General features: G+C 42.5%; 1 protein-coding gene across 1 annotated transcript; it reads right to left on the bottom strand.

Annotated features, from left to right (window-relative positions):
• Positions 1-44,961: 44,961 nt before the first annotated feature.
• On the bottom strand, positions 44,962-140,953 carry CLVS2 (clavesin 2). Its single transcript, XM_030195530.1, has 5 exons — positions 140,127-140,953; positions 101,866-102,040; positions 69,547-69,657; positions 63,084-63,304; positions 44,962-45,968 (listed from the first exon to the last, which is right to left on the bottom strand). Exons 1-5 carry the CDS (start codon positions 140,513-140,515, stop codon positions 45,881-45,883), a joined length of 984 nt encoding a protein of 327 aa, XP_030051390.1. The 5' UTR covers positions 140,516-140,953; the 3' UTR covers positions 44,962-45,880.
• Positions 140,954-144,179: the final 3,226 nt, after the last annotated feature.

Here is a 144,179-nt window from a genome sequence, read left to right as displayed (position 1 = left end):
TCTAACCTTCCTCATGATCAAGGATACCCCACGAGGTGAGATTTTGCGTGGAGCCCCAGATCTTTGTCGATTGACAGTCATTTTGTACTTCTTCCATTTTCTTACTATGGCACCAACAGTTGTCTCCTTCTCGCCCAGCGTCTTACTGATGGTTTTGTAGCCCATTCCAGCCTTGTGCAGGTGTATGATCTTGTCCCTGACATCCTTAGACAGCTCCTTGCTCTTGGCCATTTTGTAGAGGTTAGAGTCTGACTGATTCACTGAGTCTGTGGACAGGTATCTTTCATACAGGTGACCATTGCCGACAGCTGTCTGTCATGCAGGTAACGAGTTGATTTGGAGTATCTACCTGGTCTGTAGGGGCCAGATCTCTTACTGGTTGGTGGGGGATCAAATACTTATTTCCCTCTGCAGAATGCAAATAAATTCATATACTTTCCACAATGTGATTTTCCGGATTTAATTTGTGATGTGCTATCTCTCACTGTTACCAATAACCTACCCTTCAATTATGGGCTGCTCATGTCTTTGTCAGTGGGCAAACTTACAAAATCAGCAAGGGATCAAATACTTATTTCCCCCACTGTAAGTTGTATTGTATTTTACTGCAATGTCTGATATTGTTGTTCCTAGTTATGTTCCGAATCATTATTGTTCTCCGCATAGAACCTCAAGGTCAATAGCGGATTATAAGATATATTGTTATTGTTATGTTATGTTATGTTATGTTATATTATATTATATTTGCTAAAGTGGACTAAGCAGTTAGCTTACTTCCTGTAAGTGCAGGCCATGCTAACAGCTACCACATGCTAAAATAGCCAGTGCAGGGCAGGGACTGAGTGGGTAACGGGTGTGAACTGCACATGTCAGTAAATGTACAGTCAGTCAGTAGTGCATGCTGTTGAATGTATAGTTAGGGGTCCTTTTACTAAGGTGCGCCGAAAAGTGGCCTGTGCTGGTGTAGATGCATGTATTGGACTCGCACAGGTCCATTTTTCAGCGCACCTGCAAAAAAGGTCTTTTTTTTTTGTTTGTTTTGGGCCAAAAATGGACGCTCGGCAAAATAAAAATTGGTGCATGCCCATTTTGGGCCTGAGACCTTACTGCCACCCATTGACCTTGTGGTAAAGTCTCATGCATTAACCAGGTGGTAATGGTCTACACAGGTACAATGCCGATTACCGCCTGGTTAGCGCCACATGCCGGAAAATTTGTGGCACGCTTAGTGGACGCGCGTAAAAAATGAAATGACCACCTGGGCCACGCGGTACCTAGGCGGTAGTTCAAAACTGACATGCGTAGGCGCCTATGCAGCTTAGTAAAAGGGCCCCTGAGTGCAGGTCCACCTAACGCCCCCTGGTGGGCTAATCAGGCTTCACAGTCACGTGGAAGAGAACTTGTCTGTGTGGGAACTGCTACATCCCTAACAATTACCACACATCCTTTGTTCATGTTAATTTTTGGCACTTAGAGCCGGATTCTATAAGTAACGTTCAAAAATGGGCTCCAGAAAAGATTGGCGCTAACCCCCTGATTCTATAAAAGTGGCTAAATTTGCACATGCAAAGTTAGCCGCATGCCTGATTTGCATGTGCAATTTAATAGAATAACGAGCCAACCAGTGCCAATAATTGGCTATATAACAAGTAATTATTGTCACTAATTAGGGGGGCAGAAATGGGCATTTCATGGCAGATTGGGGGTGTGACTTTCAGTTACGTGCATAGTTATAGAATAATATTGCTCCATGTGTAAATTTAGGTATGGGCATTTGCACCACATTTTCATAGGTGCAAATGGCAGCACCTAAATTTACACATGACCTCTCCGCTTAAGCGTCATTCTATAAACCGCTGCAAACTTTAGGTGCAGCTTATAGAATACTGCGCATGTGCTTTTTCAGCTCCAATTTTTTAGAATTCACCCCTAAGATCGATCCTATAAAGGCTGCATGCATTCACTCACAATTTCAAAAGCTTTTTTTCCTTCATTTGGCATCCAGAGTATTAGTGTTGCAAATTTAGAACCTTCGTTGGAGTGTCTTCCATTTAAGCTCACCAGTGCAGAGTCATGTCTGTACAACTGGCAGATACAAGTCTTTCATACCTAGGATGTAGCTGTAAGACACGGTTGTATATCTGTGTCATTGCACAGTACGTTTTTCAGATGGAACCACAAGAGAATGTATTATCATTCAGACAGTGACAGCTGCAGGAAGGTGATTTATTCATAGATGCATAATTGCTTGCAATGAAAAGATGGCATAGCTAAGACAGGTGAAACTTACCATGCAAATACTGGTTCATTAAAACCTAGACCTAGTCCTAAATGCCAAATGCTGTCATTTTCCCAGTCATCTCAATGTTAGATATTTATGTTTAAAGCAGCTCAGTTTTGAGCTTATTACTGCTTATATCCTGCTTTTTCTTCACAGCATTACCATATTGTACTATGTTTTCTTTTAAAGGTCTCAGTACTATAATTACTTTGCCCAAGATAATTATCCTAATGAAAAATAAGTTGCTTCCCCCTGACACATTCATAAAAATATGAGATCTTATAAAAATATTAACCTGCATTGCGGCACCCTCCGTACATTGTACTTTTTTGAGAGAAAAAGCAATAAAATTAGTTTGTCCCTGAATGACACCAGCTGAATGTTCCAACCTGTCAGTATATAACAAACGGGGTAGAAGTGAGCAGTTTTAACAAGAGTTTCACTATAAACATTTACATTGGGGTTGAGGGCTTAATATTAAGGGGTAGATTCAGTAAATGGTGTGCAAAGTTAGGCGCTGGGATGATATGCATAAAGCTAGTACTCTATAAAGAGTTCTCCATACCGAGCACCTTGTACAGAACGGTAGCTTGACAATCTTTCCACACTGCAACTTGTGTTATGGCCATAAAATGATGGTAAAATAACCCCAGCATTAGTTTACAATGCTGGGAGCATTGGGCCTTGAAGCCGCGGCTGGTGCTCCCGGGCTGTAGCGTAAAAGGGTCAGTGCTGTTTCCTCCCCTCAATCACATCCCACTTGATCAAGGACCCCCCCAGCCCATCCCTCACCCCTGATGCAAAAGCTGGTGTAAATGCTCATGCCTTCAAACTGCCCCAGAAGCCTTTGCAGTGTCCCTTGGTCCCACCTATGCGGGAACAAGAAGTTGATCCCAGTCAACGATCCGAGTCCTCAAAGTGTGCTTGCGCGATCCTGGACATCGCAGGGGGGAGGTGCAACCTAGACTGGGAGAGGTGGGGCACAGCAGAGAGAAGGAGCAGAAGATGGATGGGACTGGGATGGGTGGTGTTGTGTGAGCAGAGGGAAGGAGCAGGAGATGGGTGGGACTGGGAGAGGTGGGGCACAGCAGAGGGAAGGAGCAGGAGATGGATGGGACTGGGAGAGGTGGGGCACAGCAGAGGGAAGGAGCAGAAGATGGATGGGACTGGGAGGGGTGGTGAGCAGAGGGAAGGAGCAGGAGTTGGATGTGACTGGGGTGGGAGAGGGGAAGAAGCAGAATGTGAAATGAGGGATATGAGAAAAAGGGCAAGAAAAAGGAATGATGTGGGAAAAGGTTGAGACATAATGTGAATGACCTGGAAGACTGGAGAGAGAATAAGAGACATTGAAAAGGGATTGGGGTACTGGTGAGCGGTATAGGAGAAGGGGATACATCTCTGAAGGGGGGTGAGTTAGGGTAGAAAGGGATTTTAAAAAGATGGTGAAAGATAAGTTATTGGGCATGGGGTATAAGGTAACAGGCAGAAGAGAGGCTTTGGAGGCAAGGGAAAGAAGGAGAGACATGGATGGAGCTGGGACTGATAGGGTGATGAGATGCAGTGGAGGGTAAATGAGGGCAAAGGAGGTGAGTGCAGACTGGGAATGAGGGATTAATGAAGTGGATGGAAGATGGGGGAGGAATTTAGGAGACTGGGTAAGGGAGAGACAGAGGGGGGAATGGGAGTCCCGGAGAGGGAATAAGAGGGAGATGGTCAAAGCCAGTCGGTAGATGGATACTAAGGACTAAAGAGTGAGAGAAAAGTGTGTGTGTGGGGGGGGGGGGGGGGGGGGACGTAAAACAAAAGATCAGTGCCAGACAGATACAGAGAAGGACAAGAAGAAGACAAGAGAAGAGCAAAGAAATGGAAAAGTCAACCTGGAAAAGAATTTAGGAGAACACTGATACATAGAAAGTGGAAAAGAGACTGGGACCAGAGCAACTAAAAAAATAGAATGCTCAGACAACAAAGGTACAAAAGAAAACATTCTTTTTATTTAATGCTTTTTAAGGACTAAGATGTGCCTGCTTTGTGAAATGTACATTTTTTTCTATTGTTGTATTTTGCAGAGTACAGGAGAAAAATACATTTCTTTTTCTCTTTTATCAGTATTTGCACTGCTTGCAGATTCTGGCTTTCTTGAAGAGATCTATATTTCAGTTTTTGTGGGCATGTTTTTTGTGGTTCCCTATTTTGTATCACATGAGGGTCTGTCTATGTTCTGCATATGGGAAGGGCAGGAGTGACTGGGGATCATTCTTGCCCTGGGAACACTAGACCACCAGGGAAAGGAGGTATGGGCATGGAGGTGGGAGTAGGGATCCTTTGGGGTTGGCAGCTTTGATCACAGGGATGGGAGCTGGATCAGGAGGTGGAAAGACATATTGAGGGGCTTTGATCAGGGGGATGTGATCGGGGGGGGGGGGGGGGGATAGCACAAGCCTCTTTATTCTATAGTCCCAGAGCATCAGGTCACTGCTTGGCAGCACAATGCTCTGAGGCCGCTAGAATGATGATACTTGTGTGTGTGTGTGTGTGTGTGGGGGGGGGGGGGGGGGGTTGCAAACAAGGTTCTTCTTTTACCACAGAATTCAGCAATCGACAGTACTGACATACTTTGGGTTGCTGAATCCTCTGATAAATCAAGGATTTTAATTAATGTATAATGTATCTCCAAAGATGCTATAATGTTGAACTTCTTGCTAAGTGTCATACACATGAATATGTAATCCCTTCAGCAAATCCCTTGTGAGCTCACAGCTAGAGGGTGGGTTTCTCTGGTGGTTACTAGAGATGAGACTCAGCTCATTGTGCCACTGGGGAGCAGCTCAGTAGCTTAAGAAGGTGGGAGGAGTTGAAAATTACTCCAATAATATTGTTATGGTAGACAATGAGTGACAAGTGTCTAAATTGGGGGTGGGGTCTGGTTAATAAAAACGCTAGTTCAGACCTGTATGGGGTTTATGGTAGCTCGGATCTCTGCCGAGACTTGAGAAGCTAAAGGGGGGGGGGGTATCCTGAACTTGGCAAAAGAAATGGGGACCGGGGAGAGAAGGTTTCAGTGTGTTTTTGCCAAGTAGCTGGGGCATTGAGAGAGAAGTATTGACCCCCCCCCCCCCCCCACGAGAGGGAGAGGTCTTGAAATCTAGAGAGTTGGTGTCACATCAACCTGCCGGTGAGGGAGGTGGGTGAGAAGAACCACACCTGAAGAAGTAGACGGGTGGAAAAGGTCCAGTCCATGAGAAAATCTGATGACTGGGGTTTCGCCCAGTGAGACTTTGGGAGAGATAGCCAGCAGACCACCTTTTCAGATACATCAGAAGCAGAAATCTGTGAGGAAACCCGTGGGACTGTTAGATCATGAGGGAGCAAAAGGGGCATTCAGGGAGGACAAGGCCATAACAGAGAGACTGAATGAATTCTTTGCTTCGGTCTTAGAAAAAGATGTAAGAGATCTACTTGTACTGAAAATGGTTTTCAAGGGTGATGATGCATAGGAACTGAAAGAAATCTCAGTGAACCTGGAAGACGTTTTGAGCCAAATCAACAAATTGAATAGTAAATCACTTGGACTAAATGGCATGCATCCATGGGTACTGAAAGAACTCAAACATGAAATTGATGATCTGCTGTTAGTAATCTTTAACCTGTCATTAAAATTGTCCGTAGGTCCTGATGATTGAAGGGTGGTGAATATAATGCCAATTTTTAAAAAGGGTTCAGGGGTGATCCGGGAAAAATAGCGGAAACTATTATAAAGAATGAAATTTAAGGAACGCATACATAAACATGGTTTAATGGGTCAGAGTCAGCATGGATTCAGCCAAGGTAAGTTTTGCATCACCAGTTTGCTTCATTTCTTTGAAAGCATGAATAAATATGTTGATAAAGGTCAGCCAGTTGATATAATGTATCTAAATTTTTAGAAAGCTTTTGAGAAAGTTCCTCATGAAAGACTTTTGTGAACGTTTTAGAGTCATGGGATAGGAGACAATGTTCTGTTCTAGATTAGGAATTGGTTATTGGACAGAAAACAGAGGGTAAGGTTATTTTTCTGAATGGAGGAGGGTGAATAGTGGAGTGCTACAAAGATCTGTACAGGGACTGGTGCTATTGAACATATTTTTAAATGACCTGGAAATTGGAATGATGAGAGGTGATTAAATTTGCAGATCACAGAAACATATTCAAAGTTGTTAAAACACATGCAGACTGTGAAAAATTGCAGGAAGATAGAAAATTGGAAGACTGGGCATCCAAATGGCAGATGAAGTTTAATGTGGACAAATGCAAAGTGATGTACATTGGGAAGAATAATCTGAATAATAGTTAACCAATGCTAGGGTCCACCTTGGGAGTCAGCTGCAGCGGCAGTCAAAAAAGCAAACAGGATGCTAGGAATTATTAGGAAAGAGATGGTAAATAAGACCAAATATACTATAATGTCTCTGTATCACTCCATGGTGTGACCTCACCTTGAGTATTGCATTCAATTCTGGTAGCTGTATCCCCCAAAACATATAGCAGAATTAGAAATGGCCATAGTCTGCTATTGAGAAAAACATGGAGAAGTCACTGTTTACCCTGGGATTAGTAGCATGGAATGTTGCTGCTACTATTTGGGTCTCTGCCAGGTACTTGTGACCTGGATTGGCCACTATTGGAAACAAGATACTGGGCTAGATACACCTTTGATCTGATCCTGTATGGCTAGTCTTATGTTCTTATGTAAAGATAAAGAAATCATTCTCTTACAGTTGCATTGAGATATTGAGTTGGATTAGGGATTCTCTACATACTACTACTACTATTACTACTACTACTACTTAGCATTTCTATAGCGCTGCCAGGGTTACGCAGCGCTGTACAAGTTTAAACATGGGGAAGGACAGTCCCTGCTCAAGAGAGCTTACAATCTAAAGGAGTCAGTGTCTGTGATCAGCCCCTGTGCCCGAGAGGAAGAATTAGTAGTGCCTTGTAAATTGGACACTAAAATCAACTGGCTCAGCAGTCATACAAGTAAAATATCACTATGGCTTTCTACCCTAAGAGGAAAAAACAAGTAGCAGTTTACTGCCTCAGCATGGGGAGATTCAGGTCTCTCAACACACTGGAGCTATGATCTAGATTTAGCTGCCATCTTTATCTCCCTTAAGAGAGCAATCAGAGGAAGGGGGGATTTTGCACCCCCCAGCATGCTCTGAGGCAGACAGTATCAAAGCGCTAAGAGGCATTGGGAGTGGAAGACATATGTTCTTAAAGGCTAATCACAGAGGACTGCAGAAATACAGAGACCTGGTCCATATACACAGGTTAACAAATATACAAGCATGTAATCTGTTATACACAGACAGCGCAAGCTGCCCCAAGTAATGGGTACAGAACATAAACCATAAATTATAAAGCTTTGTCACCTTCTGATCACCCTTCAATTTCTCTCTGCCCCCCCCCCCCCCCCCCCCCCCCAGCTTTCCCTATGAGATTGTCATTGGAATGCTTTTATGTTTCATGTATATTTACTGATATTGTCATCTTTTGAAGCTACAGGGCACCATGTGGTTCTGGTTTCACAGGGACATCAAAGGGTAGGAAGCAGCAGCATAGTAACATAGTAGATGACGGCAGAAAAAGACCTGCACGGTCCATCCAGTCTGCCCAACAAGATAAACTCATATGTGCTACTTTTTGTGTATACCTTACCTTGATTTGTACCTGTCCTTTTCAGGGCACAGACCGTATAAGTCTGCCCAGCACTATCCCCGCCTCCTAACCACCAGTCCCAACTCCCACCACTGGCTCTGGCACAGACCGTATAAGTCTGCCCAGCACTATCCCCGCCTCCCGCCACCGGCTCTGCCACCCAATCTCTGCTAAGCTCCTTAGGATCCATTCCTTCTGAACAGGATTCCTTTATGTTTATCCCATGCATATTTGAATTCCAAACAACAACAAAAACTTTCAAAAGCTAATACTTTCCATAGCATTTAATACGCCTTGGGTGTCCAGATTAAGCAAGAACAGAGAGAAACACACAGCTTCAATGTGACACAATTCTGTCCAGGTATGCAAAACCACAAACAAAAAGAAAGGAGGGAAGAACAATGTTCTTCCACACATCAATAAATTTTATTGGAAAGGCACCAAATGTACTGAGACCCAACCTGGGCCAGTGTTTTGGCGGGAGAAAGCCACCAAGAGTCACAAAATCTGTCAGGTGCGATGAGAGAATCCCATTAAAACAATGGTGCATAAAAAGAAGTAGAGACTGGTAATGACACACAGACTGAAGCCATGCTTATTGTTTCAGAGGGGCTCCCAATTGATGCTGAGCCGAGGAAGCAGCAGCAGATACAAAACATTATTCAGTGAACTCTTTCTAATCAGAGGCAATCCCATGGGGGTCAAATATTACTGTGCTTTGGGAGAGAGTAAATCAGTAATATTATATGAGGAGGTTGTGTTAAAAAGATGGTGATTATCGCATGGAGGGAAAGTGATTATACCAGGATCATAAGGGGAGAAGGGAGCAATTCTATAAATTGGATGCAAAAATTTTCACACTGATGTTAATAAAGGAAAGCTATGAGATGTCTTATTGCACACAGCTATTCCAAATCAAAGCTTATAATTTAGTATGAATCACTTGCCGAGGTGTCCATCCTTCATTTATCTGAATTTTATTTAATGAATCAAACAGTGAATAAAAGAAAGGAAAAATGACTACTTATCTTATAGAGTGCCAGATGCACTTCCCTCTAGATCCTATATAGCATGCCTAGCGTTCTGCACTAAAATCCAAGTGTATTCTATTTATTTATTTACTGCATTTGTACCCCACATTTCCTTCCTAGTGATAAGTTCAATGTTGCTTACAGTTATTAAAGAGAATAGCAGTTTGCAGGTTCAAAGGCATAGATGGGAAAAGATGAGACGTGGGTGTAACACTGTGTGTAACTTAATTGGCTTAACAAGTCAATCGGCATTGTTAATAGCATTTTAACATCACTGATTGACAATAATTAGAATTTACAGGCACACATCGCTAAGCGTATTCTGTAATGCAGAGCACCTAATTGTAATGTGTGCAGGCAAAAAGGGGGCATAGTTATTGGCGGGAAAATGGGCATTTTGTGTGCATTCTAAAATTTACACACTTAGTTATAGAATATGGCTCAGTGTGCCTAAATCTACATACTGGGATTTATGCCATGCTTTCTTTGGTTTAAATGGACGCGCATAGTTTTAGGTGCTTGGATATCAATTAAGTGTATTCTATATACGTGCCTAAATCTAGGCACTGCTTATAGAATACGCTTAGGCAGAAATGTTTCCTGCACAGATTTTTTAGGTGCCATATTTAGAATCACAAAATGTACTAGACCTGCAAAAGGTACAAAGAAGGGTGACCAAAATTATTAAGAAGATGGAACAATTCTCATGTGAGGAAAAGCTAAAGAGGTTAGGGTTCTTCAACCTGGAAAGAAATGGCTGAGGGAAGATATGATAGAGGTTATAAAATCCTGATTGGAGTGGAACAAGTAAATGCAAGTGAACGGTTACGTAGTAGCACATTTTTTTCAAAAATGGGAGAAAGTATTTTTTCACTCATCATATAGTTAAGCTCTGGAACTTGTTGCTGGAGCAAGTGGTAAAAAGCAGTTAACGTAGCAGGGTTTAAAAATGATTTGGACAAAATCATGGAGGAAAAGTCCATACATTGTTATTAAGGTACACCTGGGGAAAGCTACTGCTTATCATTGGTGTGAAGAACATAGAGTCTTGCTACTTTTAGAGACTCTGTCAAGTACTTGTGACCTGGGCTGGGTATTGTTGGAAAAGAAAAAGTGAGGTCCAAAAGCAATAGATCCAAGAAGTCCCGATTTAGTAGTTTATAACCTTATAATAGAAGTGTTTTATTCAGTGTTGTTTTTCTAGCAAAAAAAGGTGCTGGTACTCAAATGCTAGGCCACCCTTCAGGAGTGGGGTAATCACTGAGGGACCCACCCCATAATAGCCAGGCCACCTGCAACCATTCATTGAATCTATAACAAGACAGAATTGGTGTGTAGAGCCTGAGCTCTTTCATTAAAACTTGGGTTCCATGGGTCAATTTTTTTAGCAGACAATGGAAAAGGTGCCGGTACTCAGTACCCCCAAGTACCCCCTCAAAAAAAGCCCTGGTTGTATTACTACTTTGGGACTCCTTGGACCTGTTGTTTTGGACCTCGCTTTTTCTTTTGCTGCTTGCTCTCCTTCTCCCTCCTGGTCACTGTTGTAAACAGGATACTGGGCTAGATGGACCCTTGGTCTGACCCAGTACAGAAACTCTCATGATCTAATGTGTTACTCTTACTCCCCATATGAATATGATTTTTTTTTTTCATTATGTACTTTGTTGGAAATGTAAACCACTTGGAAATTACCTTATAGGTGTTGTATCAAAAATAGAGCTGCAACTTGAAACGTGATATAAGAATAAGAAAATAACTCAGAGAGAATTCTTTTGGTGTCATTTATTAACAGGCCTTGTGATAAATAACACACACTTTCTATGCAGTGGGCTCCAAGGTAGACAACCCATGTTAATGGCATTAGAGCATGCAGTTAACAAATGACCCCCATACTGTGCAAACCCAATACCTAACCTTGCTAGCAGCAAGTTTTCTGACATAATAAACTTCATTCTCATCACACGCCTTTCCCGTTTGTAGCACTATTTTATTTATTTGTTACATTTATATCCCACATTTTCCCACCTATTTGCAGGCTCAATGCAGCTTACAAAGTACTGTAAAGGCGTTTGTCATTTCGGTTGATAACAAATACAAGATTGTGTTGAGGTCAGATGAGGTAGAAGTGAATCAGGCGTCATGGGGTCGAGGGGAAAGAGGAAAGTAAATTGACCAGTACGAACATTGATTATGTTGTGTTGCTGGGTGTGAGGATTTATGTTGGATCGGTGGGATAAGCTTTTTTGAAGAGGTGGGTTTTTAATGATTTCCTGAAGTTTAGGTGGTCATGTATTGTTTTCACTGCATATAGGAGTCCATTCCATAGTTGTGCGCTTATGTAGGAGAAGCTAGATGCATACGTTGTTTTGTATTTTAGCCCTTTACAGTTTGGGTAACGTAGGTTTAGGTATGATCATGCTGATCCAAGTCTGTTTCTTGTTAGTAGATCTATAAGGTCTGTCATGTATCCTGGGACTACGCCATAGATGATTTTGTGGATCAAATTGCAGATTTTGAAGATGATCCGTTCTTTAACTGGGAGCCAGTGCAGCTTTTCTTGAAGGGGTTTAGCGCTTTCAAATCGTGTTTTACCCTATATCAGTCTGGCTGCTGTGTTTTGGTCGGTCTGGAGGTTTTTTTTGTGAGTTGTTCTTTGCATCCCGCATAGATTCCGTTGCAATAATCTGCATGGCTTAGGACCATTGATTGTGTTAGTTTACAAAAGGTATCCCTTGGGAAGAAAGGTTTTATTCGTTTAAGTTTCCACATTGAGTGGAACATTTTCTTTATTACGGTTTTTACTTGGTTCTCGAGAGTGAGGTTGCGGTCGATTGTGACTGAGGATTTTTAGGCTGTCTGAAATAGGGAGTGTGTGTCCTGGGGTGTTTATGGTTGCGGGTTTGTAGTTGTTATGTTGAGAAGAGAGGATAAGGCAATCAGTTTCAGTTGGAATGAGTTTGCCCAAGAGTCCATGATGTTCAGGCCATCATTGATTTCATTGATTATTTGTCAAGGCCTTCTGTTTTTTTTTTTTTTCCCCACTTTCTAACTCTGTCTCTATTAGACTCTGCAGCTTCATTTAAAAAGTTGTACAATTATTTATAAATATCTATAGCTTCCAGTGTGTCTTGCTGATAGATTTCGTAACACAGCCCTAATGCACAGATTTTCCAGCCTAATATGCATGCTCATTTCATGATCATAATCACTGTTGGTGGTTGCTGTGCCCATGTTTATTTGACAAATAGAAGCTTGTGGTCATTTGAGTGTGAGTATTCTTTCCAAACTGGCTCAGAATCCCCATCGAAGAAGACACAGTTGATTTTGGTGAATAGAAACCTTTGTGCATTTTTATGGTAGCAAGCAGATGTGCTAATACTGCCAACAGTGAAAATATTCTCTCAGAACAGATGTTGGTCAGTACGACCAAGTGCAGGACATATGGCACTTTTCTCTTGCCAGTCCTGTCTGCAAGTGGCTGCTACCCAGATGTGAATTTCAACTACTGCAGACTCTCTATAAAATAAATATGCATTGTTGCCAATCAGCAGTGCTTAATTAAAGCTTATCAGTGAAGGTCTTTAGAATTGACTAGACAGCCTATTCCCGAGGCACTTTTATTTTGGATTTTCAAGCAACTTCTTCACGACTGTTGCCTCTCAAAAGTAACGACTTCTGATCTGAGTTATGTATTTATTTAAAGAAAGCTAATTAAATAGAATTCTTATTGCTAATCTCTTTGTGAGAGAAGTTACTACTACTACTACTCAACATTTCTAGAGCGCTACTAGGGTTATGCAACGCTGTACAATTTAACATGGAAGGACAGTCCCTGCTCAAGGAGCTTACAGTCTAAAAGACAGGTGTACAATCTAAAGACAAGTGTACAATCTAAAAGACAAGTGTAGAGTCAATCTGATAGGGCATACTATATTTCCAACTGAGCACCATATGAATAAGGTTAAATGTGAAAAAGACATTTTTTTAAATCTTGTTTTCTATTTGAGACTTGTATAAGCTTAGGGGCCCTTCTACTAAAGGGTTGCCGCACGGCAATGGGCTTACCGCATGGCAACCCGGAACTACCACTGGTCCAACGCGGCCGCCAGCGGTAGTTCTGCCTTCAGCGCATGCCATTTCTGGCACTGCTGGATTTTAAAAGTATATATATACCACAGGGGGTTACCGCCGGGGTGGCGCAGGAGCCCTTACAGCCACCTCAATCGATGATGGAAAGTGCTCCCCTCCCCCACATGGCCACATATTAAGTGCAAGCTTATCACATGGCCATGTGTTTTTTCAGGCTTTTTGCCTGCTGTGGTAAAAAGGACCCTAGTGCACAGCAAAAATGGCCGCTGCCACTGCTACCGCAGGACCCTTTTTTACTGCAGCTTGCTAAAAGGGCCCCTTAGTGCACTGTGTTCAGGAGTGGAGGAGTGGCCTAGTGGTTAAAGCACAGGTCTTACAATCCAGAGGTAGCTGGTTCAAATCCTGCTGCTGCTCCTTGTGATCTTGGGCAAGTCATTTAACCCTTCATTGCCTCAGGTACACACTTAGATTGTGAGCCCTCCTGGGACAGAGAAATATCCAGAGTACCTGACTGTAACTCACCTTGAACTACTACTGAAAAAGGTGTGAGCAAAATCTAAATAAAATAAATATAATTTTAAGCTTGGCTATGAGAAGGACGTTTCAAACCATTTCACCTGGGTAGCCAAGCATGAGCATTGTCCATGGTTACTGAATGTAGCCTTGACAAGCTGTGAAGAGTTGTTCTCATTGAAGAAATAATGCTGTTGAACTGACATAGGGAAGACTGGATAACTCTTGAAAGCGTGTCAATTCTACACCAGTGCTCCCCAAAGGTGGTTCATGACCCACAATGGGGATCACACATGCTACATTTGGGTCGCGATCTGGGTGGCCAGTACATAAGCATGTCATTATGAAGCGCCTCAATGGAGTTATGGGCATCTCTGAAGCTACAATCATGGAGTCTCGGCCCAAAAATGTTTAGTAAGCACTGATCTACCACACATAGGCAATCACAATTCTATGCCCAAAAATTTGAAGCAAACTTTACTATGGCTGTGACAAGTGTGTCTGTTAAAACCTAGTATAATTGCAGCCTGGGACAGAAAGCCATAGAATCAAGTTATAAGAATAGAAACCAGAGAAAGCAAACCATTGGGCTGAAGGTTTATTCATGTGTTCCTCCAAAAGAAAAGAGGAGCAAAAGTGTCTTCTCTGGCTGAACTGTGCTCTGCTTTGCTTAAGCTGAAGCAGTTAATATGGCAAAGACTGATTAAATTTTGTAAGGGGAAAAATTAAATCCTTGTGAGACATGATCCTCAGAGCTGAATTTTTATTAGGCTCTCTCAGTGTGCCTTTATATAGTGTGAAGAGAATTTCCTTTTTCCAGTTCAATAATTTTTATTACATTTTGTACAAAAAAAGTATAACACACAGTATTATATACAAATAAAATACAAAATTCATTCAGCAGATATAACAAGAACAACTAGGCTGTCTGGAAAAGGCCCAAAAACTTGTAAACTACAAATTAAGGGTTCCTTTTACTAAGCGACAGTAATTGCTAACATGTGCTTCCCACACTCCAAAATGCTCAGGTGCTCTGTGTGTTTGGGCCCAGAGAGTAGGTGTGCCCAGCACTAACTGGTTAGCACAACTACATTGCTGCAAGCCAACCTCTTGGCACATGGTTAGTGTGTGTGAGCCCTTCCTGCCTTCTAGATAGGTGTCAGTAAGGGCTCATGTGATGCTCTGATTGGGGAATTAGCACCTGGCCATTAATGGAAATGTAACTATTTAACAGCCACACTAAAAGTGGCCTCATTGTGTGGGGAAACTAAACACAGCTTAGTGAAAGGGCCCCTTAGGATGCTATTTTATTTTTTTTCAGTGGTAGCCTAAGGTGAGTTACAGTCAGGAACACTGGATATTTCTCTGTCCCAGGAGGGCTCACAATCTAAGTTTGTACCTGAGGCAACGGAGGGTTAAGTGACTTGCCCAAGATCACAAGGTGCAGCAATGGGATTTGAACCAGCCACCTCTGGTTTGCAAGACCGGTGCTCTAACCACTAGGCCACTCCTCCACCCCACTTTTTGAATTGTTAGTTGTAAATGTATTGATATAAAATAAGACATAAATCATAAACTAAGGTAATTGACAGTACACATGGAAAGGGGCTTATACTTTTTCAAATGATCTAGTAGAATTACAGTTTACAGCAGCCATATGCTTGTATTTAGCAGTTATACATACTGTGGATCATGTTCAACCCACGGGAGGCAGGCCAGCTAAGTCCCACAATTGGCTCTAAGCCTGGATATTCAGTACTGGGCCATTTTCAGTGACTGGCATTGAATACAGGGTTTTCTTGGCTGGTTTAAACTTAACTGGTCAAGTTCATAGTCAGCGCTGGCCATAAGAACATAAGGGTAGCCATACTGGGTCAGACCAATGGCCCATCTAGCCCAGTATCCTGTTTTCCAAACAGCGGCCAAGCCAGGTCAGAAACCCAAATTGTGGCAACACTCCATACTACAATTCCCAGGGTAAGCAGTAGCTTCCCATGTCTGTCTCAATAGCAGACTATGGACTTTTCCTCCAGGAATTTGTCCAAACCTATTTTAAACCCAGATACACTAACCACTGTTACCACATCCTCCAGCAAAAGTTCCAGAGCTTAACTATTTGTTCAGTGAAAAAATATTTCCTCTGGTTTGTTTTAAAAGAATTTCGATGTCACATCCTCAAATGTCCCCTAGTCTTTGTACTTTTGGAACGAGTAAAAAATTGATTTACTTCTACTCGCTCTACAGCACTCAGGATTTTGTAGACTTCAGTCATATCTCCCCTCATCCATCTCTTTTCCAAGCTGAAGAGCCCTAACTTCTTTAACCTTTCCTCATATGAAAGGAGTTCCATCCCCTTTATCATTTTGGTTGCTCTTCTTTGAACCTTTTCTAATTCCGCTATATCTTTTTTGAGATACGGCAATTAAGTTTGTAGTAGCCAAAGGTAGGTGGTCCAATTTAGCTGCTAAACTTAGTCAGCGAAGCACTAAATATTTGTGGCTAGTTGAATAGCAGCAATGCATTAAACACTAACATTTGGCAGAAATAACTGGATATCTTGCGCTGAATATTAGTTCTTAGCCAGTTAAGTGCTATTTAACTGGCCAGGAACGGCTCCTGGCCAGTTAAGTAGCACTGAATATTGTTTTTATTTTGATACGTACTTTTGCTTCTTATCTGTGACCCCTCTCCAGGGTTTTATTCCTGATTTTTTTTTAACCATAGCTTCATAGTATGGTCAATTTGAGTTTGACCAGAGGGCTATCCCCTGGATTCTATAAATGATGTCCATATTTGTGCACAATCCTGAGATCCACATGCAAATAAATTAGAAAATGAGCCATTAACAATCGATAATTGGCTGTAAACAAACAATTATTGACGTTGATTTGCACTGATTTGCATTTGTGCACAAATCTGGCTGTGTGGGATTCTATATATCCTCTCTCAAATCTTCTTGTACACAACCCAAAAAGAGCAGTGGCCATGGGAGGGCATATTCAGCAGACTGCTAAAACCTGTCATTTCTTTCTCTATAATATCAGCAAAATTCGCCCTTTCCTTACTGAGCACACTACCAGAACCCTCATCCACACTCTTATCACCTCTCGCTTAGACTATTGCAACTTGCTTCTCACAGGTCTCCCACTTAGCCATCTCTCTCCTCTTCAATCTGTTCAAGATTCTGCTGCACGACTAATATTCCACCAGTGTTGTTATCCTCCTATTAGCCCTCTCCTCAAGTCACTTCACTGGCTTCCTATCCATTTCTGCATACAGTTCAAACTCCTCTTATTGACCTATAAGTGCATTCACTCTGCAGCTCCTCAGTACCTCTCCACTCTCATCTCTCTCTACACTCCTCCCCGGGAACTCCGTTCACTGGGTAAATCTCTCTTATCTGCATCCTTCTCCTCCACTGCTAACTCCAGACTCCGTTCCTTTTATCTTGCTGCACCATATGCCTGGAATAGACTTCCTGAGCCGGTACGTCAAGCTCCATCTCTGGCCGTCTTCAAATCTAAGCTAAAAGCCCACCTTTTTGATGCAGCTTTTAACTCCTAACCCTTATTCACTTGTTCAGAACCCTTATTTTATCATCCTCACTTTAATATTCCCTTATCTCTTGTTTGTCCTGTTTGTCTGTCCTAATTAGATTGTAGGCTCTGTCGAGCAGGGACTGTCTCTTCATGTTCAAGTGTACAGTGCTGCGTACATCTAGTAGCGTTTTAGAAATGATAAGTAGTAGTAGTAGGGTATGGGTGGGTCGAGGCATTCACTTAAGTTGCATGCAGTGTTACAGGGTTCCGGGGATCCGTGCCCCAAGTTGGGTGTACACATTCCTGCTGGATGCTATTCCTTTATAGAATAGCGCTGAGCATTGATTTTTTTTTCTGATGCCTATTGTTCAGGAAAGAGGAAAAAGATAGGGCAGAAACCATCTAAACCAACACCTGGTTAGGTAAAAGTAGAAACATTTGGAAGACTGGACATATATCTGCATTTTGCCACCGATGTTCGTATGAATGATCCTAAGTAGCAAAATCCTCAATTTCATGTATTAAAACAAAGACACACAGTGTTTTGAAACGAAGGTGATTCTAGCCTGAAAGATTTGTCAGTTAAAACGTCTGACAATGCTGAGCGCAGCACAGTCCTTGCAAACTATTATTGTTCAGTGCCAGTTTACTGAATCCTGCCCTATATATCTTCAGTCTGACATAGGCCTGGGTCAGACAAGTTCTAATAAAATCTAATTTAGATTCAGCCACCTCTGCCAATTTCAGGCCTACCTCTAATCTCTCATCGGGAGCTGAGGTAGCTAATGAGTCAACATTCTTCATCCTAAACAATCTCAGCTTAGAAAAGGATATTGCACAGAGACAAATGTAGTTGCTAGGCTTAATGAAATTCAAAGCACGTAGATACAGGGAATAAAGTCATTCTCATCTCTGCCGGCGGCCATGTTGAGCAGGTGGTAGTCCTGATTTAGCGTAAAACACCTCACTGTGTATAATGTAGTCACTGCCACCACTGCTATCCATTTAATTTAAGCTTGCGCTTCAGATAGGGACCAATATTCAGGTGGCTATGATTAGCATTTTGCTGACCATTGAGTGGAGGAGTAGCCTAGTGGTTAGTGCAGTGGACTTTGATCCTGGGGAACTGGGTTTGATTCCCACTGCAGCTCCTTGTGACTCTGGGCAAGTCACTTAACCATCTTCCATTGCCCCAGGTACAAATAAGTACCTGTATATACTATGTAAACTGTTTTGAATGTAGTTGCAAAACCACAGAAAAGCAGTATGTCAAGTCCTAATCCCCCCCCCCCTTTCCCCAGTATTAAACCCAGAAATTCAATGGCAGGCTATGACCAGGCTTTGGCATTACATTTATGTATTTGGTTAACTGCTGAATATCAGCATTTAACCAGTCAAGTGCAGACTCTGCCCCCAGAACACCCCCCAAAACAGTCGGATTTTCAATTCAGTGGTAGCTAGTTATTTTCAGCAGCACTAATCAGTTAGCCCTGAACAGGTGATTTAACGAGCCAGGAGCCATTTCTGACTGGTTAAATCGCATTGAATATTGACTCAATAATTCTTACTGCCACCTTCTCTCTGCCCCTTTACTATACAGACAGTATGTGGCTGGTTAGAAGTCATTTAACCTAATACTAGTCATACAAGGGCTGAAAATCTGGATTCTGGAGTTATACGTTCACCAACCACTGTGAATATATGGCTCAGCTTGAATAGTTACTAGGCTAAGGGCCTTGTTTACTAAGCCAGCTGTGGGCACGCTAGTGTTTTTAGCGTGTGTTAAAAATTAGCATGTGCTAATGCTAGAGACACCCATATATTCCTATGGGTGTCTCTAGCTTTAGTGTGCACTAAAAATGCTAGCTTGCCTATAGCGTGGTAAAGCTTAGCTTGAGTTATCTGCAGCAGGGCCCATAGAAATAAAATGGGCCCTGCTGCAGATAACTCAAGCTAAGCTTTAGTAAAAGACCTCCCTTATTTAGCAATGCTTTACTCTTATAGAGGAGGAATGTAAACATCAGATTCTAATTAGATGCATTTCACAGATTTATGTGCATAATATGCTGTGAAAATTTCACATATATGTATTTATTTAGAGACAGATTTTAGAAATGACGTGTAGAGAGGAATTCAGGCATCCACCTCAAGATGTGTGGAATTCACACACTAGTTTATAAGAGACTCTGTAAATATAAAGCCTCTTGTAAAGTAGGAGCATGACTGCATGTCCAAGACCCTTTATGTCCACCCCACCGCTGCAAAGATATGGGAACAGGTTTCTGAAATTTCTTCTCCCTCTGAAAAAGGCCACAATTCCAGCATTGGTGGCCCCCTCCAAGAGGTGGCTCCCACCTTGTTGCAAGCTTCCCCAATCCTCCCCCTGGCAGCACTCCCAACTATTTCAGCAGCACACCTGATACTCCCTATATCATCTAACCAGCCAACACACCCACCACCAGTATCCAACATTACCTGACTGGACACATCCCCCTTCCCCCACCAGCACCAAAAATCACCTGACCAGACACAACTCCCCAAGCAACTTTGACTCCCCCATCAGCCAAGAACCCTCCACCTGCCCCACCACCACTCAACATCATTCGACCAGCCATGACACCCTCCCCCTCCCCCCCAGAGCAACCTTGGCTCCCCCTTCCACCAGCCAAGACAGCCATTCCCTGAAACTCCCTGGGCCCCATGTTTGAGCATAGGCCTAATGTGGCAGTCCTCCCTGGACTCATTACTTCCTCCTATTCTCACGGGGTTAAAAGGTTACAAAAGTACCCTTGGGCCACAAGTCCTCCCAGCCCACAGGCTTACTGGGGGTCCCTGGTGTCTAGTGAGGCTGGAGCAATGCCCACTTGCTCCCATTTCATGTCCTCCATGCTTCAAAATGGCCGAGACCCCTAGCAGGAATAAAGCAGTATTACCACTAGGACTCAGATTTCCACATATGTACCCCTTTTCCCCCTAGAAATGAAGGACACGTTTTATATCAGCAAAACACAGTATAGTTGAATTAAATTACACCTATACTTGTTTACTAGAAATAACTAGAAATAAATAATTTCCCAAGATTACAAGAGGGCTCAGTTAAATGGACTACTAATGCCTGTCAGTCAAAAGAACAGGATCTTATACTGTTTACTTCAAAGTCAAGTTGAACTGAACCCAAATCTGAACTTTTTGGTCTGCTAGTGAGAAAAATATCCATTCCTTCAGTATGGCACACAAACCAGATTACAAAACTGCTGTTCAAAATAAGCTAACATGTTACTTAGTAGCACCACCTGTGGCATCAAGCTTAAACACAGCTGGAAACATGTCCAGCCACAGAGAGAACTGCTGTTCTAATTATATAGTACTGTTTGTGCCTTTTTTTTTCTATTGACAGGTGTCTTGGAGTATTTCCAGTTTATATATTCACCTAGGGTAGTGTGTCCACCTGATAAGTAAATGGTCCATTTTTCATACAGAGCATTAAAATGTTTCTACTTCATAACATAGTAACATAGTAAATGACGGCAGAAAAAGACCTGCATGGTCCATCCAGTCTGCCCAACAAGACAAATTCATATGTGCTACTTTTTGTGTATACCCTACTTTGATTTGTATCTGTCCTCTTCAAGGCACAGACCGTATAAGTCTGCCCAGCACTATCCCCGCCTCCCACCCACCAGCCCCGCCTCCCACCACTGGCTCTGGCACAGACCGTATAAGTCTGCCCAGCACTATCCTCGCCTCCCACCACCGGCTGGCTCTGCCACCTAATCTCGGCTAAGCTCCTTAGGATCCATTCCTTCTGAATAGGATTCCTTTATGTTTATCCCACGCGTGTTTGAATTCTGTTACCGTTTTCATTTCCACCACCTCCCGCGGGAGGGCATTCCAAGCATCCACTACTCTCTCCGTGAAAAAATTCTTCCTGACATTTTTCTTGAGTCTGCCCCCCTTCAATCTCATTTCATGTCCTCTCGTTACATGAGAATGCAAATAAGCAGTTGTGTGTGATCTTTACGAAATGTCTCTGTGACCCAGAACTACTACTGGCCAATATGGATGCTTTCTCACTCAACTGAGATCTTTCATAAACTTTACAACATAGAGTCAGCGATTTAGATGGGGGGAGTTCGAACATGGCCCTGTGCTTCCTCTTGAAATTAATAGAAATACCTATGTTGAGATGAGAGTGGGCTATTTCCTTCATTATGCCTAACGGGAAGCAAGTATGAAAGATAGCTTAATGACCATGATCGCACCCTTGAAGGAAAGGTATGTGCCATATCCTTGCTACAGGAAATTTAAATGTGTTTTCAGTTTGCGTGTTTGATTTTTCTCAATTTTCAGGAATTTGTTGTTTGTGTAACCCTGGTCTCACCACTCACACAATTTCGGGCACCAACTAGCTCATCACTACTCTGGGGCACCCCGAAACCAGGGCCACAAAGATAAACTAACAACACTTCTCCTTCACTCTTTATCAAGTTTTAAGCAGGGACGTAGCAGATTTCATCCGGGCCCCTGGTTTGATGTATATCTCTTAGTCTACATGCAAATGCATGGTAGAATGTGGATAAAAATATTGCATACTATTCAGTAAGGACTGGTCTAAAATGAAACTGTTAGGAATAAGGGTGAGGGTGAGAGAAAACACGCTAGGGATCAAATTCTATATATGGCACTGTAAAATTGGCCTAATCAAAATTATATGTGTTGAAAAAGTAATACGAGGATTACAATTATTGAGTTAATCCAAAAAACTATTGAGAACATCCATGCTCCCCTCCCATACCATGAAGACATCATCTATAAACCGTCTCCATACCAGTATATGACAGCTAAATCTGGATGGGTAAATGTGTGTGTTCTCAAACTCTGATATATACAGACACGCTGCTGTTGGTGCTACCATTGCACCCATGGTGACACCCTTTGTTTGTAAATAGAAAATCTTCTCAAAATTAAAGTAGTTCTTTTCTATTATTAATTTAGCTATTTGGTTAAGAAACCCCTTTTTATCTACTGATATTTCCATGTTATGAACATGGGTCTCTATAACTCTTAAGGCTCCTTATTGTGGCACGTTGGTGTACAGCACTTGGACATCCAAAGTGACCAAAACTTGAGTATTGACATTATCTGTATCCAATGAACCCAAAATCTGCAACAAATGTGTAGAATCTCGCAAGTATGACTGAGTCTAAATATTGAGAAATAGGTTAATATAAAGGGTTTATACTGAACACTATGGGTCATCCTGGGGGATACTGCAACGATTTATGTATCTTGATAAAGTAAATTTGAGGTACTGCTGGAAATGGTCAATACAAATATTTAAACTCCCTTAAGGTCACTATCCCCTTTTGGTTAGCTGATAATAAAAGACTATGTATTTCTTGTTGATAACCCTCTATGAGATCAGTGGGTAAGGGACTATAGTATTGTTGATCTGAGAACTGTCGCATTGCTTCCTGTATGCAATTCATTTTCTCCTGGACAACTATGCCTCCTCCCTTATCTACCCTCAATATTACTATGGTTGCATGTCATTTTAAATCCATTAAGTCCTGCCACTGGACATTTGTTAAGTTATTAATAGGGTGTTTTGTTTTGTTACATTTGTACCCCGCGCTTTCCCACTCATGGCAGGCTCAATGTGGCTTACATGGGGCAATGGAGGGTTAAGTGACTTGCCCAGAGTCACAAGGAGCTGCCTGTGCCTGAAGTGGGAATCGAACTCAGTTCCTCAGGACCAAAGTCCACCACCCTAACCACTAGGCCAAACTAACCACTAGACCTTTGCTCTAACTTCTTCACATCTTTTAATACCAGTTGTCGAAATGTCTCTATTATAGGATCTGGGGGGCCCAGTGGCAACCAAACAGATGGTAAATGGTGAGAAGATATAAATGACCTGTCTTGTCCTTCCACAATGACAAACCTTCAATATACATTATAAGACTTACAGCACTTATTTCAGTGGACAAAATCAAAAACTGATGGAGACGTTTAGGTGGATAAGAGTCTTTATTACAAAACATCAAAATCGACTCGACACAGCAGCTGTGTTTCGGCTCCTAAACGCCTGCCTCAGGAGTCTTATTCTTAGACTAACTTTATACAACACTGAATAGATAGGGATGGGCTGGCTTGTAAATTTTAAGGGGCTTCGATGTTAGCTTCAGAACTTAGTACAAGAACAGTACTGGGCAGACTTCTACGGTCTGTGCCCTGAGAAAGGCAAGGAAAATCAAACTCGGGTATACATATAAAGTATCACATACCATGTAAAATGAGTTTATCTTGTTGGGCAGACTGGATGGATCGTATAGGTCTTTATCTGTCGTCGTTTACTATGTTACTACTATGTTACTATAGCTTGTTGTTCCCCACCTATGCATAGGTAATAAAAACTCTTATCCACCTAAATGTCTCCTTCGGTGTTTGAGAAGTGCCAACTCTCCCTACTCCTTTTGTGCTCTGCTTGTTTTCATGTAGGGAACCAATGCACCTCCACCCTTTGTGTGGCTTCCCCTTCTCCTAAAATCAAAAACTACAATCAGCACACTGCTTTGAGACTGAAGTTCAAAACCATGACTAGCCAAAAGTCTCATTCCTGGAAATGTTTCAAGCACCTAGGTACAATGGCCCCTTAGTTTGTTGATGTACTATATGGAAATAGTGTGTACTATTTCTGGAAAAAGTGCACATTGGACTGGATTCAGTAAATGGTGCTCAAAGTTCAGAGCTCAAAAACATCATCGCTAAGAGCAATTCTATGAAAGGTGTATGTGCTTTATAGAATCTTGCTAAGCGCCAATCTCATGCCGAAGATTTAGGTGCCGATCTTATGCTTGGTAAAATCAGATGTAAATGCGGGTACTGAACTTGGGCACACTCAGGCCGTATTCTTTAAATCCACATGTAACTTTTTGGAATACCACTGACCTGCCCCCTGGCTGTGCCCCCTTTTCAGATACATGTTATAAATGTTAGGCACCGAGCCTCATAGAATAGCGCACAGCCAGATGTGTGTGCAAATCATAAATTAATTGCAATAATTGGTTATTAGCACCCAATTGCTAGTTAAAGGTTCGTGGCTCAATTAAGTTGTGCATGCAATGTGGGTGCGTAACATATATGCATCTATCAGGCTTATTTTCAAAAGTGATTGCCGGCGATCTTCCGACATAAATCAGGAGATGGCCGGCGATCTCTCAAAAGCGGCGAAATCGGTATAATCGAAAGGTGCTTTTTTGACACATTCGCCGCTTTCCCGTCAGCGAGCCGGCGAAAGTTCAAGGGGGCTTGTCGGCGGCGTAGCAAAGGTGGGACATGGGCGGACATGGGCGTGGCTACCATATGGCCGGCTTTTGCGGATAATGGAAAAAAAGCAGCGTTAATCAGTATTTCACCGGGTTTACTTGGTCCTTTTATTTTCACGACCAAGCCTCAAAAAGGTGCCCCAACTCACCAGATGACCACCGGAGGGAACGGGGGATGACCTCCCCATACTCCCCCAGTGGTCACCAACCCCCTCCCACTAAAAATATTAAAATAAAAACCTTTTTTGCCAGCCTGTATGCCAGCCTCAAATATCATACCCAGCTTCCTGACAGCAGTATGGAAGTCCCTTGAGCAATTTTTAATGGGTGTAGTGCACTTCAGGCAGGCAGAACCAGGTCCACCCCCCCCCCCCCAACCTGTTACACTTGTGGTGCTAAGTGTTGAGCCCTTCAAACCCCCACCCCCCAAAACCCACTGTACCCACATGTAGGTGCTCCCCTTCACCCATAAGGGCTATGGTAATGGTGTAGAGTTGTGGAGAGTGGGTTTGGGGGGGATTTGGGGGGCTCAGCACTCAAGGTAAGGGAGTTATGCACCTGGGAGCTATTTGTATATATATTTTTTTATTTTTAGAAGTGCCCCCTAGGGTGGCCGGTTGGTGTCCTAGCATGTGAGGGGGACCAGTGCACTACAAATGCTGGCTCCTCCCACGGCCAAATGCCTTGGATTTCGCCGGGTTTCAGATCGCCGGCATTTTGTTTCCATTATCGCTGAAAAACAAAACCGGCCATCTCAAACCCAGCGAACTCTGGCATTTGTCCGGGCCAAACCGTATCATCGAAAGAAAAGGTGGCCGGCCATCTTTTTCGATAATGCGGTTCCGGCCAGCTGTTGCAGCGCCGCCAAAATAGATCGCTAGCGATCTATTTCACCGGCGACATTCGATTATGCCCCTCCACGTTTACTAAGGTGTGCTATAGGCATTTTAGTGGTTTTCACATGTGTTAATGGTTTGTACACGTTAAATGCTAATGTGCCCATAGAAATGTATAGGTGCATTAGCTTTTAATGCGTCTTAATTTTAAAGGCGCGTTAAAATGCTAATGCACCTTAGTAGACATACCCCACAGAATCCAGGGGAATATGTCCAAAGAGTGTGCACTGATTTCAGAAACTGACAAAACAACAAAACTGCCAAAAATACCTGATTAAAATGATAGTTTGTGAAAATGACATGGAAAACAACATAAAACAAACAAAAAAAAAAACATTTTTGTTCCCATACCCAGTGGTGGTAGTACCTGGGCTTAATTAATCAATCACTAGTACTAGGGAGAGGCTGATATAGGAAATAGGTGAATTCAGAGCCTCAGTTCTCACTGTCATCTTTAGCATTTATTTATTTATTGCATTTGTATCCCACATTATCCCACCTCTTTGCAGGCTCAATGTGGCTTACAATACATCATGGGTACTGGAAATAGGAGTGCATATACATTAGGTTTACAGAAGATTTGTGTTACATGGTAGTGAATTATATAATGGTCTTAAAGCAAAAGACATTATAAGACAGTGTTAGAAGTTCAGAAGATTATACATTTGCATGTTGATCTTTGTGATAAATCTTGTCGAAGAGATAGGTTTTTAATAGTTTTCGGAAATTGGTCAGTTCATAGATTGTTTTCAAGTTGCGTGGTAGGGCATTCCAGAGCTGCGTGCTCGTAAAGGAAAAGGTAGATGCATGCATTGATTTGTATTTCAAACTCTTGCATTTTGGAGGATGAAGATAGAGGGGTGTACGGGAAGATGTTTTTGCGTTCCTGGATGGTAGTTCTATTAGATCTGACATGTAGGCTGGGGCATTACCATGGATGATTTTATGGACTAAAGTGCAAAGTTTGAACGTGATGCGTTCTTTTAGTGAGAGCCAGTATAGTTTTTCCTCGTAAGGGTTTCGCGCTTTCGTATTTTGGTGTGCCAAATATTAGTCTGGCTGCCGTATTCTGAGCTGTCTGAAGTTTTTTGAGTATTTGCTCTTTACAGCCAGCGTAGAGTGAGTTACAATAGTCCAGGTGACTGAGTACCAGTGATTGTACCAGATTGCGGAAGACAATCCTTGGAAAGAATGGTCTAACTCTTTTCAGTTTCCACATTGAATGAAACATCTTTTTGTGTTGCCAAATGTATAGAAATGGTTTCCCCACTCTTCTTTTGTGAAGAACCTGAGATGTCAGATTTTGTCTTTGCTTTTATAAACACTACAGTAACTAAGCCCCCGGTTACAATTTAATTGCCTTAATCCAGTGAAGGTTTGCTTTCAAACGGCTAAATCCCTATTATTTTAATTGGACATCCATCCCCATGAAAAGAGATTATACTCCTGTGTACATTTTTAGCACAGGATCATGGTAATTGTGCTCTTGGACTGGAGTGTCAGGAGGCTTTGTGTGATGCTTTAAAGATTTCTGTACTGAAGTGTGTGTTCCTCAATAGTCTGGCTTTTTAATTTCTTTAACTATTAAGCAAATCTAACATGCATTTACACTTGCAAAAGAAATACGGAGCAATAATTTGAAGAAAAATATTACATAATTCTTAGAAAAGAGAAACATTTTCAATCATCCTTGTTTTGTATCTGAGCAAGACCTGAAATGTTGTAATGAGGTTTTTCTCTAGGTATTCACAAATCTTTTCTGTGTGAAAAAGGTTTGGATTTATCCCAATATAACTAAATCAACACAGGAACACAGAAAATTGTTTCTGGCTATGAAACAGGATGTACTAGCTCTGGGTGCTTCCTTTTTATTGGCATAGTTGTGTAAATGCTTAATTAAATATCTTGGATTGAAATATACTTTCTTTTCTCCTGAACATTTGAGGACTTTCATAGAATTAAAGAAGATTGCAACTTGAAGAATCTGCTTAATTGATTGATAATGTAATATAAGGCCAAATTCTATATTTGATGCTGAAAAAAATCAGCACCCATGGAAAACACAGCTATGCGTATTCTACACATCATGACTAAACTTTGGCGTGGTTTACAGAATACATGTAGCACTGACCACATGACTAAAATTTAGTCAGTCATTTACACTTATGAAAAACTGGTATAAATGTCTACGCCTAACTTTAGGCGTGGAACGAGTTATTCTATAACACTGCATGTAAACTTTAGGAACACCCATGACCCTCCCATTTTCCTCCCATGATCATGCCCCCATTGAGATCTGCACAGTACAATTTATGCGGACTACTTTTTAGTGAGTTGTGCGCGTAAATTCTAATTAGTGCCAATTTGTGCTGATAATTGTTTGTTAACATCCAATTGTCGGCACTGATTGGCTTGTTAACCAATTGAGTTGTATGCACAAACCAGAATATACCCAGATTTGTGTGCGCAATTCAAGTCACACTATGTAGGGTTTGAGAGATAATGTGTAGTTGGTATACACACAAAATCATATGCAATAGTATATTTTCCTATGTTGGTAGAAGCTCCTATGTTTTCCTTATTCACCCTACCTAGTCTATGGTCTAATAATCCAACTTTTTTTAAATTTGTAACCAGAGTCTTTATTGAATGACTTCAGCAAAAATACAATATAACAGACACATATCTTATCATCATCTACATAGTAACATAGAGGGGAATAATCGAATGGCAACAGCGAAATACATGACCGACGATGTATTTTGGCGGCGCCGCAAACAGCTGGCCAGACCCGTATTTTCAAAAAAGATGGCCGGCCATCTTTTGTTTCGATAATACGGTTCCGGCCAGCCAAATGCCTTGGATCTGGCCAGGGTTTCAGATGGCCGGCTTCGTTTTTTAGCAATAATGGAAAGTTATGTCGGCCATCTCAAACCCCGGCCAAATTCAAGACATTTGGCCGTGGGAGGAGCCAGCATTTTTAGTGCACTGGCCCCCCTGACATGCCAGGACAACAACCGGGCTCCCTAGGGGTCACTGCGGTGGACTTCAGAAAAGCTCCCATGTGCATAGCTCCCTTACTTTGGGAGCTGAGCCCCCCCAACCCTCCCCCCCAAAACCCACTACCCACAAATGTACAGCACCCGCTAAAACTGCTCCAGGGACCTGCATACAGCCTCTAGGATTTATTGCTGCTGTATAACTTTGGCACACCAGTTCACACCTGAAGACTAATCTCTCTGAAAAAGTCCTTTCTTGAAATAACCACGTTTACTCATAGTTAACTGCAGATCAGAGGTTGTGCCCCACTGGCAAAGAGTCCCCTGGTACTAAGATGAGCAGTAGGTCAAAGCTGGCACAATGGTGTACAATGCCTTCTTTCAGCAACATTCAAGGTAAGAACTATGTTCTCTAACGTGGGTAACACAGGAAAGGGAACTAAAACTGGCTTACAAAAATGACCACTACCGCATGGACTACAACAGGAAACAAAACAGGGCACACTCTGACCCAGTAAGCAGGGGAAAAGCACCAGGGGAGTAGAGCCTACCAACTACCAATACCTACACCCACCACAATGCATTGCTGATGTGACTCTGCAGTGCAAATAACAGAAAAGGTGTCACACTCACCCCAGAGCCACATCACAAGCAGGAAAAGGCTGTCGGAGGACAGAACACATTCTGCTGTCATGGAGGTGGGTACGGTATTTGAGGCTGGCATACAGGCTGGAAAAAAAGTGCTTAAAGTGGGGTTTATTTTGGTGGGAGGGGGTTAGTGACCACTGGGGGAGTACGGGGAGGTCATCTCCACTTCCTTCCGGTGGTCATGTGGTCAGTTTGGGCACCTTTTTGAACCTGAAAAAAAAGGGACCAAGTAAAAGCGGTGAAATGCTCTTCATCGCCGACTTTTTTTTTCCATTATGGGCTAAAGCCGGCCATTTCATAACCCCGCCCATGCCCACCCATGTCCCGCCTTCACTTTGCTGCCAACACGCCCCCTTGAACTTTCGCCGGCTCTGCGACGGGAAAGCGGCGATGGTGTCAAAATGGCGGCTTTCGATTATACCGATTTGGCCGCCGTTGCAAGATCGCCGGCCATCTCCCGATTTGTGTCGGAAGATGGCCGGCGATCACTTTCGAAAATGAGCTGGATAGTAACATAGTAGATGATGGCAGAAAAAGACCTGCATGGTCCATCCAGTCTGCCCAACAAGATAAACTCATATGTGCTACTTTTTGTGTATACCTAACATAAGAAGTCAACTCTCTGAAGGTCTCCACAACGTGGAGCCCCTCCTCTATACATCACATTTCCTGGTTGTATTTTTAAACAAACCCCCCCCCCCCCCCCCGTCTTCCCAGAGTCACCCTTAAACAGCTGCCCTTTATCTGCATCCAGCCTATTACATGCTTTATTTGAGTCTCAAAGGAGCCCAAATCTGTTCCCATTTAGCCATGTTTTTCCATTCCCTAGCCATTAACCTCTCGCTCTCAGCAATATACTCCAAAAGGCTCCGCCACTTAACCACAGAAGGACACCCAGATTAATAATCCAACTTTTAAAGAAACTATACATAGTGCAATGTTAACATGTTTCCTAGCCTTTGTAAATATGTTGGACATAAAGATCATCTTTATTAGTAAGATTAATGATTCTTTAAAAATAAACTTTACTAATATGTAGAAAACAAATAAACTGCAAGATGGTAAAAGAATAATTATTTATTTATTAAGTAACCCTTTTACAAAAGCACAGGAGAGCTAATGCGTGGGTAGCTCATGCCCAATCGGCTCTACATCCAGGATAGTGCATGAGCCCAGCGGTAATTCTGAGTTTGGCACACGCTGAATCCCACGGTAGAAAATAATTTTCTATTTTGTACTATGGGGGGCATTCCCAGTGGTAACCAGCAGTGTGCCAACATTGGCGCGCACTGCATGGTTACCATGTAAGCCCTCACCTCTAGGTCAATGGATGGCAGTAAGGCCTCAGATATGAGGAGACATATGAGAAATTCCTCTAGGACATGTGATAAACCACTGTGACTAACCAAACATTCAAGCATAGCAGACTAGGATATGGCAGGCTCATTGCAAGTATAGAAATACATACGGTAAATAAACTTGCATAACTCATATGAGAGGTGTTAATCATCATAAACAGTATTGAAAATGTTAGCATAAGATATAAATGGTGCAGAGAAAAAGAAAAAGGGGTAGAGAATAAAACCCCTTTTGATATTGAGAATGCATCGCATGACACTGAAGACAATGAGAAAGCGTAGCAAGTATATTAATGCAGAGTAGTATAAAGGAGAGTTACCATTGATCTATACGTAATTTATAAGGTCTAGATCAAGATAAATGCATCGGAAGGAAGGCAATGAAATGTTATCATAAGTAATACAAGCCTAAAATAACAAACATTACAATTGGATTGACAGAATGGTATTATTAAGGTAATACTCAGCCCATTTTAATTTGATGTAACCATTTTCGCAGTAATTCAGTATCAGCATATGAGTCTATTTTATTATGATATGTGACTCTCATTTTGGCTGGATAAAGAAGACCGAACTGTGTTCCAATATCTTTCAAATCTTAACATAGCTCTAGAAAAGCTTACCTTTTAGCCGCTGTAGTGGCGGCCAAATCAGGGACAATGATGATTTTCCTTCCTTGGTGTAGAAGAGATGATCTACTTTTATCATCATAAAAATTTGCAGAGTATAAGGGCATTGTAACATTTTGTTCACAATTGGCCTTGTATATTTGGTGCTGTACTGGATTTGAGAAGGGGTGCGATGGGCCCTTTCAATTTCCATTTTTGCTTCAAAGCTGATGTTGAGAAATTTCGGGAGCCAAAAGTCACGAGAAGAGACTTGAAGACCTGAATATGTATACTCTAGAGGAAAGGAAGGATTAGGCGGATACGATACAGATGTTTAAATACTTAAAAAGGTTTTAATTTGCAAACTAATCTTTTTCAGAGATGGAGAAGTGGTAGAACTAGAGGTCATGATTTGAGGTTGCAGGAAATACTTTTTTTTTTTCACAAAAAGGCTGGTGGATGCTTGGAATGACCTCCCAGGGGTGATTATGAAGACAAAAGTGGTGACAGAATTCAAAAATGTATGGGATAAGCACAGAGGATCCCTATAAAACAAAACTTAAATGACCTCATAGGTGGAGTGAGCATTGACGGCACCTCCAGAGGTTGGCAAATAAGAGCAATGTTGGGTAGACTTCTGTGGCCTGGATCCCGTAAATGACAAAGTCGGATCAGAAACAAGGCTGGAGTGGGCTTTGATGGCAATTCCAGTAGTTGGGAAGTAGAACCGATGATGGGCAGACTTGTGCAGTCTGTGCCCCAAAATTGGCAGGGAGAGCTAGAAATTAAGTATATGCGTATCAGAACACATTCAAAGCATATGCTATGATTGAAGGTGCTGTGTATTGTTGATCTTAGCAAATAAATGATGCTAGTCAGTAGTGGGAGAGGGGAAGACATTCTTAGGGTTGAAAGCAATAATACTGTGGTACTGTGTTCCAAGATTGCATCATATAACTGCACATATGAGTTTGGCAAGGCCAGTTGCTTACAGCCCTGTTTATGATGCCAATGTTTAATCAGGAAGAAGAAAACCTGTGCAGAGTGCCAGATACAATGCTGGACACCTTGTTGGGCAGACTGGATGGACGGTACAGGTCTTTATCGACTGGCATTTAGTATGTTACTAATGGGCCTTTTACGAAAGGGTGGTAGGGTACTGGCTTGATAGGAGGAGTGGCCTAATGGTTAGTGCAGTGAGCTTTGCTCCTGGCAACATCCCACTACAGCTCCTTGTCACCTTGGGCAAGTCACTTAGCCCTCCATTGCCCCAGGTATAAAAACTTAGATTGTGAGCCCTCTAGGGACAGAGAAAGTACCTGCACATAATGTGTACAGCACTGCATATATCTAGTAGTGTATTAGAAATGATTATTATTAGTAGTAGTGTGTTGCAGTTCAGTCCTACCACCAAGTGCCAATTACAGTGATAAATATTTTCTAGTGCCAGGGCCATGCCCAATGGTAATTGGACAGTGCTGTATGCTGCCGGGTTACCACTGGAGCCCCTACGACCTCCCAAATAGGAGGCGGTAGGGACTCCCCCAGGAAATGGCTGCACAGTAAGTGTTTCACTTACTGCACAGCCATTTCCTTCCTTAAAAGAAAAAAAAAAAAGCTTTTTACCGACAGCAGTAAAAGGGAGCCTGGATGCCACCACAGGGCCCCTTTTACTGCCATTTGGTAAAAGACCACTATGTTAACTGAAAGGAACCCGAACATCAATGGGTAACACCTGGGTGATGAAAACTTCCATTGTTCTCCTTGTAATTGTTATTCGGGTTGTTGTTCGGGTTCCTTAATAGTGGTGACTTCTAAAAGAACTTGGCTTCTTGATATTTTGACCACACACTATTCTATATTATTTTTAAGTGTGAAATATGTTGTTGATTGGTATTGAGAATATGTGAGCATGAGGGATGTATGTGAGTGATAGAGAACTGGGAATGATTGAGGTATGTGTAAGTTTGTTTTTATGCCAAGTGAATAATTTGTGATTTTTTGATAGTATATTGAATAAAGATTGTTAACTAATTAGAATGGTTGTTTAAGAAAATATATTTGTGAAACTACAACTATTTTGAGTATTTTAGCCTAGAATTGGAATATATATATATATATATATATATATATATATATATATATATATATATATCTGTCACAGAGAAAGGTTAGATAAGAGAGTAGACATGCAGTAAAGCACTAGATTTGTAAGAACTCATTCTGCTGGATGCATTTCAGGAGAGACCCATGACTCTCACCAACCTAAAGAATTACAAAGGCCAAATTAAGGAGCTGCCAAGATTAATTACCTCTTTTGAAAGGGAGAACCTCTGATACTTAGCTAATGTGTTTTTTATCTCCAAGCTGGAGCAAAAAAAACTTGTTCTTTTAACTAGCCAATTTAAATCTCATCACAGGCTATGAGTCCATTTTTAAAGGGTTAAGGCCTGTAACATTGAAAATTGGGTGCTTAAATTGACTCCTTTGAAAAGGGAATGTTGTAATCAATTCTGGATACAGACCCAGGAGAAGGTAAACATCACATTCCTCTCTACTTTGCTTTGGGAATTTTTGAGGGGATGAGAGGATGGGAGAGGCTGTCAGTCCTGGATTAGTTTTGAATTGCCTGGTGGGGAAGGAGGTGTGGGGTGGGAGGCTGTCAGCTTCTTGTCTTCATTTTGAATTGGAAGAGCAAGAGGGGGCTTCTGGGGTGCAGCTGCCCCAACTTCATTTTTAATCAGGCAAGCAGAAGAAGAGTTACTAGGGGTTATCAGCCTTTCACTTCACTTTGAATTAGACAAGCAGGAGGGGCATTAGGGGAGCTGCCAGCCCCAACAATTTAATTTTGCTTTGAATGGGAGAGGACTTAGATAGAAAGCATGAAAAGTGCACAAAGTTTAATACCTAAAAGTTAACCGCCCTAATTCTAGATAGCTAAGTTTTAACCAATTAGTTTTAAGATGATTTTCAACTGAAAATCTACCTGCCTGGATTCTGCTGAAAATCCGCATAACTTAAAAGGCCAAGATTTGGCCAGCTAAGTTTAATGTTAAGCCAGTTTAGGCATGTTTTACAAAAGGCAATGGTGCTCATTGTTTAAACTCCCTTTATCTATATGCAATTAGACATACACAGAAAGAGGCAGGCAGAGGAAATTGCCAGGAACCACTGGAGTGGTGGGAAGCCTAAACACCACCATCTGAGGAAGAATGAAGACTAGTAGCAGCAGCTTCTTCCACTCACATACTGTCTCCTCTTCAAGACCGTGTCTGTCCCCTCTAGGCTTCCCTATGGAAGGTGACTTCTGTTGCTTTCACAATCAAGTGGCATAGCTAGACTGGGTCATGGGTGTCTGGTTGGCTGGTGGGGATCCCCAACCCCCCCCCCCCCCACACACACACACACACACACCAGCTGAAGACTTTGTCCAGCATTGGTCTGTGGCGGCAGTGCCACATTGCCTGCCCTGCTCTCATTTCCCTTCACATCAGGCGCACTCCTTTTAATGAAATTGAGCATGTTCAGTTTCACTAAAAGGAGCATGCCGGATGTGAGGGGAAGAGAGAGTAGGCCAGGAAATGCGGCAGCGCTGGAGACTAGCGCTGGACAAAGTCTTCAGCTGGCGAAGGTTGAGGACCCCCTCTAGCCAAGGTATTTGCAGCAGCGGTGCTTCAGCTGGTGGGGGTTGGGGACTCCTGCCAGCCAAGATGTACAGCGGCGGCAGTGGGCGGCGAGGCATCAGAGGGGGGACGGTGGCAGAGGGGGGGAGGTGGCAAGGCGGTGACCAAAAAGGGCTCCCCCCCACCTTGAGCTCTGGCCCCCTCCCACCTTGAGGTCTGGCTATGCCCCTTCCTGACAGCCATGTGCTTCTTAATAGCCTGCTATTAATGTCGTTATCAGGCACTGGACCACTCTTGCTTTAGTCAATTTCTGCCCACAGAGAAGGGAAAGAAGACGGAAATTAAGAAGGGAGGTGGGACCACATAAAAAAGGAAAATGTGCTATTGTACCATATTAGGGGCAATTTTATGAGCCTTTTTTGCATGAAATTGCCCAGGATATGCACACTTAAATTTATGAGCAGACAGCCTAGATGTGCATGCTTTTCCTGGGGGCAACGTTTGTGTGTAGTTAGAACTGACAAGCATATGTTACAAAATATACGCCAATGCCTGAAGAAGAACACAGCAGTGGCGTAGGCAGACCTGACATTTTGGATGGGCCCAAAGCTAATATGGGTAAAATAATGCCTTAGAATGCACTTGATTTCTAAATAGTCTGCTTAACAGCTGCCCTGCATCAACATAAACCACATACTTACTTAATGTGAAAAAAACCAAATATTTAAATATAGTTACATTATGCCATATCAAACTTGATCAGATATGTCTACTATAATCCCACCACCACCAGCCAGCATTTTGAGTACAAAAAAAAAATTACATGATGTTAAAATAAATAAATAAATATTTAAAATTTTATTACCTGCAGTGCTGGGCAACTACTTACAGTAAAGTTGCACGTACTACGTGGTACAGAGCACCCTGGCTCCTGTAGCTGACTCAGGCTCATACTGTGTTGTGGGGCACTGGGACTGCAGGGGAATGCTACTTCTTGCTGCTGTGATCGAAGATTTGAGTAGTGATGATGAAGTGACTGTGTTCAGAACTTAGATCCCAACCGGCACTAAAGTTAAAATCTAGACCCGGGCCAGCCAGCAGGGCAGCAGTGATGACACCAGGCACTTAGGCAGGCATAGTGTAAACAAACCATGCCCACTACACACCCAGGCAGCACCACGGCAGCAGCCTTTCCATGTGGTACTGCGGTCCGGGCCCAGGGGGAGGAGCAGACAGTGCTGCGTGGTCCCGGCACCTGCAGCTATTTTTTAGCGTGATGAGCCGAGAACAAGGCTGAGCACGCACAGCCATGGCGTGTCCGAATAGGATGGAATAAACATGCAGTCATCAGCACGCAGCGGCCGCAGCGCTGGCTGAGAAGGAAGAGAATGCCACGGTCACCACTAGGAGTCAAGAATAGCCATACTGGGTCAGACTAAAGGTCCATCTAGCCCAATACCCTATTTCCAACACTGGCCAATTCAGGTCATAAGTGCAGAACCTGCCTGTACATGAGTTTGTATTTTGTGAATTCTTTAATCTTATTTTCATTTTATAAGAAAAAAATTTATAATTTGGCAATAAAGTCACTTAAACAGCCACGGTTTAGCCTGTTCTAATGTTTGCATCAAAAATTAGGATCACGGCAACATGATGTTTTAATAAGAAACTGCAGGTGAACCCATAGTTATAAAACTGAATTGAAAGGACATATTTGGCCTTCTGCAAATTACCGAGAACTATATATTGATCACATCACAATACTATAAAGAAATGTAGGAATCTATGGATTTTGGCACAGGCATTGTGTATTAAAAAAAAACTCCTTCATTAAGATGCCCTTTTATCACTGCCAGGCTGGTGGGTGGGGTGTGGGCATGCCTGGTGGTAATCGGGCAGCAAATGCTTCCAGGTTACCATCGGAGCCCTCACAGCCTCCTAAATAGGAGGCTGTAAGTGCTCTAGCAGTAGATGGTCACACGGCAATTTTTTAATTACTGCATGACCATTTAATGCCTCCTTTAAAAAAAAGAAAAACATGTGCCGATGCCTCCATGAACCACCTTTTACCACTGTTTGGTAAAAGGCCCCTAAGTTTCTGAAGTGTGATGACATCACTAATAGCCAGGAGAGTGGTTATCTGGCTGAGCCCAGAGGAACCTGTCTATAACATAGGGAAAATGGGAGTGTACTAAATTCTTTTGGTGAGAACTCCAAAATAGGTGAAGTACACTTTAGGAGGGAAATTCTGAAAATATAAGAGACCCCAATTTCAAAATTAAGGTCTGTTGGCTTTAGCTTCCTGAGCCCTGACTTTGTTGAGCTAGGGGAGTACTCCAGCCTTAGGCCCAGATGAAATTATTCCTGCATAGCCAGTTAGATAGCTTGCTAACCCAGCAGCACATTGAAGCAGAGCTGAAAAGGGTCCCAATTTTTGAGAGAGAGATTTTAATACATACATCCCCATCCCCACCCCTCACTGCCTGGGCTCCACTCAGTCTATAAGGCGCCGCCCCCTGGCACACCTCAATCCCACGGCCATTTCAGAAAATATTTTATTTACTAGCCTAATGCCCTTTTCAGTTAGCTTTCAGAGGCCAAAACCTCCGGCCTCAGGTCAAATCAGGAAAGTATAATGCTGTTATGTTATCCTCTCCTGATCTGAGGAAGGAAATGCTAGTCTCTGAAGGCTAATCAAAAATGTTTTAAAATCAGTGAAGGTATCACCTTATTTTTCTATTTTGTATTTTATTTGCATTTATTAACCTTTATTAACACAGCTACCACATTACTTTATCCTAAATTAAAAATAAAATTATTTTCTATATCTTTGTTGTCTGGCCATGTACTTTTTCTAATTGTGTTGGTCCCAGTCTCTTGATTCTGCTTTCCTTCTTCTTCTCTTAACTCTCTTGCCAGGGTTGCCTGTCCATTTGTCATTTTTCTCTTCTTTTTCTTTGTTTTCTTCAATTTATTTTCCTGCCTCTCTCTCTGTGTCCAGATTAAATTCATTCTTACTATCCATTCTTTAATTTCTCTCTTTTTACTTCATATACCTATAGCTTTTCATCTTTTCCTCACTTTTGTTCTTCCTATGCCCCTTCCTCTTATTCTCCAGTCTTTCACTCTGGAAAGCTTGTTCACATTTTTTTCACAGCCTTGTGCACTCCATGCATACCTTGAAGCCCAGAAGATGTTTGGTGTAAAGTTGTTCCCTTTAAGTGACACATGTTTCTGTTGGCATGCCCATCTTGTATCTGCTGTTAAAAACTCACTTGGAGCACTTCTCAGCATTTTATTGGGACTGTTGGAGCCTCTTATACCATAAATTCATTGAAGCATCAGGTTTGCTGAAAACTGTGCACGTTAGAATTTTGTGCGTGCTTGATTGTTTTTACCATGTACTTAGTATAATTCATGTCACACACAAAACAATGCAGGCAGAAGATTTCAACACTTTTTTGGGCCTTAGTGTACTCCAGAAAACTATTGACGGGTTGCAGAATATGTGAACAGATGCTAAGTGGACTCATATTTAGGAGAAAATCCAAATGTTCTGAGAGCTGCATGATGTTCCTGACATAGATGAAGAGCACACTTACAAACGACGACAGTCAAGTGAAAATGAGAGTGGGAAAGCAAAATGGGGCAGGCAAAAGTGTTGACGCAGTTCTGAAATGCAATTAGGAGGGCAGAAATGGGCTACTCAGTAAATATGCAAATGCTTTTTCTATCAATAAAAATTTGCTCACACAGAGATGGAGTTGATAAAAATTGACTTACCAAACATAGAAATCACTCTGTAAACTCTGAAAGCAGCTGCTTCAATACCTTTTCATCCAAATTTTACAAAACCTTTGAAATTGGCCCTTATTTCTGTTGGCACATTTACCTTTGAGAGATCATTTTCTGCCATGTGGTGCATACAATACTGACAGAGGTCCACAATAGGTCAGGAAAGACTGACAGCTTTACGTTTATTGAACATTATTCATTTGAAAGTGATTTTGTTGGAGATATTAACTCTGATTAAATCATTGACACCTATAATGCGAAGTCTAGTCACCAGATGTTACTTCACTGATGTGACCATTTTATTTTGGGTTTTCCATGGGTGGAAATAGAAGTGTTTAATAATTGATAACATTTTTGAATAGTATACATTGGTTAATATATGCTTATATCTTTTGCTGATAACTATGAATATGTTCTTTTGCATGTTCATAATATAAATGTTAGAATATATAGGTCCATCAATTCAAGGTCTGACAAGTTGCCATGGTGCCTGGAAACTGGTCCTTGGCACTGGTGATTTTGAGGCTTATTTTCAAAGCACTTAGCCTCCCAAAGTTCCATAGAAACATATGGAACTTAGCCTCCCAAAGTGCTTTGAAAATATGCCTCAGAGTGTCATCCAAACATTCTGGCTGCCTATACCGCAGAAATGTACTTTCCTTCTAACTATGCTGTTCAGCCAGAGGCATAGCCAGATTTTGATGTCAGGGGGAGCAGACTTTTATAAATTAGGTGCTGGTCAGTGTCAAGACAGGCAGCAGTGCCGGTTTTGTTGCTCAGGTTCAGTGACTGTGGCTGACAATGATTAATACAGGCTGCCTCTGCTGCATCCCACCTACAAGGAAACTGGAAGTTACATCAGGAGGCGGGATATGGCTCAGGCGCACCCAACAGTAGCACATGTTTAGTGGTAACTGGTGGGAATCCCAAGCTCCACCAGCTGAAGATTTCCCCCTGATGGTAACGAAAACGCTACTCTCCACAACCCCGGCACCTGCGCATGCGCATTTTTTAGTGCATTCCTGCTGCCAAGGTGGAAAGAAGCATTTTCCCACCAGCTGAGATTTTTTTTTTTTTGGGGGGGGGGGGGGGGGAGAACACTTGGTGCCCACCCAATTCTTGCCTAGGCCCACCCAAAATCTGTTGTCTGGCTACGCCCCTGGTGGGAGGTAGCAGAGGTCCCTGGACCAGCCAGAGCAGACCGCCTGTTTTAACTGCAAGTAAAATTATTCGAACTGTGACCATCACTGCAGGAATACTCCTTCCACTGGTAGAAACATTTTTTTAAATCAGATGGGCTTTTGTTTGTGTGGTGACTCTACAGGATGTGGAGCCCATTAGTCCTGAGCATTTTTATTTTTGGTGACAAGGGCCACCAAAGGCAGCTCTTGCCCCAGAGCCTACTTTCAAATAGAGCCAGACAGTTTATGAAATAACACAAAACCCTGCAAAAAGACACTAAAACCTATACAGGAAAGGCTCACGGGGCCAGCAAGTTTTCTTTACTTGCTGATGCTGCCAGCAGGCATAGAAACTCTGGAGGTCCGCCGAGGAGAAAGGCTAAGAGAGATATAGGACTAAGCAGGGCAGGGGAAAGAGGGAGACATGCTGGATTAAGTGTTGTGCAACTCCCTGTGTGACCTCATAGTGATGCTTAGGCCAGTGGTTCTCAACTTTTTTTCAGTCAGGACACACATGATGGATGATGCTTGCATCCATTATACACTGCACATATAATCCTCATGGACCTTAGCCTGATACAATACATCAGTTCTTATATATTAAATGTAAACATGCTCTGTGTCCAGAAAAACCTGATCTCTCCTACAACAAAAGGTGCAGATCATAACTAGCACATTTTCTCCATGGAAGTTACCATACAAAAAAAAGGTACAATTCTCAAATTGTCTCAACAATAGTGAAATAAATCTCTCCACTACCAGGCACATTGTGAAATAACACAAAACCTGAAAAAATCCTAACTCGACATACATGTAGCAAATCTGCTATAGAACAGTAGCACTAATTTAAACAAGAATCCTACTTAACATGCAGCACTACAAATATTTTATGGGACCCTAGAACACCCATACAACTACTACTACTACTTATCATTTCTATAGCGCTACTAGACGTACGCAGCACTGTACACTTGAACATGAAGAGACAGTCCCTGCTCGAAAGAGCTTACAATCTAATTAGGACAAACAGAAAAAGTGGTAAAACAGAAAAAGTGGGGCTGCTACAGAGTTGTACGCAAAATCTACTTGCCCACAGAATACCACACCTTGGTCACATACCAAATACAAAACAAGGGATCACAAATTAGAAATACAAAGATCTGAATTGGGAACCCCAAGAATTCAAACTAGGTATGTTCCACAACATTGTAGAAATGAAAACACAAATGTATTACCTCTTGTACTGAAGAAAAAAAATAAAAATTACAAAGACATCCGTGTTGCACATTTCCCAAAGCTAACATTATTCCAACAAATAAATTCAGAATAAAACACTTTTTCTACCTTTGTTGTCTGGGTATTTTATTTTTCAAGCATGTTGGTCCCAGTTTCTTCTTTTGTTTTCCTTTCTTCTGCTCTCTTTCCAGTGGTTGCGGTCCATTTGTCCTTCTCCAGTTTTCTCTTCTATTCCCTCACTATGTCTGACACATTTCCTCTTTCTCTGTTTTCTCTCTCCCCCTCAGATTTCTACTTCTCACCTTCAGTCCTCCACCTATATTTCATTTACCAGGACCTATCAACTTTCCATCTTCTCCTCTCACCCCTACCTCTCCTGTCTCACTCCTTCCCTGGCCTCATATTCCCTTCTCTTTCACCCACTCCCCATTATACAATTCTACCCTCTGTATTTACCATTCTCCTCTCACTTATCTCTCCTTGAGAACTGCCATGGTCTCTCCCCACATTGTTCCATCATGCCAAAATCTCCCCTTATACCCTTGTAGTCCAGCATCTCAATGTCCCCCCCCCCCCAACCCCTCTCTCTCCTCCACCACTACGGTCCAGCAATTCCCTGTCTCCTCTCTTCCCCCTTTCCTCCTTATTGTGCTGGGAGACATGGCTACACAAATCCCTAATGCCATGAGTCTTCCAGTTTGTATAGGCAGGAAACTGCACACCAGAAGTGAAAGCCTGCTAAGTGTGGTTTACAGCATCTCCTCCACCACCTGTCTGACATTGCCACCTGGATGTCTCACCGCCAGTTTTCAATCAGCAATATCTGGATAATGCAGCTACAAATCCCCCTGGGAGGGGGGGGGAGCCTGGGTAGAGTTTCAAAGAAGAAATACACGAGCCAAACTGCCACAAAATCTTTATCCTTTTTTGATTTTGCACACGTAATAGCCAAGATTCCTGTTTTCTTGGTGGGAATTGATTATTCGAGTAACGAGTGGAGCTCGAGTGCTTTTTAAACCATCACTGTTTTATCAAGGTTGTTGATGTCTCTGTTTGCAGTGAGTTTCAACACGTCTGCCAAATATTTTTCAGACTCCTCATGCAGGCCTCTTTTGGTGGAAATATGATTCGTATCAAGTCCGGCCCGGCCCAGTCTCCCAGCAGCCCTGCAAAGGTCTATCTAGCCCAGTATCCTTTTTCCAACAGTGGCCAATCCAGGTCACAAGTATGTGGCAGAAGTCCAAATAAGTACATAAGTAATGCCACACTGGGAAAAGACCAAGGGTCTATCGAGCCCAGCATCCTGTCCACGACAGCGGCCAATCCAGGCCAAGGGCACCTGGCAAGCTTCCCAAACGTACAAACATTCTATACATGTTATTCCTGCTACTAATCCCAGGGTATGCAGTGGCTTCCCCATGTAAATCTCAGCAGAATATGGAATTTTCGTCCAGGAACTTGTCCAAACCTTTTCTAAACCCAGATATGCTAACCGTTGTTACCACATCCTCCAGCAATGAATTCCAGAGCTTAAATAATTGTTGAGTGAAAACATTTTCCTCCTATTTGTTTTAAAAGTATTACCATGTAACTTTATTGAGTGTCCCCTAGTCTTTGTATTTTTTGAAAGAATAAAAAATCAATTCACTTCTACTTGTTCTACCCCACTCAGGACTTTGTAGACCTCAATCATATCCCACCTCAGCCATCTCTTTCCAAGCTGAAGAGTCCTAACCTCTTTAGCCTTTCCTATTTAGTCTGCTAAACTGGTAACTACCCAGATAAAGTTAGGACAGAGAAAAGGTTGGCCTATCTTTTGCTGCTTAGTGATCTGGATAGTAGTTCGAATATTGTAGTTACCTGCAGACTAGGTCATAGCTGGATATTCCGTGAAAGGGGATGGGAGTTGATATATTGCCTTTCTGTGGTTACAATCAAAGTAGTGTATATATTACTAGGAAAAAAGGCCCGTTTCTGACACAAATGAAACGGGCGCTAGCAAGGTTTTCCTTGGAGTGTGTATGTTTGAGAGAGTGTGTGTGAGAGTGACTGTGTGAGAGAGAGAGTGTGAATGTGCAAGTGTGTGTATGTGACAGAGAGAGAGTGAGACTGGGTGCGAGTGTGTCTGTGAAAGAGTGTGTGTGAGAATGAGAGTGTGTGCGAGTGCGTATGTGAGACAGAGCGAGTGTGAGAGAGAGAGTGTGTTTCACACAGATACACTGTGTGTGAGATTGTGTGTGAGAGAGTATGTGTGCAATATACAGACTCTCTGTGAGACCGAGAGTGTATGAGACCGTGTGTGTGAGCGTGAGTGTGTGACACAGAGAGTGAATGTGATAGAGTGTGAGACATACTGGTGTGAGAGACTGTGTGAGAGTGAGAGAAAGACACTGACTGTGAGAGAGAGTGTGTGTGTGTGTGTGACAGAGATACCTTCCGCCCTCCCTCTGTGGTCTCATCACCCCCTCCTCCCCCTCTGGTCTCAGGATCCCCTCCTCCTCCCAGGTCTTGGGACCCTCCCCCTCTCAGGTCTCGGGATCCCCTCCCCCCCTCTCAGGTCTCGGGACCCCCTCCCCCTCCTCCCTCTACGTTTCCCTCCCCTCCCCTCTGGTGTCAGGACTCCCTGCCTCTCCACCCGTCTGCGTGTTTGGCAGCACCGTGCCAGTGTGTGTGTGTGACAGAGAGAGAGAGTGAGACTGGGTGCGAGTGTGTCTGTGAGAGAGTGTGTGTAATTGTCCTCTCTCCCCTGCCCCCTCCAGCCACCCAGCGATTCTCCTCTTTCCCCTGGCCCCCCCTCCAGCCACCCAGCGATTGTCCTCTTTCCCCTGGCCCCCCCCTCCAGCCACCCAGCGATTGTCCTCTGCCCCCCCCCCCCCCCCCCCCCCCGCAGCCACCCTGCAATGTTTAACTGCAAAATTAGGGACAAACATAGCCAGGCTGTTTAGACATTGTGACTCATGAGCTATGCAGTGTAATAAAACGCACCTGCAACACTGTGAAGCTGACATCGTGGCTTCATTGAAGGGTTTGTATCATTCGTAAGTCTGTCACATCTGTCTGTGCCCCATCCTTGCGTCATGACGTTTTGACGCGGTTCCCTCTGATAGGTCTGCCGCCCTTGACGTCATCACGTTTTGACGCGAGGGCGGGGCAGAGAGAGATGTGACAGACTTATGATGTTACGAACCCTTCACTGAAGCCATGGAGTCAGCTTCAGAACATTGGAGGTGCATTTTATTATAGTAGATATACAGGTACTTATTTTTGTACTTGGAGCAATGGAGGGTTAAGTGACTTTCTCAGAGACCCAAAGAGCTAAAATGGGAATTGAACCCAGTTCCACTAGTTCTCAGGCCACTGCACTAACCATCAGGCTACCCCTCACTCTACTCCAGGGCCACGGTATCCAGATACTGATATCGAATATCCAATTGTAACCACAGAAAGGTGGTATATCAAATCCCATCCACTTTCATCTATCTATCTATCTATCTATCTATCTATCTATCTATCTATCTATCTATCTATCATGATGGCTAGCATTAAAATCAAATGCTGGGGGGAGGAGTTGGAAACCTATTCTACTTATCGAGGTTAGCTGGAATGAAATATCTGAAACCTGAATGTAGACTAAATCCACCTCATATACTGTTCAGAATACATATTATAGGAGCTTTTACAAAGGCACGGTAGGCCTACCGCAAGGGTAGCACATGCAAAAACAGCTCTGATTTTAGTGCACACTATTTCCCTTGGTAGAAAATACATTTCTATTTTCTACCGCAGATGGCATTCCCGATAGTAATTGGCAGCATGGTCACATTGCCGCACACTGTCTTACTGCTGCGCTAGCGCATGAGCCCTTACCACCTTCTAAATAGGTGGCGGTAATGGCTCAGGTGTTAACTGGCCGCATTCCAATTTTAATATTAGCGTACGGCCTTTTAATGCTGCATTTAAGTAAAAGGCCTTTTTCCCGCCACTGTAGAAAGTGGCCTAACGCACAGTAATTTCACACGCCAAAACTAGTGCATGCCGCTTTTTACAGCTTTAATCTGCCTCAATAAGTTATATTTAGCACCTACAAACAAATGGATTAGACAAGGTATATTGTTTTCATGTACATTCGTGTTTAATTCAATGTCAGTTTATGGGCTCAGTGATGGTAAAATAAAAGTCACAAAATGCAGAGGATTTTCAGGAATTAGCTTCAGACTATTACAATCCACACTCTTTGTCCATAGTATCAGCCTGGTTAAGTTTTGCTTGGATGAATGTCCTCTGTGTCAGGAAAGATAAAGTTCTGAAAAAAAACAAACCCAAAACTGGGAATACATCATACATGAAATAGCAATGCCTCAGTTATGGCACATACTGGAAAAGTTACACTGTGTTTTTCAATATTCAAATCTTCTTTAACAAAGTCAAGAAAAAAACAGCATCACAAAGTCAAATTGAAAACCATTTTGGCACAGTGCAGAAGTATCCATTTTTGCTCACTCTCCTCACAGTCTTGCATGAGTCTATTTCCAGCCCTGGAACACATTATCCAGCAGCAGAAATACCGAATCTATTAAAGTCAAAATTTCCACACTTCTTCTATTTCCCTATTCACTTAAGAACTACTGAATGTGAATACTGTGAAAACATGAAAATGAGGAAAAATCGCAGTCACCCTAGGTTTCATGTATATATATAAAAGAACCTTAATGAGCTTTGTCTTTTACAATGGATGTCACTGACATAGATTTTTTAAAATTCACTCTCTTCCATATCACTTTATTACCAAGACATACTGATTCAAAGTGAAAGATTACATTGTATTTACAAACAAATTGGCACTTACAGAATAAATTATTAATCCTTTCTTTTGTAGATTTGGGCACTCGTATTTCAGGCATGCCAGCAAGACCCTGCTGCCTGATTACATTATGCAGCGCATCATAAATAAATGTAATTCCAGCTGGTACATTCAGTCTCATGCTCAGTTTGTTCCTGAGAGGCAGGACCTTCTCCCTAATTCATGTCCATTACTGAAGTGCGGCTCAGAAGCTCTTAGTCAAGTGAGAGCAAAGGCTGCATGTTTTCTTCTTCATTTTTATCTATGCGCTTGAGCACCCCAGGGTCCACAACGGACTGAGATCTGAAAAAAAACAAAACACAACAAAATGAACCCATCAATCACAATACTACATAGTGACTTGGCATTAATTAATGATCCTAATCTGAACAGACTGTATGTGTAGTACAGAAGCAGAAAGGGAGGGACCTGTCTGTCTCTGTTGCTAGGCAAAAATAGCTTTGCTCACAGCATATACAAATGTGTATTATAGCTTTCTCACTGCCGTCTTTCTCACAAGATTTGCATCCTATTGTTTCCTAGCCCATTAGAGGTGAGATGGAGTTTTACACATCCCACAAGTATAATAATTGACTTTAAAACTGCAAACCAGCATGCTAGCATTACATTTTTTTTCTTTCCTTCCTTCCTGAAGTCCTAAAGTATAATGTGACAATTTTAGGTATTATTACTGCAGTAATTTAAGAGATTTTTTATTGATTGTCAGGATATTTTAAATTTTGTTCCTTTGTGTAAGTCAATAAGGATTTACAAGGAATTTATTACAGCATTTAGTGAACAATAATACAAGAGATTACTTATGAGAAATAAGAAGATTCAAAGGGTTTAGCTTGTAAATTATTAACTTTTTTGCTGTTGGTCATTGCAAACCCAAAATACTGTATTGGGGTATTCCACACCTTATCTCACCTCAGTTTCAACAGCCAAGCTCACCGCCAGTGGGCTAGTATCACACTACTGAGCGGAATATGAGAGGATGACTATGCAAACCTGTGATCAAAATGCAGATGTGGGGGAAGAAGACTTTCATTGATTGGGCCAAATAGAAACTTTTGTGTTTCTTGTCTGAAATTATTTTGAACAATCTTCATTTATTATGACTCAAAGTGCTTTGTGGATGAGAAGGAGAGTTTGGAATGTATGCAAGCTGGATTTTGACTATGGCACAGCACAGAAAGAGTGCAGAAAACAGTACAAGATGAACTGTTGAAATATCTGGATGAGGGTCAACAGGCTATGTTATTTTATTGGAATTGTTATTGACCTTTGATTTAGTTGACTGGAATACTTTATCTCAGCAAATTCAAGAGGTTGGGGTTTTTGGTTTGGTTCTTCAGTTGTTAAATTCTTGTGTGCAAGGTCAAAAATATCAAGCAGTGGGGGATGCAGTTTTGTCAACAGCTTTCAAATTTTGGTGTAAAGTTCCTCAGTGGTTATTGTTTATTTTTATGATCCTAAAGTGTTATGTTTTGACAAAGAGGTATTACCAGTTTCTTATATACAGATGGGGGCCTGATATTTGAAGGGATTTAACTAGGCAGGTAATATTCCTCCCTGGTTAAACCATGCTGAATTGGCTGGCCACCAATATTCAGTGGCACTTAACTGGGTGTTAGGAATGGTCTGGGGCAGAGTTTTGGCAGAGCCACAACTTAGCTAGTTAGCAGCAATATTCAGTCTGCTAACCAGTTAAGTATGAGGATAAAGTTAGGGCAGTCAAAAAGCTGTCCTGACTAGAGAGTTGCATAGGGACAGAAATTTCACCCATCCCCATTGGAATGTATCCCATATCCATCCATATCCTACCTGTGGGTTTCCAGTAGGCTCTCCAGGATTCCAACAATTCCTGTTCTCATGCAGCTCTCTATTCCTAACTTAATCCACCAAGTTAAATGGGGAACCATTCTGACTGTTGGCCAGGGCTCAGTTAACATTTGACTGACTGCAGATACCCAGATATTCAATGTAGGAAGTCTGATATGCCCTGGCATTGAATATCTGAGGTTATATCATCTTGTGGCTGTGAGAAGCTTACAGGCCACTAGCCGCCACAGGTTGAATGTTGAGTCCATGATAATCAGTTCATCTATCCTTTAGGGAACAATCCTAGAGAAGTAGGAGCAAAACAAGCACTATGAAGCACTATATACAGCACTGTACATGTTCCTATATAACAAAGATATATATGGGATTATAACACGGCAATACCCAGCATTAACAAACTGACTTTAAACACCTGGACTTTTCATCTTTCACTGCTAAAGCCTGTTGTTTTATGAGCCTCAGCTTTACATACAGATAAAGAATGCTACAAAGGGTGACAGTGTACCAGAATAATATTCTGGTCATCAGAACCGACATCATGACCAGATCAGTCAAGGACTCTTAGCATCTCTCATGCTGCTGGAGAGATGCTGAGGCTGGCAAAAGTGCACATTGTTTATGAAACCTTGGACCATTGTCAAGGTGTCCCATTCAACACGGCACCAGTAAGATAGTCATGTGGTCCTTGAAGCCACCACGTTTGGGGATAAATAAAGATATGTATGCATCAACCGTCAAGGCCAGAATGCATGTCATTAGCCCAGATGCAGCTTGTGATTACTTTATAAAAAAGGGCTCATATCTGATACAAAGGCTGAATGTTGATATTCCATTTGAAGAGCGGCCCTGCTTTCTGACTGACCATCTGAGGAACACTGTGCCACCTGCTGGACATCTGCATCAGGTTGTGTAGTTGCCAAGTGCTGTGGGTTTAGAATGACTCCCTTACTTAAGAATCTAACTCAGGGATTTATGTGTATTTACTCTGAGCTGTTTCTATGATAAGACTTTCATTGTCTTTATTCTTGCCTTCTTTTCATGTTATCTTTGCTGCTATTGTAGATAAATAAGCTCTCTATTTTTATAATACTTTGGTTGTGGAATTAGTTCTGCTATTATTCGTGTGTTGTGAGCTCAGATTTAGAGATAAGAGGGAACATTTGCTTCTGATACTATATTGTCTTATGCTGGAACGTAATAAGAATCCCATTTTATTAGTAATCCACACTAAATGTTAGGTTCCCCAGTAACACCGTAAATGGGTGTTATCTGTGCATGCCCCACAGCTGGAGGGTCCACTAAGATCTATGTGTTACTCCCTCCTCCATTGTCTAAAGGTATGAATGAGTTTGTGGCCTCTAGACCACCAGGTGGGGGGGGGGGGCACTAGACCACCAGGTGGGGGATGGAAGTCCACTGGACCTCCTGTCCTCTTCTGTCAGGGAGGTGGGGGTCAGGAGTCAGATCTCTTGCTGGGATGGCTCCAGCTCTCCTGTTGGTGAGGATGGGGGCCTGCTAGAATGCAGATGCATGCTGGAAGGGCTCCCCATTCCTCCCCGATGCTGTGTAAACCCTAACACCAACTCTAAGATAGCTTAGGGATTATTGCGGAAGCAGCATGCTAGTTTGATTCACTGCCTCCTGAGCATTGGGGAGGAATACTAGTGTCCCTGTTTAGCATGGATTTGCATGCTATTTGTGTTTAGAACTGGTTAGTGTGTTGTTACACCTGCTCGTTGGCTCTTATCCTGGGATGTAGGCAAATGCAAGCACTAGTCTGGCACTAATGACCTCTAGCACCAGCATTTGCCTTTGATCAACTGGGCCTAACTCTCTTTATTCTCAAAGGGTGTCATGTCTAACACTAACATCTGGGTGGTCTCATGACTAACCAGTTAACACCTAATAAACATTGTTAGTGCTATATTTTTAAAGACAGTATTATTGTTTTTCCCCTTGTATGTGTGTTTTTTTTTAAGTTTACAGTGTCCAGCTTATTGCAAAATCAATAAAATCAATTTTTGGAACGTTTTTGAAAACCTTTCTTTAAAGGTAGGGCTTGTACCCAGGAGTCCTGGTACATTTTCATTTTGAAAATACCGTCAGAGACATCCAAATCCTTAAATTTGGACATCCCTAGATTTGGATGTCCCTAGACATGGATGTTTCTAACTTTCGGCGATTTTCGAAACCAAACACATCCATGTCAAAAATGTCTTAATGCAAGCCATTTGGAGGTGGGAGGAGCCAGCATTTGTAGTGCACTGGTCCCCCTGACATGCCAGGACACCAACTGGGCATCCTAGGGGGCACTGCTGTGGACTTCATAAAATGCTCCCAGGAACATAGCTCCCTTACCTTCTGTTCTGAGCCCCCCAAAAGCCCCCCAAAACCCACTACCCACAACTGTACACCACTACCATAGACCTTACAGGTAAAGGGGGGCACCTCTATATGGGTACAGTGGGTTTGTGGTGGGTTTTGGAGAGCTCGCTGTTTCCTCCACAAATATAACAGGTGGAGGGGGGTTGGGCCTGGGTCCACCTGTCTGAAGTGCATTGCAGTACCCACTAAAACTGCTCCTGGGACCTTCATGCGCTGTCATGGACCTGAGTATGACATCTGAGGCTGGCATAGAGGCTGGCATGACCTATTTTTAAAGATGTTTTTTAAGGGTGGGGGGGGTTAGTGACCACTGGGGGAGTAACGGGAGGTCATCCTCGATACTCTCCGGTGGTCATCTGGTCATTTCGGGCACCTTTTTGTGCCTTATTCATAAAAATAACACGTCCAGGTGAAAACGTCCAAGTGTTCATCAGGGACGTCCTTGCTTTTTTCGATTATGGGTCAAAGACGTCCAAGTGTTAGGCACACCCAAGTCCCGCCTTTGCTACACCTCCGCCATGCCCCCTTGAAATTTGGACATCCTTGCGACAGACTGCAGTATGTCGAAAGATGGAAGTCCTTTTTCGAAAATGAGCCCAAAAATTATTTATGCCAATGGGCACCTCTTTTTACTTTTTAAATTTTAATTTTACCATTTGTATGATCACTGGTTTTTATTATGCTATAGCAAATAAATAAACCATGGTTCAATATTTTTGCTTTTGCCTATGGCCATAGTATCTTTTGCCCAGTGCATTAACTTTTGGTTTTATGATTTTGTCAACACAAAAAATCAAGTCATGACTCACTCATTTTCAATCAGACCAGCACAGAAAAAAGATTGGAGGAAGATGCAAGGTGAATAGGGAAATGGGGGAGGGGGTCAATCAGGGCACTGAAGAAGGTGGGAAGGGGAGTTTGGAGGACCATGCTGTGCATGAGGAGGGTAGAAGGGGAGATCAGGGCACATGCTGGACATCCCAGCAGTGCAAAGGGCTAGCCTAGTGGTCAGTGCAGAGAACATCACATAAAGGGACCCAGGTACAATTCCCTACTAAACCCCTTCATATTGTATGGTGAGCCCTCCAGGAAGAGAGAAAAACTATTGTACCTAAAGGTCCACCACTAAAAATAGAACCTCAGGCTTGCAGGTTGCTTATATATTTAGACAGAGGAAGTATTTATATGGTCCAGGGAGGCTCACAGATTTGTACTGAAGTTAAAGAGTTAATGTGGGAATTGAACCTGAGTTCTGTTGCTCACTGTCCTCTGTACTGACCACTAGGCTACTCCATCCACTTGTTTACTGCTTTCTTAGGAATGGCTATAATATCTGGAGCTTTCATAGAGCTTGGTATCTATTGTCACTGTCATATCTTGGGGGGGGGGGGGAGTCAATGACTACTGGGGGATTAAGTGGGGGGGAGTCATACCTTAGTTCCTCCAATGGTCAGGCTTTTACCTGCTTATTAAAGTAGAGGTAGTCTTCAGTTAGACATGGCCCCTCTGGAAGTAAGTTCTACACCTAAGAAAGCTCACTGGTAGGTATCACATCACACAATTTCTTTTGACAAGGGTATATATTTAGTTCTGTTCTTCCTAATCCATCTCAACAAACTCTCCCCCCCCCCCCCCCACCCCAGGAGATTTTCTGGATTCACTGGTTCAGTTCAAAGCCCCCTGAAGAGCTTGGTTTTCTCCATAATACTTTCAGGTTAACCCCTTTTTTCTGTGATTAAAACAGCCTTCCTAATAGCTGGATCCTACTGCTGCCTCTGTAGCAGGAAGTGGGGTGGGGTGGGGGGGGGGGAGTGCCGGATTACTATAGAGAGCTAAACGCTGAAAAATATCCAGACACGTTTGCTGTCCTTCTGGCTTTGAGGCAGTGAATTTACAAATCTGTAGAATCCTGAAAAAAATACAGACTGTTGGCAATCCCACCTTCCTGAGTCCTGAACACATCTATCAGAGGCCTCCCACCCCCTAAAGCCTGAACCCTAGGCAGATGCTTTGTTTGCATATGCATTAATCCAGCCCTGTTTGTATTCCAAACATATTGATTTTTATTAAACCTAATGGCATAAGAAATCATCTAAGCTTATACTCGCTGGATACTAAATATGCTCTCTGTGTCCATTCATCCTCCCATCCCATCAATGAAATCCGGCAAACAGAAATCCAGATGTTCAGGCCTTTATGTTTTAGTACTTGCAAATCATTAACAGAGATAATCTTTAAGCAACTTTTAGGTTTCTAGAATGCAGTCCATTCTCTGTCTATAAGGAACACATGGCTACTAGTTATTCTTCCCTTTTTGTTTTGTTACAGAAAAATATGGGCCAACAATTGCCCATCACATTGAAAGGATCACTCATTGCTTGACTTTTTCAGTTTCATTTTGAACCCTTTGAATATATGATTAAAGGCTTGAAAGTACTGTTAAAATGCTGCTAATAGATTAGCAAATGAAATCTTAGAAACACTATGCCAGTTGCAAAATCATTCCACAGTTAATTAGAATTGCCTTCAATCAAATGAATTTGACTGAATTTCACAGTTTTTCAGATTTGGTCCACAGAAAATAAATACGTTTAGTGAAGATCTGTTTCTTCATTATCGGTCTCTTTTGTGGAATATGACCACAATTAGCTTCCTATTCTTTGCTAATATGACATACTGTATAGGAGGGAGACTGCAGTGAAGAGAACAATTGCAATCGTTATCAACATATTTATTTAAAACCAGCAGTGCTAGAGTGAATCATCATTTACACCTTGCTTCATGTTTTACATGGTGAAGTTACATTTTTAATGTATAGAAATATAAAATATGAGAGCAAATAAGATATTAGAATGCCTGTTGCATTATCTTATGCACTGATTGATCTTTGGTCTGTCCAATCACTCTATTGCAACTACTAGAGAGGCCAATACCTTAACCCATGGGAAGAAGGGAGGGAATGCGAAGAGGGAAGGAGCACTGGGATCAGGTGCAAAGGGAGAAAGAGTGCCTGGAGGGAGGGAGGAGGACAGAACAGTGATTAAAGTGAGTGGATATGAAAGGGAAAGACCTTTAGAAATGGAAAGATGGGGTGAGGAGAAGATGAGGTGGAGAGATGGTGGTAAGAAGGAGCTGAGAATGAATGCATAAAGACAGAAGACTGGGGAAGAGCTGAGACAATATGGAAACGGTAATGTAGCAAACTTGAAAGAGGGGGAATGGGAAGCTGGGTAAGGGCTAAGAAAAAAAATAAAAGGGGTTCTAGATAGCAGAAGGGGTTGAATGAAAGGAAAAAATGCTGGGACTGGTGAGGGAATGACAGAAGAATACAAATGAGGTCTTGGGAAAGATGAGAACAAAGGATGGAAATGGAGAAGGAAAGGAAGAAGACAGGACGAAACAGAAGAATTGAAAAGGAGATTCTGGGAAAGAGCTTAGAAGATCAACACATAGACAGTAGAAAAGAGAGACTGGAACCAACTCAATTAGACAACAAAGGCAGAAAAGAAAACAAATCAAATATTTAAGGAATGGAATTTACCAACTTTGGGAAACGCCCATCTTCTCTGTTTTTGTATTTTGCTCAGTACAGAAGGAAACACATTTTTGTTTCTCTTTATCCAGTAGTGCAATATTCATAGTCTAGCTCTAGGAGGGGTTCTTTTTAAATTTTTTGTATGTATGTTTGTCTCTAATTTGTGGTCTTTTATTCTGCATTAGCTGAGGGTCTGTCCATGTACTGCATGGGTGACCATGGTGAAGGATTCTGCTGGCACGTAGATTTGTAACAGTCTTTCTTGTTCTAGTTTCCCAATAATAGAAGTATTAGTGCTCCAGAGCCCATTGTAATTGCTACAGTGCTGTCTTTTAATAGGTAGAATTGTTGCAGCTTGTGTCCTGGGAGTCAGGGCTGCTATGGGATCATAGGTTTACTGAGTGTCTTTTTATAGGATTTTGTGTTATTTTGCAAGGTGTCTGGCAGATGGAGTGTGTTGCTATTCCTGAGGTGATACCAAATTTGATATTTTTGGAATAGTGAACAGGGGAAACATCTTAGCTCCATTCTTAAGGAATGTGGAGAGTATGTTACAGAAATTGATGTAGGGTGTACTTTTATAGTAAGAGACTGTCCAGTCCTGTACAGAATCCAGACTTCATTCCCATATGGAAGAATTTATTGAATGATGCTATCAGTTATAATGGTAGCTTAACTGGGTGGCTGATATTCAAAATACTTTCGAGCTAATGATCTAGGAAGACCCAAAAGAGACAGAATTTCAATATCGCTGTGATGTTTTCTTTATGAATCACACAGTAAGAATGTATCTGGACATAGCTAGGAAAACCAGGAGGAAAAAAAAGAGAGAGAGTTGCTTCCTTTGAAACCTGAGTTGTTGCAATTGGGAGTTTTGGAGGCAGTATTCAACATGGTTTAAGCAGGTGGGAGAGGCTCCTGCACACTTAAATCACCAGGTTGGCCACCGAATATAGAATGCCGCTGAATATCATTTCTAAATGTCCAGGCACAATGTAGGCAGTGCCAGGGTGGCCTGGGCAGAGTCGGGGAGGAGCCTTCAATTAAGCAAGCATGGGTCATATTCAGTGCCAGTGCCTGTATAGCTAACTAGCCAGATAGGACGACTGTGGAAAAGGCAGTCCTAGCTTTCACCACTTAGCTACGTGGGTACCTGCACTGAATTTCAGCCAGCACCTGCATAATTTCTGTGTTGCTGCTGCTGCTGCCTATCCCAGCCCCACTCTGATCCCCCAACCCCCCCCCCCCCTAATTCCAATCCCTCCTGATTCCCCATCTAGGCTACCCTCCACTCTCTCAACCTCCCAATCTGAACCCCCTCCCCCATCCAGTGTCCCCCCAAGTTGGTCCCCTGGTTCAGTTCCCTCTGTTCTGGTTCCCACCTGCTTCTGCTAACCCCACTGATTCCAATCCCCAGACCCCTCCCCTTCTAAGACTCTCAGTCTCCCTCCCCCCCACCCCCCACCAGTTTACTCTACCACCCCCAGAACATACCCAGTGGAGCAGTCCCTCTCCACTCCTGCCCTTTTGGCTCTGGGTTTAAAAATGACAGCAATGATCCCTAGCAGTAGTCTTGCAGTACTATAGCTGGAAGTCAGCCTTGCATAGAAAGGCAATTTGTCTGGGTCCTTAACAGCAAATGCAATGAGGAGCTTTTAGTTGTCATATGGCGCCTTGACTCATAGTGCTAATACTGTGAGACTATCAGTAGAGGTTGCTGAAGCCATTTTGAAGCCAGTGCTGGAAGAGGCAGGAGCGATTGAGGTTTGCTCCTGCCCTGAACCCACTAGACAATTTTGATTAAGGGAGGATGGAAGGTACTTTGGGTGATGGGGGGATGTGATTAGGAGAGCTTTGGGACAGTCATTGAGGAGATCTTTAATGTGGGGGGACAGGGTGACAGCTCCTGAATAAAAGTGCCAACCTCTTTAAGAAACACCCAGGCGGTAATTGTCAGCGCAGACACATTGGTATGCACTATATGATTACTGTGCAGTAGTGCTTAAGTCCTTACTGTTCGGTTAGTGGGTGGCGATAAGGGCTCAGGCGATAAATAGCCCCATGCTACTTTTAATTTTAGCGCACATCCGTTTACTGCCCAATTTTTAAAAAGCCTTTTTTCTCAGCTGCAGTAAAAAATGGCCCAGCATGCACCAATTTCATGCATTCATACTACTGCAGGCCACTTTTTACCTCAGTTTAGTAAAAGGGCCCCAATGAGCACTAATGGGTGTTCTGTTTCCTTAACGCATGCTAATATGAGATACCGTGTGATACATAGTAATGAAATGCAAAGCGTGCAAACTCATGGAAAACAGACTTCCTGAACCAATGGGACTTCAAAACAGAACAAACCACCTCATCCCATGAAAAAGGCTACAATTAGGCCTACTAGCCCACAAACTATGAGCAAACAACAACCACAGAATAGAAAACCATAACTGGGAAGAGATACTATGGTCAGACCACAGAAAACTCACATTTACACTACAATGGAAAGAAAACAGCAAAAACAGAAAATCACAAACATCATACACTTATACAACAAGAGGAAAGGTGGACAACCATAACTTCTGGACAACAGCACTGTATGAGCAAACAAACATACCACCAAATAACACTCATTTCATGAGAAACTGGGATGAACTAAGTGAAAACACTTTGAACAAAATAGCACCACTCAAAAAGAAAACAACAAAGAACCACACCCCTTTGCAGAAAACTAGACAGAAAATGGTCCAAAAACAAAACAGAAATGAACAAAATCATATGGAGAAAAACCATAAGAACATACAAACACAACATAAAGAAAGCCAAAGCAGAACATTACAGCACATATGTGATCCCAGAACAGAACATAAATAAAACTGTATGAACTCATGAGCAATCTACTGAAAACCCAAGCTCTGCAAACATCAAATAAAACACTAGCAACTTCAGACAAGTTCACACAATACTTTGAACAAAATGTAGTAAAAATAAGATCAAATCTTGAAGCAACTCAAACATCCCTCACAGACTTCTTACACAAAAGTGAAACCAGCAATGATCATAGCAAGACAGACAGAATCTGGTCCTCCTTCAAGACAACCACAACCAACTCAGTTAAAACATTGCTAGCAAAATATGCACATGCTATGTACCTACTAGACAGCTGCCCCAACTACATGACGAAAAATCCACCAGACTAGTTCACCAAATGCCTTACAGAACAGGCTCTCAAAAGGTCAATTCCCTTCTGACAAGGGGCAGAATCATGCTCACTCCAATTCCTAAAAATGCCACCAGTAAGATCAATGACCTCACAAACTATAGACCAGTGGCCTCAATACCACTACTGACCAAAACTGGAGGGACTAGTAGCAAATCATCTAATGGACTACCTGACACATTTCTCACTCCTTCATAACTCACAGTCAGGTTTCAGATCACTATATAGCACTGAAACAGTCATAATCATGCCGATAACAAATTCAGAAGAATAATATGCCAAGGACAAAATATACCACAACTTCTATTTGATATGTCAAGTGCCTTCAATCTAGTACACCACACAACACTGATGACCCTACTCGACAGTATGGGAACCATCGAAGCAGCGGCAGCCTGGTTCAATGGCTTCTTAAGAACTAGATCCTACATTGTAACGATGTTTAACCAACTCTTAGCTTCCTGGATACCAGAATACAGGGTACCACAGGGCTCTCCAATATCACCTATACTGTTTAATGTAATGATAGCCCCTCTCGGCAAAAAACTGGAATAAATGGGATTCAACCCATTCATATATGCCAACGATGTCACCATCTATATACCTTTCAATAATAAAATCACAGAAATATTGGATATGATTAAAAAAGGTCTGGACCTCATGGAAAAATGGGCCGCAACCTTCAAACTTCAACTAAATAAAGACAAAACCAAATTCCTGGTTCTATCCAGTCCACACAAACCCACTACCTACCAAAACTTTACAATTGACCAACAAATGCACCACATTGAAACACAACTAAAAATACTTGGCATTATTCTTGATAAACATCTGACACTAGAAAGTCAAGTATAAGCAATCACATCAAAATGCTTCAGAAACCTATGGAAACTTGGACGGATTAGAGACTACTTTCCTAGACAATCATTTTGCCTAATAACACAATCACTGATACTGTCCCAACTAGACTACTGCAACGCAGCATATGTAGGGTGCAAAGAAAGCATACTAAAATTGCTGCAGACCATTCAAAATGCTGCAGCAAGACTGATTCAAAAGACCAAATATGAAAGAGCAACACCACTACTCAAAGTGTTACACTGGCTCCCAATCAAGGCAAGACTATTCTTCAAAGCAAGCACTCTTATTTTCAAAATACTATTTGGCATGTCCCCAGACTACATGCTAGACCTGATAGAACTATCTGCAAGAAATGCAAATCCAGGAACCAGAAGTTAGCTACTACTTCACCTATCAAACTACAGAAACATAACATACAAACCCATCTACATAGCTGCATTTAGCTATCTGGGATCTAAATGGTGGAACTCAATACCCAAGATCACAAAAAACATCATAAACTATCTCCAGTTCAGAAAAGAACTAAAGACATACCTTTTCAAGAAATTATATAGATAAACACATGCACGACCGATGCTTTACACCACTTTATAATCATAATGCACCAATGTAGCATCGTATAAGTGAAAATTACAAACCACACACATCAATGTAATTTCTATAATTGTAAACCGTAAGCCACTTTGAACTGAAACGTGCTTTTGGATAATAGTGGGATACAAGAATGAATAAATAAATAAATAAAAATGGTTCAAATTCAAAAAAAATATATGAGCATAAAATGAACAATCAGTGAGAGTAAAATCAATAAATGTGTTTTTATTGTTCGAAATGTCACATTTTCAGACTAAAAATATTGATCTTTCACAAATTTAAAAAAAAAAGCAAAACCAGTGGTGGGAATGGGTTTGCCTTGCCCTGTCAACCTGGAATCACTAATTTTTATTACCCTTAAAAACGCTTATAAAATTGCTATATAAAAGTTTTAAAATTTATGTGCTCCAGCATTAATTTTAAAAGCACTCCAATGATGCAGAAATGATTATGCTTGTAATTAGACAAAAAAAACTTCAATTGACAAATAAATCTGCTGATATTTAGTAATGGCCACATATTAATATGAAAACATATATTAACAGGTGTACATTTCCTCAGACTGTTGGTCTGCTTGTTTCTTAATTGGTTAGCAGGGATATTCAGCAGCACTAACCAGTTAAGTGTCACTGAATATTCCCGGATAGCCCCGGGCAAGCCTTTTAAACACTCAAACCCTCATGATCAAAAGCAAACGCCGGTGCTAGAGGCTGTTAGTGCCATACTAGCATCGGCGTTTGCTAACCCCGCATGATCAGAGCCCTCGAGCGTGTGAAACAACGTGCTCGAGGGCTCTTACCGCAAGTAGCATGAAAATGCATGCTAAATGGGGCTTAACGCATTCATCCCTAATGATCAGCGACCAGCGCATCAAAGATTGAGTCGCTGGCCGTGACAAACCATATGCCAGCTCCGAGCTGGCGTTAGGGTTTGCAGATCATTGGGGAGGAATGGTGATCCCTGTCCAGCATGCATTTGCATGCTAGCAGGACCCCATTCCCCCCAACGATGCAAAACACCCCCCTAGCGACAGGGGACTGGAGGTCCGGCGGACCTCTGGTCCCTCCCGATGATCCCACCTGCCCAGGTTCAGGGAGGGCTGGAGATCCAGTGGGTCTCCAGCCCCCCCCCCCCCAAACCACCAGAAAATGGTCCCTGGTGATCCAGTGGCCGCCGCTGCTCCCCCAACCCAACCCAACCCCCAGCATTGGCAAGGGTCCGCTCTGCCATCCGATCCGACGCCCATCCTCCCTCTCTGCCTGCCTTGTGCCCACCCCTCTACCTTGGTTGGAGGAGAGACGCAGCCTGCCTCCCTCCTATTCCTTCCACGTTGCAAAATGGCGGCGCCCAGCCCTGCCCAGCGCATCCCAGGATGCACTGGGCAGGGCTGGGGGGGCTGGAGACCCACCGGATCTCCAGCCCTCCCTGAACCTGGGGGGGGGGGGCTGGACCTCCAGCCCCCGTTTTGCCTTGCTCGGGGCAGGGGTAGTCAGGGCCTGGTGGTCCCATGGACCTCCAGCCCCTGTGTTTGACAGGTTTGGGCTTATGACAGCCCAGACCTGTCAAACAAGTGCGGGAGGATTGTGCTGAGCGCATGCTCGTCACAATTCGCCCGCACTTCTACCCCATGATCAGAGATAATTGCGCTGCTTAAATTTGATCATCCGTGCGGTAAAGCTCCGCGCTGTTCCAGCTCTATTTTTAGAGCGCTGTTTGGAACAGCGCGGGGCTTTGATCATCTGCCTGTCAGTTAACACAAGTTAACAAAAGCCTTCTGCACTATTGCAGTAACCTGAGGCTCAAAAGATAAAGGGGAATGAATGCAGACCCTAAGACTACGCAAAGCAAGAACTGACCATGCAATAGTAGACCCTGTTTCAAGGGGAGGGGGATTTGTTTTACTATCCAACCACAGAATCATTGTTTTATCTAGATTTGCTTTGTGCCAGTTACTTGATAACCAACCAGCTTTGTATTGATAACATTCCTGTATTTCAACATAAGCATAAAGAGAGGTTTCAACTTGTGGAAAAAAATAAGATGTTATCAGTTATCAAATCCCATTTCCTGAGGTACAATGAGGGATTAAGCAGAGTGAATCCTTTAATCCCCTGTGCAAAGCTCTGTCTGAACACTTCAAAAATCTCTGTGTGGCTTCCAGTTGGTATAAAACTCAACAGGGATATTTTCCCCCAGAGACATGTATTTCTTTTGTGAAATCGAAAATATATGAGTAGATTTTGGCACCACTCAAACCCCATCCAAACTCCCCTCTTGAAATCTCTATGTGGTGTAAAACAGCTTTCTAAAATTGCTATTTACATTTGTATGTGACCTACATATATAAAGGCTGCCATTTAAAAGTGGAAATGCTTTTTAGGTATAGGCCTAAAATCTATCTATCTATCTATCTACTTGTATATATACATAGGGCCTGATATTCAAAGGCTTTATGCTTCTAACTTTGAGGTCCTTTTACTAAGCTGCAGCCATGGTGCACTCTTATGTGAATCTTTCCTGCACACTAATACCATTTTTACAGCAGTTGTGGCTGATTTTCTCATTTTTATCTTAATGGCCATACGCTAATGTTGTCAGTCATAGGTAATGGTGTTCCTTTACTTCACGTGGTTGCTTCTTTCACCTGTCATTAGTGCATGGTCATTTAAAAAAATTACCACTTGAGCTGGTTGTGTAGCCTGGGTGGGTCAAGGCCCATACAATTTGAACTCAGGCCCACCCAAAATTGTGGCACTCTTACTGTGGCTGGTGGGGATCCCTAATCCCTACCAGCTGAAGCATAATTTAGGAGCTGGTGGGGATTGGGAATTTAGCGTATCTATCTATCTATCTATCTATCTATCTATCTATCTATCTATCTATCTATCTATATTGTGATGAGTCTCTGGGCCCCCAGAGCTTCAGGGCAGTTTGGAACCTGTCTCCCTTGCCTTCTCCTACCTGAATATCGGGCCCACTGTGTCTACCTACAGCTTGCCTCCACTTTCCTTCATCCCAGCTCTCCTATTTCACTTCCTCTCATTTCCCCAGTCTCTCACTAACTATAACCATCCAGCAACTGCCCACTTTGTTTACCCCCTCCCAGCCCCTATCCTCTCTTTCCCCTTTTCCATCCAGCATCTGCCCTTTTTCTTAATCTCCCCTTCCATCCAACCTGTGCCTTCTATCTCCTGTGTTCCATCCAGCGTCTGCAACCTTTTCTCATTCCTTCCATCCAGCATCTGCACCCTCTCTCCCCTTTTTCATCCAGTGTGTGCCTACTTCACTTAACCCTCCATTTCTCCAGGCACAAAAAAATTAGTTTCTGAGCCCACCAGGGAGAGAAAAAATACCTGTATATATAATATCTAAACCGCTTTGATTGTAACACAGAAAGATGGTATATCAAATCCCTACCCCTTCCATCCAAGATCTGCCCTCTCTTCTTTTCCATCTAGCATTTGCTACCTTTCTCCTTCCTACTCCATCCAGTATCTGCCCCTCTTCCCCCTTTCCATTCAGAGTCTGCCCCCTCCCCTCTTCCATACACCATCTGCCCTCTTTCTTACCCCCCCCCCCCCCAATGCATTATTTGCTCTCTCCTTTCCTCTTCCATCCAGCATCATCCTCCTGTCTTCCCCTCCATTCTTCCATTTGGCGTCTGCCCTCTTTCTCCTTCCCACTTCCATCTGGTATCTGCCCCACTTTCTCCCCACATCCATCCAGTGTCAGCCATTTCTCCCCCCCCCCCCCCCACACACACACTTTCATCCAGTGTCTGCCATTTCTCTCCCACTTTCATCCAGTGTCTGCCCCTCCCTCTCTTCCATCCTGCATCTGCCCCCTCCCTACTTATATCCAGTGTCTGCTCTCCCTCCTCTGTACTTCCATCCAGCATCTGCTCTTCCTCCTTCCTATTTCCATCCAGCATCTGCCCCCTTCTCCCCATTTCCACCCAGTGTCTTTCCCTCCCCACTTCCATCCAGTATCTGCACCACGCCTCCCCACTTGCATCCAGCATCTACCTCCCCTCCATCCAGCATCTCACCTCCTCACTTCCATTCACCATCTGCCCCCTTCCCCCCAACAGTCCTGCAGCCACTGCTGCTTCCCCAATCAGCAGCATCACCACCAGCAGCAGCAACAACAAAACAAAATATATTTTGTTTTGCCACATCTGCTACTGGTTTTGGAATACAGCAGAAGTAGTGACAGAGGGTGGTTGCAGGAGGTAGAAGGAGCAGGTTCTTGTGTGCGAGCTGCACAGGGGGCCAGAACTGCTGTCCGACCTTTTACCATAAGGTGCACAGCCATGCAACTGTACAGCTTAGAAGGAACAGTGCCATACAGGAGGGCTCCTGGCTGGTTAAATCGCTTGTGTGGGGGGCTATCTGCTAATATTCAGCTGTAAGGGGTATTTTACCGTGCGCTAAATGCTAGAGACGCCCATAGGAATATATGGGTATCTCTAGCGTTTAGCACACGCTTATTTTTAGCACATGCTAAAAAACACTATTGCACGTTTGTAAAAGGACCCCTTAATGCTAAACTGAAAACCAGCTATTTTGCGAATAGACAAATTGGACTGCATATAAGACAGTCCTGATTTTATCCGGTTTTGCTTAGTCAGTTAAGTACTGAATATCTTGCTTAACTAGATAAGAAATAGCCAACTGAATAAACCTGGATATTCAATGCTGGTGCAGCAGCCAAAAAATGCGGACAGCCGCAAGTTGAATATTTATCCCTAGAATTCTATAAGTAGAAGCAGTGTGCAAAGTTGGCCTGTTGATTTACACTTTGAACTTTCCTCACATATAATAATCCCAAAGCATTTTTTTTCACCCAACATGGATGGTTACTAGGTTAATGAAGAATTTGAATTACTTGAACTTCTGGTTTATAGTTTCATAACCAAACCAACGTTGAGCAGTTCTTAGTCAAACTGAAAACAGGGTTAATTACCACAAAATAACTTTCAACTTGCCTTTTCATGGATTTAGGGGACAAATCTTTTTCCAAGTCTTTTGTTGGCATGCTGTAGGAATCCACGCTGTATTCACTGTCATCGTCATACTCGTGGTCTAGTAGCGTTCTTGCCCATGTGCCCATGTCGTAAGGTGGCAGCATTCCTCCAAACTCTGAAGGCAGGATTTCTGGATGAATTAGTTGATGCAGACTGTTCAGGTTGTTTCCGTGCAAAAATATCTGCAAAGGTAGTACAGAAAAATAATAAAACCACCACATGTTGAAAATACCTAGTGTACCTGAATGTAACATGCCTTGAGTTACAACTGAAAATGGAAAAAAAAAAAAAAAGGAGTGAGCCAAATCCAATAAGACAATAATTTCTTATTTAATAAGAGTATGTGGACTAAGGGCCCCTTTTATTAAAATGCACTAAAATATGGGCTTAATGCGTTTTATACAGGACTTTCCTGCACGCGAAGCCCATATTTAATGTGCCAATATTTTTTTTTTTTTTTGCTTGCTTGCAGGTCCCGCTCTAATTTTCCCATTATTGGAGAGGCTTGCATAAAATTAACAAGGGAACACTTACCGCTTCCTATGTAGAAGGCACAAAGTGCTTCCTGCGTTAAAGTCCAGGTATTCAGTCAGCATGCGGTAAGTAGAACATGCTAGCTGCAATGCCTCTTACCTACCCGTGCACACCTGCTCCCCCAAAAATGTAAAAAAAAAAAAAATTCAAAAAACCTCACGATTAGCGCACACAAACAGGCAAAATACCGCAAAACACGTTTTGCAGTAAGCCTTTTTTGGAACACTAACCTTAAGTTAATGCTTCACGCCCTTTAATAAAAGGGCCCCTATGTTAGATACCACTGGATTTCCACTCATAACAAGTCCAGTTACAAAATAAAGGAAAAAACTTTTACAGATTAAATATACAGAACTAATGTATAACATTATAGACTTGTTTTACAAGTAGATTGTACTTTTTGGCTAATTTTTTGTTACTACCGGTTTCAAATTGCTAATCTAATATGCCCACGTGTTGATATTATTTTGCAGGGGCACTTTACAGTAGTACATTATTGTTATTGATATATTAGTTTTGATAATATTGACTACAAATTATATTTTTGAGTTATTGTCAGAGTGAAAATGTCATTTTTAGTATAAATTGTGTATTTTATAGTTTCTATTGTGATTATGATTATTTCACTATTTGATAGACAGCATGTGTTAACTGCGCACCATGTTAAAGGGGGAGAATGTAGCAGTTTTTGAGCAGAAGATTGGCATGGACTGCACATTGCAGTGTTCGAATGGTACTTTACAGTGTGCTGGCGCTTGTGCAGTTAGCACTAGTGTATTCACAGCCTCCTCAAGAAGCAGCATTAAGTGCACCCATGCTCACTGCCAATACACAACATGTGGTAAAAAAAAAATTTCTGTGCAGTAACTCTGTGGGGATGTGCTGAGTATGCCCCCAATAGCCTGTAGAACATACACGGAGAGGGTACGAGGTACAAGACAAAGTCCAAAACAACAAAAAGAAAGCACTAAGAGCCTTCAAAAACAGGGAACACAAATCCTTTTAATCATATAACTTCAATACCAATCTTGTGTTAATGACCCGACACAAGCCGTATTTCAGCGCACAGTGCCTGCGTCAGGAGTCAGTGATAAATTCTTAAGCAATTCTGGCCTTTACACATACTGCATGTTAATTTTTACATTTAGCGTATGGAAGTTACAGGTGGCTTATCACTGTTGTTTTCCATGGTTGCTTTTAAATACTGAACTAATCCTGGATATTCAATGCCAGCTCTCAACATTGAATATTCAGGTATGACCTCTGACCTGGAAGTTAACCACACAACAGCCAATATTCTGCCTGATGCCCAGTTAACTTGCTGTATAAAGTTATGACAGCTGTTTTCCTTTTCATTTGCAGAAGTCTTTATTTAAAAAAATATGCCTAACAATCAGTGGCGTAGCTAGGGGGGCTGCCACCCGGGGCGGTTTGCCGTTACCCCCCCCCCCCCAGGTGCAGCCCAATGACATACCCCCCCCCCTCGGCGCATCGATACCCCCCCCCCGACCCAGTGCCCACCCTCTTCCATCCAACCAGCTTCCTACCTTTAAAAAAATATCGGAATCCGAAGCGAGGCGCAGCGCCTCGCGCCTGCACGTAAAAGAAATGTACACCGTCTCATCGGGCCTTCTCTCACTCTGTCTGTCCCACCCTTGCGGAAATAGGAAGTTGGGTCAGCGGAGGGCGGGACAGACAGAGCGAGGGAAGGCCCGATGAGACGGTGCACATTTCTTTTACGTGCAGGCGTGAGGCGCTGCGCCTCGCTTCGGATTCCGATATTTTTTTAAAGGTAGGGAGCTGGTTGGACGGAGGAGGGTGGGCACTGGGGAGGGGGGTGTCGATGCGCCGAGGGGGGGAGCTGGCAGGGAGCACCCCCGCCCCGAGCTGACACCCGGGACGGACCGCCCGTCCCGCCCCCCCCCCCCTTGCTATGCCAGTGCTAACAATACAAGAAACTCAGTTACAGCAGCTGTTTTTCTGTCCTAACTTTATGTGGGCTTAGATGATAGATCATTAGCAGACTGAAAAACAGCACTAATCGGCTAAGTTTCCACTCTGCCCTAACTCCACCCTGGACTGCCCACAAACTAGCTGGTTTCAACATGGGTTGTGAGAGGGAATATTCAGCAGCGCTATCTGTTAAAGTGTCGCTGAACATCTGCAGAAAACCCTGCACAAACGATTTAAATGGCCACAAGCCTTTCCTGACCATTTCAATCACTTTGAATATCAACCCCTCCCCCCCCCCCCCCCAGTGATTTTAGTTTTTTTACTCACCTATTTCCAGGTCTGAGCTCAAGGCCAGTTACTTTCAGATACACAAGTTATATGCCTGCCTAATAGGATTATAAAGCAAGTTATATCTGAGGTGAAAGTGAAGTAAGTTGCCCAAAATCACGGAATTTGAACTCTGGCTTCCCTGGTTTGTAACATTCTTATACAGGGCTTTTTTTGAGGGGGTACTTGGGGGTTCTGAATACCGGCACCTTTTCCATTGTCTGCTAAAATTGACCCATGGAACCCAAGTTTTAATGAAAGAGCTTAGGCTCTACACACCAATTCTGTCTTGTTATAGATTCTATGAATGGTTGCAAGTGGCCTGGCTATTATGGGGTGGGTCCCTCAGTGATTACCCCACTCCTGAAGGGTGGCCTAGCATTTGAGTACCGGCACCTTTTTTGCTAGAAAAACAACACTGTTCTTATATAACCATTAAGCTGTTCTCTCATTTTTACGTTTTTTTAAGCTGTAATATAGAAACGCTCAGCTATGCAATTGTTAAGGCTTTTGAGCTTTCCTAAATGCTAATTTAATTAAATTCATTCACTTAGGGGCCATTTTACAAAGCTGCAGTAAAAAATGGCCTGTGGTATAGTGTGGGTGCATCTTTTAGGGGTGCGCTGGGCCATTTTTTACCGCAGCCTGGAAAAGGCTTTTTTTAATGGGACTGCACTAATATTAAAATTAGTGCGCACCTATTTACGGCCTGAGCCTTTTCCGCCACCCACTGACCTAGCGGTAAGGGCTCACACACTACCCACAAGATAACCATGCAGCATGTGCCAACATGGGCACTCTGCTAGTTACCGCCGGGAATGCCCCATAAGGTAGCAAACGGAAAATTATTTTCTACTAGGGGATTTGGCGCATGCCAAACTCGGAATTACCTCCAGGCACACGCAGTACCCCGGTAGTAGTGCCCTCCGTGCCTTTGTAAAAGGACCCCTTAGCTGGAGAGCTAGTACAAGATAAATTATAATTCATATGAATTACAATTGCAGATCAAGAAAAATAATATGAACAACATCAGATGATATTAATAATTCATTAATCACATTATTTATTTATTTGTTACATTTATATCCCACATTTTCCCGCCTATTTGTAGGCTCAATGTGGCTTACATAGTACCGGAGAGGCATTACAGACTGCGGTGTAAACAAATACAAAGTGATGTTGTGGTAAGATCAAGTTCATGTGGCACAGACACATTAGGGAATCGGAGAACGGAAGACTTGTGTTATGTCCATTACATTCTTTAGTTTTGTTGTGTCGCAAAGATCAGGCATTTACAATCAATATAACATATACAATATTTAAATTTTTAAAAACCCCAAATAGAATAAAAGGAAAGAGAGATAAATCTACACATACGCATTTCAGATTGAAAATTAAAATCCTACATGGAAACAAAAGCTTGAGGCCACTGCTGCAGTAGGTCATGAAGTATTTCCTAATTTCTCTTTTTAGATATGATTATACCGTTTGCTCTATTCAGCTGACCTCTATGACTTGTTAAATTCCCAATGGTACTATTCACCAAACAACTGAAATTACGCTAAGCCATTTCCTTTCTTGTTGATGGAAAAACATGTGAAAAAAATCAATGTGATAAACAGCCAAGTAATTTTAGGAAGCAAAGTTCTCCTCTAGGAATACCAAGAGTAAATCTCTGCATACTTTTAATCCGTTTTAGACTTGATTTTGAATTGGACTATTGACTTATTTATTTGATGGGCACCTCAGATTTCTATCGCGCCTTTACCTTACTTGACTGAACAAATTTCGACATCAGAGTGCAAAGGAAATGTTGAAGCTAAACTACTAGCATACTTTTTCTGGATATATTTACAGCACTGGCATTTTCTGAAAATGAATTTTTGTCTCTTTATGATTATAGAGCAGACACAGATAGGTGCTTTATAGACAGTTGAAACCTTCTGACAAATATATGAGGAAGAAAGAAATCTGTGATTATTGAAGGAATGTGTGACAGCTCAGAAATGCCAGACACCGGGGTTAAAAAGCTGCCTCCAGCACAAAAATGTATCTGAGAACAAACACCACCATTTTAAAAAGCAGTGTTTCATCCCCATTAGACCTCCAAGGATGGATAAATAAGAATGAAGAGAGTTACGGAATAGGGAAGAAGTTCTACTGAGGAGTGCTGAGGTGGGGTTTGGGGGGTTGCCAAAGGAACTGAACATATAGAGGTTAATTTTAACTATATTTTTTAATTAGACGGGGGTGGGGGTAGGCCTTGTCACTAACCCACCATGAATTTTAGCAACAGGTGGGGGCTGGCCCTGTTAAAAGAAAAGGCCCCCAAGATGGCCATTTCATGAGGACATGGCCAAGAACACATGAAGTATCTGGCGACGGCAATGCAATGAAAATGTTCATGAGATTCAATAAACTGCAGTACACGAGTATGACAGTTTGAATACTGAGGTCACTTCCTTCATGGAATATCTATTGTATTAGCCAGCTAGTGCTGAAAATTACCTCTAGCCGGCTAACTTGTTTCTCCCAACCCAACCAGGGTTCATCCAGAATGTGGGTGGCTAAACTTAGCTACACTGTGGGGTTAGATTTTCTAAGAGGCTGATCTAACTTCCTAACTGCTTAGATAAGTGACATGGAGACTTGTCACTAACAACATGGAGAGGGGAATTCAAATGTTCAAGTTGGGACATCATTTTACAAGTGGCTCAGACACATGTAGAGCCTTTTGTAAAATAGGTGCAGGACCAGTGGTGGCCCTACCATTAGGCCATGTGATGTGGGGGGGGGGGGGTCTCAGGCAGCACTGTTTTGGAGTGGCATCCATCTCCCATGCCCACCGTGCTCTGGCATTGCCCCCTGCCCTTCCTTCTCCGAATTTAACTTCTTTTCTTGCTTTGCAAAGGTCAGAATGGCAGCGGTTCCCATAAGCTACCCTGCTGCTGACCCTAGGTGGGGTGTAGGGAAGGGAGCAAGAGGAAAGAAGAAGAGGAAAGAGAGATGCTGGAATCCTGGGGGTAGGGTCTCGAGATGCCTCTGGACTCGGAGGACAAACAGCTGAAAATTTGCCTAGTGCAGTGGTTCCCAAGCCTGGTCCTAGAGGCACCCCTGTCAGTCAGGTTTTCAGGATACACACAATGAATATTCAAATGAGAGATTTGCATACCAAGGAGGCAGTGCATGTAAATTTCTCATGAATATTCATTGTGGATATCTTGAAAACCTGACTGGCAGGGGTGCCTCCAGGACCAGGTTTGGGAACCACTGGCCTAGTGCATCAGATATCTTACTTACTTTCCACTATTACTTTATTTCTCTGACAGTTTCTGCTTTTTACTTTACAAAGTACTTTACAAAGTGCAAAGTACTTTACAAAGTCTTTTCCATTACCTCCATATGAGAATGAAAATTTGAGATGGTATCTAGGCCTAAATGTTATCATAGGTTACACAGGGTGCAGTCAAATACATTTAGGGGTTAATTTTGCATATGGCCAGTTAGAGCCAATATTCAGTAGCTCTACCTAGATAAATGCCATTGAATATCAGTGCTAGCAGGGTTTAAGCAGGCAGAATTACATAAGTTTATTAAACATGGAACTTACCCTTTTCCGTGTTTTCTCTTTTAAGAAGGGTCGTATGACTGTGTAGAGGGCATGAATATACCAAGGCTGATTGACGAAATGGATTCCTCCAAACCGAGCAGGAAAGCTATCCTAAAGCAAAGACAATAAATCTTCAAATGAGCAGGTTTTAAATAAAGGACAAATTTATGGCACAATGCATTTGTTTACACATTTGAAATGGAAAAAAAAATCTTCAAGATGGTGTACATTCATGATAATGCCAATATTTTTCTCTAGACTAGTAGCACTACAACCATGACCTCTTGTACATGAGGGCTCAATGAAGTCTACTAAAGAAAAGCTCCAAGATATCCAGTTTCAGGAAGGAGATTTTGGACCAGTCAAGGATTTCTGACATCCTCATCCCGATACATGATAGAACCTGCAGTACCAATCCCAATGGGAAGAATTGGGGACTACAAATGCCACACTGCTTTGGGACAGAAACCAGAATTGGCTAAAAAGTCTTCCTCCTATAAATGGGTAACTTATGGGCCCTTTTATTAAGCTTGGCAAGCACTAACAGACTTAGCACAGGCTAAATGCTAAGAAGCCCATTTTATACCTATGGGTATCTTTGCATTTAGGGTTAGGTTCTATATACGGCGCCTGAAAAATCGGCGCAGAGAAAAAATTACACCTAGGCATATTCTCTAAAGTATGCCTAAATTTTGTAGAATAGGCTTAAATTTCCACATAGTATATAAAATACACTGAGTGGCTTGCCACATGACTAATATAGAGTGGAGGAGTGACCTGGTGGTTGGAGCACTGGTCTTGCAGTCCAGAGGTGGCTGGTTCAAATCCCACTGCTGCTTCTTGTGATCTTGGGCAAGTCACTTAACCCTCCATTGCCTCAGGTACAAACTTCGATTGTGAACCCTCCTGGGACAGAGAAATATCCAGTGTACCTGAATGTAACTCACCTTGAGCTACTACTGAAAAAGGTGTGAGCAAAATGCAAATAAATAAATAATGTGGTCATGTCTATTTAAACCACACTTTGCTTGGTGTAAATCCCAACACCTAAATTAGGTGCAGATCAAGTGTATTCTATAATAATGCTCATAGATTTTAGAAATGCCCATGATTTGCCCCTGGCCATGCCCTCTTTTCAACTATGTGACTTAGAATTTAGGCGTACCATGTTACAGAATACACTTAGTGAGTTGTGCATGTAAATCTCAATTAATGCCAGTTAATGCTGATAATTGCTTGTTACCATCCAATTAACAGTGCTGATTAGCATGTTAACCAATTAAGTTATGGAAATTATTTATTTAACACATTTATACCCCACATTTTCCCACTAGTTGTAGGCTCAATGTGGCTTACACATAACTATAGGTAGGCTGCAGTTCAGAAAAATACAATTAAACAATGTAATAGTAAGATAGTAATCAAATAGGTATCATATAAAACAGCAAAGATAATAAGATAATACAAGATAAAAGGGTCAATGAATTTTGTTGAAACCAAGAAGAGGTAATTTAGTTGAGTCTGGAAGGTAAGCCTTCTTGAACAAGGTGGTCTTCAATAATTTTCTGAAATTTAGATGATTATAGAAAATGCTTTGGTTTCCGGATGGATTTTTAGGCGTCACACATAGAATCCAGGGATTAGCTTTATTATAAGGGTCCTATAGATAGTTGTGCTAAAGTGCCGATTCAGTAAGCTAGAGTATCATTCATGTCTGCATTAAATCATGCAGCTGCATGTGAAAATGAGTATTCCATGGACACCCAATTTAGTGCAGACAAAACCTGCACTAAATCAATTAATTGCAACTAGAATAAAATCGAGTATGACTACTTATTTATATTATGCAACTAGTAAAAAATGATCTCAGTGTGTGAACTTATTCCTTCATTCATTAATCCATGCTACATGGGTGGGGGGGGGGGGGGGGGGGAGGAGTTTTGCATGCCCAACCTAAAACACAAGATTTTCTTAATGTAGGAGATGGTATTAAGGCATTAGTGAGCTGGATTGGTACATTAATCCCTTCAAAAAAATAAAAAGGGGGGGTTCATTAATCCCTTCAAAAAAAGTGGGAGTAGCATGATCAACGTGACTCTTCCAAAGATCCCAGGAGATGTAATGATGGAGTTAAAGTCTTTAATCAGTACTAAAATAAGGGGATAACACTGGATCACGTCTTTAGATAGACTGGCGATACTGATACACTATTGAAGGTTGTAGCGGCAGCAGAAGTACAACTCAGAAAGATGATGTCATCCAAAAACACTGAGAAATTGCCAGTTATCCCCTTTTTTGTACATATTCATTATTTATCATCACTCACAGACTCCTGATGCAGGCACTTTGCTGAAACACGGTGCCGTGTCAAGTCTTATTTTAGTACTTGAGCATTGGCAAAAACATTTCAAATATAACCCTCTCCCCTTCATAGACCCCCTCAAAACTCTCCAAATCCCACCCCAACTCTCTCATATCCCCCCCCCCCCAAAAAAAAATGCAAAACCAAGAAGGTTTACTGAAACAATTATAAACCTCACAAGTTTGCTATTGTTTTCAATAGCGTCTGCAAATGTTTGGGGTCACTGGCCCACTGGCTTCAGCCCACAAAACGAGCTACATAGGGTCATGCCATCTCCTGTCATTAAACTTCCTTGGTGTCAGCTGCACCTTTACAATCCAGCTGGGTTCACCACTGCCCGCTTCACCCTGCTGCTCTGGTTCTGCTCTGCAGGTCATCCTAAAAACAGCAAACGCTCTCAAATTTCAGAAAGGGAAAAAACAGTTTTGCAGGGGAAAGAATTCCTAACACCACAAATGTAGCTGCTAACATCCAAGCTAACATCCAACGAGACTTCCTCCTAGTTGAGAACCAAATTTATGACACTGAGGTTCAAGTACCAGTAGGAGAACGGTGCTTATCCTGATAGGATGGTGATACTGTGATACAATTTAGGATTCAAGAAGCAAGCTAGGCTGCACCTTATAGAATCATGGAGGAAGATAAAGACCATATGGCCTATCCAATCTCCCCATCCATGTCATCTACAAAGTGCACACCTGAGCTTCAAACCCACAACCTTTGAGTATAAGGTAGTCATTTCTCCAGGGGAGCTATTTTACTCCTTCAAAAACTACAGTGGGGCTTGAACTGGCATCCTTAGGATCTCTGCCCTAGTTCTCAGGGGGCTGCTTTAACCATTAGGCTACTCTTTATATAACCACACTGACCCTACAAATGTAGGTTGTAACCCCCAGATTCTACATATGACACCCAAATTTGTATGTGGATCAAAGATGCATGCACAAACTGCTTAGCTATCAAGCATTAACTAGGAATAAATTATGTTAGCAATCAATTATTGCAGTTAATTGGTGTAACCCCGGACACACCTCTGGCTCAGCTCCTCACTCGGGGGGTCCCTCACCACACCCGAGAACTGGGGTCACACAAACGACTACTTGACTCTCACACATACTGCTCCCACTGAATCTCATGAGCAGGCCGGGGCTGGATTTAGTCCGACAGGCCTTTTTTTTACAGGCATTCTGAAAAATGGATCGGCGCGCACCCAAAACCCATGTCTACACTACCGCAGGCTATTTTTCAGTGCACCTTTGTAAAAGGGCCCCTTATGATGTCATAGAAGGTTATAAACTTCTGTGTTCAGGGATAGAAGAGAAGAGGAATTATCTACTAATTTGGAACCTGTCTCCCAAACGATGGTTTAAGAAGTTTGAGGTCTGATATGTGAGCCACTCCTCTTGTGGGTTAATGTGGATTTAATAAACTAGAAAAAAAAAACAATGTCTGAAAATCAAGAAACTTCTGAAAAACATGAAAATGAACCAAATGTTTATGTCTGTGTACAGTCTTATTTGCTACACAAGATGAAATACAGTCAAGTTGCTGAATGAATTCCCAAAGAACGTGATATCACAAAACAATTGTGAAGGTAATTGGACTGATGTGAACATTATGCGAACAACTTTCAAACTGTCTAATTTACAGCATAATTTTCCCTTTAAGGGCCCCTTTTACAAAGGCATGCTAAAAAATTTATTTATTTATTTATTTATATGGGGAGAGAGCCATAGTAAATCAGTTTCTGAAAGAGCTTTTCCCTTCTTGAAATTCACTGGGGACAATGTTGATCCTCAGGAGCTTAGTCGAGATCGGGAGGCGGGGCTAGTGGTTGGGAGGTGGGGATAGTGCTGGGCAGACTTATACAGTCTGTGCCAGAGCCGGTGGTGGGAGGAGGGACTGGTGGTTGGGAAGCAGGGATAGTGCTGGGCAGACTTATACGGTCTGTGCCCTGAAGAGCACAGGTATAAATCAAAGTAGAGTTTATACAAAAAGTAGCACATATGAGTTGTCTTGTTGGGCAGACTGGATGGACCGTGCAGGTCTTTTTCTGCCATCATCTACTATGTTACTATGTTATTTGCTGCATTTGTACCCCACATTTCCCCACCTATTTGCAGGCTCAATGTGGCTTACACTATGTTGCAAAAGGTATAATCATAAACAGAGTAAGAGGTGTGGTCTAATTCAACATATTACTGTGTAAGAAATTAGGTAGATAGGTCAGTAGAATTATTTACATAACACAAAATAAAACAGGTAAGATATAATGACCAATAGTGATAATGTGATTAACATAATCAAATTAGAATGACCTACAATAGTGTAGACATGTGTTTTGGATGCACGCAGAATCATTTTTCAGCGAACCTGTAAAATATGTTTTTATTTTTGCCGAAAATGGACGCACGGCAAAATGAAAATAGCTGCATGTCCATTTTGGGCCTGAGACCTTACCACAAGCCATTGACCTAGCAGTAAGGTGTCATGTGGTAACCAGGAGATAATGGTCTACGTGCGTAAAATGCCGATTACTGCCCAATTACCGCCCACGTGCCAGAAAATAAAAATATTTTCCAGCACGCATAGCGGATGCTCATCAAAAATGAAATTACCGAAAGAGCCATGGGGTAGTCAGGCAGAAACTCAAAATTGATGCGCATTGGGCATGCGCCTACGTTGCTTAGTAAAAGGGCCCCTAAATTTGCCATAAGAACAAACCAGTGGAGCTTATTCCTCTTTTTGCACAGATATACTTTCTATGGAAAAGAATGTGCATAGATATAAAAATACAACCTGTATGTGCTATTTTCCAATTTTGCCCAACCAGCTTATAATCGAAGGTGATCGCCGGCTATTTTCCAATTTTGCCCAACCAGCTTATAATCGAAAGTGATCGCCGGCCATGTTCCGACTCAAATCGGGAGATGGCTGGTGATTTCTTAAAAGCGGCGAAATCGGTATAATCAAAAACAGCATTTTTGACAGCATCGCCGCTTTCCCGTCGCTTCGCCGGCGAAAGTTCAAGGGGGCGTGTCGATAGATTAGCGAAGGCGGGACATGGGCAGGCATGGGTGTGGCTACCAGATGGCCGGCTTTCGCCGATAATGGAAAAAAAAGCGGCGTTAAGCAGAATTTCGCCGGCTTTACTTGGTCCTTTTATTTTCACAACCAAGCCTCAAAAAGGTGCCCCAACTGACCAGATGACCACTGGAGGGAATAGGGTATGACCTCCCCATACTCCCCCAGTGATCACCAATCCCCTTCCAAACTAAAAAAAAATAAAACTAAAAACCTTTTTTGCCAGCCTGTATGCCAGCCTCAAATGCCGTACCCACCTCCATGACAACAGAATGTGTTGTATCCTCCGATAGCCTTTCCCTGGTTGCGATGTGGCTCTCGGGTGAGTGTGACACCTTTTCTGTTAGGTGCCCTGCAGAGTCACATTAGCAATGCATTGTGGTGGGTGTAGGGTACTGGGGTCTACTCCCATGGTGCTTTCCCCCCCTGCTAACTGGGTCAGAGTGTGCCCTGTTTTGTTTCCTGTTGTAGTCCATGCGGTAGTGGCCATTTTTGTAAGCCAGTTTTAGTTCCCTTTCCTGTGTTACCCACGTTAGAGAACGTAGTTCTTACCTTGAATGGTGCTGAAAGAGGGCATTGTACACCATTGTGCCAGCTCTGACCTACTGCTAATCTTAGTACCAGGAGACTCTTTGCCAGTGGGGCACAACCTCTGTTCTGCAGTTAACTGTGAGTAAACGTGGTTATTTCAAGAAAGGATTTTTTCAGAGAGATTAGTCTTCAGGTGTGAACTGGTGTGCCAAAGTTATACAGCAGCAATAAGTCCTAGAGGCTGTATGCAGGTCCCTGGAGCAATTTTAGTGGGTGCAGTACATTTGTAGGTAGTGGGTTTGGGGGGGGGGATTGGGGGGCTCAGCTCCCAAAGTAAGGGAGCTATGCACGTGGGAGCTTTTCTGAAGTCCACCTCAGTGACCCCTAGGGTGGCTGGTTGGTGTCCTGGCATGTCAGGGGGGGCCAGTGCACTAAAAATGCTGGCTCCTCCCACTGCCAAATGCCTTGAATTTGGCCGGGGTTTGAGATGGCCGACATAACTTTCCATTATCGCTGAAAAACAAACCCGGTCATCTCAAACCCGGTGAACTCCATGGCATTTGGCCGGGCTAAACCGTATTATCGAAAAAAAAAGATGGCCGGCCATCTTTTTCGACAATATGGTTCCGGCCAGCTGTAGCGCCGCCGCCAACATAGATCGCCGGCGATCTATTTGACCGGCGACGTTCGATTATGCCCCTCCAAAACAGCCAATATATGTTCATAAATGACTATCTGTATAAATGTATTTGAAAATTATCCTCTTTATTGAGCTTTCTCTGAATATATATATGAAGACAAACCAAATGCATTTCCTGGAGCAAAATTTCTAAATCTGCATTAGTAAAGTCAAACTATCCATCACTTCCTTCTCATTGTAGCCCTTCACGGGGTATCTATGCTTAACATACACTGTTTTTCTTTCTCTCTTGAACTGGCAAGCTTCTTATTTGGCTCATTTGAAAATTACCTACATTTTTTTATTATACTTCTGTGCATCATTTGTCCTGCTACCATGGGACCCGAGCTACATGAAGGCAGAGAAGCATTACGAGTAGTACAAAGAGCAGCAGTTGCTACAGAAATGTTTCGATTAATTTGATGTCTTATGCAGTAGAATATTTACAGAAAAAAAACCTCAAATTGTATGTATACACTGTTTTGTGATTGCCTACACACTAAAATGTGCTTATGTTGTCATTTACAATCTTTGAGTGCAAAACATTCAGCTACTGGAAAATTCCCTGCTACAAGTAACATTAAGGACCTGATTTAGTAAATCTTCCCTCTAAACGTGAATGAGCTTTACCGACTTTAAACATCACCATACAAACACAACCTGCTCTTTGGCAGTTGAGCAACAGAAAGCTCATTGATGTCTCCACAATTGCACAAGTTGCAGCTTCCTTGAAAGTAAGCAAAATAAAAAAAAAATCAAGCCACTAAGCAGCCTGCTTACTAAGCGGCATCAAAATTGGCCATTACCCAGTGGTGTGCTGGAGCCGGCTCTGTCCGGCTCGCAAGAGCCGCTTGTTAAATTTTGGCAGCTCTTGCGAGCCGGTTGTTGTTGGGGGCGAGCTGGCTCCATTAGGGGAGGTAAGCATGGCAGGAGGGCGCCATCACAGGCCATGCTTACCTCCCCTGCCACTCCGAAACATGGTAAACGATGTCCTTCGCCCCCACCCTCCCGCAACCGCTCCCATCTGTCTTTTTTAATTACCTCCGTCGAAGCCGGCACTATTTAAAGCCCTGCTGCGTGCAGGCTGTCTCTCCAGGCTTCCCCTGCTTGCTTCGGTGACGTTCGCACCCTTAGTCCCGCCTTCTGACGTCATTCTGACGTCATTTCCTTTTTCCGCGAAGGCTGGACTAAGGGCACAAACATCACCGAAGCAAGCAGGGGAAGCCTGGAGAGACAGCCTGCACGCAGCAGGGCTTTAAATAGCGCCGGCTTCGATGGAGGTAATTAAAAAAGACAGATGGGAGCGGGAGGGGAGGGTGGGGGCGAAGGACATCATTTGCTGGACATGTTTGGGAGCGGGAGGGAAGGGCAGGGGAGGGAGGAGAATCACTGGGTATGGATGGGGAGAGGGGGCAGGGGAGAGATTTGCTGGGCATGGATGGGTACAGGGGGGCAGGGGAGAGACTTGCTGGGCATGGATGGGGAGAGGGGGGCGGAAGGGGAGAGACTTGCTGGGCATGGATGGGGAGAGGGGGGCAGGGGAGAGACTTGTTGGGCATGGATGGGGAGGGGGCAGGGGAGAGATTTGCTGGGCATGGATGGGGAGAGACTTGCTGGGCATGGATGGGGAGAGGGGAGAGATTTGCTGGGCATGGATGGGGAGAGGGGGCAGGGGTAGAGACTTGCTGGGCATGGATGGGGAGAGGGGGCAGGGGAGAGATGCTGGGCATGGATGGGGAGAGGGGCAGGGGAGGTACTTGCTGGGCATGGATGGGGAGAGGAGGGCAGGGGAGACAGGAGAGTTTCAGGACATGGATGGAGGGGAGAGCAAGAGAAATTCTGGACATGGATGGAGGGGAAGGAAGGGAGAGAGAAGAAATGCTGGACATGGAGGGAAGATAGAGGAAGGAGATTAGATGAGGGAAAAGGAATTGAGGAGGGAAACTGCACATGGATGGAGAAAATATGAAGAAGCTAGATCCACTGGACAGTCAAGTCTGCGGAGGACCAGAAATGAAGAAGAAAGGAGGAAAGAAAAGAAATAAATGGAAAGGAAGCCCTGGAAACGGAGTCAAGGGAACAGATAGAGAGCAGCAGAATCAGATACTGGTCCAGCATGATCAGAGAAACAAAGTCGCCAGACAACAAAGGTAGGAAAAAATAATTGTATTTTCATTATAGTGTTTGGAATATGTCCACTTTGAGAATCAGGTGCTGAATGTTAAAAGTTTATATTTATTTACTTATTTATGGCATTTTATCCCATATTAAAAATGAATTAGATTGGAACCTGGGATCGTTTAATTTGTTTTCCTGGAGAGAGTAATGCATTGCCCCCTCCCCCCGGCTATGGCCAGCTCTGCAATTTTGGGGGGGAGGGGCGCAGAGGTGGGTGGGGGGCGCCGAGGTGGATGGGAGGGGCGCCGAGGTGGACCAGGGAGAGAGCCTGTTGTTAAAAATTTACCAGCACACCACTGCCATTATCCCACCTTATGGTCTGATTTTAACATGCAAAAGACAGTAGTAATACCTTCAAATCGATTAGGGGTAACCCAAATATTAATCCCCTAGGTAAGCAACTTTTACAAATATATATATATATATATGTATACCAGACCATCAGATGTATAGTGCTAGCATTCATTAATGCTAATGGCACTTTCAATCATGATTGGTCCAATATCCATGTTTTAAAATGTTTTTAAAGTACTCTTAATAGTTCTAGGACCTTTTATAAAGGTGCAGCAAATCCACTGAGGGCTTGCCACGCGCCAATTTGGCACTACCGCTGGGCTACCACAAGAGCCCAGCGGTAGTGCCTGTCCCCACCACATGCCATTTTTGGAGTGTCAGAGTATTTTTTTTGTAGCACTGGGTTAGCGCCGGTTACCATCGGGTTAGCACAGAAGCTCTAATCTCACTTACCACATGGCCATTTCCGTTCCCAGCCAGGAAGTTCCTTTTACCGAGCGGTGGTAAAAGGGGCCCTTTATGAATAGATTTTAATAAGAAAACTTTCTACTCATTTTTTCAAAGAATGTTGGAGAGCACTCTTACCCGACATAAGCTTATATTTCACCCAAAGGCTATATGGATGTGATGTGGTGCAGAATGCAGAGGACTTCTTGATACAGTTTTTGGGTGAAACATAAGCTTATGTCAGGTAAGAATCCCCTCTGACAGTCTTTTAAAAAGATGAGTAGGAAGTAGGGCTGCATTTTGATTAAAATTTTTATCGCGATTAATATCACGATTAAAGGTATGGCATTTATGTTTTTTCCCCCACTGCAGCTTCTTGTGGCGTTGGGAAAGTCACTTAACCTTCTATTGCCCAGAGTCACCAGGAACTGTGGTGGAGGAAAAAAATGGCATACCTTCACTCACGTGATTAATCGCACTTACCAATTTTCATCAAAATGTAGTCCTAAAAAAAATAAAGAATAAAAAGTAATGAAAACATAAGAAATACAAAATACAAATTGAAAAATTACACAAATTAATCTAGAACAACATGCAGAATAGCTATAAACAGCCTTACAGTTTTCACAGCCTACTTCAGAAAAGCAAACCTAGTAGGAAAGTTTTTTATAAAATCTTTTCATAAAAGTATTAACAGTACTTTACAAAAAAATTTTTAAGTATATTGGACAGATGATGATTGATGAGTGTTAAAGAATGAATGCTATAGCTGTACATCTGAAGGTCTGGTATACATACATATATTTGTAAAAGCTGATTTTAATATGGGCGTTATCTGACATTATAATGCCAGATTTACTAAAGGGCTCTCGAAAAAAAATTGTTGTCATATGTGTGAGAATACAGCAATCTGCGCATGTAAGTTGGTACTGCTATAGATAGACATGTCACTGAACAATGAACGAATGTATAGCTATATTTGGGAGAGGGGACGAAAGGAGGGTAGTAGTGGGCAGGATCAAAAAATAATGGGGGTAATTCTCAAATGTTGGGTCCCAGGATGCTGTTCACTAGATGCCAATTCTCATACACATACAGAAATCTCAGCCAAAATCCAGGCCAAAGTATCAGCCTGCCTGTCTGACATTGCTGTCTGGATGTCTCAGCGCCATCTGAAACTAAACATGACCAAGACTGAGCTTCTCATCTTTCCCCCTAAACCAATCTCTCCTCCTCCCCCATTCTCTATTTCTGTGGATAACACTCTCATCCTTCCTGTCTCATCAGCTCGTAACCATGGGGTCATCTTCGACTCCTCCCTCTCCTTCTCTGCACATATTCAACAGACTGCTAAAACCTGTTGTTTCTTTCTCTATAATATAAGCAAAAATTGTCCTTTCTTTTCTGAGCACACTACCAGAACCCTCATCCACACTCTTATCACCTCTCGCTTAGATTATTGCAACTTGCTTCTCACAGGTCTCCCACTTAGCCATCTCCAGGGGCATAGCTACGGGTGGGCCTGGGTGGGCCTGGGTGGGCCCAGACCCACCCAAGTTCAGCTCTGGCCCGCCCACCCACTTTTCCTTCAGGCCCGCGCCGGCACCAGCCCCAGCTCCTATTGCCGGCCACTGCTGCTTTTCCTGATGAGCAGCAGGGCCGGCGCTACAAAAAGAAGAAGCGCTCAGCTGACTGAGCTGAGCGCCAACACAAACGACGACTCACTCGATGAGAAAAAATGTTTTTAAAAAATGCGGCACCGCAGGCAGCCTCGAAGCATTGGCTGCTGGCTCTGCAGGCTCCTCCCGTCTCTTACGTCACTGCCCCTGCTTCGCTCCAGGGGCAGTGACGTAAGAGACGGGAGGAGCCTGCAGAGCCAGCAGCCAATGCTTCAAGGCTGCCTGCGGTGCCGCTTTTTTTTTTAAACATTTTTTCTCGTCGAGTGAGTCATCGTTTGTGTTGGCGCTCAGCTCAGTCAGCTGAGCGCTTCTTCTTTTTGTAGCGCCGGCCCTGCTGCTCATCAGGAAAAGCAGCAGTGACCGGCAATGGGAGCTGGGGCTGGTGGGCCTGAATTGGGAGAGGGAAAATGGATGGCAGGATGGGGAGAAAGAGGGAAAACAGATGGCAGGATGGGGAGAAAGAGGGAAAATGGAAGGATGGGGAGAGAAAGAGGGAAAACAGATGGGAGGATAGCAGAGAAAGAGGGAAAATGGAAGGATGGGGAGAGAAAGAGGGAAAACAGATGGCAGGATGGGGAGAAAGAGGGAAAATGGAGAATGGGGAGAGAAAGAGGGAACACAGATGGGAGGATGGCAGAGAAAGAGGGAAAATGGAAGGATGGGGAGAGAAAGAGGGAAAACAGATGGGAGGATGGCAGAGAAAGAGGGAAAACAGATGGGAGGATGGCAGAGAAAGAGGGAAAATGGAAGGATGGGGAGAGAAAGAGGGAAAACAGATGGGAGGATGGCAGAGAAAGAGGGAAAACGGAAGGATGGGGAGAGAAAGAGGGAAAACGGAAGGATGGGGAGAGAAAGAGGGAAAACAGATGGAAGGATGGCAGAGAAAGAGGGGAGATGGATGAAAGGATGCAGAGAAAAAGGGGAGAGACTGGAAGGATGTGGAGAGAGAAGGGACACTGAACAGAAAAGGGTAGAGAGATAGACACTGGTTAGAAGGAGGGAGAGAGACATTAGATGGAAGGATCAGGAGAGAGGGTAGATGGGTAGAAGGATGGGGAGAGAAAGAGGGAAGACGCTGGTAGGGAGAAAGAGGTGACACTGGATGGAAGGATGCAGAAAGAAAGAGGGGAGACTATTGGAAGGATGGGGAGAGAGAGGGGAGACACTGGAAGGATGGGGAGAGAAAGAGGAGAGCTGCTGCATGGAAAGGGGGAGTAGTGAAAGATTGGAGAATAAAAGGAAGGGGCATGGGGAGAACAAGGGTGAGAAAAAGATGAAAAGCCATAAGTAGATGAAGGAAATTAAAGAATGGATAGTAAGAATGAATTAAATCTGGGCACAGAGAGAGGCAGAAAAATATTGAAGAAAGCAAAGAAAAAGGAGAGAAAATGACAAATGGCCAGAAAACCCTGGCAGAAGAGTTAAGCGAAAACGAAGGAAAGCAGAATCTAGAGACTGGGAGCAACACAATGAGAAAAAGTAAATGGCCATACAACAAAGGTAAAGAAAATAATTTTATTTTTAATTTAGGATAAAGTAATATGGTGTTAATAAAGTTTTAGAGACCAATACTTCCTTCCTTAGGTCAGGAGAGGATACCGTAACAGCATTATACTGACCTGAGGCAGGAGGTTTTGGCCTCTGAAAGCTCACTGAAAAGGATTAGGCTATTAAATAAATTGTCTGAAATCGGATGCACTGAAAAGCAGCACTTTACCCTGTGTGACAAATGCATCTGAGTGTGACTAAATTTTGCTGGGGGGGGGGGGTAGAGAGAAAATTTTGTGCCCACCCACTTTGGGTTCAGGCCCACCCAAAATTGGCAGTCTGGCTATGCCACTGGCCATCTCTCTCCTCTTCAATCTGTTCAAAATTCTGCTGCACGACTAATATTCCGCCATTGTCGTTATGCTCATATTAGCCCTCTCCTCAAGTCACTTCACTGACTTCCTATCCGTTTCCGCATACATTTCAAACTCCTCTTATTGACCTATAAGTGCATTCACTCTGCAGCTCCTCAGTACCTCTCCACTCTCATCTCTCCCTACATTCCTCCCCGGGAACTCCATTCACTGGGTAAATCTCTCTTATCTGCACCCTTCTCCTCCACCGCTAACTCCAGACTCCGTTCCTTTTATCTTGCTGCACCATATGCCTGGAATAGACTTCCTGAGCCGGTACATCAAGCTCCATCTCTGGCCGTCTTCAAATCTAAGCTAAAAACCCATCTTTTTGATACTGCTTTTAACTCCTAAACCTTATTCACTTGCTCAGAACCCTTATTTTATCATCTTCACTTTAATATTCCCTTATCTCTTTGTCCTGTTTGTCTGTCCTAATTAGATTGTTAGCTCTGTCAAGCAGGGACTGTCTCTTCATGTTCAAGTGCACAGCGTTGCGTACGTCTAGTATCACTTTATAAATGATAAGTAGTAGTAGTAATAATTGCTACTACAGAATACGTCTACGTTTATGTGCCAAAATTTAGGGGCAAGCACTTATGCCAGCTTAATGGCTGCTGTAAATGCTCAGACCTAAATGTTGTCTATCACGCATGCAACTGACAGGATTCTACAACCTGAGTGCATACATGCTGGGCACGTCCCTGACCCACCCAAGCCATACCCTCTTGTTATAGTACACTACAGAATTTGCATGCTAAGGTTACAGAATACCGACTAAGAGGCTGATACTCAACAGTTACCATTAACATCCGCGTTTGTGTATAGCCAGCGCCGAAGTTACTGAATGTGTAACAGTGATCGATGCTCAAAGGAAATTATAAGCAAATGAGATATGCGGAAAGTCTATGTACAGCTCGGTAGAGAAAGCACCTGACACATGCATAGAACAGTCTCATGGTAAGTGTTGATGTTCTGCGTATGCCCAAGAAAAAAAGCAGAATGGCAGTGTAAAATGATATGAGTATATTGTCAGTGTTATTGATTTTGCTGGATCAGATACAAATGTATAAATAAGAATATATACAGATGCAAAGACTTTACTTTCATCTTCCCCCTTCCTCCTGGAAACTACTGATAACAAAAACTAGCCTATCAACACATCTAAGCCAATCAACACATCTCCAAAGAACAAAACTCTGAAGATGGACAGCAATCACAGAGACTGGAGTTAACCAAAGACAGTGAAACTCCACCTATTCTCAGACAATGACTCAGACTCAAAAGCCCGTCTACCTATCTAATCTGTGACTTCCCTTACTCCATCCAGTGTAAAATTGCCAGTTCCAGTGCCAAGTTCCAGGTCTAAATACAGACGTCCATCTTTTTGGACATGGATGTCCCTTCCCCTTCTGCAATCAGAGCTGACATCCACCATTTGGCCTCTCCCTAGTCCCACCCAAAACACGCCCAGACCCCATACTCCCTTACATATGGATGTACGGCAGTTTTAGATGTCTATATCCTGGCTTTATAAAATCAGAATGTGGAGGTACATGCAAAATAGATGTCTAAGTGACAGTCTAAAACATGAATAGAGCTTCAATATAAATCACCATAATGAATGAAATAATAAACCAGAAAAACAAATGGAAAGAAAGCTACTATGATACAACAAAAGAGTGCAATTCAGAATAGGATGGTGGCATACATAGCAATTAGGAGACTCAAAACTGCTAGCTTTAAAAGGTCAGAATATCAGCATACATCACACTGATAGCACTGCATACATATGCCTAGGATAGTAAGCATGCTACCAGGCTTCATGAGGCAAAAGATGAACAGCGCATTAGAGTTGCTGCTTTTTTTTCACATATATCACATTAGTCCACACGCTGAGCAAATCTGATGTTACCATGATAAAGAATGAGACGACCAGCACAAGCAAAACAGAGGAAGCAGCAGCGGGTCTCTAGTAATCCGATGCAGGCAGAGGAGGACCAAAACTAATGTCTGCGAATAAGAGGCATGCTATTTTTTCTTAGCAAGACACAAGGGCATTGAGGGAAACATGCTTGCTGTAATGCTTTCATTCCTCCTCGGTGATTTCTTATGTCGGAGGACAAATGCTACCTCCACAAGATAACTGCACAGCCGAGATACTAATGAAATACGTTTGCTTTTTTCCCCCTGAACCACTGTACGCTGCCAATGTTGTCTTCATCTCAGCAGATTGTTTCCATACAAACTGTAATGTAATCAGATGTGCACACAGAGCTATACGCATCAAGAAAATAAAAACAAGGCGTTATGGGTTCAGCCAAGCTGAACAAACATTTGCTATCATGTACTACTCAGACCAGATCCAGTTCATCTCTCTTTTCTGTCACCCACTTTGTCATCTTCAGTGTCCCAATTAAGTTCTATGTGCCGAATCTCCCACTTTGGGAAAATAATTTAAACCAAAATCCAAATGTGCAGTAAATACAAGTGTATAATATGGTAAATCTTTACTAATGTTCAAAACCACTAGTTATTGACAAGCTAATCCAAAGACTAGAGCTCATTCAATTATTTGAAAAGGAGAAAGATCCCGCTGATCCGATTCTATCATGGGGATTAAAACTCCTTATTTTTATATATATACTAGTAAAAGAAGCCCGTTTCAGAGCAAATGAAACGGGCGCTAGCAAGGTTTTCGTCGCCAACAAACCCCCCCCCCCCCCCCGGCCAACCCCTTCGTTATTCTGCCATTGCTCCGCCCTCGAGGGTGGGGCCCGGAGCGATTTTGGTGGCTTCACCACCACGAACCTTCGAACCTTTTTGAATTAAGTCAGAGCTTGGCTTCACTGACGTCAGTGTCCTCAGAACGTTGAGGGTGAGTTTTATTAAAGTAGATATATGTTTTTATGTGCAATCATTTAAAGTGCATCAAAAATCTCTACAAACAGGCCATAAATATCAAAGCGCCAAATTGATAAAGCTACAGCACTTAACGGGGCCATTGTTTCACCCTTACTTGGCTTCTTCAGGAACTTGTGCTGTGTTTTATCTACAACAATATGTAACTCCTCTTTAAACTGAAGTCTGATGAGATACATATTGATGGAAATAAAACACAGCACAAGTTCCTGAAGAAGCCAAGTACGGGTGAAACGGTGACCCCGTTGAACACAAAGTTAAGTGCTGTAGTTTTATCAATTTGGCGCTTTCTATGTGGTACAGGGCTGGACTACAGTTCCCAGAAGACCTAACCATGTTCCCTAGGCTCTAGCCTCTGTGGAGTCAGGAAGCCTATTCACCCCTCCTCCACTGATCACAGACATACAGCTTTCTCCTATTACACAAGCACTCCCTTACTTCTCCCAGAAGTAATCCTTTACAAAGCATTCTCTGAGGATCACCTGATAGGCCTGGAGATTAGCTTCTCCACTTTCTGTGGAGAACACAAAGACCCTACACTCTGCTTAGTGCTTTGGGCAACAGACACACAGCCCCGGAGCTTCCCACTCTTGGTCATTCTTTCTAGGTAAGAGCTTGTTTGCTGACTGTATCCTTTTGGCTCCCCTCCTACTTAGTGCTGAGGTTTTGCCTTACAGATTCTGAGGGGAACCACCCTGTTCCATTAAGGCAGCACCACTCCAGGTTTTGAGCTGGTAATCCCAATGCCTTCAGGCATCTGTAGTAGGACTTTTCCCTACTCTCATGAGAAGTGGCCTAGTGGTTAGAGCACTGGTCTTGCAATCCAGAAGTGGCTGGTTCAAATCCCAATGCTGCTCCTTGTGATCTTGGGCAAGTCACTTAACCTTCCATTGCCTCAGTCAGGTACAAACTTAGATTGTGAGCTCTCCTGGGACAGAGAAACATCCAGAGTACCTGAATGTAACTCACTTAGAGCTACTACTGAAAAAAGTGTGAGCAAAATCTAAAAATAAATAAAAAAAAAAGCCATTGCTACTGCCTTGTCACAGTGACCATTACTGTGTGAGCCCCTACCACCATGGTAACACAGCAATGGAACTCTGATAACTGATTAGTGCAGAACACGCCTACTCTCTGCCCCTGGATCCACCCCAGCTCTAAAAAATAAAATGTATCTTTTTAGTGTGTGTGTAGTACACACTAATGTCAAAAACTGCAGCGGGAAACCTGAGCACGCTTCACGGTAAGGCATTTTAAGCTCTGGTAAGCACTTGTTAGCCTTTGGCAGCTTAAGAACCCCTAAGTAACTATTTTTAAAGCCATACCGAGCTGCTGATTTGGACTAGGAACAGAAGAGAGAGACAGAGATGCTATGGTCATCCCTCTCAGAGCAGAGCTGATCATTTTCTGGAAGCCCAGTTAATTCATTTGAAGCAGCACCATTCTTAACTTTCTCAGGAGCTTTTCCAATGAATTCCACCCACTCACACAAAACTGTATAATAACATAAGTTGTTGAAATGGGATATACATTTTAAAATATCTCTTAACAAGTAATACAATATAGAACTAGGACTATAGTTTAAAAATTTTTAAAACTTAGCATGCAATGTACTAACCTGCAGTATCGGAGTACCACATGAATCAGGGGCGTAGCCAGAAAACAGATTTTGGGTGGGCCTAGGCAAGAAGTGGATGGGCATCAAGTGTTCTCCCCCCCCCCCCCCCCCCCACCCCCAACCAAAAAACTATCTCAGCTGGCAGGAAAACTCTTCTTTCCACCTTGGCAGTCTGCAGCACGCGTGCGCTAAAAACTGAGCAGGTGCTGGTATTGTAGAGAGTAGCATTTTCGTTACCATCAGGGGGAAGTCTTCAGCTGGTGGAGCTTGGGATTCCCACCAGCTACCCAGGCCCACCTGTGGCTACGCCACTGCCACATGTAGACTTTAAACTGTATTACTGCAGTGGGGAACATTTGGTTTTCCCAACTGCAGTCAGGGCCTTGCCTAGGGTCTCTGGCGCCCCCCTGCAGACCATCAGTTGGCGTGTCCCCGCCCGGCTCCAAGGCGTGTGGAAGAGCTGGGTGGTGCCAAAGAGCCGAGCGCTTCTCCCCCAAGCTGCCGTCTGGGGCGCGATGGAGGAAATGGCTGGGTTTTGGCCTGCAGAGGAGGCTCTGAGCATATTTCTCATTCAGCCTGAGCCTCCTCCACTCCATCCCCGATTCCCCGGCACTTTAAATTTACCTCTCTCCACCTCCGGCTCTGACGTCTGCGCAGCGTCAGTGAAGGCGCTGCCTGTCTGACGTCTCTCCACCAGCCTTCCCTTCGCTCGTTCATTCCCTCTGTGTCCCGCCTTCTTCTGACATCATTTCTTTGAGAGCGGGACACAGAGGGAACGAACGAGCGAAGGGAAGGCTGGTGGAGAGACGTCAGACAGGCAGCGCTTTCACTGACGCTGCGCAGACATCGGAGGCAGAGCGAGGTAAATTTAATGCACCGGGGAATCGGGGATGGAGCGGAGGAGTAAGGTTTTTTTTTTTTTAATACAACTCGACGGCGTGGCACCCTTGAAGGCAGGCGCCCCCCTGTGACGCTTATCACGCTTATCGTGTTGGCACGGCCCTGACTGTAGTAATGCATAGTGGGAGGTCCCCATGCACTGTTCCCCCTAAGCTGAGCGAGAGTCCTCCAACTGCATTGCTGCCAGTGGGGGTGGGGGTGGTACCCTCACTATGGAAAATGTGATAATGAAACACCACCCCCCACTGGCAGGACTGTAGATGGAGGACTCCCACTCAGCTTAGAGGGAACAGTGATGGGCCTACTATTATTTAAAGTTCGTCTGTGAGCAGTTAACTGAGCCCACTAATAGTATGCCTATTAACAATGCTTATAAGGTATATCATTAGTATTATGCTAACATTGTATTATATCGCTGGTATTTGAATTCCAGTGCTGTTAAATTTTTGATACTGTTTCATGGTAGTTCCATTATTAGGTTTCAGTTTACTGTTTTCAAGTTTACCTCATTTATTGTATTTATGTTTATACTTGGTTATTTTACTATTGTTATGCTGTTAGCAAAATTGTAAGTTTTACATTAAACTGTACCTGCTGTACACCATCTTGGGTGAATCTCTTCAAAAAGGTGGTTAATAAATCCCAATAAATAAATAAACAGCTGATCTGGAGCAGGGGTTAAATTTTAGGTCTTTTTCAAATTCTCAGTAAATAGCATTGAGAAGTATACCATATTATTTACCATGAGCATGATAAGTACTAATTTGCATAAATTATTCATTTACATTCATGGACTAGAGATGCTAATTTTAGTGTGCTCCTGCTAACATTTTTCTGGATCACTTTGAAATGCACATTAATGTATTTCTGCAAAGCATGCTAATTTTAGCACTCACAAGAGAGTCTTAGCATGCAAAACAGAGGTTATTGCACAGCCTGCCGAGTCTGTTCCTATACAAAAGATGACCCAAAGAATGAACTTCTATCTACTTTCAGCTTCCTACTCACCAGAGATGTTCCTTTATGAGCACAGAGCTGCCTAGAACTGCTTATATAGGAATCTGCCATTCTAATGCAGTCACCCCTATCTGACATCTCACTTTATTTTAATGTAAGGATATGACATGGATCTATATATAGTGTTGTCTTTGATTGACAATTTAAGCACATAGCCAGTTCAAAAAAAAAAGTACATTTTACTTTTAAATGAATGACTGCCTGGAGCTTTATCAAGGAGGCTTCAGCTCTGCTTATGATAGTCACATTTCACTAAAGACAGGTACAACGGGAGCAGTAAAACCCTAAAAGTTAGATTTTCAAAATGAAGTAGAAAACTCAAACTGACATGGCCCACTTAAGGAAAAATACCACAGGAGCCACATTGTTCTAGCTAGAAAAATACAACAGAAGCTTGGTAACAATGTATTTCTCTTATTGAATTAACAGGCACTTAAGGCCGATGCATAGCAGGGCAATTTACAATAAATAAAATAAAGGAAAAAAAAGAGAAGAGGAAAAATAAGAAAGAGGGAAGGGTCACAGTAAGGGGTGAAGTGCCAACATAGCTTAACGTAAAAGGGCCCCTTCCAAAGATACTTCACAGGAAAAGTGGCACCAGCTTCCTGGCACATGTATATGGTAATAAACAGGTTTTTTTCATGGTTACAGGTCTGGGAAAATCCAAATTTTCTGCCCCATGAATATTCAATGTCACTTCTGAGAAAAGAAGCACAACACAAAAGAAATGAATAAAGTTACTCTTCTATTTTCCTCCATAGTAATAAGCTTCCAAAACCCAGATTATCCATTCTCAAAATGAAGGAAGAATATCTTTCAGTGAATACCCAAGATCTCCATTAGGTATTTCCTGAAAAGATAGGGTGCCAACAGAGAAACTTCAGGGAAGTTCAAACTCCACAAAATTCTGTGCTATGGAGCAGCTCTCTAAATTTTCTTTTTATGAGCAACCTTCTTGTTGAAAATAACCTCAAACTACACTTGAAAGAACTGGGCTACTGGATCTGCTGCTCCATACTCACTAACCTATCTTCATGCCCTTTGGGGACCTCATCCTGCATTCAAATCTTCATTTTAATTTCAATAGTAACTGAAATTTAAGCAGAAACTCATACCTACACTCATTGCACTCTGTGTCTAGTTCCTATTTTGCCAGCTGCCACACCAGTCGTACCTGTCTGGTTTCTTTTTTACTGTGGGATTTTTTAAGCCCCATGTAAAAAGAGAGAAAAACCTTCTCCTTTCCTACTCCTCTCTGCTTCTGTGCCTCTCTGCCACTTCAGTGCCTTTCTGCCACTGCTGCCTGTATTACTGCCTGCCTTGTCTGCTCCAGGCCCTGCCACTGTCTGGCCTACTGTCTTGGTTCCAGTGGGTTTTGTTAGCCCCGCTCCAAAAGATTTTTTTTAAAAACCACTTTCTACCCTGCGTTTTTATTTGTCTGCTGCTTCTGCTGCCTATGTCACAGTCTGCCCTGGCGCTCCGGGAATTGCTACTGCATAGCCTGCTCTCTTAGATCAGTGCCAGTGCCTTTGTTTTATTCCAGCCGATATTTAGCTGTAGGCGGTCAGCATTTTTATGTCCACTGTCGGCTGTATTCCTGGATATTCAATGATGGGCCATGTCTGGGCACTGGCATTGAATATCCAGTTATTTATTTATTGGGATTTATTAACCGCCTTTATGAAAAACATTCGCTCAAGGCTGCTAAAACGTAAGTGGTTAAGTGCAATATTCAGCTCTTAACTGCATAACATGAACTGCATAACATAGGACAGTCCAATTTATGCCTTTTTGGATTTGATTCTATATATAGCGTCTGAAAAATCGGTGCCAAAAATATTTCTGCCCAGGTGTATTCTGTAAACCGCATCTAGATTTAGGTGCAGTTTATAGAATACACCTAGCAGGTTTACAAAATACACCTAGCGGCCATACCTGTGCCTAACTCAAGACGCATCCATTTACGCCAAGTAAAACTTGGTGTAAATTGTGGCACCTAAGTTAGACACGGCACAGGTGTATTCTGTAACCCTGTGCGTAGATTTTCAGAATGCCCATGGCACACCCATTCTACGCCCTTGTCCACATCCCTGAGAAGACATCCAAGTACAGGTAAGGCCATTAGAGCGAGACTCTGACCACATGAACAATCAACAAATCCTTACCTGCAGGTCAGAACAGGCTGCCTTAGATGTGCTAGAGCTCAAAGTCCATAGCCTCATCCCAAGTATACATTTAGGCACATTTTTTTAATGCAACATCCACTTGCCTGACATTTATAGCTAGTATTACAGGCCTTCAGGTATGCTCAATAGCAACAGCAGACAAATATTCAATAAGTGCAGAGAAGAGTTATGGCTTTGAAAGTCGCATTGTTGGTAAATTACAAATAAAATAACATGTTGAAGTACAAAGGCAAACAGTCAATGCCAGTTTTCTCCCTTGAACTGGTACAAGCTTTCTGATGAATACAAGGAATGACTGAAAGTCTAAAAGCATATAAAGGGAAAGATGGAAAACAAGAGAAAAACACTTTAAAGAACTGGACCAACACATGAGGAAAAACATTTGTCTAAAGCAGAAATACAGCAAAAAAATACACAGAATTACTTCAGAAACTACAAGCTGATATGAATGGTTAAGAGGTGAATTTAAAATTAAAGATCAGAGATTGATTGAAGCACAGACTACAGATCATATCCACAACTAACATCACAAAAACAAATTGTAGAACAGATAAATACAGATTTTGCAGCATTGAACTGGAAACATAGGTGGGTATATCTTGATGTCAGAAAAACTGTACATAGAAAAGCAAAATAAAGTAGCATTTCTCTGGAAAGCAAGAGAATTAAATGCCAATTTAGAACAGGGGCCTAAGCGCCTGCCTCAGAAGTCTAACATGTAAACACATAATATTTAAAAAGACCATAAAAATAAAATATAATACATATAAATGTAGCTAGACATGATACAATAAGATGCAATATTTTTTTTTTTGTTACATTTGTACCCCACGCTTTCCCACTCATGGCAGGCTCAATGCGGCTTACATGGGGCAATGGAGGGTTAAGTGACTTGCCCAGAGTCACAAGGAGCTGCCTGTGCCTGAAGTGGGAATCGAACTCAGTTCCTCAGGACCAAAGTCCACCACCCTAACCACTAGGCCACTCCATACCTGAAAAGATAACTTAATGCCCATACAGTACTAAAAATAAATTAAAAAACTGAAATAGAATACAAAGGAGAATGATCCAATTTACAAGTATAACAAACAATTTTTATACAAATGAGAATAAAAAAGGTTTTATATAACTAATAAAATGATGTGTATAATTGGCACATGCTGGGCCATTGTTACCAGAGAGGGGAAAAAATGCCTTTTTAAAAATGGGGCAAGAAATGGCAAGTTACTCCCTTTTTAGGAGAACATAAACTACATGGGATTGAGGAGAATGAGTATCTTAATCCATAGCAAACATACAAAAATGAAGGCAACGACCTATCCAGTCTGCCCATCCATGCCATCTACTCTCCTTTTCACTCTCTTAGAGATCCTATGTACCTGTCCCAAGCTTTCTTAAATTCAGATATAGGTTTCATCTCCACCACTCCACTGGGAGGCCATTCCACGAATTCACCACCCTTTCCATGAAGAAGTATTTCCTCAGGTTACTTCTGAGTCTATCCCCTTTCACCTTCATCCTATGCCGCCTCATTCCAGAGCTTCCTTTCAATTGAAAGAGACTTGCCTCCTGTGCATTTATGCCATGTAGATATTTAAACATGTCTATCATATCTCTCCTTTCCAGAATTTCTTTAAAAATATACATATTGAGATCTTTAAGTCTGTCCCCATATGCTTTATGATGAAGACCACCGACCACCAACTGTGTCCTGTTTATATTATTGAACGTGTGGTCTCCAGAATTTTATACAATATTCTAAATGAGGTCACACCAAAGTCTTATACAGGGCATCATCTCCTTTTTCTTAATGGCTGTTCCTCTCCCTATGCACCCTCACGTAAAACCCTGGCCAGAGCTAGCACTTTTTTGAAACCAATATGTGCCTTTGAGCAGTTGTAAATCCTGATGTGGAAAATTTCCCCCATACACATGTATTCCGTTTGAATACATGTGTACATTTTAGACCCACCCAAGCCATGCCCTAAACATGGCCCCTTGAAATGGCCACGTGTGTGGTAACCATGAGTAAATAGCAGCTTTCTGAAATCGATATTTACACATGTGTCCAATCAACATTTGTGAATGCTATCTATCTATGCATAGATATGTTTCTAAAGTAATGGCCATAGACTGAGTTAAGTACTTCATAAATCATTTCTAATAGTATACAATAGGGATATTCTCCAGACAAAACTGGACTTTTTTCAGTTAAAATTGCTACTTCAGTAAGTGGACATGTAAGTGAACAAGGCATCTTCTCATGAATAGCATTGCTTCCCTGTTCACTTTTCAAAGTTCTTTGCATTACAAAAGATGTTGATACCACAGGTCTAAATTTAACCAATCTCCTTCCCAGTTACCTCATTAGCCTGAAAAGCTTTCATCCAATTATATTAAAATTGAGTTGATAAGGACTGCTCACTAGGCCAGTAAATCTGAGGCATATCAAAACTTTAAGGGGTCATCATTTAAACCCCATAGTCAATGGTGTTTCATTTTTCGAATGCCAGCAGAGGCACCTAAATCATTCATGTATGTTCAGTACTGCTCTACATTTATAGTCAACAGCACTGAATATCACTGCCTACCTGAATAGTTTGATGGGACTATCTAGATAATGCCAGGGCAGTTTCGTAAGAATATTCAGCAGCACTATTCACATAGGGCTAGATTCTACATATGGTGCCAAAAAGTGCTATTCTATAAGCCACGCTTAAAGTTAGGTGTGGTTGACAGAATAGCACTTATGCCTGGGAATCGTGCCTACATAAGGAGCACATCCCCGTTATTCTATAACAAGGTACGTTAATTTTAGAAATGCCCCCATGATCTCCTATTTCCATGCCCCCTTTTTCAGAATGTGCATAAATTTTAGGGGTGGATCTCATCCCTGAATTTATGCATGTAAATGCAAATTAAATCTAAGTAGTGCCAATAATTGCTTGTTAAAAATTCAATCATTGGCAGTAATTAGCTCATTATTGAATTAAATTGGGCACAGACACATATTTGTGCAATCATTTCTTGGCAATTTTTCTAGAGTTAGGGGATGGATGAGACACAACATTGCGCCTAAGATTTGGTGCAACTTTCAGCGCAGAAACTCATTCTAAACACATTCTAATGGATGTAATGTGCCAAAAGGGAGTTAAAACAGATTGGCACACCCAGTTATAGGATATTGCCTGAGTGTATCTGCGAACTGCCAAAGGGATGTGCCCATGGGATCATTGTACGTTTTCAAGTACTACAATGTGGTAAATTTAGCCAAAGCTGTATTGGTGGGCTGCATTGCAGGGAAGAGTTGATATTGTGAAGGCCCTGCTGGCAATTGGAAAGTTGCCAGGAACCACCTATCTTCTTCCATGTCAATTAAAATTAATTAAAATGGAATGAATAGCAATCTCGGAGCCACTGAGAATTAGTATTGGTGCTTCAATAAGAATATGTAGGTTTAACTAGCAGGTAGTTTAATGATCCCTGGAATGGGTTGTTTATGACCTTATGTCCCATTATTGGGCCTTGAGAAAGAAATCATGATTTATCTGTTGTTTATTGCTGCCTTCCTAGGAAGATAGATTAGTGTCCAGCAAAGACACACTGACGTACAGTGAAATAAACAAGTGACATTATTTAACCTATTATGTTGAAAACTGATGAAGAACAAGAGCATATTATGGTCTCAAACCCATGTACACATGATGCATAAAATGTGTTTCTGCCTCACTGCCTTTGCTTTCCTTTTCAGTCAATGCATGAAATGGAAAAACAATTTAATACCCATAGGCTGGTTATGCATCAACATAGTGCTTTATGTTCTATTTTAAAAGACTATTTATGAATATGAAAAGCCTTTGATAGATCAAAAAATAATGATTCCAACTTAATAGGGCAATTACTACATAGTAAATTCTTAAAAGTCTTAGAGTCAGCAGAAGACTTATGTACTACTTATGAGGTGCTTACTATTAAACAGGGTATAGATTCTTTTAAATAAATAAATACATACAGATGTGTTACACACACAAATGTTTAGAATACAAGCATATACACACACATGCCAAAATCCTGCCTATTTTGGTCTTGTTCAGGAGCCCCAAACAATTAATCTTGTACCCTCCACTGCCAGGCTTATAATGTGAAGTAGAGATCTGCACAGGGCAGATACTTTTAGTTTCTTTTCAGTTCTTTTGAGCCTTTTCCCCAATTTATAGATCTCTTTGGTTCATTTCACATTTGTTTTAATAAAAAAAGAAATGAAAGACCTACTAGAACTTTTCAACAGATCAGCAACATGCACTAATTTACAGGTCAAGGGGTATTAAACACACCTTCTGATTTTTCTACCCTCCAAGAGGAAAGTATTCACACTGTACACACCTGTGTGAACTTTTTCTCCACAGGGAAAAGAGGTGGTGCCAGGGGTGGGGTGGAAGTGATATAAGTATTGTCCAGAAAAGTACATTTTAACTCTACCTGCGAACTCTGTGGAAAATTATCTGCCAACTTCTCACCTCAGCCAGTTTCGTAAAATTGTTCAGTCTGTAGTTTGTCACTGTTAGATTACTGTAATGGTTTGCTAATGGAGATTACCGGTAACATGCTGAAGACGCTACAAGTAGTTCAGAACACTGTAGCCCGAGTGATTAAAGGAGGTTCTTGTTATTTATTTATTTGTTACATTTGTATCCCACATTTTCCCACATATTTGCAGGCTCAATGTGGCTTACATAGTACCGGAAGGCCTTTGCAGGCTCTGGTGTGAACAAATACAAGGTGTTGTCGTGGTAAGATAAAGTTCTTGTGGTACAACCACATTAGGAAATCGTGTTATGATCCTGTTACTCCAATTTTGAAATCACTGCATTGGCTGCCTGTAAAATTGAATTTCAAATTTTATTGCTAGTTTTCAAAATATTGAATAGTAATATTTCACCAACTCTTAAGTGCCACTCTAAAATGTTATCAACCTACTCGCTCTCAGAGATCATCTCAGAAACAGCTACTTGACGTGCCTTCATTTCATCAGGTTTATTTAGAAGAATGCAGATCATCTATTTTCTACATCAAAGGTCCGACATCATGGAATGCTTTGCCCATTGAACTTCGTTCAATACAAAATCTGGACCAGTTTAAAAAAGGATTGAAAACTCATTTATTTCTTCAAGCTTTTGGTTCCTCTGATGTATAAATTATTTTAAATACCATGTAAATTTTAATCTGCTATATGTTTGAATAGTAGAGTTTTTTGTATAGTTTGTTGTGTAAAGAAATAATTTTTATTGTTTTGTTTTCTTTATATTGTATTGTATATGATTTGTTCCCTGCTTAGACTTTTAAAGATATAGCAGGTTATAAATAAAGTTTTATTATTATTATTATTTTCCAAATGAAACTCTGCGCATAGTTTCCCTTGGAAAACTAACCTCCAGATTTGTGAGTACAAATTATCCACACCGGAGAAAGAGAAATATGTTTCCTCCCAAACAAATCTTCAAAGAAAAACATCCAGGCAACACCAGAATGAGGTCTGGAGGTACCCTGGAAAGCTCCATATATAATGCTGCAAAATGAGACCTCTTCCCTCCCTCCCCCCCCACCCCACGGACTAGAAGTGGACTCCTCCAGAAATGCAGTGCTGAGAAAAACACACTGGTTACCCCACTATAGTTCTGACCCTGAATCCCTGTGGTGGACTGGCACTGCAAAAATTATTTTATCCTATGCATATTACAGGTGTAAAGTTCATGGGGTAAAGAGAAAGTAAGGATTTCACAATTAAATCTCTGTAAATACTTTATCAAGCCCACCTTAAGCAGACCCCAGCAGCACTCCTTTTATTTGTGAGGAAATGTAAGTACATTTTGTGCAGCTTTTGTACTTCTGCTGAGATTGGAGAAGGGCAATTTTCAAAAGTTTATTTTTCAGAGATAAATTGCCACGTGTCCACAGGAGTTCCATTTAAAATTGTTCCTTCAATGCCATGCCTAGTTTTCAACCTTGCTTTCCCAAATCTACCCCCTCCCTATGAATGACTCTTGTGATTCAAGTCAAAGTTCATGTTCTATGAAAATAAGTTCATATTTTTGAAGAGCTGAAAATCCACTTACAGTATGTAAGCATTAACTCCTTGCTTTAAACTATATAGAAAAGATTCTAAGGCTTTACAATTTTCTCTATTCATTCCATACCCTATGGTAATGTATCTCAAGCATCAGAAGGATTTATGACGTGGGGCAATGCAATAATGCAAGCAAAAGTAATCAGAATTCAATGAACATCACAAAGAGCAAGCTCTTTCAAAAAGGAAAGGACTAAAACTGCCTACCTCTACTTATTCTGGACTCGTTTTAAACCATGTTCAAATTATACAAATAAAATAAGTGTTTCATTAATGTTTGTTTTCTCAAATGTATTCTCTGTGGTCTCTCTTACTGAGTCCCTCATGGATCCAGCATCACTTTTGGTATTGATCTTTTGTCCTTCTTGAAATCAATGAACTTGCTGTGGATAAGAAGGTTCCTAGTGGCATTTTTTTTTACTAACTCTTCCTTTCTGCACTTCCCAAGAAAACTAAAGCAGAAAAAGCCTCTTAAGGGTAATTTTCAAACTCATAAATCTCTTATAACTCCTCCTGATTAAACAGTCCAATTTTCAACATCTATCACCCCCAAAGGGGGGATTCTAGATAAGGCGTTTAAAAAATCTGCGCAGAAAATATTTCTGCCTAAGCGTATTCTATAAGCATCGCCTAGATTTAGGTATGGTATATAGAATGTGCTTAGTTGATATCCCAATGCCTAGAACTACACGCATTCATTTATACCAATGAAAGCACATTTAAATCCCAGCGCATAGATTTAGGTGCACTGGGCTATATTTAATAACTAAGCTTGTAAATTTTGGAATGCTCATGAAATGCCCATTTCCCCATAAACACACCCCTTTTTGCCTGTGTATGTTAAAAGTTAGATGCACTGCATTACAGAATACGCTTAGCGATTTGTGCGTGTAAATTATTGCCAATTAGTGTTCATTATTGTTTAAGTGCTGTTAACAATGCTGATTGGCTTGTTAAGCCAATTAAGTTACATGCATTATTACAGAATACTCTTGAATTTCAGCAACGGATCTCTAGACACGCTATATAAAATCCGATGGAAAGAGTCTCAGTCCTGGTATATCTATCTCCCTACAAGAGAGAAAGAAACTTGCCAGCATTAGCTCAGGAAAACCCTCCCAACTACCCACACTTTAGCATCCTATAGTGCAGAAGTCAGGAATGGTCTGAATGGTCTTAACTCAATGCTGCACTCTTCCTTATCCAAAAGGGTCTCACAAAATGAGACCCTTTTGGATAGGGCCTCCATGAGAAAGGGAATCCATTGGAGACCCTCCTAAATAGAGCTTTCAGATAGAATACAATTTAGTGTAGGAAAGTCACAGTGTTCTCTAAAACTCTGTAGTAAAAAAAAAAAAAATGACTTGTTGACTTCAAAGAAACTCTCACCCACACTTCTGTATGAGATCAACTATCCATATCCATAACAGCAATGTTTGTCAGAATCGTATCCTGCTGCTGACATTATAGAATTATTAAACACAAAATCCTTTGCCTATATTTTGGATAGTTATGTTGCTGTGTATTGGTCTGACCTCCTTGCTTGACCTGCAAGTGTAACTGCTCAATATGCAATTTCTGATGGGGTGAGTCTGCAGGCATTTTAATAGCTAGTCCAAATGTATAATTTAATATTAAAAACCATTTCTGGTGTATCAGTACAAATATATTATTCTGCTGTATAATTTGTACCTCAACGTTCTATGGCTGGCTGGCTTGGTTCGTAGCATCCTGATGTCAGCAAACCTCCAGCGTTCCCTACCCTCTCACTATCCCATCCTCGCGTAAAGATGAAATGACATCAGAGGAGGGCGGAACAGTGAGAGGGAAGGGAATGCTGGAGGCGAGCTGATGTCAGGTTGTTATGAACGGATGGGAGGGCAGGGCGCAGGACAATTGCTGGACATGGAGGAGAGGACAGAATCGCGGGACATTGAGGGGAGGGGAGGGCAGGGCAGCGGAGAATCGATGGACATGGATGGGATGGGAGGAGAGGAGAGAATCGCAGGACACGGATGGGAGGGCAGGGCATAGGAGAATCGCTGGACATGGAGGGGATGGGAGGTGAGGGGAGAATCACGGAACATGGAGGGGAGGCCATGGCCGAGGACAATCACTGGACATGGAGGGGAGGCCAGAATCCTGGGATATGGAGGGGAGGGCAGGGCAGAGGAGAATCGCTGGACATGGAGGGGATGGGAGGCAAGGGGAGAATCGTTGCACATGGAGGGGATGTCAGAATCTTGGGACACAGAGGAGAGGGGAAGGAAGAATTGCAGGACATGGAGGGGAGGGAGGAGAAATCGCTTAGATGAGAGCCTTCCTAGGGCCCGTTTCATTTTTGACTAAACGGGCTTGGTTGCACTAGTTTTACATAAATTCTACAAACAGTTGCTTTGAACTTAAGAATAACTAGTCCTTCGCTGTGATTTGCAAGGGTTCTCCTCAAAACCTACCTTTTACAAGTTTCTCTAGAGACAGTTTTTAACTATTGATACCATCTTCTTTCTGTGTTATGTGCCAATACAGGACTGTTGTGATCTGTAGAACATTAATTCAAGCACTCTCCCAGTTCCCTATAACTAACTTCTTCTGATCATCTCAACACATAGCCTTTCCTTAGTCTTTTCCATTTCCAACTATCTACCACATCCACCTAGTTCTGTTTTTGAACATCCCTTTTTCAGGGAGTGAGAGAGGAAAAAGCATAAGAGGGAGCATTTGGGGAGATGTTTGAGGGGATCAAAGGGGACACCCAGGGAGATTATCAAAAATAAGTATCTGCTCAGGCAGATCAGAAACTAGCAAATATCGGGGGGGGGGGGGGGTCAAGACGAAGGAATGGATGATAAAGACTTAGTCCACTTGCTTTATCATGCCCCCATCAGAATTAACTAGCGCAGTGCCTGTCATGCAGGAACAATATAGAGAGGTTACAAACAAGCATGCAAGTTAATCAGATCATTATTCCAACACTTACATATACCCCTGGATTCTAAATATGGTGGCCAAAATTGGGCCCCAATATTTATGTGTGTCCAACTAAATTGGGTAACAAGCCAACTAGTGCCAATAATTGGGAACTAATGGGCACTGACACCAATTTGAATTTGCACACACATCTTGCTACACGTTGTTCTGTAACAATGTTCATTTAAATCCCATATTGCGTAACCCTAAAAGGGGCATGGCCATGTGGGATGCATGGGCAGGTTGGGGCGTTCCTAAAATTTGAGCAGGGATACCAGATATGTGCTCCCAAATTGGACTGTGGGAATTACACCCAATTTTTCAACAGGTAGAACTGCAGGCAACCAAATTTGGGTGCCCAAATCACCATTCAATACTATTCTATAATGGGTGCTCATTTTTGAGTACCATGAGTGCCCATTATAAAATAGCAATGAGTGCCCTTTTTTTCAGTGCCAATTTTTGAGCACTATTTATTGAATCTAGCCCATAATATTTAGCTTATAAAGCTGCAGTATATGTTATACATCTATATGTTTGCTACCTAATGCCTTTATCCTTCATAACAGAAGCTTATTAACTGGTACATATTTCACTATCAGGTGCAAATTTATCCCATGGTGGTCAGCATTTTTGTAAATAGCAGCAGCTTTGGGCTTTTTTTTTTTTTTTGCCCAGATACTTGGCACTGTACCCTACCTGGCTATAATGCAGCTCCTAGCACTTATCTGGGTACCTGTGATATTCAGATTGGTATTCGGATAACTACCCAGATAGTTAGCACATCCCTTTTTTTCTGTCCTAACTTTATCCCAATAATTACCCAGTTAGGGGTAGACTCTATATATGGTGCCTGAAAAATCCACATAGCAAAAAAAATATGCCTGGGCATATTCTCTAAAGTACACCTAAATTTTATAGAATAGGCTTAAATTTACACACGGTATATAAAATACAGCGAGCACCTCTCCACTTGAGCAAATTTGGTCACGTCCATTTAGACCATGTTTTACATGGCATAAATCCCAGAGCCTAAATTAGACACAGAACGGGTGTATTCTTTAATAATGTGCATAGATTTTAGAAACTCCCATGACCCGCCCATTTCATGTCCATAACCATGCCCCCTTTCCAACTATGCAATTTGGAATTTACATGCACCATGTTACAGAATACACTTTACGAGTTGTGTGTGTAAATCTTAATTAATGTTTATTAGTGCTGTTAATTGCTTGTTAACATCCAATTAACAGCGCTGATTAGCTAGTTAACCAATTAACTTGCATGCATTGTTGTAGAATATGCTTCTCTGTGACAATTTTGAACAATGGTTGTGCAGATGAACATTACTTAAGATAGAGTATTTTGATTTTTCTTGAGGGATAATGAGAATAAGAAGTATGAATGCAAATTAGGAAGAACATTACCTGGAGCCCCTCAATGGCTAATCGCAGCATGCTTGGGGTAAGTTTGGAAGCCTGCTTGAAGGTGAAGTTACTCCAGTCTATGATTAATACAAATCCATTCACCTGAAGCTCTGGGTCTTCGATCATGGCCTCTAGGGACAGTAGAATGGCACGCAAAATATCCACCAAGGTATACCTGTGGGTGTTAGAAGTAAGAAAGCATTAAGGTGGGGCCCGTCTAAAGACTCAGTTTAAGAAATGTTTCAGCTCAAAAATAAGCTGAAATACACCTTTTAACAAATGATCCAGTCCTGTCCTAATTGCATACATTTAAAAACAAAGATTTACATTAGAAATAAATGAAACTATCTTTGCATAATGGGGCCTAGATAATGAAGATTAACATACACATTAAAAGGGCAATTTTATAATCCAGGGGTCTGATAATCAGTGAGCAGCAGTAACCACCCTCAGCTCTGACACTTTCACAGTTGCCACTTAGTGGGGCAGCAACTACTCCTTAATTCAGCCTGAGTTTATTTAGCCACTTTGGGACCCTCCTCTCCTTCAAGGGTCCCTGTGGGGGTACAGGCAACCAAAGACCACTTTCCCCCCAAACAGGAGCCTTTATCACCTTCACCTCCACCTCCCCTATCAATCAACTCATAAACTCACTTTCTTTCTGCAACTTATTTCAACACCACTCCCCTTTGGGTTGAACCTTCCTCCCACCCAGGGTCATTTCACCTTTCCCCCAGTGAGTCCAGAGAGCTGACACCACAGTCTAGTAATCCCCATATAATGGTGGATTGACCAATCTTTTGATTTTATCACACAGAGAAATACATAAGATTTGCTAGAATGGAAGCTTTGATTAGGGATGGGCAGCCCCCCAAATTTTGTTTTGTTTCTCATGGGTTTTTTTGCAGCATTGTTCATTTTGCTTTACTTTGGTTAGTCTTCATTTTTGTTTCGGGGCAATGCCATTAAGGATGCATCCTCTATACCAATAGTGCACTATTTCAGAGAATGTGCACTGATAGTGTGTGAATGCGAACAATAATTCACACATGCACAATGGTTCACTAAGGCATGATGGTTCATGCATTTGCACACTATTTACAAAGAGGGCACACATTTCCTGAAATAGTGCACACTTTTTGCAAATAAAGGGAAAATCTATAGTTAGCACCTATGTTTAGGTGCCAATAGTACTCCTAGTTTATAGAATAGTAGTGTTTATATGCATGATTAGTATCAGATGCGTTTCTAAGAACAGTGCACTTAAATCACTTAGGAGGGAATTCTATAAATGGTGATCAAAATTAGGCACCAGAGAAAATCAGCACTAAGCGTGATTCTATAAAGGTTAAGCACCCTTTATAGAATTATGCTTAGTGCCAAATTCCCACGCCTAACTTTAGGCGCCAGACTTACACTTGCTAAAACCTGGTGTAAATACTGGCACCCAAGTTAGGTGCACTGAGGCAGTATTCTATTACTACTACACGCGCAACTTTTCAGAATGCCCCTGACACACCAATGGCCACGCCCCTTTTGGGTTACACGCTGGTAGAGTTAGGGGCCATGTCTTATGGAATAGCACACAGGTTTTTTGATGCTGCTTTTAATTCCTAACCCTTGTTCACTTGTTCAGAACCCTTATTTTATCATCCTCACTTTAACATTCCCTTATCTCTTGTTTCTCCTATTTGTCTGTCCTAATTAGATTGTAAGCTCTGTCGAGCAAGGACTGTCTCTTCATGTTCAAGTGTACAGCGCTGCATATGGCTAGTAGCGCTATAAAAATGATAAGTAGTAGTAGTAGTTGTGCATAAGCAAATTTTAATGAGTGCCAATTATCTTCAATAATTTATTAATACCCAATTACTGATAGTTAAGGACTCATTACTCAATTAAATTGCGCACACATCTTGGGTGTGAGCACAAATTTTGACACACAAATCTGAGCACTATGGGCCTTGTTCTATAAGGGTTAAGAGCCTAAATTTATGCTCCTAAATTGCAAGTGTAATCTATTTTAGAGCATAGATTAGGCTCGTAATTTAGGAGCAAAAATTATGCTAATAAATTTAGGAGTATATAGAATAAGGCCCTAAACATGGAATGCATGGGTTAGTGTGCAATAGTCAGAGGCCTTACACATGGGCGTGTCATAAATAAATGTGTCATCGAGAACGCTTCTACATGGGGCACTTAGGCGTGCCCACATTCCCACCATTGACCTATCGTAAGTAGGTGCACCTAACTTTTGGCACACCACAGAGCCTTTATGCTAGTATTCTAGAATGGCTTAGGTGCGCAAATGACAGGCCATGCCTATTAGAGATCATTTGTTGTCAAAACATTTATGCATTGTCCTTCAAAATACAAAAAAAACCTGTTAATTGACCCGTGCCTCTTTTGTCATGTAGTTATCTTCAAGTAAGTGTGTTTGTCAAATTCTTTTGCCAAGGATACTAAGAAACTTTTAAATATTTTGCTTTGTGTGGTCCAAAAAACTATTTTAGGAAACTGCAAAAAAGGAGCTATAAACTGATTTTTTACTTGTGGTACAGTATTGCCAAATGAAACAAGCATGGAAGGTTTGGGGCCTAGAAACTTTGTCTCCTTTGGGGAAGGAGGTAAGACTGTGCACACCACTATATCCCAGGTTACATATCTTGTACAGGGGTTTAGCAACACCGGGGCTAATTCTTCAGCCAATAACCACCAGTAAGGCCCACAGCCACCTTGTGTCCAGTCTCCAAAACATCTCTTTTGGCATCCCTTAATAGGTCTGTGACAAAAGATCAAAAAATTACATATTTGACATAAATGTGTTTTTCATTGGTGCACCAAGAAGGCTCAAAACTGTGCTTCTCAGATGCGGAGGCAGCCATCTTCCAAGTAGAGCTAAGCTATGTCCTATGATACTGGTTGAAAAAAGTCCTACTAGTTGCTCATCTTGGGTTTCAACACTTAAATTTCCTGAATTCAAGCCTGACCCACACCCTTATTACAATCTTGCGCTGGGCCCCCATCCTTGTCGTTTTTTTCAACCATGTTCCTCTCTATTTGGTGACAGCTGTTTTGGATTGCTTTCCAAGCATGACATTTCCCAACCCCCACAAGTACCCACTCTCATGCCCAGCATTAGATGCACCTCTGGCCTAACCCTCCCTCCCTCAAATTGAGTGCAACACCCAGGTCTTCCCATTAACCGAGACAAATGGGAATGTTGGATAGTTCTGAGGACGTAAAAAGCATGTTTGGCCAAAATGTTAATATAGCAGAGGCCCAAGTTACATGAACAGATTAGTCCATAGCAAAGATTATCTGTTCAAAAGAAAGTTTAAGTCCAAGGCACCATAAATAAAATACGCCTAAAGATGGGATGTGTGCCTTTCTGGTAGATACAGCCATTTACTCCAAGGAGAACTTGATGTAAATGCTGACATCCAAATATCCAGCAAATTCTATAACCACGCACATAGAATTTAGAAACACCTATGTCATGCCCATGTCAAACCCCTCAGCACACCCCCTTTTCAGATCTGCGTGGAAGGACTTATGCGGACTACGTTATGGAATATGCTTAGTGAGTAGTGTGCATAAATTCCAATTAATGCCAATTAGTACTGTTAATTGCCTGTTAACATCCAATTATCAATGCTGATTAGCTAGTTAACCGATTAGGTTTTGGGCATTAAATGGAATGCACCTTGATTTCTGTGCAGAAATTTCAGCACACTATATAGAATCCAGGGGTAAGCCCTTAATATATGGTTAGCATTCTCAATCAGGTACTTTGCTTGTTAACATGTGATATCCCACATGTAAACTTTTTTTAAAATAATTTTTGGAGGGGGCATGTCACAAGTGGAGAGTGGGCGTTTCCGCATTATCCACCTAGCACGTTAGGATTAATACACGTTAACTGGATAACGCTGGGTTAACATGGGAGCCTTAGTACCTCCTACTAATTCATGAACAATGCATCACATCTTTCAATCTAAGTAATGAACAATACCCCTTCCACATAATCCTATTACTTCAAACTGTACGAATTTTACCACTCCAGTTATAATTAAGTGCACTTTTACCCTTATCCTACTCTGTATTGCTCACTAGAAGCTGTAGTCCCATCCCCGGAGACTGATCAGCCTCATTGGGATTACTTTTCTCTATATGCTACTATATATTCGTCCCAGATTTGTATTCTCTTTTCCGGAACCTTATCAGCTTCCTTGCACCTACTGCTACTCTATTTTCCACTCTATATATTCCTGGAGTTGGTACTCTCCTATCTGGAACCTGTAAGCCACATTGAGCCTACTGCTATGCAGGAAAATGTGGGATACAAATGTAATAAATAAATAAATAAATTGTTTGCGGATACTGCATGCTAATATGAACAATAACTTATGATCTGCAAAAGAAAACCCCTTAAAACTATACCATGGTAAGCTGGGCTTAGCACACAGGAAAGTCCTGCGTTAGAGCATGCTAAGCCCAGATTTTACTGCATTTTATTTATTTATTGCATTTGTATCCCACATTTTCCCACCTATTTGCAGGCTCAATGTGGCTTACATAGTTTTGTTAACATTGTCATTACAGGATAACAGATACATTTAGTATTGTGCAGCGATTAAGTAAGGGAAGAAAGAAGAAGGAAGGGAGTGATTAGGGTAATTATAGAAGGTGGGCTTTCTTAACTGAGTGGGTTGGTGAGGTGGATTAGTGTGGCTATAGGTTCTCATTGTAGGCCTTGTTGAAAAGACATGTCTTCAGAGATTTGCGAAAGATAGTTGTTTCGTCGATTGTTTTCAGGTCTGTAGGTAATGCATTCCATAATTGCGTGCTTATGTAAGAGAAGGTAGTGGCATGCATCAGCTTGTATTTTAGTCCTTTACAGCTGGGGAAGTGTAGGTTGAGAAATTTGCGGGATGATCTTGTGGCGTTTCTTGGAGGTAGGTTCACGAGGTTTAGCATGTAGTAAAAGGGCTCTTTAGAGTTTCATAGGGGAGATACATCTCAAATCTGATGGCAACCGGCACTTGAAAGGATTCAGAAACAGGGAACAATTACAATGTTGTGCAGAAATTCTAAGTTATGTGAACTTAAAAAATTATGCATAATTATGTATAACGTTAGGATGAAATGAGAATTTCCAGTGGAAGAGATCATGCAAAAGGAGAGTAAGACCGACTTTAATGTTCCATTCTAATCTAATTTCCGCTGAAAGGAATTTTCACCATAGCATTTTAACTCTGAAATATTGATATTATATGCTTTTTACTGCTATACCTCATTTGCCTAGAACAGTAATGCACAATCTTTAGACCTCCAAGGAAAAAATTAGTTTGGAAAGGCAAGTAATAACCCTATTAAACAAACACTTTACATGTCTTTATATTTATATTGAAAGGGGAATGGGATTTTAGATTTAACTTAATAATTCAAGGCAAGTTACATACAGGTACAGATGTGTCCCTGCCCTTGAGGGCATACAATCTAAGGGGCTTTTTTTACTAAAGTTTAACATGCAAAAAATGCTGCGTGTCCTATTTCATACTTATGGGCCACACAGGGGCGTAGCCACGGGTGGGCCTGGGTGGGCCTGGGCCCACCCATTTTCATCTCAGGCCCACCCAGTAGAAAATAAAACGAGCCAGTCCCTCCTACCATTGAAGCTTCAGCAGCGACGTTATGCTGCCAGCTGCACACGTCACGCGAGCACAGCAGCCAACGAATCGGCAGCATCCGAACATCGAGCTGGGGAGATATCAGCCATTCCTCACTGCAGCGCGGGTACAGCCACATGCCCGCTAAAGCTCTGCGCAGCGTTCCGACTCCGAGTCCCGCCCCTTACGACACAAACGTCCTGTTTCCGACACAGAAACAGGAAGTTTGTATCCTAAGGGGTGGGACTCGGAGGCGGAACGCTGCAGCAGAGCTGTTAGCGGGCATGTGGCTGGTACCGCGCTGCAGTCTGAGGAATGGATGACATCTGCCCACGAATCTTCGGCAAGCACCAATGAAAGTCGGGTCCAGCAGGGTTGCAGGGGAAAGGAGCTGCTGCAGTGAGTAAACAGGTCAGGATGATCATAAGATTAAGAAGAGGGCTGAAGGGAGAGAGGGGGAAGGGGGATGGCTAGATCATGGAAGGGCACCAGAGTTGGGGAATAAAGACATCGGAGGGTGGAGAGAAATAAAGAGGAGATGCTAGATTTGTGTGTGTGGGGGGGGGGGGGGGGGGGGGGAGAAAAAGCTTATAGAGAAGGAATGTTAGACTTGAAGAAAGGAATGAGAGAGGATTCTAATCTTCACACAGGGAGAGACTGGACAGAGAGAGGGCATGCTCGTAGGGAGGGGGTAGAATTCTGGCCACAGGGAGGGGCAGGTCACAGAGAGGGGGTGCTGGGTATGACAGAAGGAATGGAAGAGATCCTTGCCATGGGGAGGGGCAGGTCACAGAGAGGGTGTGCTGGGCATGAGGGAAGGATTGGGGGAAATCCTGGCCACACTGGATCACAGGAGAGGGGGGCAAGAGAGAAGTGACAAGAAGATGCTGGGAGGGGGTGAAGGGTGGGGAGAAGAGAGGGATCAGATGCTGGGCTAGAAGGGTGGAGGGAGAGAGACACTGGGAAAGGTGGAACCATGTGGGAGAGGCCAAGGGGGTGGCAAGGAAATAAAGGCGAGGAGGATGGTGATTACAGGGGAAAGAAATATGGTAATGGGGAATAGATTGAAGATGGAAGGGAATGGATGGCTGAGGAAGTAGAGAGATGGGGAATAGGAGAACTGGTGTGTGAAAAGGAAATGGAAATCAGACAGGTATCTGAAAAGTAAAACAAAGGAAAAGGGGTTAGGATAAAATTTGGGTGGACAGAGACAAGAAAAGAAAAAAAAAAAGGAAGGAAAGAGCTAAAATGGAAAGGTCAATATGTCAGAGGCAAGTGAAGTGAGGGAATGGAACAAGAGAGGAGAAAAAGACAAATGGACAACAGCTGCTTGAAGGAGAAATAGCAGAAAGATTGGAAAGTTCAAAAGAGAAACTGGATCAACATGATGGAAAAAGAAAATGACCAGACAACAAAGGTAGAAAAGGCATTTTATTTTGAATCTTAACTGAAATATGATAGCTTGAGAAATGTGCATAGCGGATGCCACTTTCCTCATGAGCTAAAGTGTTTCTGTTTCTATTTTGAGTTGGGAGGTGCTGGGGGAGAGGTGGAGAATAGGGGGAGGAGGGGGCAGGGCAGAGAGAAAATTTTGTGCCCACCCAAAATTGGCTGTCTGGCTACGCCACTGGGGCCACATGGCACCTAGCACCTCCTAATGTCCATTAGAGTGCGCTACACTTTAGTTAAAGGGTCCCTACGTTTGTACCTGAGGCAATGGAGGGTTAAGGGGGAGATTCTATATATGCCTTGGGGTGCTAGGCACATAGTGGAGTGGTGCTGCCAGGGGTGCCTTTAGGTGGGAATCTTGCTGAGAAGGGGTGTTGTGTTCATAAAGGAGTTGCCTCCTGGCGGCTGTGATGCTGCAGGGGTGTTTGCCTCCAGGTGTGGTTGCAGGAGGTGTTTTTTATAAGGTTTGCTCTTGGGGGTATGTGGCTGCAGAAAGGTGTTCTTGGAGGGGGGGATGATATTGCTGGAGGAGTTGCCATAGGGGGATTTGTGGTGGATTGGATGTCAGGAGTTGATCGTGAGGAAGGGGGTGGATCAGATGTCAGGGGGTTGATCATGAAGGGATAGATGTTGGGGTGATCTTGGACGCCCTGGCATTGTGGTTTTCAGCTCCTCCTTTCAGTAGGCACTTGTACATGCCTCGGAACAGTTGTAAATGCCAAAGTCTTGCAATAAAGAGATGGATTCTCTATGTGAGATGGGGAATCCACATCTACATTGTAGACCTACTTGGGGCACTCCCTCTCCTCACTCTATCCATGTCCCCTTGACATCTAGATATAGTTAGCCTCCCTGCTTGTAAATGACCTCTTTCTAAAATGCTGTTTACACATAGGGATGCTACTCAAATAAAGGCCATTGTAATTCTGGCTGAACATGAGACTGGGTTCCCTAAAATAAGTTAAGAATGTAGACATGCAGCCATAAATTGCAGAAAGAGAGTTTGTTTTAGGGATGGGCTGTCATTTGCAATGACATATCCTGTGTCATTGCATGTCATTTCCAAATGAAAATAAGCAGAAAAAATACATGACATTATGTGTTTAGTCATTTGCTGATAATAGTGCATACCATTTGTAAATAGTGTGCATTATGTGGAAAGAGGGCACACTATTTCAAAAAGAGTGTACATTCTTTCCCTTGTGCGAACATATGCAAACTTGTGTGTGTATATGTGCCTTATTGGGAAGAGTGTACCCTCTTTCTGAAATAGTGTATCCTCTTTCCACATAGAGGGGAATTCTATATATTTATTTATTTATTATTATATTTGTACCCCGCGCTTTCCCACTCAAAGTAGGTTCAATGTGGCTTACATAATAATATGGATTACAGAGTATTGATAGAGAAAATATAGGTTAATTATAGCAGAATAATAAAAGAGATAGGTAGGTAAAGATGGGGAAAGGTGAAGGGAGTTGGAGAGGTATGAGCAAGGGGTAGATGAGCATTGGAAGAGGGGTAGAGGAGGCAGGAGGGGGATGGGACAAGGGAAAAGTATAGGGAAATTAGGTGAGAGATATAGTCTGAGTCATTGTCGTTGTCTTCTGGATATGTGTTGGGTAGAAGGGATCGTAGGATTAGATTGGTTCATTTGGGTAGGCTTGCTTGAACAGGTGGGTTTTTAGTGATTTCTGGAAGGGTAGATAGTCGCTGATTGATTGGATGGATCTGGGGAGGGCATTCTAGAGTTGGCTGCCTGGGAAGGAGAAGTTGGATCCATAATAGGTTTTGTACATATGGAGATTAAAGTTGTGCATGCAATTTTGGCCATGCAGCCAAATTGCATATGCAACTTAATTGGTTAACAAGCCAATCTGCACTGATAATTGACCACAATCAAGCAATTATTGACACTATAGTTTACGTGCACAACTTGCTAAGCGTATTCTATAAAGCAGTTTGTGTAAATTCTACCGTGCAGATCTCATAATGGGGTGTGGCCAAGGGAGGATGAGCAGGTCATGGGTGTTCACCAAAATTTACACACACACCATTATAGAATTTGCCAGATCTGCACCTCAGGGGTGGGCACGTCCATCAGGTTTTAGTTGGCATAAAAGGCTGTGCCTAAATCAATGGTACTAAGTCACGCGGACTACTGCAATGGAATTTATGTGGGATGCAAAGAACAAATCATGAAGAAACTTCAGACCGCCCAAAACACGGCAGCCAGGCTTATATTTGGAAAAACGCAGTTCGAAAGCGCCAAACCCCTCCGAGAAAAACTACACTGGCTCCCAATCAAAGAACGTATTGCTTTCAAAATCTGCACCCTGGTTCATACAATTATTTACGGCGAAGCCCCTACATGACAGACCTCATAGACCTGCCAACCAGAAACACAATAGGATCAGCTCAAATATACCTAAATCTCCACTACCCAAGCTGCAAAGGAATCAAATACAAATCAACTTATGCATCCAGCTTTTCCTATTTAAGTGCACAACTATGGAATGCACTGCCAAATGTCATAAAAACAACATATGACCACCTACATTTCCGGAAATCACTAAAACAAACCTGTTCAAAAAGGCATACCCCACCGACCCAACATAAAAGCCTGAATATCTGCAACACAACGAAACCAAAGCTCATAATGGGCATTACTTAACTCTTCCCTTCTAAGATCCCCTAATGTATCTGTCACACATGAACCTTATTCTATCACAACATCACCTTGTATTTGTTCATACCGGAATTGGCGAACGCCGATAAGGTACTATGTAAGCCACATTGAGCCTGCAAGTAGGTGGGAAAATGTGGGATACAAATGTAACAAATAAATAAATAAAATGTAACAAATAAATAAATTGTAGTCACAGGAATGGTGCTACGGGTATTCCATAAACCGCGCATAACTTTAGGTGAGGTTTATAAAGTAGCACTGTGTGTTCTTTTCAGTGCCAATTTTGTCAGCACCATATATAGAATTACCCCCATATCCCTGGATTCTATATAGCGTGCCTAGAGATCCACGCCAAAATCTAGGCATATTCTATAACAACACGTATAACTTAATTGGCTTAACAAGTCAATGATGAGCACTAACTGGCAATAATTAGAATTTACACACACAAATCGTTAAACATATTATGTAACAAAGTGGGCCTAAATTCTAATGTGCAGAGACAAAAGAGGACACAGCTAGGGCATGGGAATAAGCGTTCTGTGGGTGTTCCAAAATTTATGCGCTTTATAGAATATGGCCCTGTGCCCCTAAAGCTATGCACAGGGATTTATGCCACCTTTTCATTGGCGTAAATGGAGGCACGTAGTTTTAGGTGCTAGGATATCAACTAAGTTTATTCCATATACCGCACCTAAATGTAGGTGCAGCTTATAGAATACGCTTAGGTGGAAATGTTTTCCATATAGATTTTTCAAGCGCGCTATATAGAATCTGACCCATAGTGTGCACTATTTCCAAAGAGTGCGTGCTATTATCAGAAACTGACAGAACAAAATGGCAAGAAAACCCCAAATAAAATTGAAATTGCCATAAACGACACAAAATGAATATGTTCGGACTGCCCATCCCTAATGTTACTCTTTGTGCTCTAGTGGAAAGTTTTGCTGAAGAAAATGTAGAGCAGAATTGTATCTCACATCCTGTGCATCCTGGCAAAATATACATAGAGGGGCATTTTCGACCGGGGACACCTATCTCTAAGGGCGGCCATCTCCGAGGACGGCACCGTAAAGGGGCGGGGCCGACTGTATTTTCGAACGAGATGGCCGGCCATCTTTCATTTCGATAATACAGTTGGGGCCGGCCAAATGTCAGAGATGGCTGGTTTTCGCCGGCCATCTCAAACCCAGCCAAATCCAAGGCATTTGGTCGTGGGAGGAGCCAGCATTTGTAGTGCACTGGTCCCCCTGACATGCCAGGACACCAACCGAGCACCCTAGGGGGCATTTCTAAAAATTTAAAAAAAAATTTAAAATAGCTCCCTTACCTTGGGTGCTGAGCCCCCCAAATCCCCCCCCTCAAAACCCACTCCCCACAACTCTACACCATTACCATAGCCCTTATGGGTGAAGGGGGGCACCTACATGTGGGTACAGTGGGTTTTGAGGGGGATTTGGAGGGCTCCCATTTCCCACCACAAGTGTAACAGGTAGGGGGGGAAGGGCCTGGGTCCACCTGCCTGAAATGTACTGCACCCACTAAATACTGCTCCAGGGACCTGCATACACTCCTGTCAGTGAGCTGGGTATGACATTTGAGGTTGGCAAAAAAAGTTTTTAAAGTTTTTTTGAGGGTGGGAGGGGGTTAGTGACCACTGAGGGAGTCAGGGGAGGTCATCCCCGGTTCCCTCCGGTGGTCATCTGGTCAGTTTGGGCACTTCTTTGGGACTTGAACCTGAAAAAAAGGAACCAAATAAAGTGGACCAAATTCTTGCCAGGGACGCCCTTCTTTTTTCCATTATCGGCCAAGGGTGCCCATGTCTTAAGCATGCCCCAGCACGCCCCTGTCCTGCCTTTGCTACCCTTTCGACATGCCCCCTTGAAGTTTGGCCGGCTCCGCGATGGACTGCAGTTGAGGCCGGGCAAAATCGGCTTTCGAATATGCCGATTTCGCCGGCCTTGAGAGATGGCCAGCCATCTCCCGATTTGTGTAGGAAGATGGCCGGCCTTCTCTTTCGAAAATAAGCTGGATACTCTCCTAAATGGCTTTATAGTCTTTTATAAAATGCTCCACATTGGGCAGAGTTTTTATTAAATACCACCACACTGAGCACATCTTGACTTGAACTTCTCAATTCCAATCTCAGCATTCTATGTAAAATGGACATTCCACATTCACATTTCAGCTTTATTTCATATGCTATTAAACCAAGCAGATCCAAGCAAAAAGAGGTTGGGAAGGAATGGACAGTGTTACGTACAGAAAGAGACACAGGCTGCAACAATATAAGTAACATAGTTATAAAACTGTAGAAATAATCCAATAACAACAATTGAATTAAACAGTAGGATGGATGGCAATTGAGCATGGACAAGACATACTGCTAGACAAAGCAAAATGCTAGATGCCGTGGAACAGGCTACAAACCAACAAGCACCTGTAATACTAATCAGGAAAGACATAAATATAGGTTTTTAGAGCTGACCAATTTCTTTTGAGAGGCCTCTATCTGAATCTCCAGGGGTAGACTGTTTAGTCACGCCGATGGGCGCCAAGTGTATTCTATAAACCTCGCCTGGGCGTATTTGTTTTTTCAGCACTGGTTTTTAAAGCACCAGAGAGAAATAGTGGATTGCATTTTAAAAATGTTTTCACCCTCGTAATTTAAGTGAAAGTATTCCCCATGGGACAATTTCTCCACCTGAAACACTTTTGTACTACAAGAAGTAATTTCATGACACAAGCTGCGCTTATGAAGCACATATTTTGTCAAAGAGGTTATCCTAGGAAACTAGTGAGCAGAGCGTTTAAAAGAGCAGCCAGTGCACATAGGGTGGTAATGATTTAGCCTGGGTTAACAGTGTGTTACTGGTTAAAACTATGCAAAATGACTTATTAAAGTTGACATGCTTGCTGCCACGGACCAGAGTGGCGTGGTCTAATATTATCCCTAGACGGGTTTGGAGGGGTGAAAGATTGCATAGGGCAGTAGATAACACACGGAAAAAGATTAATAATTGGATGGCAAAGTTTATGATGGTTTTGAAGGGTCATACAATTACACGTGATTTATTAACGGAATCTTGAGAGGGATTGTATAGAGCTGATGGGATTCATTTGTCAGATGTGGGGTTGGACATCTTTAATTCTGATATACAGGACTATATAGAAGCCATAACTTTAGGAGTTGGTCACAGCCAGGGGTGGGGGGAGCCCACGGCAAACGAGGTGTCATTGCCGTGGACAGTGGTGTAAGGCTACGAGAGTTATGCAATGACAGTTCCGGGTACGCAGCACCTTTGCAGATAACATTGCTAAGTGATTTAGTAAATGTGTGTTGAAAATAGTTGTTTGAAAGTTGCAACATTAAGCAAATTGTATGCCTGCAGGTTTAGAGAACAATGTGGACACGGCTAGTCTCCTGGCTTGGACGGCCAGGGGGCCAAGAGCTTTGGCTTGGAAGTTGTAGGTGCATCCTTATACGGGATGCATCAAGTGACATCGTGTGCTATGACAGACAGCACTGAGGAGGAGCAGGGTGCTTGGACAGCACAGCCTGTGGTGAAATAAGAAGGAAGAGGAAGGGAGCTGTGTACTCAGGCAAAGGTTATGATTACAAGTGGTATTTGAATATGTTATGTGTTTTATGGTGGTAAAATGCAATGTTAAAGGCCTGGCTGCGGCCTAAATAAAATCCAAAGTTTTCAAAGAAGAATGGCTTCTGGTGTAGTCTTGGATATGAAAGTAGGTATGTCTGAGTGAGTGCCAAATGCCCAAGTTGTAGAAAAACCAATAGGATTGCACAGGGAAGAAGACTGGTCACAGTTGTCCCTTGATAAAGCCAGAGACGGTGAAACGGGACCCCGCCAGGCGCACAAGAGTGAAACCAGATTGCAACTGCATTGGCAGCACTAAAGATAAGTGTTCATTTGATGTGACGTTTTGTTTATTAAAGTTTAAATTGGAAGTTTTTTTAGCCAATGAAGATTCTACCCCGGTTTAACAGACACGATTATGTTCTGAAACGGGAATACAGAGGCTTTTTTTCCTCCATTGATATAACACAATAGCAACCGTTGAATGTTTTTCAGCCACTTCAGTTAGTGGCACAGTTGTGAATATAACATTAGCATATAAATACATCATATCTGGTGGTGAAGTCACATATCAGGCGGAAATAGTTCCTGTCAGCTGGTTTGTTCCAACAAGCGATGGCCCAAGTTTTTTGTGAAATATATATCAGATAGAATATGGTTGTGATATGATAAACGATTTTGAATGTACTTAGGGAATACGTTGATGTGTAGTAATTGATTTGATGATAAGTTTGCTATAGTTCTATGCATTTTTCAATTTTAGTCTTAGCTTCTGAAGACGCTGTACTGTGAAACACTGCACTGTATAGAGCTTGGACATATGCTGTGGGATTTTGCCACTTATTTGAACCCTTGAATGACTGGTTCCAAGGTTTTGTCGATAGAGAAGATGGATGAGTCTGCACAAGTTAATGATCACAGTGTGATTTGATGAAATTTGAGCAACTAATTGAAGCTATGATAGCAAGAGGATCATCACTATAGTAATGGACAATTATTATTAGCTTGATAATAGATATCGCCAGCATAGCAGAATTATTTTACAACGTTATTAGACAGTTTTAGTTAATGTGATATTATGCCAAAGGGTTTCAAAATGGCAATATTAAACAACATATCATACATTGTGTGATAATATGTGAATTTTAATTGAGATTTGTTATATTGTTAACAAAAGAGTTGGTTTTTAAAGTGCTTATTGTGTAAGGATTTAATAAAAAAGCAAGGGATCCTTTTACCAAGCAGCAGGAAAAAGGGCCCTGCGCTAGCAGTAGGTGCCATTTTTCCCACATGCCAGGGCTGTTTTTTCCACAGCCTGTAAATCCTCCCCAAAAAATGGGCATGCGGTGAGATAACTCTTCCCACGTGGCCCATTGAGTTGGCGATAAGGGGTCCTGTGCTAACCAGGCAGCAAACGGCAATGCCCAATTATTGCCATGTTATCGCCACGCAATCCATTGCTGGGAGTTTTCTTTTTTTCCCGTTGGGCTGGCGGTAGTCCCGGAAGAGTGAGTGGTAAGCCTGCATTGGGCTTACCATCACTCTGTAAAAGGGCCCCCAAGAAAGAGATTAGCATGTCCAATTTCTCCATTATATGCAAATCTCTCCCCTCCCACATATTCATTAGGGTTAGCCTGAAAACCTGACCTGTTGATGCCATTTGAGGACTAGCAGTAAAGACCAAAGGACTAGGCTATATCATTAAAGAGAGGAGCAGCTAAAAATAAAAGAAAATGATAATTGGTGACAAACAGAGGTTAGAGGGTTTTTAAAACACTGATAGGAGAGATTAATTCATGCCGTGCATCTTTTATCATTTCTGAGACAGTACTGCAAACTGCTTGCTTATGGATATTAGTTTCAATCAAAAACTAATATCACTGTAAATGAAAGCAGTGGAGATTCAGAATGCAAACCACGCTGGTTATATTAGGTTCAGTAATGTGTATTCCTTCCAGTAATATGCATTAGCCCCACTGGCATTAACAATGCATGATATCAAAGTAGGAAAAAACTGCTTTTCAACTACTGCACATTTACTTGGAATTCTAGACATTACTACATCTGAAAAGTGGAACCTATCATTTCAGTAGTCAGTGGTAAATCACAGCCATCAGTGAAGTCAGTGTATGGGCTTATGGTTCGGAGAACATGCCTACTCTGGAAAAGCGACCATGCAGAACAGCAGAAGGATCAATCATTCTCAACTGCACAACTCTGAGTTTGTGAATTATTCAGGTGAACACATGAAACACTTTCTTCTGAAATGTGTTTAAAGAAAAATGCCATCCAAATGCCTTTTTAACTTCTGACCTCTTTCACCAATATTTCAGGAGTGTCTGGTACAAGAAACGGGGGGGGGGGGGGGGGGGGGGGGGGAGGAGGGGGGGGGGGTCTAGAGCAGTAGTTCTACTTGGAGCATATATAAAAAAAAGAGTCTTTCCATAGTCCCGGGATTCATTGCATATTTAAAATCATTCCAACTAGATACTCGCTGTTTAAACTGTGCAAATACTGACATAAGAACATAGAACACAAGAACAGCCATACTGGGTCAGATCAGTGGTCCATCTAGCCCAGTATTCTGTTTCCAACAGTGGCCAATCCTGGCGTGCCCTGGGATTGGTAGATTCAATGCTGCCAATCCCAGGGCAAGCAGTGGCTTCCCCATGTCTGTCTCAATAGCAGACTATGGGCTTTTCCTCCAGGAACTTGTCCAAACCAATGAGTTCCAGAGCTTAACTACTCAATGAGTGAAAAAATGTCCTCGTATTTATTTGAAAAGTATTTCCATGTAACCTTTTTGAGTGTCCCCTAGACTTTGTACTTTTTGAAAGAGTAAAAAATCGATTCACTTCTACTCATTCTACACATCTCAATCATATCTCCCCTCAGCCATCTCTTCCAAACTGAATAGCCCTAACCTCTTTAATCTTTCCTCATATGAAAGGAGTTCTATTCCCTTTATCATTTTGGTCACTCTTCTTTGAACTTTTCCTAATTCCGCTATATCTTTTTTGAGATACGGTGACCAGAACTGAACGCAATACTCAAAGCTGAGTTGTAATTTAGATTTTTAGTGTTTACACTTCTTCGTTTTTCCTTTAAGACATGTATGGTTTTGTATGGTTATGTTTATTTTTAAGGTACATTGTATGTTTGTTATATATTTTATTTAGACTCCTGACGCAGGCCTTTGGCCAAAATTCAGTACTGTGTCAAGTCTTCAATCATCAATAAAGAGTGTCTCATTGAATTTTCTCTATTTGTTTTTGGAGGGTCAAAGTTCATTTTCCACTGTCTTCTTATCCTTGTACCGGTCCTTTGCCATTTCTGTTTGGATTTGACTAGGATCGGTGCATTCTCTGTAGCAGCACCAGAAGAATGGAACAAACTGCCTCTGCACTTAAAGAACGACCCACGGCTTACCTCTTAAGAACTGTTTTGTGTGGCATTTTTTGTGCTTACTTGATGACTGTTTGTTTTGAACTGTTTATGGAGACCTGTGCTGTTGCTTGTTTTTATTATGTATGTGTTTTTGTATACCTGTCTTGGATAAAGGCGGTTTATAAATAAAAATTTCTAATTCTAATTCTGAATCATGTTTATCTATGCATTCCATAATTTTATTCTTTATAATAGTTTTCACCATTTTGCCTGGCACTGACATCATGCTTACCAGTCTATAATTTCCCTTATCACCTCTGGAACTCTTTTTAAAAATAAGTGTTACATTGGCCACCCTTCAATCGTCAGGTACTATGGATGATTTTAAGTTCTACTTTATCAGATAAACTGGACTTTCACCTTCCCCCTGGAGACTACTGATAAAAAAAAGCTAGCTGGGTAGATACTTACAGTCAATCACATCGCCAAAGAACAAAAGTCTGCATATTGAGAGCAATCAAAAAGACTGGATGAACCTCACAGACAATGACTCAGAGACTGAAAAGCCCAACTACCTATCTAATCTAACAAAAGAAAGCCTAATCCTGTCACTACCAGCAGATGTCCAGACAGAAACTCTTATGATGTCATTAAAATATGTGACTAGTTACCATGCTCTATCTCAAAACTAGATGGAACTAGTTTTCAGCTATCCCTGAGTTTTCATTGGATCGAGTGCACTCCACCTGACTTCAGCCTATGGTCCAACAAGAAATTATAAAAAGCCTGGGACGTTTTCAGTTCTCGCTCTTCTCTTCTCTCTGGCCCTGCTCTCTCTGTGTCCTCTCTGCCGCTTCCTGTGGACCTCCATTGAGTCTTGCTGGACTTCACACACATCCAAGATAAGACTTTCTCCAGGCTCCAGCAACAACTCTGCAACAAAAAGACTTCTTTTCCAGCAAGGACTTCCTTCATCACTCCAACCAGCAGCCTCAATCAAAGTGAGTTACCATTAATCCAACCTAATTTATAATTCAGACTTTCCAATCTTGTAGCACATTTCCCTTGTTTAAGATCTCTAAAAACAGACTCTCTCTTTAATATTATTGCATTACCTATATTGTACATAAACTTTTTAAAGTTAAATATATGGTCTTTATGTTCTGAGCACATGTCCTTAAAATTAATTGATTTGTAGGCCCCATGCTGACTCTAAGGGGAGAGGGCTGGGCCTGTGAACATTCATGGATTTGTAAGCCCTATGCTAACTCCCACTATTGAGTAGAGGCCTCAGTGGAGGTCCAGAGAGAGGGAGAACAGCACTCTTTCTTTGACCCCCATCCATGGATGTTGTGACCCTAGTTGGGAACCACTGCTGTATAATCTACGTATCATTCTGCTTACACATCATCCCCCCTTCCTATTCATATTATAATATTATGTTATCTATGCATCATCATATTTTCATAATTTCCTCAGTGATAGCCTCCAAAAACTAGTCAAGAAACTAAATTAAACCAATCAAAAGGTAATGTCTTAAATAATTGTATATTTGCTGCTTGACCTTTACTGCTGCACATTCAAATGAATCAACATGGAAACTACACTATTATATCATCTCTAAACAAAATAAAAAACAGTTGAATGAGGGAAATAAAGCAGATGTTCTACTCAGACACAGGAGCCTATTCAATAAAGCTCAAAGTCAATTTTAATCTAGGCTCAAAAAAATGGTCTGGTTAAGAAACAACTTAATAGGTGATACCAGTGTGTTATTTCTAGTAAAAAAAGGTGCCGGTACTCAAATGCCAGGCCACCCTTCAGGGGTGGGGTGATCACTGAGCGACCCATCCCACAATAGCCAGGCCCCCTGCAACCAGTCACAGAATCTATGAAAAGGCAGAATTGATGTGTAGAGCCTGAGTTCTTTCATTTAAAACTTGGGGACCATGGGTCAATTTTAGCAGACAATGGAAAAGGTGCCGGTACTCAGCACCTCCAAGTACCCCCTCAAAAAAAGCCCTGGGTGATACAAAAGAAAAATAAATCAGAAAAAACATTGTCATACTAAAAATTGAAAGTGTGTGCAAATCACTTGTACACATGTACACCTATGGATTAATGCACATTCTGTACAATGGATCACATGCATTTTAAGTTCTTGTACGCACATAATGCATGCCAAAAAAAAAGTCAAACATGCATGTAATGTGTATACAACTAAGTCTGGCACATAGGGTGTACTGGTCAGTACAAAGGAGAAAAGTGGGGGAGCTGATTCACGCCAGAAAAGGGGGTTGGAGAGAGGAACCAAGGGTTTCTAGAGAGCAGAAAACTCACATTAATGCAGGTTTAGAGCCATCTATCTTCTATGTCAGGAAAAATATTCAGAGTGTGGTGTGAGAGGATGGGACAGCAGAGTGCAGGCAAATTGGAGAGACAGAAAGTAATTTGGTTGCCTGACTCAGGAGGAAGTTTTCAATGTGGGCTACTGTTTAAATGTTTTATTTTACCAGCATCTTGTGTATTTTAGCACAGGTACCACTTTATTCAATGAGAACGAGGGAGGAAGTTATCAAAGTGCAGTAAAAGGCGAGCTTTTACCACACCTGATTTAAAAGAGGATTCAGCAATTTGCGGGATAACAATCCCACAGGTTGTTGAATCCCACGGAAGGCTGCCGAGAGACTGAACCGGGCCAATGGCAGGGCCGCCCCCCCTCCCAAAATCATCGTCCGCTACCGCCCCCATCACAATTGTCGCTGCTGCCATCCCTCCCCGATTGCTGCTGCTGCTGCCATCTCTCCTCCCTGATCGCTGCTGTAATTGAAATACCTTGGTTGGCGGGTTTTAAAACTGAGCATGACCTATGAGGAAAAGCAGCCAATCGACAGAAGAGCAGCACTGGAGGAAGACATCTTCTGCTGGCGGGGCCTTGGGATCCCTGCCAGCAGAAGACGTCTTCCTCCAGCGCTGCTCTTCTGCCAACTGGCTGCCCCTGTGGCTGTTTTTCCTCTCAGGCCATGCTCAGTTTCAAAACTGAGCATGCGCACCTGAGAGGAAAAGCAGCCGCTCAGCTGAGCAGACCACTCTGCTGTACAGAAAAGCAGTGCTGGAGATCTGGTCCTCCAGGTCTTTCCAGGCCTCTAAGGGGGACCCAGAGCTGGAGTTTTCTCTCTCCTGCTCCTGTCGGGATGCAATCACTCGGGTCCTGTCAGGAGCAGGAGAGAGAGAGAGAGAGACCCAAGCGCCGGATCCCCCTTGGAGTCCTGGGCCCGGGGAACTTTGCCCCCCTGCCCCCCTCTCGGCAGCCCTATTCCATTGTAAAAATAACACTGCTTATCAACCACCTCACAAGCAGCATTATTTCAATGACCTGGAAGTATGGGGCCACAAAGTTTTGGCCTGATGCTCCTGGGCTGCAGCTGACAGGGCTGTCGGAGCTTCTCCCCTCCCCCATCATATCCCCAACCCCCCCAAAACACATCCCCAACTTCCCTCCATCATATCCCCAACCTCCTTAGTTATATTCCTACCCCCCCCCCCAAAAAAAAAAAAAAAAAAAACCACAAACACACATAGAAGGGATAGGAAACTGAAAATTTTTTATTTTGTTTTTTTTGTTGTTGTTTTTTTAATTTTGGAACAAATGTCATTACAAGTGCACAAACTATTGAATAAAAAGTGCACCCTCTTTGCACATAGAGTACACTCTTTAAGAAGAACACACACTATTGTCGGCAAATGACATTTTTCACAGCCCATCTTCAATGGGTGGTGGTAAGTGCCCCCCCCCCCCCCTTCGCATGGCCATGCAATAAGAATACTCTTACTGCATAGCCATTTTTAAGGGGCTTTTTACCCACTGCAGTAAGGGCCCTGGAATGCAGCAAAAACAGCCCCCACAGCTTAGTAAAAGGGCCTCTTAGGTGGCAGTCAGCAATAAGCTAATTGCCTTTGGTTGAATATCGGGCCCCAAGATCTTTACTGACAGAACTTTGCTGCATATTTAAAAACAGGGCCCAATGAAAAAAGGTGCCTGTAAACTAAAGGATAAAAAAACACAAAGTTCTGCAAACGCCATACTATAATTTCAGCTTCTAAATTATTCATCACTAGACCTATTATTTATTTGTCATGACTTAAGTACAAAAACAAATCATTTGTGCACATAAGAGCAAGGACAGCTGGCTTTTACCTTTAGGCAAACAAGGCAGTCACCCAGGGTGCAGCTTTTGTGGGGTGACAAAGAGCAGCTGCAGTCAAAAAAAAAAAATAGACACTCACACTCAGAGAACTAGCAGCAAGTAGTTTTTCAAATAACCAATTTACCAAGGTACACAACGTTTGGAAATATTTTTTTCACTCAACATGTAATTAAACTCTGGAATTTGTTGCCAAAGAATGTGACAAAAGCAGTTAGCTTATCACAGTTTAAAAACCATTTGGATCATTTCCAAAAAGAAAAGTCCATAAGCCAATATTAAAATGGACTTTGGAAAATCCACTGCTTTTTTCTAGGATAGGCAGTATAAAAATCTGTTTTACTCTTTGGGATCTTGTCAGATACTGATATAGCGGAATTAGAAAAGGTGCAGAGAACAACGATGAAAATGATAAAGGGGATGAGATGACTTCCCTATGAGGAAAGGCTCTTCAGCTTGGAGAAGAGACAGCTGAGGAGCCTGTTACCCCTCTCTGTTTCAGAGTGTGGGTGTGTGACTTAAGGTATCTAATGTTAGTAGTTGTGTTTAATACCCTGAGTCATACCTCTAAAATACAGGAGAGTACAAATAAAACTAATCTTGTCGCCCATATTCAAAGTCCGAGACAGGAAAAATAAACTAATTTTAGGAATTTTCTCAATTATAAGGATCCAGAACCAATTGTTCACAAATTGTATTTTACTGCAAACTGGAAAAATTTGCAAATATTTAACTGTTTCTCTTTAGCTGAACAATAAAACTTCACTTTTGTTTTTTTATAATGTGTATTCTAATATGTCAGTTTATGTCTACACATTTCTCTTAACAGAAATATTCCTAATGCCACAAACACAGATAAGTATAAATGTTTGAATGGCAATATTTGTGTGTAAATTTTCCTTTAGAATTATTTAAACACTTTTCCTTAAATAAAGAATTTGATTCTTTGTGTTGTTGTTTTGCATTTTTCAGGTTTTCCTCAAGGGAATTCAGTTTGAACTCAAGTAAGTATATTTATTAACTCTTCCTTATAAAGTCTCTTTTAAAATGATGTTTAGGTGCAAAATTATTTAACTGAAGATTTCTCTCTTGTGCCAAGAACTCTTTATTCTTCCATGCGTGAGGGCCCTTGATTTTCCAGGATATCTTCTGGCGTCTTCTGCTGTTTTTCTTTTTACACCTTTCTTCTCTCACCTAAACCTGACTTAAATAAAATAGGAGGCAATACCCTATCTCATTAAATCAATATGATCAATTTATAATCTGTGACATTTAATTGAAAAAACTGTGGCCTTGATAACTGCAAAAAAATAAATAAAATAATGTGTCCTGTCTTCCAGGCCTGTCTCTTTACTTTTCTTCCCTAATACTAAGAAGAGCTTTTGATGTCAATCACAATAATCTCACAGGTTCACTCAGAATCACATTAAAATAGGTTCTCAAACCAACCACAAATAAACTTATATAAAAAGTTTGTTTTCCTCACATTACTTCCCATTTCAAACACACTTTCTGGGGACAGGTTCTCAAATCTTCTAAGATCCAAAATTAGGTATTCAAACCTTACCACAAAATATTCTTCTTTTTATTTAAATTCTCTTATGTAGTCGTTCACAAAAGCATTCTCATTTAAAAATTAAACCAGCACGTCTGAGTCACAGCAGTGCTGTGTTCTTTTTCTCCTATGTCATTCAATATTCAGTCACATCAACATATCACACTCAGGACTTTGCCACAGTCTCACTTTCTGAAATTCAAAACTCTTTTTACCCAATTTCAATCAGAAATTTAAAACACTAGTGCACCAATAGAGCATAGCAAATGCACACACTTCAGCTGTCGCTGCTCTTCTGGGCCACAGTCAAGAGCAGTGTTGCCGAATACTAATAACACAATCATCATAAAAAGAATCAGCAGCTGCAAAACCATCAGAATCAGAATCAACATCAGCATAAGCACAATCAGCACCATTATAATTAACACAAATTCATAATCCATCCATCCACAAAACAAAAGGAGCAACTTCCCACCACAAACCATCTCTTTTGATCTAGGCACAGGGGAAAAAACGATTTTACTTCTCCCTCAGGATTCAACCTAAATCATGTTTAATGTGGGATATAAATGTTGTAAATAACTAAATAGAAACTCTGAATATTGAGGACCTGATTCTCATACCATGTCTGTTTTAGTAGGAGAAAAAAAAAATCTCTTCAAGATACAACACTTGCGGGGGCGCTGGTGAGCCTCAGGAAGCATGGCAGCCTAACTCCTAGGCTTTCTCCCTTACAACGATTGTATTCTGAGTTTACCACCATTTAAGATCAATTTTCCATCTTTTCTTGTTGGGCCTTTACAAATAACTCTGAGATCCATGGCTGTTTGTCACTCTAAAATTGATCCGAGCTCCATACCTTTCCCAGCATCTAAGCGACAAAAACAAGACCCTCGCTCACCCGTCAAAATGGCGTTGGACAATGATTTAGAAATATTGCTGAATGCTATCTATAAAAGGTCTCAGACAAGATACTCAAAACTCTCTCCCCCTCTGATATTAAAGAAGAAATTTCAGAGATTAAATGTCACCACGTATACTCAAATGGTGGCTTTGGAACTTAAAACGGAAGTGCATGATAACCTACTTTTAAACCTGCAAAAGAAATCAATGCTCTGAAAAAAGATCTGGAAGATCTGGGCAACAGATCTAGAAGAAATAATGTCCTCTTAATTGGTCTGTCAGAGGGTTTGGAAGGCTTAAATCCTTGTGAATTTTTGCTATCATTCCTGCCGAAATTACTTGATCTTAACCCAGACCAAAAAAAATCAAAATCGAACAAGCACACAGAACTCCTTCTTTCAGACCGGTGGTAATCAAACTTTTAAGTTACCCAATAGCTTTATCCATACTTCTAAAAGCTAAATTGAAATCTTCTCTCGTCTTTGACTTGATTCAATGATGTAGTCCCACAAGGGGGTTGTAAATGTTTATAAATGAATCAGAGAATAGTAGGTGAATGAAAATTGGTATGTATGTGCAGAGGTAGGGGGAGCAGTGTCTGAGTACTTCATGTGTTTGTCTGTAATGTGGTGACAGGTGTTCTGTAACAATAAATTAAGAATGAGTTTTCAGAGTGCAACTTCATTGGGTATATAGCTAACAGCTGCCTAGGAACTTTAGATTGTATTGGAACATGACCATTATTCTTTTTGTTATTACTAAAGACTCCTGTTTAGGTATTTTGTTTACTAATTTTATTTAGTTGTTATCTATGTAAGTTTTATGTATGTTGCTTTTGTTTGCAGGCCTGGGTATGAACAGGTTACAAATAATAAATCTAATCTAAATCATGTGTTATTGCATTTTTAAGAATTTCAATCTGGAGGTTTGGCATAGGTGGGCACTGAGGGTGGAAGCATTAGCCAGCTAGTGCTTATAAATCTCGCACACTAACTGACTAATGCAGGATTAACGTGGGAGCTCTTACTGCATCCTTAATAGCAGAATGAAGTACTCCTATGTTAACATTCAGCAGGTAATGCATGCTAATGAGAACATTAAGAATAAATAAATTTATCAATACTTTAGTGAGTTTTTTGTTTAGTTTTTTTTGTTGTTGTTATGTATTGGTTTATTTTTTAACAATATTATATTATATTATTTTACCCATATTTTTGAAGTATTTGGCTATGTTCATCCAAACAATATTTATTTCTTTAAAACATTTATACACCACCTACAACCTAAGTGGTTTCCAAATCAACATACACAAATTAAAATCAGAAAATCAGAAACTACACAAATATACTACAACTTGCAAATTTATCAGTGCCACTCCTTCTGTCTCAGCCTAACATAGCCATCATTACAAAAAGGCTTCCCCAAAAAGTTTAGGGGTCCTTTTTCTAAGCTGCACTAAAAAGTGGCCAGCGTTTTAGCGTGTGGGTTTCCCACATGCTCTGGCCACTTTTCAGTGCGACTCTAAAATGGCAGAATTTTTATTTCTCACAAAAGTGGAGAAACATGGAACACTACAAAAGTAGGTGCTGCAAAGGCGGAGTAGTGTAGTCAACAGGACACTTCCAGAGAAAACCACGTGGACGATAACGGTTTTAAAAGTTTATTCCATAAAAGTACTCAAAAGACTCGACACAGCACTGTGTTTCAGCTACAATGTCTGCTTCAGGAGTCTAAAAAAGAACATATAGATAATAACTTAGGCAGATTGACTTCATAAGACATCCTTTTAATTTTTAGACTTCTCTGCATTTATTGACTTTCAGAATCACATGATTTTGTTATCTTTGACTCATCGAGGTAAGTGTTCTTCTTTTTTCTTTTTTTTTCCCCCTTTTTCCCTTCATACATTTTGAGCTGGGTCCCTATCTAATTACTCAATGTGTGTTATGGCATTTGTACACATTTCCCTTTTGAGTACACTATCAGGCTCATTTTCGAAAGAGAAAGACGCCCATCTTTTGACACAAATCGGAAGATGGGCGTCCTTCTCACAGGGTCGTCCAAAATCAGAAGCCAATTTTGGACATCCCCAACTGCTTTCCATCGCAGGGACGGCCAAAGTTCAAGGGGCATGGCGGAGGCATAGCAAAGGCGGGACTTGGGCGTGCCTAACACATGGACGTCCTCGACCCATAATGGAAAAAAGGACTTCCCTGACGAGCACTTGGACGCCTTTACCTGGTCCTGTTTTTCCTATGACCAAGGCACAAAAAGGTGGCCAAAATGACCAGATGACCACCATAGAGAATCGGGGATGACCTCCCCTTACTCCCCCAGTGGTCACTAACCCCCTCCCACCCTCAAACAACATCTTTAAAAATATTTTTTGCCAGCCTCTATGCCAGCCTCAGGTGTCATACTCAAGTCCATTACAGCAGTATGCAGGTCCCAGGAGCAGTTTTAGTGGGTGCAGTGCACTTCAGGCAGGCGGACCCAGGCCCATCCCCCCTCCCTACCTGTTGCGTTTGTGGAGGAAATAGCGAGCCCTCCAAAACCCACCAGAAGCCCACTGTATCCACATGAAGGTGCCCCTCTTTACCCATAAGGGCTATGGTAGTGGTGTACAGTTGTGGGTAGTGGGTTTTAGGGGGGTTTTGGGGGACTCAGTACAAAAGGTAAGGGAGCTATGTTCCTAGGAGCATTTTATGAAGTTCACTGCAGTGCCCCCTAGGGTGCCCGGTTGGTGTCCTGGCATGTCAGGGGGACCAGTGCACTACAAATGCTGGCTCCTCCCACGACCAAAGGGCTTGCATTTGGTAATTTCTGAGATGGACGTCCTTAGTTTCCATTATCGCCGAAAACCAGAAACGACCAAGTCTAGGGACGACCGTCTCTAAGGACGACCTAAATTTCAAGATTTGGGCGTCCCTGACCATATTATTGAAACGAAAGATGGACGTCCATCTTGTTTCGATAATACGAGTTTCCCCGCCCCTCCATCGGGATGTTTTGCGAGGACATCCTCAACAAAAGTTGGGCATCCCTTTCAATTATACCCCTCCACGCGGATATAAATTTTTCTATCAAACAATATCTATATAAAATTTGTTGCTTTCTTGCCATTTAGCAGACGACATATAGTCCATCTATTTGAGTTAACTCCTCCCCCTTTTTTCTGAACAATTTTCTGTATAACACATTTTATCTGTATCATTGTATAATGTTTGGACATCATTTAACTGTCTTTTGTTCTACATATTTTTCATAATTTTTTGTTTAAATATTTAAAGATGTTATTTTATCAAATATTCTGCCTAAGTTATTATATAAATGTTCGTTTTTAGACTCCTGATGCAGGCATTACAGCTGAAACACAGTACTGTGTCGAGTCTTTTGAGTACTTTTATGGAATAAACATTTTAAACCTTCATCATTAATGTGGTTTTCTCTGGAAGTGTCTGGTTGACTACACTACTCCACTTTTGTAGAATTTTTATTTCTGTCGTTAATGGCCATGTGCTAATTTCCAAACTTGTGCGTGGCCATTACTGCCTGAGCCCTTACCGCCTCCTATTTAGTAGGTGGTAAGGACTCACATGATACTCGTGCGGTAATTAGGAAGCTTGTGACAATGTGTCTGTGCTGCCCACTTACAACTGGGAATGACTACTCCCCACCCCTACACTAGAGAATTAAAATTCTTTTCTAACACAGGAAACGGCGCTGTTTTGCCATGCGCTACCCATACAGTAGCCCTACTGCCACTTTGTAAAAGGACCTCAAGTTTTCAATAGATTCTTAAATTGCAGTGCAGTAGAATATAAATCAGGGGCGCAGCTATGTGGGGCCACGGGGACCTGGGCCCCCGTAGATTTGGCCCTGGACCCCCCTGACAATGACCCTCTTGACCCCCTGTCCCGCCACCAACCCGCCATCAACCCTCCATCGCCATCTGCTACCTTTGCTGGCAAGGGACCCCAACCCCCGCCAGCCGAGGTCCTCTTCTTCCTTCGTTCTGTTTCTGAGTCTGATGTCCTGCACATACAACATGCAGGACATCAGACTCACAGAAACAGAACGAAGCCCTAAGGCTTCATTCTGTTTCTGTAAGTCTACGTGCAGGACATCAGACTCAGAAACAGAACAAAGGAAGAAGAGTACCTTGGCTGGCGAGGGTTGGGGTCCCCCGCCAGCAAAGGTAGCAGACGGCGGGGGGGGGGGGGGTCAAAGTTGTTGGTGGTGGTGGTGGCAGCGGTGGGGAGGGTCGGCAATGGTGGGGGAGGAGCTAAAATGTGCCCCCTCACCTCGGGCTCTAGACCCCCCTCCTGCCGAATTCTGGCTACGCCCCTGATATAAATGTATCTGACCTGAAAGTGTATTCCACATCTGAACTCCTGCCACCGAGAAAGTTGAAACTCACATATAATGTAATTTTGCAACAAGATCCAAAGAAAGCTGCATAGCAGTCTCTAATCTCAATACTCTTGCCAGATGTTAAACATATAGGGACCGATATTCAGACCAGAGGAGGGAGCCCAGCTAACTCCTGAGGTCAGTGGTCAGCCCAGATATTCAATACTGGGTCATTTCCGGTGACTGGCGTGGAATATCCAATTTATTTTTGGCCAGTTTAAATTTAACTGGCTAAGTTGATATTGAGAGGTAGCTGGTTATGTTTCAACCAGCCAAAGATATTCCAGCTATTTAAGCGGCCCGATGTAGCCACTTACAATAGCTGGTAATTCTCTGAATATTTTGTGATAACCGGCTATATCGTGCAATGTAGCCAATTATCTCCTAGCCGCTAACTGGGAATGTTCAGCGGGGGATAGCCAGCTATCCCGAGCTGAATTTCGCCGGATAGCCAGTTAAGTGCCATTTAATCGGCCAGGTTCCACTCATGGCCAGTTAAATGGCTTTGAATATCGGGGGGAATAAGTGTCTCCTTCAGGTACAACAGTACAGGTATATACAAAGCTTGATGTACAAGAGATAACATCTTGTACTGAACTCTATATTGCACCGGCAACCAATGAAAACATTTCAGAATTGGTGATATATGAGCAAACCATGAAACACCTGCAACAAGTCTTGCTGTTGCATTCTGCACTATTTGCAAAGCCCCAATCTTGGCCTTAGATAAGCCAAGCTATAAGGCACTGCAATAGCCCAGTGGTAATCTCACCGCAGGCTTACCGTGTACCAATCTGGAACCTCCACTGGGCTACCACAGGAGCCCGGAGGTAGCTCCCACACCTAGTGTCTGCCATTTTCTGCACTACAAAAATATGTCCTATTTTTGTAGTGCTGGAGTTTAATCAGCGGTAATCGGGCAGCACCACAAGCTGTTCGATTACTGCCAGGTTAGCATGGCAGCCCTTACCTCTATCTCAGTGGGTGGTGTTAAGGGCTTCATCAAAATATCCGAGCGGTAAATGGTTCACTCACCGCATGGCCATTTTTTTCCCCAAAAATGCACAGCCTTTTACCCCCTGCAGTAAAATGGGGCCTCAGCGCACATCACAAACATGCGCTGACGCTAGCTCAGGCTCCCTTTTACCTCAGCTTAGTAAAAGAACCCCTAAGATTCCACGGAACCATTCCTGTTTAGAAGGAATGGTTCCGTGGAATCTTAGCGGAGATTAGGTGGTGATGCCGGTAATTGGAAACAAAACGGGAGCTGGGCAGACTTCTACGGTTTGTGACTGATTGTGACTGAATAGTTAGGGATGAGCTTGAGTGTAAATTTTAAGGGGCTTCGACGTTAGCTTCAGAACTTAGTACAACAAGAGTGCTGCAGACTTGTACAGTCTGTGCCCTGAGAAAGGCAAGGACAAATCAAACTCGGGTATACATATAAAGTATCACATACCATGTAAAATGAGTTTATCTTGTTGGGCAGACTGGATGGACCGTACAGGTTTTTATCTGCCGTCATTTACTATGTTAAGTTTTTCTTTGATTCTGTGTCCATGAGAAATTGCTGTTAATTACATTGTTATGTTTTCCAATCATTTTTGAGTCTATGTACTAAAGGATATTATTGTTAATAGCAATTTAACAGGGAGAATAACATGGGAAAAATTTCAGCCACTGAACATTTCTTTTGTTTTACTAGTTTCCATTAAAGTTAGTGGGGCAAACAGTCGTGTTTTGCACCCATGTTCAATGAAACTTATTTGAATCTTCCTACATGCATTTGTAACAGAGACAAGAGCACTACAAGGACATCAAGAGTGGCAGGAAAACCTTTAGGCGCTATGCAAGGGGCAAAGGTCAACAAGAGTAGCCTGAAGACTCCAAGACAAAGGGAAACCAGAACAAACATTGAAATTAAGACCCCAAAGTACTGGGAAAGGGGCAAGAACTGAAAGGAAGAGGGAGAGGGGTAAAGAGGTACCATAATGGGGTTGAAGAACTGAAAGCAGTAGCAAAGTGGCAAAGAAGCACCAACATAGGCTGGAAGAGCCCAAGGCAGCAGAAGGGGGAAAAAAGAGGTACCAAAATTGACTGGATTAATTCAAGGCAGACAAAGAGGGACAAAGCATCACTAGCATTGACTAGAAGAGCCTAAAACAGCATGAGAGGGTCAAAAGAGCAACAATATTGGCTAGAAGATTCCAAGGAGCATAAGAGCATCAAAGCAGCACCAACATGGACTGGAAAAGCTCAAGGCAGATGATAGCCACAGTGGGCCCATATTGTAGCATAAATAAGAGGAATGATGAAGGGTTGGCAGCTAGGTGAGGCGAAAACCATGGGTTCCTGGCAGGAGGAACATGGTTAAGGCAATGAAGGAGGCTTTTATGGAATCTGATGATTACCAAAATTGCTACTCCTGGAAGTAACAGAATCTCTGGACCTGAGGAGCAAGGGAGTCAGCAGCCGTGTCTTGAAGCTCTTGATTGAAAAAACTGCTAGCTAGTACCAGCTGTCAACCCTCCATCATTCACCTTACTTATGCTACAATATAGGCCCATTATGGCTATCATCTATCTCCTTGGTATGCAGCACAGTCCATTTGTACCATTCAATAGCTTGCTCCTTCCTCATCCATTGTGCAATCAGACAGAAGTATGCACGTGTAGCTTCCTGGCTATTCTAGTCTTTGCTAGTAAAATGCACGCTGTTGTCCTCTGTCTTTGCTATCTATTTCTGTTCCAGATATAACACAGATAATAAAAACTGGAAGGCACTAGGTAATTCAGTCTAAGAGATACAGTAACTTTTTGAGCCTCATGTTCTAAACCACCTCCATGGACAGGTTATCTAGGGAAACCATTTCTCCAGTGTACTATATCTCCGCCTTTGATGCTGTCTCAGTTTTCCCTGGCATACTGATATAGAACATAGGCCCCTTTTCCCAGTGGTAGCGTGCTTACATAGATGTTGAGTCCAGTCATATCAAACATATAAACGGCGAGTGACCGTACTCACTCGCAAATGCGCAGTAGAGACCTTCTCTGCCCCGCCCCCACGTCAATACGTGATGACGGGGGGGGGGCGGAACACAGAGGGTCTGTACTGCGCATTGCTGAGGGAGGGACACCGCCGTCTAACGCTCCCCCCACCCGAGTCGCCGCCGCCACCCACCTTCTACCCGGTCGGGCCCTCGCTCCACTATTGAAACAGCGAGGGTCCGGGAACGCAGCACTGAGCTCTGCCGACGTCGGCCTTCGTTCTTCTTCTCTGCCTCTGTCCCGCCCTCGATGACATTACGTCACACGAGGGCGGGACAGGCAGAGAAGAAGAACGAAGGCCGACGTCGGCAGCTCAGCAGAGCTCAGTGCTGCGTTCCCGGACCCTCGCTGTTTCAATAGCAGAGCGAGGGCCCGGCCGGGTGGAAGGTGGGTGGTGACGGCTCGGTGGGGGCAGCGGCGAACTCGGCTGTGGGGGCGGGCCTTTCAACCCCCCCTTCCTATAATAGCCCGTTTTTATGGGCTCAAAGTCTAGTATTTGTTATAAATAAAGACTTGTTCATGTTCATTAAAAAAAAAATTAATATAGGGTAGGGGTTGAGGTTTCAGGTGCTCCTGATACAGCCCTAGAAAGCTTTATAAAATCCTTAGTGGCCTGCGCTAGTTTGGACACATGAAATCAGCGTGTGCTGGCCATTTTTTACCCCGGAGGGTAAAAAGACCTTTTTTTTAATGGGGTGGTAAATGTCCCTGCACTAATATTGAATGTAGCATGCGGCTATTTACTGCCTGAGCCCTTAATGCCACCTATTTACATGGTGGTAAGTGCTCAAGCGTTACTCCTGTGGTAATCAGACAGCACGTGGAAATGTGGCAGCACTGCCAATTACCACTGGGAATGTCCCCCGCAGAAACAGAGCACACTAACTTCAAAACTACCATAGGGCACCTGCGCTACCCCGACAGTAGTGTCGATTTAGCTCACGTTACCCGCTCATTAACCCTACCCTGGCTACTGTTAGACTGAGTGAAAAACACCGCTTCCACAGCCTCCTTCTGTCTTCCAGGACTATATCTGTGTTATTAGGAGATTTTATTTCATTTTTTTCCTGTTTTCTCACGCATGCTACCTCAGTGGAAGAAGACACCGAGTTCATAAGAACATAAGCATTGCCATACTGGGAGAGACCAAAGGTCCATCAAGTTCAGTATCCTGTTTTGCAACAGTGGCTAATCCAGGTCACAAGTACCTGGCAAGACCCCGAAATAATGAAACAGATTCTATGCTGCTTACCCTAGAAAAAAAGCAGTGGATTTTCCCAAGTCCATCCTAATAACAGAGCGGAGGAGTAGCCTAGTGGTTAGTGCAGTGGACTTTGATCCTGGGGAACTGAGTTCAATTCCCAGTGCAGCTCCTTGTGACTCTGGGCAAGTCACTTAACCCTCCATTGCCCCTGGTACAAAATAAGTACCTGAATATATGTAAACCGCTTTGAATGTAGTTGCAAAAACCTCAGAAAGGCGGTATATCAAGTCCCATTTCCCCTTAATAATGGCTTATGGACTTTTCTTTTAGTAAAACCAGATTTCTTCTTTTCTGTACCTTTCTTACTACTACTACTACTACTTATCATTTCTAAAGCGTTACTAGACGTACGCAGCGCTGTACACTTGAACATGAAGAGACAGTCCCTGCTCGACAGAGCTTACTATTTAATTAGGACAGACAAACAGGACAAACAAGAGATAAGGGAATATTAAAGTGAGGATGATAAAATAAGGGTTCTGAACAAGTGAATAAGGGTTAGGAGTTAAAAGCTGCATCAAAAAAGCTTTCTTGCTGGCCTAGGCTCTGAAAAATGATGCAGCATGCCACTGTTCACAAGATACTCATTAACTGACCTCTGCTAATGGGCTTCTTACAGTATATGTGCTCTATTAAATGTATGTGTGTCTTCAAGCACTTTAAATTCTTCACCTCTGATGTTCTGCATGGCTTGCTTTCTGCTGCTTTGGGCAATGCTGGTGCTGTTTCTGCTTCTGATGCTACTGGAACTAGGACTGAGGGCTGAACAAAAGATAAAAGGCCAGGGGCATCTTTCACACTTTCCACTGTCTGTTCTTACAAGATAGGGCTGAACCTAATTCTCGTATTCAATTCGGCCCCGAATACTTTATTCATATTTGGCCAGATACAAATAATCCTTGGCACTACTGTGCTAAATCCTACTGAAATAAACACTTGATTTTTTTTATTCATATTCAGCCGAATAATATTTTTCATTATATGTATTCGATAGAATAGTAAAATATGCTATTTGGTACAGATCTACAGTGCCAGTGGGAAGTTTTTGGCCCTGGCAGAATCACTGCTTATCTCCTAGTTAACTACAGTGTCCAGACTCTCCTCATGCTACTGATGAAAATACCTTATTTGAGGATACATAAATCTGAGTCTACCAAAAATGCATCTCCTACTTTGTTGGTTTTCTCTACTGCTGGTTTCCTGTCATCCCATCCTATATTAACTCTGTCTTATTTTGTTCCTGGCAGCTGGTTTTTCACAGTAGCACTAGAGGCTGCATCCATTGGTGCTCTCTTCTTTACAAAATTTCTCCAGTATGTCTGGTAGACGTCTCAAGATTGGTGACATCCTTTCTGTTGCCCCCCCCTCCCCCCATTAGTGTTGCTACTGACCCTAGACCTCTCATGAGCATAAACTGATGTCCCTCCTCTGTTTCTACCATAATTTCCATGCCCATCTTTTCTAAGTATTGACAATCAATCAGACGAGATTGTAAGCTCTATATAGAAGAGGGACTGTCTCTGTTATATGTATCTATATAATATACATAAGTACATAAGTATTGCAATATTGGGAAAGACCAAAGGTCCATCAGGCCCAGCATCCTGTTTCCAACAGTGGCCAATCCAGATCACAAATACCTGGCAAGGTCCCAAAAAGTACAAAACATTTTATACTGCTGGAAGCGCTTTAGAAATGACAAAGAAGTAGTAGATGAGAGGCAGAGGCAGGTAGACAATCTACTCACTTGCAGTCTATGTGACCCTTGCTCTACAATACTCTACTGCTCAGGATGTGATCAACAGCTAGACAAACACACAACCTTAGAAAAGTTACAAGAGCATCACTTTGCTACCTTTTCCCCTGCCCTCTGCGTGAGTTTTTGCTTTCACATCTTTATTCTGTACTGTACTACTGCTCTGTGCTGCTCACTGATTTAGTATGTGTCTCTCTGACACACAATAGGGCCAGCCCTAGCACTGGGTAAATTAGGCAGTTGCCTAAGGTAGCACAATTTTAGGGGAAACATTATCACCCATTCTTCCCATCTGTGGTCCAGCATCTCTTCCTGCTCCATCCCCTCCTTCCCTTTCATAGTCTAGCATCTCGCCTTCCATTACCTCCTGTGATCCAGTCAGTCCCCTTCCCCCTTTGGTGTAGTTTCAAACTTATGTTTACTTCTAAACACTGCCAGTGGCAGAAGGCACAATTCACACATGCTGCCTGCAGGATCCTCAGAGAGTTCTTGCTGGTGTCCTGTCCCACAGGAAACAGGTAGTTGTATCATAGAGAACTTCTCATGCCACAGGCTGTATGTGTGAATCACTGCCTGCCACACAAGTCTAAAAGTATGCTGAGGAGGGAAGGGGAGAAACTTACATAATTATGGGTGGGGAGAGAGGAGTGGAAGGAGAGCTACTGGACCATGGACAGGAGGGAGGGGAGGGGAGGGATAGATGCTGGATAACAGGAGTAAAGGAGAGAGGGGAAGAGGGAAGAAGGAGAGATGCTGGACAGGGAAGAGAGGAGAAAATGGAGATAAAGAAGGTGAAAACATAGGGATTCTGTCATGGAGTAGGAAAGGGTGGGGAGATGCTGACTATAGGAAGAAGGAGGGAAAGGGAAGAGATGCTGACCACGGTGGGTAAGAGAGAGAGGAGGAGATATGCTGCACTGTTGAAGGGAGAGGGGACAAGGAGATACTAAGTTATAAATATGGGAGAAGAAAGAAAGACAGACTGAATGGATGAGGAAGAGATGCTGGACCCAAGGAGGGTGGGGTGAAGGGGAAGAGAGAGAGAGATGCTGGACCCAGTCATAAATGTGCTACAGACTTTTTCATATAAATTTTCTAAAACATTAATAGAGAAAGGCAGGGGGTGGGGGGTTTCATCATAGGAGGGGGGGCACTTAGCGGGGGTGAAGTGACATGGTGAATGTTGCTTAGGGTGTCAGATATCCTTGGACCAGAGAGACGCAGCCTTAGAAATGTTTTACAAAAGTCCTTTTAATGTTAGACTGAGTAAAAAAAAAAAAATAGCTTCCTACAACTTCTCTCTCTTTTCCAGGGCTCCATCTGTGCTACTAAGAGACTTTCTTCATGTTTTCCTGTTTTCCCATTCAGCAAACTTCCCTTTTTTTTTTTACTAACACCTTTATTTCTGTTCCCTCCATATGAATGCAGGAGTTAAAATTGGGCTTTCTTTTGCTTTTGTTTCACTTTCCACGTCAGGTGCTGATGACTTCATCAGCCATGGGATTTAGAGGAAGGACGGCAGGGATGGGCTTGTTTTCCTGCTTGTCCAAACATTTCAATATGATTGATAAAGTCTCTTGCTTTGCCTTCATCTTAAGTGATGTGGTTATCTCTTCTAGCACTAGATGGGCTTCCTGGGCCAACAATTCCCTCCCTAAATTTTATGGGACCTTCTGGGCCTGAATTGATTCCACCCCTCAACCCAATGTGATTTTCTGGGTCTCTCCACCCAAATTAGATGGGTCTTCCTTGTTCAAACCAGACATCAAATTCCAGGTATGAACAACCCTCTTCCCCACCATCACTCCTTGTACCAGACAGGACTGTATGGGCCTATTTCAGATTCAACTTACTTTCCTTTAGTTTCCCAAATCTTCACCAGAAGGGCTTTAGGAACCCTCCTACAGGTAGCGTGAAAGCCACAATCAAAATAGTATCTCTAACAGTCTTGCCTGAATTTCATAGTATGTATTCTAAACACATTAGTGTAAATATTTCCTTTTAAAGTAGGTATCAACTAAAGCCGATTAGAATACATGTCATTTGTCTACATGCTGACATTACTATTCGACAATGACCTACATTAAAAGATTGTTAATAGTTATTCAGTGTTGTAAATATATCCAATCAATGATTTAACCTAATCCACTCTTTTTCACAGGAAAAATTCCCTCTGAGAATGTACCTATTTGTACTTGCAAAAATGCAGTCACTACACACTAGGCCAGAGCTTCCCAAACTGTAGGTCAGGACCCCAAATGGAGTCACAAAACCTGCTTGTGAGGACCTGACCTAAGTAGGTCTCTCTGTAGGTGCATCATTACTCTGCACCTCCAGGGGGGGGTCACACAATTTTATTTGGCTGTAATCATGGAGTCACAACTACAAAAACCTTTGGAAAGCACTGCACTAGGCAGAACTGTTCAAAATTAAAATTCTGGGCCCGATATTTAGCTTGCGGTGATCGGCATTTTGCTGACTGCCACTGGCGTTAAACCCAGAAATTCAATGCTTGGCCATGTCTGGGCACCGGCATTGAATTTCTGGGTTTGCGGAGCCAGCTAATGCAGAGCCCTTAACCAGCTAAGGGGCACCGCATAAAGATAGGACTGACTTTTTTACGGTCCTATTTATGCCATCAACCTGGTTGATCAATCTGGATCAACTGACTCCACCCCCCCCCCCCCCCCCCAGAATGCCTCCAAAGTAGTCAGTTTTCAGTTTAGCGCTAACCAGTTATTTTCAGAGACATCAACTGGTTTAGTGCTGCTGAAAATTAGTGGTTAGCCCTAGACGATTTAACTGGCCGGTTAAATGGGCTTTGAATATCGACCAGTGACGTAGCTACGTGGGGCCTGGGCTCCTGTAGATTTGGCCCTGGACCCCCCTGCCAATGACCCTCTTGACCCCCCCTCCCGCCGTCGCCTGCCTTTGCTGACGAGGGACCCCAACCCCCCGCCAGCCGAGATCCTCTTCTTTCCACAAAAGGCTTCCTTCTGTTTCTGATGTCCTGCGCGTTGTACGTGCAGGACGTCAGAAACAGAAGGAAGCCTTTTGCAGAAAGAAGAGGACCTCGGCTGGTGGGGGTTGGGGTCCCCCGCCAGCAAAGGTAGGCAACGGTGGGTTGGTGGCAGGAGGGGGGTCCAGAGGGTTGTCGGCGGGGGGGGGGGGCAAAGTTGGTGGTGGCTAACATGTGCCCCCTCACCTCGGGCTTTGGACCCCCCCTCCCACAGAAGTCTGGCTATGCCCCTGATATCGACCCCCTTCATTTTCAAAGACCTTACATAAAGCAATCTAAACTTTTATATTTACAAAGACACCATAAACTGTATTCTATACAATTTTTACTCATCTTGACCGGTACCTGCTCCAAATTCCATTCACACCAGTTGAGAGTGCTATCAATTGTTCCCAATCTTTAGCAACATGGCAGCAGTTACAACACTACATGCAGCCTAGTCATACCCTGCTCATCTAAATATCATTAAGATTTACCCTAATATGGAACAAAATAAGTGACAAGGACAGAGTGGCACCCAATATCACAGGATCTGCAGGTGATGGTCGATGCATTTTTTAGCCCATGGTGGGTTTGAGCTTGCCCAGTCTGGATTTCCCAAAGCATTTCCTCCCAGAAGCCCCACTTCCCCAATAAGTACAAACTCAGCCATTAATGTCAATTGCCTTCATAAAGGCGGTTAATAAATCTAAATAAATTAGCATTTTATATTGGTTTGCTAGAAGTTTCAGCAGACTCAAAATTTGCTATGATAATATTGAAGGAATAAATGTTCAGAATTAGTTCTAGAAATTGCAAAAAGCTAGACATTAATGCATCTTCCAAATATACACACAGTGAGAATAAAGCTCTATATTCAGAGTTCTTATCATGGCTCGGATGTTCCACAGTTATTAAAGGAAATAGACACCAATCAAGAAATAACAGAATCATACATACATTTCTCAAGGCCATAATATCAGGTCCAGATTTTGACTTAAATGCAATTTGTAATCTGTCAGTCTTGACACCTGGAGCAGACAAATTAGCTATGGCTATCTACTCCAAACAAATATATACAGAGGAAATGCCATGTAAGTTATTAACAAAGACCCTAATCCATTACCATTCTCTTTACCAATGAGCGTAATCCTCCCACACCCTCAAGTCCCCTTTTCACACCTACAAATTAGCACACGTGATTTAAAAAAAAAAATCTTGACTTGTTTAATTGTGTTTCTCAACAATTCGTTACAGAAAAACATCTTCTCTAAACATATCCTCTGACCTCCTTCCTCTTCCCTCCCCCCGGTCAGCATTACTTTACCTGCTCTGGTCCCAGTTGGCAGCAAATAACACCAGGATCTTTCTACCATAGTGATCCAGGTTAGAGAGCACGCCAGGAAATCCGTCTTTCAGCCCCTGTTTGATCCCAGGGTCAGTGGCCTTAAAGTTCTTAAACATGTCCAGGTTCTGCTGGCGGTACTCAAAGTACTGGGCCAGCAGGCGAAAAGCCTCAAAATGGTTAAACTTTCTGGCTCGCAGAAATCGCAGGATAAAAGCATCATCTGTCCTGAGAAACCCAATGTCCGGCCGGGTGATGACCATGTCTCTCACCTCCTGGATATCCTGATGCAGCGTGTCTGGGTTTTCATTCAATTCCAGCCTGGCTTTCTCCAGCGTTTCTGGAGATAAACCTGCCTGTAAGTGAGTCATTGTCCTCCTCTCGTCTCTGTGATTTCTGTATTGTGGCCAAAAGAAATCGCCTGATACTGCAGTCAATTAAAGAAATCCACCGGAAGAAAGCATAGCTTCACTAAGGAGCCTCTGATTATTCTTTCCAGATATCCCCTGCAAATTCTGTCTTTTCAAAAAGACATGCTATGTATGTGTTAGAAAAAATGCAGCCTCTGGGGTGGTTGGGCTTCTTTTTTTTTTACATTTCAATGAGCCTGGAAAAGGTAACAGAGAGAAAAGCCACCTCGTTTTCTCTGAACATAATGTAGGGATCATGTGTTACCACCGCCAGTACGGTTTTCCTTTCTGTCTGATTCTATTAGCCAGATTGCATGCAGCCTTTCGGGAATTCAACCCTAGAGCCACAGAGAGCAGAATTCAATAATATATCTTTTGGGAGAGAGAAAAGAATGTTAAAATACTACATTCTTACCAGCGGGGAAACTAGGCAGTGCGGCAACCTGCAGCAGCAGCAGCTCCTCTTGTGGTAAGAAGCCTTTGACGAGAGACACAGATGATCACGGGGAAAGAAAAGGATGAGGAGGAAAAGAAAAACATGCCTGCTTCCTTCAGCTCAGCTCGCGCTACTGATAATTCCTTCCTGCCCTAAAAATTGGGAGGTGGATGCGATGCTGCCAGCCCATCTTTGTCTTGACTCGACATCTCTGAGGCTCTCTCTCTCTCTCCAGCTAATCCTGCTTGCCTGGGCTAGGCTTCTTTTTTGTTGGTGGTGGTCGAGATGGTGGTGGTGGGGAGGGGCAGGGAGATGCATGGATTTGATTGGAAATGAGTGAGCAGCCTACCCATCTGCTGCATGGTTTTCGTGATTTCTGGTCCTGCTGCTGCTGTTGCTGCTGCTGCTGCTGCATGTGACTGCTGACAGGTGACGTCAGCCGGGCTCCCCACACTGCTGCTGCTTGTACTCCTGCTTATTGCCCACCTCTCTCTCTCTCTCTCATGATCATTGCCCTCTCTACAGTTCTCCTTCTCCTTTCCACCCCTAGCACAATTTCTGTACCTGCTGCCTTGCTCCTTGCTATGATTTGAGCCCAAATACTCAGATCAGATACCAAAGATACTAATTTTTTAGGAAACCCACATATCTGGTACAGGCTTGTATTTCAGGAGCACAAAGCACCTGCTAGATTTAGGGGCTCATTTCAAAGCACATAGACTTACAAAAGTTACAAAGTAGCTTTGAAAATGAGCCTCCACTTTTCCAGAATCACTCTGTACTACTAATGCAAAGTAAATCCAGAGGCGCCCAGTTCAAATCCCATTGCTGCTCCTTGTGATCTTGGGCATAAATAAGTACATAAGTATTGCCATACTGGGACAGACCAAAGGTCCATCAAGCCCAACATCCTGTTTCCAATAGTGGCCAATCCAGGTCACAAATACCTGGCAAGATCCCCAAAAAAGTACTAAACATTTTATACTGCTTATCCCAGAAATAGTGGATTTTCCCCAAGTCCAATTTAATAATGGTCTATGGACTTTTCCTTTAGAAAGCCGTCCAAACCTTTTTTAAACTCTGCTAAGCTAACCACCTTTACCACATTCACAGGCAACAAATTCCAGAGATTAATTACACGTTGAGTGAATAAAAAATTTCTCCGATTCATTTTAAATTTGCTACTTTGTAGCTTCATCGCATGCCCCTAGTCCTAGTATTTTTGGAAAGCATAAACAAACGCTTCACTTCTACCCTTTCAACTCCACTCATTATTTTATAGACCACCTTTTCTCCAAGCTGAAGAGCCCTAGCCGCTTTAGCCTTTCCTCATAGGGAAGTCGTCCCATCTCTGCACCTTTTCTAATTCCACTATATCTTTTTTGAGATATGGCGACCAGAATTGAACACAATATTTGAGGTGCAGTCACACCATGGAGTGATACAAAGGCATAATGTCCACATTTTTGTTTTCCATTCCTTTCCTAATAATACTTAACATTCTATTTGCTTTCTTAGGCGCCGCAGAACACTGAACAGAAGGTTTCAACGTATCATCAACGACGACACCTAGATCCCTTAAACCTTGGAGCTGGGACCCGTTCTACCAGGCATGTCCCCACATCCCCCCCGTACACTTTCACTCAATAACTCTCTGCACACAATTGTGGAATAACCATAGGCCGCAGCTTGATTTATTAACATTTAAACTTCCAATTAACATCCGTATAGGATAACCCCGACCCCCGAGCTACAGTTGTCATAACAAAAGCACCCACAATTGCCCCCTCCGCTGCTCGCCTTGATAGCAAAGCAGCAACTTCCACTTCCGGCTGTCACCGCAACTCTTCACCCTTTCGACTCCGCCTTCACAGCAAGAGGCCTGGCCCGTGTGGACCTCCACACATTATTCCGGGTCACCTGACCCATCTTAATGACCTGGCTCAGCCCCCCCATGAGCCATTGCTTCTGTAGCTCGGGTTTTTTGCTGCTGCGACAAACTCCGATGCCACTCCTGAAAAACAACATCTACAACACCACACAGATAAGCCTCCTCACATCCAGTACATGAGAGGGTGGGAGGGAGGGAAAACTGCCTCCGAGGATCAGACAACGCCCTGAGCCTCGGAGGAAGCAGAGCCCCTCTTCCCTTCCCACAGCCCCGCCCCCCAGCAACCTATCCTCCAATCAGCTGCCTGTGTTGCTTCTGTGCTGTCAGCTTCTATTGATCTGACCAATCCCAGCTGCCCACGTGCTCACCAGCCGAACACGACCCCCCCCCCCCCCATAACCACATGCTCTTCACCCCACTGCCCTCAGAGCCTTCTCGAATAGGCCCAGCCCTCGTTTAACTGGGCCCGTCGAGACAAGCTCTCGGGCCTTTCATTCTTGGTCCGTGACTCCTAACGTGGAACCTTGCATGATGTAGCTATAATTCTGTTTCCTCTTTCCCACATGCATCACTTTACACTTGCTCACATTAAATGTCACCTGCCATTTACATGCCCAGTCTCCCAGTCTCATAAGGTCCTCTTGTAATTTTTAACAATCCTCCCGCGATTTAACCACTTTGAATAACTTTGTGTCATCAGCAAATTTAATTACCTCGCTAGTTACTCCCATCTCTAGGTCATTTATAAATTTGTTAAAAAGCAGTGGTCCTAGCACAGACCCCTGAAGAACCCCACTAACTACCCTTCTCCATTGAGAATACTGACCATTTAACCCTACTCTCTGTTTTCTATCTTTTAACCAGTTTTTAATCCACAATAGAATACTATCTCCTATCCCATGACTCTCCAATTTCCTCTGGAGTCTTTCATGAGGTACTTTGTCAAACGCCTTATCCAGATACACAATATCAAGCGGCTCACGTTTGTCCACATGTTTGTTCACCCCTTCAAAGAAATGTAGTAGATTGGTGAGGCAAGATTTTCCCTTCACTAAATCCATGTTGACTTTGTCTCATTAATCCATGCTTTTGAATACGTTCTGTAATTTTGTTCTTTATAATAATCTCTACCATTTTGCCCGGCACCGACATCAGACTCACCGGTCAATAATTTCCCCTGGAACCTTTTTTAAAAATCGGCGTTACATTGGCCACCCTCCAATCTTCCGGTACCATGCTCGATTTTAAGGATAAATTACATATTACTAACAATAGCTCCGCAAGTTCATTTTTCAATT

Source organism: Microcaecilia unicolor, chromosome 3 (assembly GCF_901765095.1).
Source record: "Microcaecilia unicolor chromosome 3, aMicUni1.1, whole genome shotgun sequence".
NCBI lineage: Eukaryota > Metazoa > Chordata > Amphibia > Gymnophiona > Siphonopidae > Microcaecilia > Microcaecilia unicolor.
This window is presented reverse-complemented; position numbering and strand designations above follow the sequence as displayed.

Excerpts from the sequence above, each read along its gene's own strand:
- CLVS2 (XM_030195530.1), bottom strand. The coding sequence starts at position 140,515 with ATGACTCACTTACAGGCAGGTTTATCTCCAGAAACGCTGGAGAAAGCC. Across the intron at positions 102,041-140,126 it reads GCCAACTGGGACCAGAGCAG|GTATACCTTGGTGGATATTT; the intron begins GTAAAGTAATGC and ends TAACACCCACAG. Across the intron at positions 69,658-101,865 it reads TAGCCATTGAGGGGCTCCAG|GATAGCTTTCCTGCTCGGTT; the intron begins GTAATGTTCTTC and ends TCTTTGCTTTAG.